General features: G+C 48.8%; 1 protein-coding gene across 2 annotated transcripts; it reads right to left on the bottom strand.

The window, feature by feature from the left end:
• Positions 1-32390: 32390 nt before the first annotated feature.
• RSPO4 (R-spondin 4) lies at positions 32391-71893 on the bottom strand (the record flags this gene model as incomplete). Of its 2 annotated transcripts, XM_082671389.1 has the most annotated exons (5): positions 32391-32538; positions 35900-36085; positions 38693-38833; positions 39535-39723; positions 71815-71893. In XM_082671389.1, 5 exons carry the CDS (start codon positions 71891-71893, stop codon positions 32435-32437), a joined length of 699 nt encoding a protein of 232 aa, XP_082527515.1. In that variant the 3' UTR covers positions 32391-32434. The 2 variants fall into 2 exon arrangements, with proteins under 2 accessions (XP_082527515.1, XP_082527516.1); XM_082671390.1 differs by lacking the exon at positions 35900-36085.
• Between the last annotated feature and the right edge of the window lie 53457 nt (positions 71894-125350).

The following is a 125350-nucleotide window of genomic DNA, read 5'->3' as shown; positions in this document are numbered from 1 at the left end:
TTGTTTACTGATTCAAATCCTGGCTCCACCACTTATCAGCTGTGTGACTTCGGGCAAGTCGCTTAACCTCTCTGTGCTTCCATTTCCTCTTGGTGAACAGAGAGAAATAATACCATGCACTTCACAGGGTGTGAAAATTGAGTTACAGCAATGCTGGCACAAGGTGAGCGCTAAATAAATGTTTTTGGTTGTTGTTGTCATCAGTGTCACAGTTCTTATGTACCTCCCCTCCCCCACCCTGCTGGAATGTAAACACCACAGGGGCAAGGATTTGTCCTTGGGGGACCTGGTTGCTGGACAGAAGGTGCCCAGGAGTTGCTTGGGCTCTTCCTGTGTGGGCTGCCTTCTGGCTTTCTCTGCTTGTTTTCCCAGAGTGGGGGCTTATCCGGCTGTTTGGTATTGTTTTTTTCCCTTTGTCTTCCCAAATCCTGATGGCGTTTTGAAGTGGGCAGGCTGCTTGGGACAGCAGCAAAGTAGGGGCTCATCCGGGGGACTGAGAACATGAAACCAGGTGTGTGAGGCTTTGGCAGGAAAAGGAAAGGCAGCTGGTCATCAGCCACCAGCATTCACGGAGCCCTGCTTGCCCACCTCTGCCTCCACTGTGTCCACTGTAAAGGGGGTCACACCACCTCTGCCCTTGCAAGAAAGAAGAATGTTAATGTAAGTCACGAGTTTATCACAGTGCTGGGCGCAGATGAGCCCAGAGTAAGGGCAGCTCTCTTTAAGATTGTGTAGGTTGAGCCTCGAGATAATCTCAGTAAGGCCAGCATTATTATCGTCCCCATTTTACAGAGGAGAAGACTGAAACCCAGAGAAGGAAAGTGAATTGTCCAAAGTCACACAGCCTGGAGGGGCTTGACCCGGAAGTGGCAAAGGTGGGCAGGCTCAACAGCCATGCTGGCCCCAGAGCCCATCCCACTTCCTCCCACGTACCTGTCAAGGCAGTGTGTGAGGACGCCTGCCCCTCGGCCTCAGCCTCTTCATCTGTGCACTGGAGGGAGCATTAACACCTCCTCGTGGGCACCAATATGACAAGGGAAGCTCCTGGCACAGGCAATGCATTTAATCCTATTGATTGAAAGAAAGAATGAATGTTAATTTCTACCACCCCCTAGGGCTTAATTAAATAGACATGGGCCCCGTAATTGCACTAACACAGAATGCCTCTCTGCACAGAAGAGCAAATAGGATTGTCTGTTCACAGGAGAGATGCAGGTAGAATCAAAAGAACAGTTCTGGAAAGCCTGGGAGATGGCCCTGCCAACCTCTGCACCTTCATTGTAGCATCTCCTTCTCACCTCAGGACTTTGCATATGCTGCTTTCTCTGTCCAGAACACTGCTGTCCACATGCCCTCACCCCCACCTTTCATCAGTGTTCCAGTTACTGTGGCTGCCAGAAAATGACCCCAACACTTAGTGGTTTAAAACAAAAATAACCATGTAGTATCTCTCAGGGTTTCTGTGGGTCAGGAATTCAGGAGCAGCTCAGCTGGACAGTCTGTTCCATTCTCTCATGAAGTTGAAATCAGATGGTGGCTACAAAGGCACATGTCCTCAGAGAGCCAGGTGGAAGTTACATCGCCTTTTATGACCTAGCCGCGCAAGGCATTCAGAGGAAGCTCTGCCTTCTGCTATTGGATGGGGTCTGCCCAGGTTCAAGGCAGGAATGTAGACACCATCCCTTGATGGAGGAGTGTCATCGTCACAAGAGGAGCTTGCAGGATGGGAAGTGCGTTAGTGTAGCCGCCTCTGGGAAATGCTACAGGCCGGAGAACTGACACATGATTACACGGCCCCCTCAGCCCTGTTCAAACCAGACCCGCCCCTCTTGGAGCCCTACCCCTTTATCTTAACCCTCCTCAAGGTGCTCAGAGGTTAATTACTTGTGTAATTAGTTATCTCCCTCTGTTCCCAGCATTTGATATACAGTATGTTCTCAGTAAATAAATATCTGTCAGATGAATGAATGAATGAGTGAGTGAATGAATGCTTGAGCCAGGCTCTCTCTGTTGGACTGATGAGGGGCAGGAGGTGGGATGCCGTGGAGCTGCCATGGGGCTGTGGCACCAGGGCAAGTCCCAGCTGGCACAACGCTGGGAGGCCTCGGGCAGATCACCATTTGGGGCCAAAGCTACCTCCTCCTCAGTCGGAGGGCGGAGGGCGTAAACAGGCTCCACCAGGTCTCCTGAGATCTCGCAGAGGAGAGCTCTAGGGAAAGTTTACAAACTGTCAGGCCGCTGAGAATCTTTGAACACAGGGCCTCAGGACCAGTGTCGGAGGTAGTCTGGGCATAGGTCTAGCCAGGAGACGGAGGTTTGACAAAGTGGCCTCTTGGCATTCTGGGAAATGGGAACCAGCCAGTCCCACGAGAAGCAGCAAGTGCCCAGGGGGCAGCAGGCAGGGGGAGCTGGTGCCTAGACCCAGAGAGGAAACTGGAAAGAGGCCATCTGGGGTCGGTTAGCGAGCTCAGGGAGCCTAGAGGCAACACTGAACTTTGGACCTGAAGGGTCTTTGGTAACCAGCGTGCTCTGTGCTGTGGACTTCTGGCCCCGAATTCCCTCCTGAGCCCCAGACCCATTCGCCTTCTGGACGTGACCTCCTAGGTCTCAAACGGAACTCCTCATTTTCTCCTCCCCTACTCCACTCCAAATGAACTTCTTCTGGATTATTCCATCCCTGGGAATTGCCCCACCTTGACCAGGCACCTGGACCAGAAACCTGGAAGCAGGGCCGGCCAGCTTCATGGGTGTGTGACCTCTGTAGTCATACAGGGCCCCACGCTTAGAAGGGTCCCACACTTGGTTTAATGCTCTGCTGTCACCATCTTTAGATTCTTAATAAGTTCTGAACAGAGGGTCCAGCCCTTTCATTCTGCACTGGGCCCCTCCCTCAAATTATGTAGCCGGTCCTGTCAGGGAGACACAAGGCCCCACCACCCCCCTAACCCCACCTGCCATCCAATCAGACCTGTTCTGCCAACATGATCCTTTAAATATTTCTCCCTTCTGCCCCTCTTCACTGTTCTGGGCATACTGGAGCCAGCCTGTCTGGGTTGGAATTCTGGCTTTCCCATCTCCCAAATGTATGGTCTAGGCCAATTTGCTTAACCTGTTTGTACCTCAGTTTTCTCTTCTGTCAAATGGGGTTGATACTGGCAATTACCTGGTAGGGCTGTTAAAAGGATTAAAAAGCTTATCCCTGTAAAGGCTTAACACAGAGTCTGGCACATACAGTCTGGCTCAATAAATGGCAGTGCGATGATGTCATCATCCCCCCACTGTCACTCTTTTAGCCCAGTGTCTTCATCCCTTGCCAAACAGCCTCAGAACTGAACTCCTGTTAATCCACCTTTGATGCTGCAGTCAGCGATTTTTCTAAGACACAAATCCAGCTCTTGACTCCTTTGCTTAAGACTCTTCAGTTTTAAGCTCCAAATTCTTTACATGGTTTATAAATCTCTGCAGGATCTGGCCTCCAGCCTCACCGCTCTTATCCTAGGACTTGCTACCTTGTGACGAAGAATTGGTTTTAATTTCCAACACTCTGTCTGCCATCTTCAGCCTCAGTTCCTTGGTTTTTGTAGTCACTCTGCTTGGACAATCCTCCTCGCATTTATTCACTGGCTTCCTTCTACCTGTCTTCTGGGTCTTATCTCAGGCACCACCTTCTCTGGGAAGCCTTCCCCGTCAGCCTCCCTCCTTTGGTGGAAATAGGCCCTCTTCCTCTGGGACCCCGGGGCCCCCTGCCTGTGCTTCCCCATCAAAGCTCTCACCCTGTATTATAAAGCCTTGTTTGTATGCCTTTATCCCCCTCTGGTTTGAAAACTCTTTCAGGGCATCAGCCACACTTTCCATTTCTCTGTCTGCTGCCTCTCCTAAGGTCAACTTCATAGTAAGTTCTCAAGAGTGTTGAATGAATAGTCTCCACTTTGGTGTGGGGACTGGAGCTGCAGCCCCAAGGTGGAGACTAAGGAAATCACCCTTTCCAGGGCAAGGGAAGCAGGAAGTTTCTGTTTGGGGTATTTCAAGTATCTTGCCTCCAAATACTTAAAACAACCCCTCTACCCCTAGTCTATTTTCCCTTTGCTGGCCTGCTGTTGCCGTGGAGCCAGAACGTGGAGAAGATATTCATATCCTTCTAGAGACTTTGGCTTTTGCTCAAATGTCTTGTGCAAAAAGAGAACTTATTGGCCGATGTAACTGAAAAGTGTAGGGGTATCTGGCGTCAGGCATAGCCTGGATCCAGGTGCTCAGTTGATATTAGGAATTCTTTTTTCCCCTTTTTCTCTAGCTCTAAGCTCTTGTTTTCCTCTGTTAGTTTATCGCCAGACAGTTCTCACCACCATCACCTCTACCATTGATGAGGGTAGCTCTAATCTATCAACTTAGACACCCCCCAAGAAATGGAGTACCCCTTTCCTGACAACTCTTGGGAAAGTTCTGGCTTGGGCCACATGGGCCTTCCTGAACCAAGTACTGTAGCCAGAGGGTTGAGGTACTCTGGTAGGTCAGGCTGGGCCATGTGTCTCATGGGTCAACCTCATGGGACCCAAAGGGATTGAGGGAAGGGTAGGGTGGCTCTCAAGGAAACCTGGGGTAGAGAGACCAGAAGGGAGATGGATGTTGATGGGCACAGACCACCTGCCCACTGCTTCCCTATCTTAGTCACTCACCACGTGAGCTGGCTTCCTGCCCCCCGCCGCCAGCCAGGGGAGCCTTGGCATAACCAGGGATACCACGGATTCTCACCTCGCATTTAGCTCATGAGGCGACTTGCCCCAAGTCACACACTGGGGTCGATTCTCCTGGAAGTATGGCTCTTTCTGCTCCGGGGAACAAAGGTGGGGAAAACAGGATCATTCTTGGAGAGTCACTTACTGATTTTGGATCCAAAGAAGAGGATTTAGTCACAAGTCTGAGTCTGCTACTCCTGGCTTCATCTCCACAATCCAGCACTTCCCCGCCCGCCTCCCTTTTCAGCTTCCTACATTTCAACACCCAGGGTGATAATTGAGGGTTGCAAGTGGGCAGCCTGACGTGACCCAAGCCTCTTGTTCTTTACTCTCCACATCCCTGAGAACATGGCCTGGCATCTGCTAGGGCTGCTGATTGCAACGGGGCGAGTCTTGGCAGGAAGCTCTGGGGTTGCTGACCACCAGGGGGATGGTCTGTCAGTGTCCCCAGGAAGCCAAGGGGGAGAGCTTTGGAGCAGGAATCATGGTGCCCCCCGTGAGACCTTCCACTCAAGACAAGTCTGTCAACTGTTCCCTGCCTCTGCTTTCCGCCACCCCAAACCTAGAGCCACAGCACAGCTGATGGATCGGGAGGGCCCAGGCTAGGTATTGAGGTCACTCCTGTGACCCACACCTATCAATTAAGAGCTCCCCACTCATGGTACTGAATCTTGATTCCATTTTAGTAGGTGAGACTTGGTTTCTTCATCTATATAATGAGCGAGCCGTCCCTCATTAGCAAGGTGATTTGGGGGGGCGTGGCTTCCGGTTCCCAGGGTTGTGTAATAAAACACCCAACACTTAGTGGTTAAAAGCAATGGCAACGCCTATTTTACTCATACACGTGCAGTTTGGGCCAGATTTAGCAGGGACAGCTTGACATGACTCCATTCGACATCAGCTGGGTCAGCTTGAAGGCTAGAGCCTGGAATCACCTGACAGCTCATCCATTCGTGTAGCTGAGACCTCAGCTGGGGCTGTCAGCCCTAAAGACTACGTACGGCCTCCGCATGTCGGGGGGCGGGGTGGTCCTCACGACGTGGTGGCTGGCTGTCCAGGGGGAGCATCTCAAGAGAATCAGGCAGAAGGCATATGACCTTTACGACCTAGCCTCATGAATCATGCAAGGCCAGCTCTCAAAGTCCCATCCAAGTTTAAGAAGCAAGGGAATAGACTACCTCTTAATGGAGAGTGGCAAAGCTTTGGAAGAGCACGTGGGGTGGGAGATGTGGCCATTTTTGGAAAATATAATCTGCCACAGAAGGGCAGGATGAGAAAACGCCATTTAAGTGTTAAGCGCAAAAGTGCTTAATAGTTGGTAGCTGTTATTATTATCCCTGCCGTTATGGGAAAGATCCAGCATCTCTTTGCGTGAAAATGTCCTTCAGCCCTTCTAATGGCTAAAGGTGCAGCAGGAAGTGGGATTATTTCCATCGGGGCCGCCAGAAAAATTGGCCCAGAAATGCTCTGGGGTTTGTCCAAAGCCACCCAGCGTACCAGCACCCAGTCCAGTCCCAGCCAGACAGGCCTTGGACAGAGCTCTCTCTGCTCTTAGCGACACTTGCCTCTCCCTGGGGTATCCCCTCTGGCCTCAGCTTCCCCTTTGAACAATGGCAGGCCTGACTCTGCTACCCCAGAGTTTGAGGGGACCAGGGTGGAGGACACGCACCTCTTAGCTGTGCCACTCAGCCTGGGCCACTATCCGTATCCATCCTTTCTCAGGCCTGGGGAGCCCCACTGCCTCTGAGCCCACGCCTGGCACTCGCTGCAGGACGTGAAGAGTGAGGCTGCCAGGTCGAAGGGCAGATCTATTTTGGAACCTGGCACCCCCCGGAGGCCCAGGGGAGCCTGTGACCCAGAGAACCAACAGGCCCCTCTGTATTTTGTTTGTTTTTATTAAACGAGCACAGTATGTCCCTCATAGAAAAGTCAGAAAATACATACTTAGCAAGAGGGAAAAAAAATACATGTTGCCTCTGCTCTCACCAGCCAAAGGCAAAACCACAGCTAACATTTTGGAGTATTTTTCCCCCAATCATTTCTCTCTACACACAGACATGTATATTTTGGGGTGGTTTTCTAGCAATCCCCCAAAACAAAATATCTTCCAGAACCTCAAAGGAACATTTCTAAGCCATTTAAAAATTTGTTTTACTTACATTGGTGTTACTTTTTGAAAAACAAAGTATAAAAAATGCACAGGGTAATATAATACAACCCCACATACCCATCACTCGTAATGGGCACCTGTCCACATTTTGCAAATTTTCCCAGATTTTTTTAAAGAAATGAAATATTGTTACAGGTTAAGTTGGCATCCCTTACAACCTCCTCCCCAGTCTCATTTTCTCTTCTCCCTGCCCACAGGTCCATATGTATGTAACCATAAATAATGATACTATTTCTGTGTTTCCAAAACTCAAACATATGCTATTAAGCTGTAAGCAAGGTCCTGCGCACACACCATGTTTTCCAGATCTCTACAAATTTCACAGATAGATCCCGTAACTGGGGTCATCTTCTTTTCACTGCTGTGCAGCATTGCATCAATAATCACACTACTCTTTATTTATTCAGCCTCTGTGGATGGACATTTGGGCTGACTCAATCCTTCTGTAGTTCCTAACGAGTTCTGTGGCTTTCTTATACACTAGCCCTGTACCATGAGTATGCGTTTCTCTAGGGTATTAATGGAGGGGTGCTCCTCCTGGGGTGTGGGGTATGTGCATTGCCAGCCTGAGTAGATTTCCAGTCTGTGCTTCCAAGAGGCTGCACTGAGGTACCACCCACCAGCAGGCAGGAGAGTCTCTGCTGCTCAGCACTCCTGCCGTCCCTTGGTATCGTCAGGCTTTACTTTTGTGGCAATCTGATGCCTGTGAAATCAACGTGAAATTATGTACACGTAATTTTATAGCCTGTGTTTCCTACTTAACACTCTATGTATTATGAAGTACTTTCTACAGCAGAAGGTTCTTCTATAAGCACACGTTTAATGGTGGCGTGAGCCTCCACTGGTGTAGCCAAGGTTTTCTTAATTCATTCTCCGTTGTTGGACACTGGGCTTTGTTTTGGGGTAGATTGCAAAACTGGCCACAGATTCCAGTCCCTGTAAGCACGCTTCTTTGCAATGTGACTTCCCAGCTCCTCCCTTTAAAAGGTGGAGTCTATGTTACCACTCCTCGAAGCTGGCTTTGGTCATGGGACTTGCTTTGGCCAATGGGACCCCTTCAAACGTGAGGCTCCAAAGCTTGAAAGAGACTATGCCCTGGGGCTTGCTCTCTCACTCACCTGGAATCCTGGGACCACAGTGTGAGTGAGCCCCAGCTAGCCTGCTGGATGATGATGGACATGTGGTCAAATCATCCTATCACCTCAGCTGACATTGAAGCAACCCCCAGATGAGTGAGGCCATCCTTGACCACCAGGCCAGCTGAAGACATCCTAGACCACACATCTCAGACCAGAAGAATTGTCCAGTTGACTCACAGAAAGGTGGGGATAGTAAATATTTGTTGTGTTAAGCCACTGAATTTGGAAATGATTTGTGAGATACTAAAAGCTGATGCAGATCCAGTCAGGTTTCCCCTTTGCTCAGCTCATTAAGGCTGTGTATGTGAGGCAGGTTGCTGAGTCTCAATCCCTCTTCAGTAAAATGGGGGTTAATATCTATCCCTCAACGTCGCTGTGAGGATTGAATGAGATGGTGCATGTCAGGATCTCCCAGTGAGGACTTGGTACCTGACAGGTCCTCTTTTGTGTCCTGGTGGTCTTAGACTTGTGACTTTTCTTAGGTCCCCTTTGTTCTCCCTGCTGCCCCTCTTTACCCAAAACTTCCTCATCCTTGCAGGTTTTCTGGAGGATATGGCTATCTAAACGTAAAGGCAAACGTGATAATTTAAGTATTTGATGATCACTTAAGTAAACATCCTTAGTGCTAGATTTCCAGGTCTCTTCTCCTTCCAGGACACTCCTTCTTGAAGTTACGCATGGCCACGTGACTTGCTTTGACCACAGAATGTGACTGGACACTTTTAGGAACCACTGTGGGATTCTCTGCTTCCTTTCCTTATTGCAGAGAAACTGAAGCCTTGTGTTAAGACAGCAGCAACATCAAATGGTCAAAATTCGTGGTCCCAGTGAGGTTTCCATGAGCTTACCTGATGATCCCCATTGGGGACAAGAAGGAGGAGAAAGACAGGAAAAACCTTTGTTGTATTGTGCTGTTTGTTATGACAGCATAACAACTATTTTAGGCTGACCTGTGTCCCTCAAAATATATGTTGAAGTCCTAACCCCAGTACCTCAAAATGTGACCTTATTTGGAAAAAGGGGCATTGCAGAGGTAATTAGTTAAGATGAGGTCATACTGGAGTAGGGTGGGCCCTTAATCCAATATGCCTGGTGTCCTCATAAGAAGATGATGTGAAGATACTGTTACCAAATGGAATTCAGGTCCGCTAGCCCCTGGGCAGCAAAGTCAATCTATTGACACTGGGTTGTGGTGAAGGAAAGTACAGTGTTTACTGCAGGGCACAAAGCAAGGAGAATGGGCAGTGCATGCTCAAAAGATCCGAACTCCCCACTGGCTTTTAGGGAAGGGTTTTTAAAGGCAACATTTGGGGTGAGGGTTGCAGGAATCTGAATCATCAACCTTCTGTTTCCAACCAGTCTGGGGTCAGCATGTAGTCACCATCTTCCACCTGGGTGGGGGTCTTCAGATTGTTATGTACATCCCTTGAGGAGGATCTAGGACTCTGTTTTATCACTGAACCATTGTTTGAGCTATCATCACTTTTCTTGCTTGCCTTGTTTGTTTCTGCACTCCCTCTCTTCCCTAATTATTAACCGAATGTGTCTGCTCTTTGGAACTCAGGGAAGGCCTAGGAGACTAAAGCCTTTTTTCCACAAATAAGAAACGGGGAACACAGAGGGGCTTTTGTACTTGCAAAGGCCCCACACAGGGTCCTTCTCAGCTTCAATACCAGGGCAGAACACCACGTGGAGGTGGAGACAGAGATTGTAGTGAGGCAGATGCCAGCCAAGGAATGCCAAGGATTGATGGCCATCACTGGAAACCAGAGGCTAGGAAGGATCTACCCAGAGTCTCTGAGGAAACATGGCCCTGCTGATACCTTGATTTCTAGCTTCCAGAGCTGTGAGAAAATCCATTTCTGTTGTTTGAAGCCACCAGGTTTGCTGTCCTTTGTTATGGCAGCCCCAGGAAATGAATTCACCAACTTACACTATCTAATACAACAGTCAATGAAGGTTCCCTCTTGCAGTCATCACAGTGTCTGTTTAGTGAGATTTTCTGTACACCAGGCACATTGCTCAGTGCTCCACATATTATTTATTTTCCTGTTTATTTTATTTACCACATGCTTACTGTATGCCCAGCACTTCTCTCTAGGCAACGAGGAAGGACTGTGAACAAAACGGCCCCTCCTCACAGAGCTGGCTGACTAGGGGGATGTGTGTGTGGCTTTTCCAAGGAGATGGCATTTGTAGAGTCGGGAAGGAGGCTCCACAGGTCCAGCTTTGGGGTTTAGAGGCCCTCTGCCTGGACTCCTCTTCCAGAAGGGGAATAAGAAACTGTAGCAAGTTCGTGGGCTGAAAAACCAAGGAGCTATTAAAAGTGAGGTTGTTGGAAAGATCCATGATATATTAAGTTACAAAAACAACTTCAGCCAAGATTTCTAAGGACGCCAAAAGCATGAATCATAAGAGAATAGATTGATAAATTGACAAAACAGTGTGGTATTGGCACAAAAACAGACATATAGATAAGAGACTGATAAACTGAACATCATTAAAGTTAATTGCTTTTATTCCTCTAAGACACGATTAACATAATGAAAAGGCAAGTCACAGATGAGGAGAAAATATTTGCAAAACAAATATCTGACAAAGGATTTATATCCAGGGTATATAAAGAAATCTCAAAACTCAAGAATAAAAAAACAAACAACGCCCCAAAAATATGGGCTAAAGTTTTGAACAAAAGCCCTCAACGAAGAAAGAGACACAAATGGCAAATAAGCACATGAAAAGTCATTAGGGAAATGCAAATTAAAGCCACAGTGAGATGCTACAATCAAAAAGACTGACAACAGATGCTGGTGAAGGTGCAGAGCAATTGGAACTCCCATTCATTGCTGGTGGGAATGCAAACTGGTACGGCCACTTTGGAAGACAAGCCGGCAGTTTCTCATAAAGTTAAACATATACTTACCATGCAACTCAGCAATTCTCTGCTTAGGTGTTTATCCAAAGGAAATGAAAACAAATGCCTACACATATGTATTCAAATATTCCTATGAATAATATTATTCGTAATTAAAAATTACCCCCAAATGAAAACAACCAAATGTCACAATTTGTGAATGGATAAACAAATTGTAGTACACGCAAACAGTGGAGTACTACTTAGCAACGAAAAGGAATGAATTATGTAGAACAACATAGATGAATCTCAGAAGCATTATTCCAAGTGAAGGAAGTCAAAACCACAAAAGAATTCATAGTGAGTCCATTCATATGGAGCTCTAGCAAAGACAAATCTAACCTATAGCTACAGAAAGCAGATGAGTGGTTGCCTGGGCTGGGGCCTGAAAGGTAGAGATTGACTGGGAAGGAACGTCACAAAGGAACATTTTAGGGTGATGGAGGTGCTCTATTCTGGATCGGAGTGGTAGCTACCCAGGTGTACAAATTTGTTAAAACACAACAAACTATAAACATAGATGCGTGAATTTTATTGTATGCAAATTATACCTTAATGAAGCTGATTAAAATGATAACAGGTCGTGTCAGTAGGAAGACGCTTGACTCTTGGTGATCACCAAGGTGCTGGAACACTGCCTGCCTCTGAAACAAAGTGCAAGGCACTGCACCTCATCAGTAAATGGGAATCACCACCTGCCTCATTGTGTGATCCCTTGTGAGGATTGGAAATGATGCAGGAAAAGAGCCCCAAAGACCATAATAAGTGATGGTGAAGATTGTTACCTCTAATAAACATAAGGATGGGTGAGTTTCCTTAAGGAGCTTAAGCATCCTCCCCCCATCTACTAAGAATTCAGCCATCCATGCCTCCACCCATGCCTCCATCTGTCCATTCATCCATCCATGCCTCCACCCATGCCCCCACCTGTCCATTCATCCATCCATCCACTCGTCCATCTAATACATATCTATTGAGCACTTGCTACTTGCCTAGAACTACGCTTGGCCCTGTGGATTCAGGAAGAAACGAGGAGAAATGCTATCGTTGTTGGTTTATATTTTAGTGCAAGAAAGTGATGCCAAGCCAAAAATAGACAGAAAATGAATCCATTTGTGACGAACGCTGGGAAGGAGGCTCCAGGGAACCCCGGGCCAGTGTAACAGGGTCTCAACCTAGTCAGGGTCGGGAAATGCAGCCTTGCAAAGGCACAGTTGAGTCGGGCTAGAGGGTGGTGAAGAGTTGCTCAGGCATGGGGTCGGGAGGCTCCTTCCGGCAGAAGGCACGGCAGGGGCAAAGGTCTGACACAGGGAAGAAGGCGTGAAGAAGGGAGACCTCCCTCGTATGTGTGTCAGGAAGATCTGGGCTCCAAATGAGAATGGAATGGCCCCTCGGTCACTTCATCCCCCTGCAGGGCTGGGATCTGGCCGGGCGGGCAGGGTGGCTACTCTCCATCTTGCTGTCCAGTAACTTCCCCACCCCACCCCCATCTACCACAGAAGCAGGGGGAGTCAGAGCCAGGAAGGTGCTGGGGACCTCAGGGAGGCCCGATAGGGCTACGGGTTGGGCTCAAATCTGGACCAGGTACATAGGCTGGCACGGGAATGGGAGAGCTGGTGGCAGGACCCCGCCAGGCCTGGGATGCCCCGGGTAGGGAGGAAGTGTGTCTCTGCAGGAGAGGAGGGAGTGTGGCACAATGCCATGGTTTTGAGCTCAGCTTTACAGACAGAGCTGGGTTCGAGTTCCATCTCTTCCACTATAATTATGAGAGAGTGCGAAAGTCATTTCATGTCTCTGAGCCTCCAATTCCTCCTCTGAAGAAGAGAATAATAGCAAAACAGAGAAGTTAGTAATACTATCTCCTTGGCCAGCACAGAGAGGCAGCAGAGCATAGGCCTGTGATCTCATCACATCTGCCCTGCTGACCAGCTGTGTGACCTTAGCCAAGATCCTTCACCTCTCTGTGCCTCTGTAAGATAAAGTTAGAGACCATGAGTTGTTCCCAACATCTATATCCCTCTTCTTCATCAATTATACAAACTGTGAATTTTAGCTGGGCTAAAGATGGAATTTCCCAGCCTCCCTGGTGATTAAATTCTGGCCAATGAGATCTAAGCCAAGGTTTGTATAACGTCTGGGGTAGGGATGGGGCTCTTTTCTTCTCCTGCCCTTTTTCTCCTTCTTGCTGTCTAGAATGCAGATGTGATGGCTGGAGCTGGAGCACCCATCCTGGACCATGAGCTGAACGTGGGAATTGAGGCCACATATCGCAGAGCAGCAGATAGAAGGAGCCTGGGTTCCAGACCTGACTGTCTTCCCCTGGCTGGTAACTGAGATAGAAACAAACTTCTCTGTTGATTAAGCCAAACCACTCCAAATGCTGTAGTTTCTACCTCATGGAGGTCTTGAGAAGACGAAATGAATGAATACACATGAAACAGTCAGGACAGAGGTTGGCACAGCATACGCTCCAGAAAGTGCTGTGTTACAGATATCACCTCTCAGCAATGCAGGGAAGAGTGAAGGAGCTAGTGAGAGCCACGTGCCTGGCACATCCCATCAGTGAGCCTCTCCATGAACGATAGCTGGCATTGTTGTTGTTGACGTTATTTCATTATCATTGCCCAAGATACAACGCTGGGGCATGCATAGCCAGCAGTGCATCAGAGAGGAGGGTGACAGCAAGGCCTGGGCCCTGACGGAGCAGACTGAGCCCCTGAGCGTGGGGGGCTGTCTCAGTCCACAGTGCTGCACACACCGGCCTCAGGAGGGCACCGGTCTCACTGGCTTCTGGCCTGGGACATTTTGGGCTCATTCCTCCCTCTCACTGAGTGATCCTGGGCGAGCCATGTGACCTTCTTGAACTGGGGGGGTGGGCGCGGGGGGGGGGGGTCTGCCTGTGGAAGGTGAGATAATTTTCCTTACATCACAGGGGTTGTGGGAGGATTACGTGAGTGAGTGGATGTGAAGGCTGAGCCCAAGACCTGGAAATCCTGGAGGACAAGCATATTCCCTCACAGATATCACCTCCTCGGCAGAAATGATTCTCTGAAAGTTGGCAGCCTAGATGAAGTTCCATCAGTGACAGACATTCTCAAACTGGCCTCTTTTCTTAAGTGGATCATTTTTCATTCCACATTGGGGTGAGAGGAGTATTTGGCCTGGGGGGGTGCTGTACGTAGGTTCATTCATTCATTTAGACATTTCCTACGTGCGGGTCACCTAGGACCAACCGGGGCATCTTTGTGTTTGCTGTTCCCTCTGCCTGGATCACTGTTCTCCCACTGGATATCTTATCATTCTAGCTAGGTTCCAGTATCTGCCCTCGAAGAGGTCGTCCCTGGGCACCCAATCAAACAAACTCTTTATCCCTTTCCCCTCTGTGGTTTCTTCATGGCGTTCTTACTATCTGACATCGGGTTTTATTTATCTATTTTCTGTCTGTCTCCTTCATTAGATTGTGAGGCCCCCAGAGCATGGACTATATCTAAGGCATTTACTTTCGTCTCCCCATTGGGTACCTGGCACACAGTAGGTGCTCAGTAAATATTTGTTAAGTGGATAAGTGAAGTGTTGTAGTCTCCAATTCAAACGTTTCCTGAGTATCATTGAAAGCCTACGGGCTGTGGATACCAAAATAAATCAGACATAGTCCTTGGCCTCAAGGAGCACTTGGTCTAAAGGAAAAAGAGGAAGTTGGACAGATGCCATAGCAAAACATAGCTAGGAAATTCATCTCCAGTTTCTGCAAACCGAATGGAAGGAGGGAGGAAGGCAGTTACTGTGTGCTGAGGCGCACCTGGGAGAGGACCTCTCACACACCACATTTGGGTCAATTCACACGATAGCCTCCTTCACAGAGTAAGCATTGGGAATTCAGAAAGGTGAAATGACTTGGTGAAAATAAGACTTAAGGCAGAGCCACAATTGGAAACTGGGTGGCCTGATTCTAAACTCTGAGTACTGTTTCTTCTACCATGAGGCCTTTCTTATGGAAGAGAAAAAAGTTAAGTCCAGCCTAAGGGGGCAGGCAAAAAACAATATATATATACTGTTTTATATAAAATAAATTATAGGGCTTCCCTGGTGGCGCAGTGGTTGAGAGTCCGCCTGTCGATGCAGGGGACACGGGTTCGCGCCCTGGTCTGGGAAGATCCCACATGCCACGGAGCGGCTGGGCCCGTGAGCCATGGCCGCTGAGCCTGCGCGTCCGGAGCCTGTGCTCCGCAACGGGAGAGGCCACAACAGTGAGAGGCCCGCATATTGCAAAAAATAAAAAATAAAATACTTTATAAAATATTTTATATGATATATTTTTATATTTTAAATTTTAGTAAAATTTAAAAAATAAATATAATATTTCATTGTTATTATTAATTTTTGCTCATGTAATAAATATATCCATGAGGGGTAGCCTTCAGGCATGGCTGGATCTAAGGTCTCAAACAACACCATCAAAATTGGCTCCATTCTCAGATGGCCTCTCATGTCATAGTAGCAAGATGGCTGCCTGCAATGCCAGCCCTCCCATTCCTTCCTCCCCTCCCCAAAGAACCAAGTGTTGAGGGAAGAAGAATGTCTAATCGCAGTCCTTGGGCTTGGCTAATCAAGTGCCCATTCCCATCGGCTTCCTTCCACTACAGAGGCTGTGTAGCCAAATATCCCCCCGTTCAGCCTCTTCTACAGCTGTGGGGACACATGACATACTGCTGGTCAATATGACATAAGCCAAAGCCAGCTGGCAGGAAGAGAGTTTTTGTTACTCTAATAACAAGGGCAGCAGTGGCTGGAGCTGCCTTTCCTCACTTTGTCTTGTGTTGTACATATAAAAAAATTAATTAACAGAAACCTCGATTAAAGGGAGTCGAGAGACCAGAACGGGGAGCCCTCACAGCCTGTGATGGTAGCAGAGCAACAGGAAGAAGAAAGACTCCTCTTCTCTCCTGGCAAGGACTCAGCCAATGAAAAACCACGGACATTTTGTTGACTACAGCCCTCCCAATTCCTTCTCCTCTCTATAAAAGTGTCTTCCTTCCCTTGCCGTGCAGGGAGCTGCACGTGGCTCACCGTGGTTGCCGACTCCAAATTGCAATTCTCTGCCGATTCTGAATAAACCCATCTTTGCGGGAGAAATATCTAGCTGTCTGTTTACTTCAGGTCGATGAAAACAAGCCTGATGCTTGGAGCCTGGACCATCTTGCAACCTCGAGGGAAAGGCCAAAAAAATTATCACGACATTACCTCTGACATTGTTGATCAGCTGAATTCCTACCTTTAGACTTCTTCCTAAAGAGAAAAAAACCCCCTCTATTGTTTAAGCCACTGCATTAAATTCCCTGTTACTTGCAGCAGAAAGCATTCCTGACTGCTGCACCTCTCTGTCAAGTCCCCATAAAATCTCTGGGAAGGCATCACATTGGCTCCAATGGGGTCCTGTTCCTACTGCTGGACCAACCGTGGTGGCCGCAGGGATGGGATACGCCAGCTAACCACCCTGGAGGCCACCTTCACCACACAGGCTGAGAGTGGGCAGCAATGGCTCCCCCGTGGGCGAGGGGGGGCGCTGTCAGCAGAGGAGGGAAATGGTGGCTGCTCTCCCTACACCCCAGGATCCAGGGAGACAACAGATTCCTTGTTCTTGGTCTGAGTTTCCGTCCATCATTTCCTGGGACAATGAGGGAGATAACAGCTCGTTTTTCCTGCAGATGTTTGATTGGGGAGGTGGAGGAAGGATAACGCAGGGGAACTGTCCAGATAGGGCATCTTCCTGGGAGTAAAGGACAAGCCATAAAGCGGGTACAGGACCAGGCTGTGACCTTCCTGAGTTCATCCTCTCACATGGCAATCCTTGCGACCCTGAAAGCAGAGGAAGACAGTCCTTTCCCTCCTCAGTCCTCTCCGCTTTCCCTGTAAGACTTCTGAGCCAGTCAGGCCCTGGGCCTCACCTCAAAGCACCTGCATCTCCAGCATGGGGGACAGAATGGCCATCCGGTGGAGGACGGCATGAGAGACAGCGGCTGGCCCCAGTGGCCCTGTGCCAGCAGCAACAGCCAGGGTGCTTTCTCTGCAAAGCCTTCCCCAACAATCCTAGAACCCCAGGCAGAAAATCTGCTCCCACCAGAGGCAGGAACCACCCGGCGGTAAGCAAACCCAGGCAGGTGGCGGGGCCATATTCCCCAGCCTCCTTTGCAGGTAGCAGTGGGCGTGTCACTGAGTTCTGCTCCACCACACGCCTTCTCCTTCCGTGGGCTTGATGCACGCAGGTCTGGAGACCTCGTGGTGGAAATGGTGGCTCACGAGATGGAAGGAGCTTGGGTCCTGGAATCATTGCTGGTGAGAGCCGCTCACTCGTTGGGAGCGCCCATGGTGGACTTTGGGTGAGTGAGAAATAAACCTCTGTGGTGTTTGGTGCATTCTGTCTCTTGGGCTTACTAGTGTTGCCCTCACTCATCCACTGCCCGGGGGTCCTGTAAAGTCTTGTGGGGTGGGAGATGGACGGCCAGCCATGGAGGGAACACCATGTGGGCACCAGCAAAGTCGGTGGGGCAGGTGAGGAGGCCCAAGGAGCCAGCGGTGACCACATGGTTTGTGCTGAGAGCAGAATCTCCTTGGGTCCTCCTCCCTTGACCGCCAGACAGCAGCCCATGACGTCAAGCCTGGAGTCGGGGTGAGAGACTAATAACCACAATAATGAGAGTTGCTGCCAGTGTTCAAGAGCGTCTGCGCTGGACTCATTGCTTCATAAGCCTGATCTCATTTCATCCTCATGATGATGGCCCAGCAAGGAAGGCACTGCCCCATTTTACAGATGAGAAAATGGAAGGCTCACTGGACATTCCAGGACACTTTGCAAAGGGCAGCATCTTTGGAGTGCAGCATCTTTCTGAGACAAGCTTCCTTCCCACAGCACGACCTTTCCTTGGAGCTTGTGCCTTCACGCATTATATGAGAGGCAATATTTATGGAGCTGAGGACACAGCAGTCAACAAAATAAGGGGAAATCCCAGACCCCATGGAGCCGGTACCCTAATGGGGAAAACAAGCAATAAACACGTAGGCAAATAGATAAACGATGAGTTCAGATAAGGATGAGTGACAGGAAGACAGTAAGTCAGGAAGATGTGGGTGGGTGAGGGGAGGAGGTAGTGCCCTGAATTTCAATGTCAGTGGAAGCCTTCCTGACGTTGAGCTGAGAGCGAAAGGAGTGAGCCCCTGAAGACCTGGGAAGGGTGTCCCGGCAGAGGGAACAGCACATGCAAAATGCAAGTGCAAAGGCCCTGAGGCTGGAATGAGCTTGTCACCTTCAGGGAACAGAAAGAAAGGCAGTGCAGCTGGAGTGGAGTCAGCAGGAGAGGGAGGGGTTGATGAGGCTGTGGAGGGGGCTGGGATGGGACAAAGGATGGGTTTGGGTGGGCAGTGGTGGGGTAGGGTAGAGGACTCCCCTGGAAGGGCTCATCTGGGTGTCAGCTCTGGGGTTGCAGGGAGGGGGTATCCAAAGGAAGAGAGAAGACAGGATCTCAGCCCAAATGTATCTCTTCTGCTCCACTTGACTTCTCTCTCTTGCTCTCTTTTTCTTGTCACATGTGGAGGCTGGATCCCTTGGGAAAACGAGGCCCGGGCTTGAATCTACAGGCCCTTGCAATGACAGGGGCTCCCTCCTGCCCTCCTGGAGATCTTGACACAGAGCGGAGGACAGGGACAGACAGCCCTGAGAGTCAAGCCCTCATAGCCTCTGCCCTGCCTCTAGCTTGCTGTGTGACCTGGGGCTTGTCTCCGCCTGTCTCTGGGCCTCCCTTTTCTCCTCTGTTTGAGGAGGGGCTGGTCTGGCTCCACACTTTTCCAGCAGTCTGTCCTTGGGCAAGCTATTTAACGCCCTGTGCCTCAGTCTCCTCATCTGTGCAATGCGGACGGCCCAGTCCCCAGGGTTATGATGAGGATTAAATGTACACGACTGGTGCTCCGTAACTGCTAGGAACAACTATTATTACTACATTTTACCATTCTATTGTTATTGCTATTGTTGCATTAATACCAATGCAGATCCTTTCTGAGGCCCCTTCCAGCTTTCAGACTGACCTGGTTGTTGCCTATACCTCCACACCTCAGTCAGTGTCAAGGGGCAGTGTTCACCTACTTCACTGATGCTCTGGGGAATGGGGCTTGACCTCCTCTCCACGAGAGGGACCCAGCCCCTCCCTTCCTTCTCCAGCCTTGCCACTCTCCTTGCCCAACTCCCTTCTGCGGGGACCCAAGATTGTTTCCACCACGAGGAGCAGTCAGGACCAAAAATCATCCCTGAGGCCTAAAGGACTATTCAGGCCAATTTCTTGAGAGCCTGGAGGGAGCAGGGGGGAGGAAGTGAAGATGAGCCCCAAGCCCAGCTTTGCCTCTGGGAGGTCTCAGTCAGGGCCCAGGGGACCAGGTTCCCCACATTCTCTGAGCTTCCCTACCCCACGCTGGCTGCAGTCCCGTCCTCCCATCCTTCCCTCCCCTTTCCTGAAGGGATGCTCCTTCTCTCCCCTGGGTCTTGCCTCAGCCCCACTGGAGAGCAGAAACTCGGGCTGGTCTCTCGATGTCCTGCTTGATTAAAATGCAGAAGGCACCTCTGTCTAAAAATGAGACTAGACCCTAATGGCTTCCAGTCTTCTTGGCCGACTGGCCACCGGCTTCTGGCTGCCCTCACCCAGCACTGGAAGGGGCTTACCGACAAGGGAGCAGAGGCCTGAGTTGATCACAAGCCAGGCTTCAGACTCCTGGCTCAGTGCTCAGGCTGGGTGGGAACGGAGGCTGTGAATGGAGGGTTGTGAGCAGAGGGTGTGAGTGGAGGGTGAGGTGGGCAGCCCATGGGTCACTCCCGGGCTTCAGTTTCTCCATCTGCAGAATGGGGATGATAATGTAAGATTTCATGCTTAGAACCTTACCTGACCCACTGCCAGCGTCGATGAATCCTCCATAAGGCTTCAGCCCTCAGACTCCTGCTGTCCCCTCATCTTGGCCATTTCGCCACCTCCATAGACCCAGCTCTCAATCAGGCACTCGGGGCCACAGCGCAGGGAGGGGCTGCCGAGGGCCGGCCCTCTTCCCAGCTCTCCCAGCTCGGCAGCCGCCAGGGGATCAGAACGCCTCCGCCCGGTTCAGTTGAGCCCCCTCTGTGTATTAGGCACAGGGCTGCCTGCTCTCTCTTTCTCTTATTCTGAGAAAACAATGACTGATTCAGTGAAGGAAGTTCTAGAAGGGTGTAAAGCAGAGTTAAAATCCTGTCAGTCGGTCCGCTCACGGCCCCCTTCCCGCCCCCACCAACTCTGTGCGCACAGACCCCACCCCTCCGCTGTTCCCGGCGCACGCTGCCCCGAAGCCCCTTTGACCAGCGCACAGCAGGGCTGGGACGGAGTCCCGGCAGCGCAGGACCCCTGTGTCAGGCTTTTCCACCACGGTGTCGTTTGCCGCAGTGTGGTTGGGCCGCGGTCAGTGGGGCCAGTGCCCCGGTGGACCTCTGGGCTGCAGCCCAGATCCTTACACTTGTGAAAGGGCTGCGGGGTCAGCCCTCATTCGTGCCTCTTTATCCACACGGCGCCGTTTCTCTAAGGCAGATCCCTGGACGCCAGGCTGACATGCTCTTAACGCGTGCGGGTACCGTCAAATCCCACCTCCCCAGCAGGCTGCTCTAGACTAGCACGCTCACTCGCCCAGCCTGTGTGTGAGGGTGACTGTCGCCCCCGCCCCTCCACCCCGGAAGGCCCCAGCCTCCCTGCCTCTCTGGCTTTCTCCTTCTCCTTCAAGGTGACTGGAGGTCCAGCAACCTCTCTCGGCTGTGCTGTCGATGCTCGTCTCTCAGTCAGCCATCATGGGCTGAGATCAGTGTTCATCTCCATCTCAGGTGACACTGTCACAGGCACCCACAGGGATCAGAGATCAGTGGAGAAGAGGTTTGGGTCCATAGAAGTGGTGCAGGGAGCGCTTTGGAGTGGGGATTCTGGAGCCCGGTGGCCTGGGGTTCAAATCCTGGCTATGCCCATCGCTGGCTGTGTGACTTTGGGCAAGTTATTCAACATCTCTGAGCTTCAGCGGGGTCATCAGAAAAGCCAAGTTAGTAGGCGCATCTAGCTCTGATGGTTGTTGTGAAGAGTTAGTACATACACGGTGCTCACAACAGTGCTGGGCACGTTAGCTGTTGATATTTGAGCACCTACAGTACAGGAATGAAACGTGGAGGGGTATCAGGAGACAAGAACAGTTACTGTTTATTGAACGCTGATGTGCCGAGTGCTCTGTATGAACTGGCTTACGGCGACAGGAACCCAAAGCTCTGAGAGGTAATGGGACATGCAGCCTGGAGCTGGAAACCCATCTCCTGCAGCTCTCAGGACCCTTGTTCAGGTCCTGGTGGGGAGGGTGGCTGGTGTGAGGGTGGCCTGGCCTGGCTGGAAAATGGGATTTCCAGGGCTGGAGCCCAGTCCAGAGCTTGAGCCTTGATGAGGAACAGATGCACACAGAGTCCGGACCCCGCCCACACTCCGCTGCAGCCCCGGGGTGGGCGGTGGTAATGGCTTCCAGATGGGCTCCGCTCCGAGCAGTACCTTAAGTGACTCGGTCTGGGTCCCTGCGGGGCAAGACTGCCATCCTCCTCCCTGGCTCTTAGCCCCTCTGGTCCTGGTAGATACCTGACAGTGTACCTTGGTTTGGACCAGGTGACCTCAGGAATGCTGGCGCTGGTCAGAGCCTCAGTTTCTCCTTCTGAGAAGCAGGCATTCTCCCTCAGCAATCATTCTCCATCACGCCCGCCTGGCAGGGATGTCCTGTGCTGGGAAACCTGAGGAGGAGTATGAGAGGGTTTCCCAAACTGTGAAGGGCTGTGCACCTGGGGCAGAATCTTCCAGACCGAGCACCCCTGGAAAAGTAAGGACTTTGAGTTTGGCTTTTATTTTCTATTCATACTTATTTTCTGAATGTATAATTCATATCCCTAGTACAAAATCTCGAAGGTACAAAAGGAAGGGGACATAGTGAAAAGTGAGTCTCTCTCCCACCCCCGTCCTCCAGACACCCAGGCTCTCCTTCCCCAAGGCAACCCTGTCACCTATTTCTTGTGAATCTGCCCAGAGATATTTTATGCATTTGTAAGGAAATACACGGGGTTCTTTTTTTTTACCCAGTGATGGCAGACTTCACACACTACTCTGCACTGTCCTTTTGTTATCTAAAACTCCCTCTACAGGTCTTTCTACACGCTCCATGAAGAGGCCCCCCTTCCTTTTGACGCCTGACCAAGGTGATAGTCAAAGTATCATACAACTATTTAGCATGGACATTGACAAATCGGAATGGAGTCCAGCAGTGCACAGCCCCTACACCTGTACGGTGTTGGTGGCTAGTGCCAGCTCTGAGTCTGCTAGTGTTTTCATTGCATGAGTGTGTCAACACGTACTCAACCAGTCTTCAAGCGATGGGCACTTAGGCTGTTTCCAATATTTTACTTTTCCAATCAAGGTTGCAATTGCATTGAATATCCATTTTATACATTTGCATTCTGCATCCATATGTAAAAAAAATTATTTTAACCTATACCTCACACCATACGCAAGAATTAACTTGAAATGGGCCATAGATCTAAATGTCAAACTTAAACCCATAAAATATCCAGACAAAAAGTAGGAGAAAATCTTTGTGAACTTGGGTTAGACAAGGATTTTTTAGACAAGACACAAAAAGCACGAATCCGGAAAAAAAAAAAAAAAGTTTGACTTAATCAAAATCAAAAACTTCTCTTCTAATGGCACTGTTAAGAAAATGAAAATACAAGCCACGGATTGGGAGAAAATATTTGCAAAAGTAATATCGGATAAAAGACTTGTATCCAGAATATATATAAAGAGCGTGCACAACTGGATAATGAGAAAACAAATAATCCAGTAAAAATGAGCAAAAGACTTAAAAAGATACTTCACCAAAATATAGATATTGATGGCAAATAAGCCCATGAAAAGACACTCAATATCATCAGTCATTGGTGAAATGCAAACGAAAGCCACAATGAGATACCACTACACACCTGTTAGCGTGGCTAAAATTAAAGATACCACCAAAGCCAAGGGCTGATGAGGGTACACAGCAACTGGAACTTGGGAAAACAATGTGGTAGTTCCTTATAAAATTAAACCTACAATTACCATAGGACCCAGCAATACTACCCAAACTTGATATCTACCCAAGAGAAATTAAAATTGTGAAAAAGTCATACACAAATAGTTATAGCAGCTTTTCTCATAATCACCCCAAACTGGAAACATTGGTCCTCCAACCGGTGAATGGATAAAAAAATGGAATACTACTCAGCAAGAAAAATGAACTGTTGATACAAGCAAAAATACAGAGGAGTCTCAAAGGCAAGATGTGGGGTGAAAGAAACCAGACTTAAAAAGCTAGGTACTGCATGATTTCACTTCCATGACCTTCTGGAAAAGGCAAACCAAATGGTCAGAGAACAATCCAATTAGTGTTTGCCCGGGGTGGGTGGGGGAGGGGGGAGGAGATCAACTGAAAAGGGGCAGGAAAGAACTTTCTGGGGTGATGAAAGAGTTCTAGATCCTGATGTGGTGGTTACATGACTATCTGCTTGTTAAAACGCAATAAACTTTACATCTCAAAGGGATGAGTTTTATTTACTGGAATAAGTTATATTCCAACAAAACAGTAATAAATTCAATATTGAATATTTTAGTATTGAAAAATATTTAAGGAGACCATACGTGTGTTTGTAAACTTAATAAATACTTCCAAATGCCCCGCAGAGATAGAGGTCGTACTGGTTTGCTTACCCTCCCAGTGTGAGTGAGGGCAGGGCTCTAAAGGGCAGTAGGGGTTGGGAAGCGGGGGTTCACTGACCGGACGAGGCTGTGTTCTGGGGCTTTAGGGCCGTGGCTGGACGCTGATCTGCTGCAACCCATGGATGGCACAGGCAGTGGCTGCTGACTCAGAGCTGAGTCAGACCCAGGCCTTACCCTCAGGGGGCTCCCAGTCTAGGGGCGAGACAGACACATAGAGCAAAGAACCTCACAGGGAAGTCGGAGCAGAGCTGATGGGAGAGGCACCTGGCCTGCCTGGGGGGCTCTCAGGAAGGCTTCCAGGAGGAGGCAGAGTCAGAGCTGAAACCTCTAGGATGATGGCTTTAGCTAGGTGAAGAGGAGGGGGAAGGGGGCTGCGGGCAGAGAGCGCAGCTGTGTGAAGGAGGTGAGGGGTAAGATCGGGGTGGGGCCTTTCAGGGCCTGGTTGGAAAGTTCTGCAGCCACCGGCTGCCTGCTCTCCCTTGCGGTCAGGTTCCTCATTTGGAGAATGGGGCCGTTACCCAACCTCCGAAAGTGGGCAAGATGATTCAAGAGAATATGTGTAAAGTGACTGATGTACACTTAGGTCTGCAACAGTGATGGGGGCCTGGAGGAAGGGGAGAAGGGGGAAGTCTGGTGGCAACCTTTTGAAACTGGGTCAGAATCCAGGTGAGGGGGAAGATGTAAAGAGGTCGAGAATTAGATAAACAAAATCCTTTAAATCACCATAAAGGCTATGAAGAAAAATTTCAAAGGTACTAAGTAGAGAATGACTTGTGGGGAGGGGCGTGGTATTTAGACAAGATTATCAGGGAAGGCCTCTTTGAAGAGGTGCCTTTTGAACTGAGAGACTTAGAGGAAGAGAAGGAGCCAGCCACGTGGAGATCTAGAGAGCATTCCAGGCAGAGAGGTTAGCAAGTGCAAAGTCCCTGAGGCCAGAATGAAATTGGTGTGTTTAAGGAACAAAGGAAGCCAGTGTGGTTTAAGTGGGCAAGCACAAGAGGGTAGGAGACAAGGTCAGAGGGGCCACGGGGGCCGATAGGTTGGGCCTTGTGGCCACCGTGAGCTTGTTTGTACCAGCCCTGACATAGCGCAAGGGGCCCTCCGGATCCTTGTTCCTGGTTGGCTCCTGGTCTCTTGCCTCCTCCTCTGTTCTTGTCAACGTCAATGGACACGCTGGCCGTCCCCAGATCCCTCCGGTGCCCCTCCACCCGCCCCGCTCATCCAGCAATGAGGCCCACCCTCCCTGAACCCCCTTTTCATAGGCTCCTCGATCCTCTTGCCTGTTGTTAACACAGCCATCACCCCTGACCACAGTACCCCAAGATCATCAAGGAACCACCAAACATTCATTGACTGAGTGGGCGATGAATGCATTGTTGCCATTGTTAGAGAGGTGGCCCAAGGGAGGGCTCCACTTTCTACTTCCTGGGCGCCTGAGCCTCAATTGTATGACCTGTAAAATGGGGGAGAATGTAGCAAACAAGTGTGTGAATAAATGCTTGTAAATCTCAGTAGTAATCACAGAAATGCAGGTTAAATGGTAAAGAGGCACATCCCCTCTGCCTGTACCTACCCGACTGGCAAAAATTAGGAAGTCAGGAACTCCCAAGTTAGCGAGGGTGTGGGAGATGGGAGTTTCATGTTCTGCTGGCATTTGGACTGGCGCAGTACCTAGGGACAGTAAGCAGGAGGCACCCAGCCACCCGTCTCCTGCGTGTAAAGCCCAGAGAGATTCTCCCGCAGGCCTAGGAGGGGACACTAAGAGGCGATGGGTCTCTCTCCTGTGCTGAGCCGTGAGGAAGGGGGCAGTCAACGATAACCTACGTCTGATGGCAGGGTAAGTGAGGTGCAGGGATGCAGCTACGAAACACCAGGGGGATGAGGGGGAGAAAAGAAGATAGAAATCTGCAGCACGAGGCCATTTCTGTAAATGAAAAACCACAAAACACCCCCATGTGGCTCACAAGGATTCGCGAGTATTCAAGGACACAGACCGGACTCATGAGAGCGGGTGCCTGTGTGGGAGGGGACGAGGAAGGGCAGGAGCGGCAAGAGGGAAATTAAAAAGAAAGAGAGGGGTTTGCAGGAATGGAGAACGATCAATGCAACTTCCTTGGCACCCACACTGTAAAAAACAATGAAAAAGAAGATAAAGTGGGCATGATGGAAGGATGGCCATAGCAACACCTTCCTGCAATGAGATAAAGCGGGCAGGGTACTCAGCGCGGTGCTGGCACACAGTCAAGCTTCATAGGTGTGAGCTTTCCAGCCACTGGCCCTAGAAGTCGGGGCCTTGCTCCTCTGTCTTCCTGGGCAGTGCTGCCCTCTCGTGGCCAAAACAGTTATAGGACTCAGGCCACTCCCAGGGTATCAGACAGACAAAGGGTGTGGAAAGAGCGAAGGAGGAGGGCGTCACAAGAGGCAGGGGACTTCCAATTGGGGAAGGATGGATCAAGTGAGGCTTCCTGGAGGAGGAGCATGTATGCTGAAGGAGAGATACTGTTTGGAGTCTGGGATATTGATGAGCAAATGAAAGATTGTATGGAGTTATATTATCAAAAGCTACCATCACTAAGCCCTTCTGTGTGTCAGGACTTTACACACCTGATATCATTTTATCCTCTACCACCCTGGCAGTGGGTGTTACTGCTTTTAGCTTCATTTGCAGCTGTGGAAAGGGAGACTCAGGGGGCAAAGTGACACGCCCAGAGTCCTGCAGGCTGCTGGGCACAGAGCTGGGATCCGCACCCAGGTCTGTGTAACTTGCTGGTATGTTCAATCATCCCCACTTTGGGGTGGATCAGAGAACTCAGTGAGCCCAGCTATAATTCACTCCTGAATCTTGGTATCTGAAAAACTCCTTAGCAGACTTTCACACCAGGTTTGCACAAGTAATGGAAATGGAACCGTCAGAGACAGGGGGAAGCTCGTTGTGGGCTGGTGTGCAGAGGTTCACCCCGGAAGCTGGCTCTCGCTCTTTGGCAGGCAGCTGGGGCGCCCACACTTGTGGGTGAAAGGTGGGGCCTCACTCTCTGAACTCAACGACGTGTCTCCAAGACACCGTCTGAAAAATGCTTCATTTCAGAATTTATGTCAAAGCCATTTGAATTTTTATTAGGAGTACTTAATGACCAGTTTGCAAAATGTCTCCAAAGTGTTTCATTTTTATTTTTTGGACTTGATAATATATTCCCATATCTTAAAAGTCAAAAGGAACAAAAGAGAAAAGCAAGTCTCCTTTCCATGCCCTTCAACCCCAGCCCTGGTGCACTCTGCACCCTGTTGTGCAACTGGCCTTTCCTGGGTGACAATGTATCTTGGGATTGCTCCAGGCCAGCACACCACCCGCTTCCTCAGGCTTCTCGGCTGCATGGCATTCCATCACAAACTCTGCGATTATATGGTAAACAGATCTCCTAGAGGTGTTCAGGATGTTTTCAGATTTTTGTGATCACACACAGGCTGCAGGGAACAGCCGTGTACCATGTACACTTGTCACTTTGCATGTGAACGAGGCTGATTAGAGGATAAATCACTAGAAGTGGATTGCTGGGTTGTAATTTTGATAGAGGTCGTCAACTCTCTTCTGCAGAGGCTGGGCCATGTCCTCCCCTAAGGAAGGTAGGAGAGATCTCCAGAGGCTTGCCCACAGCCTGGCTGAGGCCCTGTGGTTTGAAATTCTAGCTCTTGACCAATCAGATGAAAAATAGTAGCTCTGTGTAATTTTATTGTCATTTAATTTGAGTGAGGTAGACCGTCTTTTCCAGTGTGTAGGTAAGAGCCATTTGCAATTCCTATTCTGGATGAATGTTTTTGCCGTAAGGGAGCAATGATGAGTGGGACATGCCTCCGTGGGTGTCTGTGCATGAATGAAGTGGCTGCCTGGTGGAGGGCAAAAGTTTCCCATTCCACTACTTACTTTCTGAGCCTCAGGTTCCTTGTCTGTAAAGAATAGGAATAATAATAAAATCTACTTCAGAGGCTCTAGGAACCTAGGATGAATTTAGGTTTTTAATGTTAAGTGCCTGGCACAGTTCCTGGCTCAGACTTAGTGCATAAGAAATGTTAGTTGAGTGAATAAACAAAATATATGTCATAATAAAAAATTTATTGAGTACTTACTGTGTATATAAACTCTTGCTCATATATTAACTTATTTAAACCTCACAGTGACAACAGGAGGGATACTCTTATTTTCCCCTTTTACAGATGAGGAAACTGAGGCACAGAGAGTACAGGGTCTTGCCTGAAGGCTCATAACTTGCCTGAAGGTCAGAGATGGAGATGGAATTTGTGGCCTTGCCATCTGCCCCTCCACCCTAGGAGAAAGGGCCCACTGTCAACCCCTGCTCCTGTTGTCTATTGCTACAAAACCGCCCAACTTTAGAGGCGGAAAGCAACAACCATTTTATTGTGCTCATGAGTTCTGAGGATCAGAGTCCAGACAGGGCAGAGCGGGCCCGGCTTATCTCTGCTGGGGCCTTGGCTAGGAGGATTCTACAGCTGGGGCTGGAAAGGCCAGGGCTGGCAGACCCGCTCCGGAGATGGCTTCTTTACCGGCAGGTCTGGCTGGCTGATCTATTCTGCCTTGTGGGTGGCAGGTTGAGTGAAAAAGCACTTCTACAGGTGAGGCTGGGAGTCATGGACTGCAGGGTAGGGAGCCAGCAGACCCCAAGGCTGTGTCCCCGTGTTCCAGGGTCTGACAGCCTAAGAGGCTTAGAAAGTCTAGGCCCCTCTGCACTGCTGTTTCCTCAAGCTGGGACCCTCTCCACCCATCTCATTCACACTCGCTCATTCTTCAGTTCCCAGCTTGGCTCTCTGGTGCTGGGGGTGGAGCTCCCTGATCCCCATAGGCTGTAGGCAGATTTGCTGTCCCTCCTCCTAGATCCCATTCCCTGTGCGGGGCCTTATCACACCATTGTATGGACTTGTCCACAGAGTGACAGCTCCAGGGACAAGGTCTGGGTCCTTATCACCAGCACCCAGCACAGTCCCAGGCACTTTATACATATTTATTGAGTGGATGAAGAGATGAGATCAATGACTTTCGAATGACTTTAACTGGAGCCTCAATTTCCTCTTCTATAAGCTGGCTTTCAGGGATGCTGTGAGGGTGGCAGGAAATAAAGGATGTGAAAATGTATGTGCATAGGCAGCAGTCAGAAAAGTGGGAGTTAGTATACTGCGGAGAGAAAAGCGAGGAAAATGAGGTACTGTCCCTAAAGCACTTAGCAGTGTCTGGCATTATTAGTCGCCATTATCATTATTACTATTATTTTTGTTATTATAAGAATGCACATCTCCTGAGCCAGAAGGACCACATAGGATGGTTTTCATATACGTGGAAATGGAGATACATGAAGCTCCACGAGTTGGGGGCGGGGGCGCCGTGTGTCTTGGCAGGAGGCCCATAATTGCCGCCATCATGGAGACTGGCTATGGGATGCTGGGCGGGGGTTCTCCGCTGAGTCGGTTTCCCCTCTGTGCAAGAAATGGCCTGGGCCCTGGACCTCTGAGGTCTGACCCTCTCCGCGCTGCTGCGAACGCCAGTCATCCGAAGCCACCATCGCAAGCGGTGTTGCTCGGTTATGAGCCTGTTCCCGGTTGGGTGATGCCCTCTAGTGACAGAACGTGGGTAGCACGGGCACCGTGGTGCCCCGACAGGCAGGTGCGGAGTGAGCCCAGGCGGATGCAGAGCCGGGGCGAGAGGGCCGTAGCTGGCCTAGCTGGAGTGGGCCGCCGGAGCGGTCAGGCGGGAGCTCCTAAACCTGGGCTAAGCTGTTAATTCTCTGCCACTGGGGTAGCATCCGGAGGGGCCTCCCCCGTACTCTGCCTGACAGCCCTCTCTTGCTGGGTGGCCCCATCAGTTTCCGAGCTTCTCTCTGAGTTTGGCCTCTAAGAGGTGGTTACCTGGGAGGGTCTCCTTCCCAGTAGGGGGCCTAAATCCCCGGGAGAATGTGGGAGAGGCTGGGATTGGTGAGGGTTAGGAGCTGGGGGGCAGGGAAACATCTGCGATCCAAAGGTTAGAGGAGGGGCTTAGGCCCTGAAGAAACTTTATCTCCTAATTTGAAAACGTTTAGAAAAAATCTTGTCCACAGCCCCCAGTTGGGGCAGAGGACCAGGCCCCCTGAGGGAAAGCACATGGCCAGGGGATTGCAGGATTGGAACTTTCTAATCCTATCTTTGTGTCTCAGAACTGTGGAATTTAGAACATTCAGCATCCTAGAATTTGAATCTTACCAGAAAACTCCATGTAGAATATAAACTTTGTAGAATCAGATGAGTGAGCCTCGAGGTCAGAATCAAAAGTGCAGCCCCCTCAAATTTAGACCCAGTGATCTGGGACTGGAAGTCATCTGAGAGCTGCCCTCTTCCCCGATCTCGTCTTGGAATGAACGTTTGCGCTCACTGTCTGTTCCGAAATTTGTTCACAATTAGTAAGTCTGGGCGGGGCCCTGAAATCTGAATTTTTAGGAAGCACCCAGAGGATGCTGTTGGGCCACCCAGGCCAGGCAATGGATTTAATCCAGTTATGCCTTGTCTTCCTCCATCAAACGGGGGCACCGAGGCCCAGAAAGAGGAAATGATTTGGCCTTGGCCCCGCAGATGGCCAATGACAGGCTGGGACTTGGACCTGTGCCTCCCAGTGCTGAGGCCCCTCTCACCAGCAGCCCAGGAAGTTTAGACGGCTCCGTGCAACTGTCACACCTCCTAGGTGTCCCTGACCCCTCAGACATGTCATATAGCACACAGATAGGTTCCTGGGGTCTCTCCTGTAATCTTGGGGCTGAAAGGCACAGGGTTGCTCTCTTCTGCCTCCGGCCGAGCCCCCTTCTTACAGGAGGCCTGGAGGGGCTGAGGGCCCAATTCTCCTCTCCCCCCACGCCCCCCACCCAGTCCCTCGCACACCCTGGCCCTCTTGGCCCCGGGCATTCCAGAGAAAACCACCCCACATCATTTAGATTCCGCTACTCCAAACTCATCAGCGTCATGATTTCATAACACCTGCTTGATGCCCAAGAAGCATTTGCGAGTTTCTTTCTTTTCCCTTTATTAAAAAAAAAAAACAATAGTGGGGTATTGAAACAACAACAACAGAGCATTTCAGAGGCACAAACTTTTGCAGAAGAGAAGCTGGTGGCCTGGCCAGGCAAGGGGCTCTTGCTGACCTCAGGGAGGTGAGAGGGGGACTGAGGCCTGGGAAGGGGCAGGTTCCTCCGAATCTGTTGGAGGCAGTGCTAGGGGATCCCCATGCACCAGGTGGAGGGAGGCCTGGGGGTGGGCGCTGTCTCGGGTGGGGATGTGCCACTTCATCACCTGTAGCCTCTCCTCCAGACAGCTGACAGCCCCAATTCCCAGGCCACCCTGGGCCCCTGGGGTCTCACGCTCTCCCTGCTCTTGGCTGCTGGAAATGCCAATGTGAATTGGGAGCACTGCTTCCTGGGGAGTCAGGGGAGCAAAGGAAGAAGGAGGCACTTGACGGCGGGACAACAGGCAGTAAGGAGATGCCTCCTGCTCTTCCGGCTGGTGTGCGGGGGTCGCAGGCTGGGGTGTCGGGGTGCTGTGGGTGAGTGGGGGAATCTTCCCCTGCTCCGACGACTTCCTTCCTCACCTCCCCAAGGGCCCCCGAAGTTCCCTCTCAGCCATGGGTGTGCTGAGCAGGGCAACCAACAGGTGGAAGCCACAGCCCCTGGGTTCCCTGTGTGACCTTGGGCAAGTCCCTTCTTAGGCCTCAGTTTCCCCAGCGGTACAACAGGCAGGAGGACCCGGGGGGACAGAGTGGCCTGGATGATCTCAACGTTCCTTTCAGCCTCCATGGCCTCTTCTAGGATGGGCTGGTGGTTCCTCCAGGGGTGACAGCCCCACCTGATGCAGGACATGGGTGTACCGTGGGCTCAGGACGCAGGGCCCAGGGAACCGCGAGAGGGAGGGTGCTGAGGGAGCACTGATGAGTGCAGCAGGCAGCTCCCAGGAGGGTGACTGCGACACAGGAGGGCACGGGCTGGTTGACCAGCCAGAGGCCCCGTCGTGGCTCCTCTGTGGCCAGCTGGGGCAGCAGGAAGCCCTGAGACTCTTCCAGGGGGTTCCCAGGGGAGCTGGTGGCTCAGGGCTGTGGAAATGCCTCCAGGGATTAGCCAGAGCTGGAGGCACCCACAGCTCCGGGTTCTGGGGTCTCCTCTGGAGCAGAAGCGGGTCTCTCAGGACTCAGTAAGCCTGCCTGGGCTGTGGCCTGGGCCCTGCCCTTAGAAACACCTCTGCAAAGGGGTCAGGGAGGGTCCGGGAAAGGCCTAGAAAAAGATGTTTGTTTTCTTTAAGGAGGAGACAGAGAGCGAGGGGGTGAGGGATGGAGCGCACAGGAGCTGGTGTCTGTCTTAGTGTGTGTGTGTCGGGGGGCGGCCGGTGGGGGACGCAGTGAAGAACAGAAGAAAAACAGGAGGAAAGAAAAAGATAAAAGGAAAGAGAGAAAGAAGAGAAAGGAGGGGAGGGAGAAGGGGAAAACAGAAGGGTTAGAAATGCAGGAAATAAAAGAGAAAAAAGAGAGGAGAAGTGGGTGAGAAAGAGAAGAGAGAAGGAAGAGAAAGCAGCGGCAAGAAAGCGAGGAGCGCGCGAGAGAAAGCTTGGAGCTGCCGGCGGCCTGGCTGCGGGGGGCGTGCCTAGGCGGGCGCTGGGCGGGGCCTCCCTTCCCCCCTGCCGTCCAGCTTCCGGTCCTTGCGCGGGCGCCGATCTTTCCCGCTCTTCTTCTGGTTGGGGTTACTTTCTGCAACGAGAGCGCGGGGCGTTGTTGCTGAGGCCATCCTGACAGACGAGGGTGCCCCCCACTCCCCGCAGCAGGCTCGGAATGACATGGGGGTGCTGACCTGACAATCACTGCTTTTTGGAGTTGGGACGGCAGCATCACTTACCCCAAACCAGACACTCCCCTCAGTTCCTCGGCGGGGGCTGGGGAGGGCGCTGACCTGCTGAGCACCACCCATGCTGGGCATCTGCCCCGCCAGGCCTGGAGGTCCACTGTTGGGACCCCAGTTGGGACTTAGGGTGGCCTCGAGGGGGCGCCCATGACTCTCCCACGTGCACTCACTGGGAGGTTTACAGGGCTCTTCGCTGGAGACTCAACACCTTTCACGTGGGTCCCGGCACCAACCTTCCCACTCAGCTTGGGCCCAGCTCTGCCCTCAAAACGACAACAGTAACGTCAGCACTTAGCTGATGCTCGCACTGAGTATGTCACCATCACAACAGCTGGGAAGCAGGCGCAGGCCCACTGCCCCACCTGACGCCGTCACCGGAGTCTGTGCCTCACCCAGTTCCCACCGTGGGGAGTGGATGCAAACCCCAGACCTGCCTCGGGATCCTGACCCCATTGTGCCCCACTCCCCATGCCCCGTGGAGCTGGGGTGAGTTTCTAACACAAACATCTTAGCAAGTCCCATTTCTCAGGTGAGGTGACTGAGGCCCAGGTGGGGCCTCACTTAACTCAGTGGCACAGCCTGGGCTGGAGTTCTGGGCATCACTTTCAAGTGACTCCTCACTCACTTGGAGGAAAAGACCATGTTGTCTCCGTGGCCTCCCCGCACCCGCTCCAGCCCCCTTGCTCACACCGTCCTGGCCACTGGCAGGTTCATGCCACCTCCACACCTTTGCAGTGGCTTTGCCCTCCGCCTGGAATGCTCTTCCCATTGTTTTTTGTCATTTTTATTATCAACAGGTGAGAAGACTGAGGCATGGCTGGGAGCAGGGCCAGCCCTAAATTTCTGTTTTAAAAGTGTCTCCACATCCAGACCGTTTTCACCCATCGTTGGCCCCATACTCTTCTCCCACAGGAGCTGTGTGCCCCCTCGAACATGAAGGAACCGAGGCTCAGGGAACCACTTCCCAAGGTCACAGGTCAGGCACTTAGAGAGCTGGGAGTGGCAAGGGGAGGGCAATTTTATTACCTGAGTATCAGCTGTGTGCCCGCCTCCTCTGGAGTCAGGGCTCCTCCCTTCTCAGGGTCATCCCCTGAGACCTAGCTGCCCGCTTCTGGGGCCCCCTACACCCACTCCTGGGCCCTTCAGGGGCGCTGAAGCCAGGCGCCCCTCTAAGCTCCCGCTGACTGTGTCAGCCCTCAGGGGAGGACAGCATCTGGGGGATGGGGTGGGGGGCTGCCTGAGGGGCCCTTGCCAGCTGTGAAGGTGAGAAATGGGGTGAGAGGCTTTGGGTCCCCACCCCTTCCCTAGGCCTGCCTACCCACCCACACCTGCCATCCACAAGTGTTGACTGAGCACCTACTATGTGCCAGGCCCTGTTCTAGGTGCTAGAGAGGGAGCTGGAAATAAAGCAAAGAGCTTGCTTTCACTGGAGGTCCCACTCTATCGAGGAAGACAGACATTAAACAAGCAAAGAATGTGCATGATCATTTCAGGAAGATTTAAGAGCTGCGACGTGATATGATGGAAAGTGACTCTTGGTTGGGGGAAGCTCATGGAAGGCTCTCTGAGGACGGACGTTTGAGCAGATGCCGCAGGGAGCCCACAGCAGGGCTGTTGTGAGGATCAAAGGCATCGTATTTACAAAGCACTTAGCACAGTGCCCGGCATGTGGTCAGCGCTTCCTGGATGTTCGCTGCTGTTGCTATTGTTGTTATTATTCTTATTGTTATTACCTGGGGGAACAGCTTTCCTCTCTCAATCCCTCCACAGCCAATCAGCCACTAGCTCTCAGATGCCATGAGAGATGTGGCCATAGTGCTACGGACACCTGTCCATCTGTGTGGGTGCTTCCTCAGGTCTGGGGTCTCTTATTAGTTTCTCTGGTCCCATCTCAAACTCATCCTCTGTCCCCAACTGGCCCTGAGGTGCCTCCATGTCTGTTACCTGCACTCCCAACCCAGACACCACAAGCCCTTCTGAAACCAGGGGTGCCCCTGGGCTTAAGTCCTGACTCCACCCCGACCCAGTGAGCCCCAGGTCACCTAGCTCCAGGGCCCTCACCCTTACCGTGGCTGTAGATTCTTCTTTGCACACAGACCTATGTTTGAATTCCAGGTCCACCTTTCCCTAGCTGTGTGACCCTTGAGCAAGTGGCTCAACCTCTCTGGGCCTTAATCTCCTCATCGGTAAAACTAGAATAACAATACCTACCTCATAGTGTCATTGTGCAGATTAAATGACTTAATGAATGTAGAGAATTATCACAGTGCCCTGTGCATGGTAGGTGCACAGTTAACATTAGCTAATGCCACATTATTACTACTCACTGTTTACATCTTACCCACACGCTCTGCGGCCTCTCTTCTATTTAAATCAGTGGTTCTTCATAGCCAGTGGGGTATTCTGGAACTCCGTGGTGATCTCGGTTGTTACAATGAAGGGGTTCCCTGGGCCATTCAGTGGAAGGGATGGGGGGGTGCTGCGTGGGACAGTCCCCCAGGAAGGAGACCCCATCCCAGCCAGTTCTCTAACGGCTGCTCCAGCCTCACGTAGGGAGCTCAGAGTTGAACTCTGTCTCCTGTGTGAATGCCAAGTGTTTGGGAACAACTTGTCCATTACTGAATATTCTAGGGCTGCCAGCGTGGTGTCAATCGAGAAGTCAGACAGTTTTGTTGGACTTTACTAAGAGCTGGTCGCCATTTGGGAATTTGCATCTCTGATGGCAACACAGCCGTGCATGAGGCCCTGACCGCGGATGGCTACCACTTTCACTGTGATTTGACTTCGGTCAGTACTCTCTGGTGCCTGGGGCCCAAGCGCTGACATAATGAAATTTCTTTTATTTCTCTTTTATAGTTAAGCACTATACTGAATCTTTTAAAAAATGACCAGTGCCAGTGGGTCACATTATCCATGACTTTGTTTCAGAGTGTAAAGAGGGCATCCCAAGTCCTTTGACAGGAGGTGTCAGTCTGAAAGGGTCGCAAACTCCCGCTGGAAAGGGCAAGCTTGATCTTCCCAAGGGGTCTGGGACTGACCCCAGTAGGAGGACACCAGCGGGGGCAATGCTCAAGACACAGAAAGGTGTGGCTAGTGGGGGGCTTTCAGGCAGCCTTACAGGGACTCGTTGTGGGGGCTGTGTCCCAAGGCCACTCAGAGCCACCCTGGGCCCTGCCTGCTGCTGCCCCCCGTGCCCGGCCTGGTGCTCACCTCCTGGGCAGGGCCTCCGAATGGGACATTGCCTTGACTCAGATAGCACCTGGCAGGTGGCTGCCTCCTCCCGCCCGGCCCGGCCGGCCTCCCGCACGCGGGTCTCCAGGCCCCAGGCTGAGCCGCAGGTCTTCCCGTTGTGTGTGCAGGGGCTCCAGCTGCCCCAGGGGCCCAGCTCACACTCCTCTGTGAGGTGGAGAGACAGACAGACAGATGGGGTCAGCCGGCAGTGAGTGTTCCTCAGCTCAAGGGCAGGGTCTGAGCGGTTCAGTTCCCTGAAGACACCATCTCCTCATGCAAAGGGGTCACAGGCTATTACAAGCAGCAGAGGGGGACGTTTAAACAGCTATTTGTAAGAGCCTGGGATGAGAGCTGTACTAGAGCAAGCACAGGCTGTGCGGGCCAGAAGCCTGAGGGACCCGTTGTGTGGCTTTAAAGGGGAAGGCTGCCCTGAGGAGGTGACAAAGGAGCTAAAGGGAGAGAGGACTTCTTCATCAGGTGGTGATGGAAGGAAGTGCATGCGGGGCAGCTGTGTACAGCCTGGGGGACTGGCCACCCTGTGTCAGGGACAAGGAAGCTACAGTGGGGGTGGAGTGAAGGTTCAAGGTCAGCTGGGAGGCCCTCGGGGCCAGGACCTGGGTTTTGAACTTGATCGTGTGCCTTTGATCAGCTGTAGGAGGTGGGAGCTACACTGGGCTGTTGTGAGGAAAAATGAAGTCACGGACATGAAAGGTCTTAGTAGGGAGAAATTTTCAAAATATATGAACATATATAGTATTCTTTCACATTTGATTCTTTTAAGAGTCCCTGAAAGGTAGGCAGAGAATCGGGCAGCTATTAATACGCCATTTTTCAGATTAGGACACTGAGGTCTAGAGCAGGTGAGGGGCTTGCTAAGGGAACAGAGAAGGAGCTCACAAAACAGAACTGCAAGTGTTTAAGATCCAGTTGGGCCCAGAAACCAGCTCTCCAGACCTTTGAATGATGGTCCTTCACAGATGCATTCATTTGAGAAGCAAAAACTGAGCACCTACTGTGTGTCACCTGCCGTGCTGGGTGCCGAGGTGCAGCAGGAACAAGACAGACCCTGCCGGTCTGTCTGCTGGTCTTGGGTCTGCCTCCCAGAGTTCACTGTCTAGAGCGGTCAGGCTGGAAGGCAGGGTGCTCTGACAGTGATGGGGAAAAACAGGCAGCTGTGGGAGACCAGAGGGTCCCAGCCTGGGTGACCTGGAAGGCTTCCTGGAGGAGGAGACTCCTGATCTGCGTCTTGAAGTAGGGCTGGGGAGGTCAGCCAGGCTCAGGGAGGGGCAGGAAGGAGAAGTGCTCCAGGTGAAAGGAATAACCCTAGCAAAATCCCCAGGATGACTCTGCCCTCATGGGGAAGTTGGAGCACAGACTCAAATGGGGAAGGAAAAAAATGATAGGGGTGGAGAGGTGGCAGATGGGGACCAGACTGCCCATAGCCTGGGGGCTCTACCTGAGGACAGTGGGAGCCACTGAAGGGCCTTGAGCAGAAGAGAAGCCTGATCAGATTGTCATTTTGAAATAATCACTCTTGCTTCTGAAATGAGCCAGCTGGGCTAGAGGCAGTGAGACCAGAGGCAGGCAGGTAGGCAAGAGGCTGTGGCCAAGGTCCCAGCAATGGGCAGAGGGTGGGGAGAAAGGGATGTGTGGGGATGGGGTGGGGAAAAGGGGGAAGGAGGGGTGCGGCAGGTTGGGGAGCTTTATTCTGCTTCATTTCCCCCAGAGTTCTTTTTACCACCTAACATCTGTATGTATTTTTGTGTGTCTTCCGTCTCCCCACTAAAATGTCACGTCTATAAGGGCAGAAGCTTTGTCTGTTTTGTTCACTGATGTGTCCCCAGCAACTTTGAAAGTGCCTGGAGCGTAGAAGATGCTCTAGTAAATATTTCCTGAGTGAAAGAATGAGATTGGATTGGATGTAGGATGAGAGAGAAGAGCCCACAGTGATGCCCGGAGCTGGTTATTGATGGAGGAAGCCCAGAGGAAGCCCCAGGCTGGGGATGGGGAGGGAGGGAAGGAGGCATCCATAGGGCAGGTGAGGATGTGAGTCTGCTGCCCGTGGAGAAATGCAGTTGAGGACAGTGAGTTAGGAGCCATCAGCTTTTGGAATGACCGTGAACATGTGCCCAGAGAGAATGTATAGGCAGAGATATGTGATTTAGGTGAGAACACTGGAGAATACCCTTGTGTAAGGACAGATCACAGAGGAGGGGCTCACACAGGAGTCTGAAAAGGAGTGATGGGAAAACAGAACAGTAATGACAGCTAATATGATGTGTAATAATAATGACATGCATTGAGCATTTGCTGTGTTAGTTACTGTATTAAGTACTTTAAATTGTATTAATTTATCCCTTACAACAACCCCCCCCCCCATGAAGTAGGTTCTATGTTCTACTGTAATTTTTTTAACATTTGGAGAAACTGAGGGACAGAGAGCTTAACTGACTTGCTCAAGGTCACCGATGGTGAATTTTAGAGCTAGCATTTGAACCCAGGCCTTATTCCAAAATCAATGCTCTTCTTCTGTGCTCTGTGGCCTCTCTTGGCAATAATACTGATGTAGATGTTGGTAGTAATAGTAATCATAATGGTGCTTATGATGGGTCTAGTGTATTGAAGGGTTCATAGGTGTACCTGACACGGTGTTGGGCTTCCCATCACCACGTGACATTCTCCTATGATTTCTTCCAGGTCTCCTGACACCCCTCACCAGCCCCTGCTCCAGGGAGGGAGGGGACAGGGCAGGGTGGGGATGCCCCCACTCACCCTGGCACTCCCGTGTGCTCTGCTGGGCTGCGGTGCCCGGCGGGCAGGTGGGCAGACACTTTCCCTTGTACAGGTAAAACCGCCTCTTGCACTGGATGCAGAAGTCCTGGCTGAAGCAGCTCTCACATGTGGCCCCACATTCTGTAATACAGCAGGGCCACCCTTGGTGAGGGTGGCTGCCCAGGGAGGGGACCCTCTGGGACTGCCTGGGACTGGGGAGGGCCTCTGAGTAGCCCAAGCTCTGTAGCACTGGGGTCTGGATTCAGTGTGTCCTCTGAAGCCCAGACTTGTCCAGGGTCAAACTGAGCCGCATTCAAGAACTCTTGTTCTCATTTGAATTGAGGCTCAGTGGGGGCAGGTGACATGTCCAAGGTAACATGGTTATTTTGATTTCCTTTCTCATTTTAGCTGAGGCTCAGAGAGGGCAAGTAAGTTGCCTCAAGTCACACAGTAAATCTGGACTGGGTGTGAGGACTCCCTACTCCATTTCCATCAAATCTCAGAGATGGTCATGATTTGTCCAGGTCACAGTGAAAATTAGAGTTAGGAGTTAGGGCTCCTTTTCCCATTGAGCTAGGCCCAGAGAGAGTGAGTAGCCTGCCAAAGGCCACAAAGCCAAACTAGGGTAGAAGCGAAGGTCCCCTGTCCCATTAGTGTTGAGCCCAGAGAGGGCACTGACTTGCTAAGGGCTTCACAGCCAGCCTGAAAGCCAGCAAGTATCTCAGAGTCCGGGCTCAGGCGTATAGTACTTCCCCGGGGGCTGCGTTGGGCTGGAGGCAGGATGTGGGCCAGGGATGCTCAGGGGGACAGCGCTAGCACAGGACAAGGGAGGGGCCACGTACTTCTGCACCTGTTGACCTCCTGGCTGCGGACGCCGAAGTAGCCGGGGGGACAGTCATGCACACACTTGCCGTACTGGCGGATACCTTCCCGGCGGATGAACAGGAAGAGCCTCTGCTGGCAGGTGGAGCAGCCATTCTCCTCTGAGCAGATGACACAGCCTGTGCAGTTGCCCCCCAGACCAGTGCCCACTGCCAGCCAGACCAGGGTGGAGGGTGGGGAAAGGAAGAGAGAGATAGTCAAACCATATGCGTGAGCAGCTCAGACTGTCTCACTGGTATAGCAATTGAGCACGTGGCCACCCAGATGACTACGTTTCCCACGCAACTAGATGTGGTCAGCGACCAAAATCTAGTGTGTTATAAGGTAAAGCAGTGTGTGCAACTTCTAGAGAGCTTAAAGGGCAGGGGCATATCCTTTGTCATCCCCTCATCCTTCCTGGTGGGTGGAATGTGAACATGATGGCTGGAGCATGAGCATCTATTTTGGATCATGAGACAGAGACCATGTGTTAAGGATACTGGAGAAATAAGATAAAAAGATCCTGGGTCCTCGAGGAAGGTAGACATGCTGCATCAGCCCTCTTCTGCCTGTGCAGACTGTTACATGAGAGAAAAATCAGTATCTATTTTGTTCATACCACCGTTATTTGGAGTCCTCTGTCACTCACAGACAAACTTGATCTTCACTAACATAGTGTGTATGTTTGACTGGGTGTGGGGTGCACATGCCTGTGGAGGAGCCCCTCACCCTCCTGCTGCCTTTCTGAACAATACCCCATTCCTCACTGCCACCATTATCAAAGGCTCCCCAAATCATCAAGTATAGCAAGTGGAGGAAAGGAACTTTTTGTTGTTCCAGAATTGGCAACCAGGGCTCAAAACTGCGAAGAAAGAGGCGGAAAATACCCTGGAAAGAGAGCTTCTCCAAGGCTTATAGGGAGTCTCTGCTGTCTGACCACCACCTGATCAAGCTGACCCCCTAGAGAGGGGGACTCAGGGGACTTAGGAGCTGTCAGCCTGGGGAAGGGGGAACGCTGTGGCTTTCCCGCTGTTCCCAACCCCCAAACCAAGAGGGAGGAGAGGCAAGGGTACCCCTCACAGAGACGGATGCCTGCAAAAAGGGGTGACCAGCACCTCATGCCTTGGTTGGACATGAACCTGTGTGGCAGCCCTGCAGGTCTGCCCCGTCCAACATCTCTTTGAGCAGAGAAAAGAGACCAGGAGAGAGAAGGCCAAGTTGGGAGGGGGAGGCAGCAGAAGAACCTGCACATCCTTCATGGCAAGCAAGGGGGTTCTCAGCAGCGAGGGCCCCCTAGGAGTAGCCAGGCTCAAGTGCCGCTGCTGCTGCCTCCCCAAGAAGGCTGGTTGCTGGCGGGTGCCCCAGCAAGAGGCAGCAGGGCAGACCATCGGGGGAAGATGGTATTTGGGGAGAGTCAGAAAGTGACCAGGTGTCATTAAGGGACAGAAGAGGACCAGGCAGCTTCTTAGACACAGCGATTAGGGAAACATGAAGCTGTTTCATGTATGTTAATACTCCATCAAGGTCAGCCTGTTTAATAAACTACTTATACACTTTGGCCCACCCGAGCCCATGGCCACCTAGCAGGGGACATTCTTGACTCTCCAGCCTCACCCCCACCCCCTTCCTATTGGTGCCCCATCTTCCTTTCAGAGGAATTCCCTGTTGTGAGGGGCCCTGGAGAAGGGCAAATCCTGGTGCCTGCCCCCAGAAACAGAATCCATAGAGGCCTGGCCCTTCAAGTCGACAGTGAGTGGGCATTGACCAAAACCTGACCAATCAGATATGCCTGGTAGTAGGGCTGAAGCCCACAGAAGCGACTGTAATAGCAACGCAGATGGTGACAAAGCAAAACTCTTACTAACCACTGTCTCTTGGAAGAGCTTAGGGGTCACTCAGCACAACCCATGCCACATCACTGGGGACGCTGAAGCCAGAGGAGGTGCAGGCTTCCCCAAGGTCAGGTAGCCAAACAGCAAAGCAATTCCAATTAGAGCTACAGCACTATCTGTAGAGTGATATTTCAACATGCTGCAGAAAAAAGAACCCAACAAGGACCCTCCCCTGACCTCAGAGGGTGCGGGGTGTGTGTGTGTGTGCGCGCGCACGCGCACAGGTGATGAGTCTCAACTAGCATCATTCATCACCGGGGTATTGTAGAGAGTTGTCTCTGCCTCCTGCTGCATCCTTGGTCCCGGCAGTTGGTAGGGTGCCCTCTAGTGCCTCTATGTTGTAATGGCACCTCTGACTTTTTGATTCTAATGGCCTCACTCAGGCTTGTCATCATATCTCTAACTCACTAGAAAGAGCAGTACTGTTCCTCCCACTTCCCCAAGATCACGGGTATAGAGACCTGAATGCTAATTTTTATGAATAATAAGTGACGACAACTAGAGTTTGTACAATGCTGCTTTAGAAAGAGCCAAACTTGATGGTTCTTAAACTTGACTGTGCATAAGAATCCCCAGGGAGGTTGTAAAGTATATAGGCCCAGGGATGTGCATTTAAACAAGACCAAAATAGATGTAACTGGCATTGTGGAAGTGTCTTCCCTGCTCACAATCTCCTTTCCCTGAGAACGAGACGTGGCAAATATTCTTGTACTGCATGACCTTGTCCCCTGGCCAGTGGTGGACAGGCTGTACCAGGGCCCGACAGTTCATCCAGGCTGGGACAATTAGACCATCTCTCTTGAGAATTTTGACTGTGGGCCAACAGACAATGGTCTAGGATGGCCTCTTGACCTAAGGACGTTTGTAGGAGGGCAAGGTGGCCTGTGCGAGAAGCTCTGGTGAGCACTGGCATCTGTGGCACCTTTCTTTGCTAACAGAGGCCCCGTCTTTGACTTTCAGGTTCATGTGGAACCATCTCTGTCCAGATGCATTTAACCTGGGATTCGGCAACCAGAGAACCAGGTCCCCTTAACTGCAGTGATTGGTTCAGACACAGGCACATGTTTCAACTAGAGCTAGTCTTAGGATTGCGTGTGTGTGTGTGTGTGTGTGTGTGTGTGTGTGTGTGTGTGTGTGTGTGTTTGCACTCTGTTTGGATTTGAGAAGATGTAGGCCAGAGCTGGTGGGCAACGCATGAGGGGTGAGTGTCCCGAGAATGGAGGCCACACAAGAGATTGTCTGTGCACCTGGATCCACCCCTAGGAGGGTCCATAAAGTCTCTTCTTTTCTAAAGCCATTTTGAGTAGGGTTTTCTGTCACGTGCAGCCAAAGACTCCTGACCACACAGAAGCAGAGAGAGAGAGAGAGAAAATAAATCAGATGCAGGGAGAGAAAAAAAAGCAACCAGAAACTTCATGGGCCCTAGATGGTCAGACAGAGTTTCTGACCATCTTCCAAGCCCAGGTTCCAGTCCCCCAAGGCTTGGCTCACCCCATAGCTCCAAAGAAAGTCACTAGTTCACTTGAGCTAGCTCTCCTCCTGTCAAATTGCAATCAAAATGATGTATCTCGGGCTTCCCTGGTGGCGCAGTGGTTGAGAGTCCACCTGCCGATGCAGGGGACACGGGTTCGTGACCCGGTCCGGGAAGATCCCGCATGCCGCGGAGCAGCTGGGCCCGTGAGCCATGGCCCCTGAGCCTGCGCGTCCGGAGCCTGTGCTCCGCAACGGGAGAGGTCACAACAGTGAGAGGCCCGCGTACTGCAAAAAAAAAAAAAAAAAAGATGTATCTCACCAGATAGGTGGAGCCCAACAGATCATGGTGGAGCAGCTCTGCTTCAGCAAGGCCAAGGGACCTGAAGCACTGCCCGCCCAGCCTGACCATGGCACACCAAGGGACCCTGGGATTGTAGGGAGCACAGTTTGAAAACCCCTGGCTCCTTCTACACCTCAACTGCATGCTAGCCTTCTTTGCTGCCCTCTAGCAGCTCTGATACACGTTTCTAAATGAAGTATTTGAGCTCTGATTTGCAAGTTCCCCGAGCTTTCTTGGGGCATCAGAGGGGAAAGCACCCCCTGTGATTTCCCTTAATCAGTATCTCCCATAATCAAGACCATCCTCCCCTGGTCAAAGTGTCAGTTGTACCAGAAAGGATGGCCTTGTGCTGCTCCAGCAGCTGGAGGGGCTTGGAATGACATCTGAGTCCTACTGTCCTTCCCCAAGCACCCAGGGGACAAGCTGAGACTTGGATGTCCATGTTATGGAGAATGACAGTGGGGTTGGCAGTTTACAGAAGGATGCAGGCTTATAACAACTCTACGTGCATTAGCCCAAGGCTGAGTGATCCATCCATCCATTCATTCAACAGTTACTGAGCCCCTGCTTTCTGTGAGGTCCAGTGCTGGGGGCTCGATGGTTATGAAATGTGGCAGCAGCTGTGTGATCACGGGCAAAGTACTTTTAACTCTCTGGGCCTCAGTTATTCTAGCTGTAAAAGGGGGGATAATGCTTAACTTGCAGTGCTGTTGTGATGAAAGGAGATGGTACATGGAAAACTCTTAGCTTAAGGCCTGGCAGCAGACTTCTGATAGATTGGATATCTTGTTATTATATTGTTTTCTGCCCTCAAATACCTAAGGACATGTATTATGGTCCAGGTGCCCAGGTTCAAATCCTGGCTCCACCACCCACTGACTGACCTTGGATAAGTACCTTCATCAATGTGGGCCTCAGTTTCTCCACCTGGAAAACTGTGGCAACAACCCCTACTCCCACACATTTTGTTATGAGGTGTGTGCAAGCAGCAAGTACCTGGCATGTCGTAGGTCCTTCTCCATAAATATAAATTCCTTTCCTGTTCCCTCACTGACACGATACATGGTGGGATTGTCAGCCCACATTTGGACCCTCCTCCCCTTTCACTGGTGAGAAAACGGAGGCCAGAGGCATTGGTGGAGGACAGCCACCAACCACCAGCTCCAGGGAGATGGTCTTTCATCCTCAGGATAGTGAAGGGCTCAGGGAAGAGACAGAGGAGGCAGATTTGGTCTTGGGTGAAGGGCAGGTTTTTCTTTCTGTTGGGATCAGGGAATGACCTGTGCTCTTTGAAACAAGGGTTCCCAACCTCAGAGTCATCCACATCCTGAGAATGAGCCCAAGCCCCTTGTTGCTTTTGTTTGTTTTGTGGTACGCGGGCCTCTCACTGTCGTGGCCTCTCCCGTTGTGGAGCACAGGCTCCGGACGCGCAGGCTCAGCGGCCATGGCTCACGGGCCCAGCCGCTCCACGGCATGTGGGATCTTCCTGGACCGGGGCACGAACCCGTGTCCCCTGCATCGGCAGGTGGACTCTCAACCACTGCACCACCAGGGAAGCCCTCCAAGCCCTTTGTTTTGATAGGAGTCAATGGTTCAGTGTTTGCAAGTGATCTCTATATTTTTTCATTTAGGGATTTGAGTGGATTCAGGGCCATCTCTGCATTATCACGCCTCCCACCCACCTTCACTCTGCAGTGCTTTCCTTGAGGGGGTCAAAAGGCACAGGGAGACATCTTGGACCCTGAAAATTACCTGTTTTCCCCAGACAGGCTCACCTCCTCAGCAGCCCACAGTGAGTCTGTCAATGAAAAATCCTCAATACCCAAAAGCCAAGAACTCCAGCCACACACTTAAAAAAAACCAAAAAAAAAAAAAAAATTTGCCAACATTAAAAAAAATCAGATTTCACATAAGAAGCTGGAATTTGGACTTCTCTGGAAAAGGTATGAATACCTGCTAACACTGGGTCTGCATTCCTGCAGGGCAACATCTGGTTGGAGTTCCATAGTTGGGGCATGTGCTCTCCAGTTTGTCAGTCCCACCCCCCCATTGCTACTCCTGACACTGAGGGCAAAGGTCAGCTGTCATGTGTTATCCCCCTCGAGCTGCTGTTTATCTTGTACCTGCTTCATTCGTTCACATTAGAAGGCAATGTAGAGCAGGGGGTCCCAAACCTGGGCACGCATCACATTCACCTAGAGGGCTTGTTAAAAACACAGATTGCTGGGCCTTCCCCCAGAATTGCTGATCCAGTAAGTCTGGGGTTGGGCGGGGGGGAGGCTGAGAATCTGCACTGCTAACAGGTTCCCACTTTAAAGTGGAGTTGGGTTAAGAGCCAGACTGCTCGAGTTCAAATCCCAGCCCTACCCTTTATCCTTGCCCGTGTGACCCTGAACTAGTGCCTTAATCTCTCTGTGCTTCAGTTTCCCCATCTGTAAAATAGAAATCACACTGGCCAACCTTACAGAACCTTGAGGACCTGAGCAGGCTTGACACTTAATGAGGGTCTCAGTGATGTTACTGTCGCCACCTGCCACACCTCCACTGGTGTTTGTGATCTTGGACTTGCTTTGGCAATCAGTGCAGAACTTTTAATTTGATGTCAACATTTTTGGGGTAGAGTTTCTTCATAATTGGGATGTGCCCAGGGAAGTGTGTTTTGCATAAGAACATTGTGTGTCATGGTGGACTAAAGGATTTGACACAGCTGTCCCGAAGGACTCCCTGTGGGTGAGGAAGATGGGGAAGAAGAAAAAGAGACCGCTGCTCCCTGCCCCAAGGCAGTGCAACCTGAGGAGGGCCAGGCCCTGCCCTGGGCCCTGCTATGTCCTTGAGAAGGATCCAGAACCATGTAGGGGGGCCCCATGCAGAGAGTGATGGGCAGTGCCTTCTCGGATCCCTGCCTGGCAGTGTGGGATGCATGTCGCCGATAACCAGAGGAAATAAACAACATCTGGGCTCCCGTCCGCCTGCTCAGACCGCCACATATGGGAGGCAGTCACTGCCACTGGAGGCTGGCTCAGAGGGCCCCAGGCACATTCCTGCCTCGGGGGCAGATTGCACCATCCTCAGCAAGGCACGGGCCCTAGAGATGACTCCAGGTTTGGAGACTCCTGCAGGTGTGGGGACATTGAGATGATCTCAGCTTTGCAGCATGACAAAACACCATTTTCTGGCTGGGTGATCTTAGGGAAGTGGCTTCACTATTCTAAACCTCAGTCTCCTCTTCTGCAAAATGGGGACAATGGTAGTAGCAATCACCTCCCAGGCACTTGTGAGCTCATCCATGCAAAGTACTTAGCACAGCTCATGGCTGATGAATGAGCATTATTTTATTCCTTGCTTCATGGGAGATACATGAGAGGCACCCTGAGGTGCTCACTTGAGGGCTGAGGCCCAGCCTGGCTTATTCTCCTTCAAATTTCCACAGTCTTGCACATTGTAGGTGCCTACTATTTCTTAAAAGAAAGAATAATGCATGAATGAATGAATGATGGCTTAATAAAAGTTCTCAAAAGCTGTTCTCAGGGAGGCTGCAGTCTAGTTGGGAGAACTAGGCTCATACATTGCAAAGAAAGCTGATGATGTCTGCCCAGCAGAGCTCAGAGCCAGGGGCTGGGCACAGACTGCAGTCATCAGGGATGGTTTTCTGGAGAGGCAGATGTGGGGACGAGAGCAGGGCTAGTCTGTGTGGGAGAAAGAAAGGTTTTTAAGAGAGGTGAGTACATGACAGTATATAAGTTGGTGGCAGGGAGGGAGCTCGGGCAAGGAGCAGACAGTGAATCCCTGCTAAGATGTCTGTGCATGACACCAAGGGGTTAATGCGTAGGACCCTCAGCATATAGTAACAATAGGCACACATCCAAAATGGAAACTTGTAATCCTTTCCCCTCCTTCCCCGCAAACCTGCCTCTCCTGTCCATCTGGGTGAATGGCTACTCCACTCATGGTCAGAACTCTTGGAGTCCCCCTGCCTCTTTTCTTTCCTTCCTGTCCCACATGGAATCTATCAGAAATTGGTCTGCACCAACACGTTTTCCCCCCTCCCTCCCAATCATCGCTTGCCCTGCTCCAGTCATGCTGGCCTCATCCTTGCCGTTCGTTCCTCAAACATGCCAAGACCACTCCCTCCTCAGGGCCTTTGCACTTGCCCCTCCCTCTGCCTGGAATGCCCTCTCCACATACATCCTCAGGGCTTACTCCACTTCAGGTCTCTGCTGGAACGTCCCCTCCTCCGTGAGACCTCCCTGACCACCTCGCCTGAAGTAGCACCCATCCCTGCATCCTTGTCTCACCCTGCTTTGTTTTTCTTTGGCATTTATCCCCACCTGATGTGTGATGTGTTCGTTTGAATTTTTGGTGTCTCTTTCCCACCACTGAAAGGTGAGCTCCAGGAGGGCAGGGGTAAACCACAGCACACTCCACAGACTCTTTAGCACCATGCTTTGCTCACTTAAATTATCCTGGCGAATGTTGCACATCACTGACTCATGCTTTTTTATAGCTGCTTACCATTCCATACAGAGATGCTGCAAAATTAATTTAGGTATACTTATTATATCTATTTCAGAGAGGAGGAAACTGAGGCCCAGGGCAGGGCTGCTGCTTGCCTGAGGTCACTTAGTAAGAGGACCCAGGCAGTGTGGCTGCAGAACCTGAAGGCTTCATCTCGAGGCCACACGGCCTCCCAGCTGCCAGTGTATCCCAGCACCTCCTTTAATCCTCCACACAGAATAACAGGTCCCCTTGCTAAGGCCTTGCTAGGTTCCCAGTGCTGTGCTAAGGCTACTGCCTCCTTCAATGTCCATTTGACCTTGACTGAGACAGGAAATTAGCCAAACAGTGGCAGTACACGTGTTCGCAGGACAGACCCTGCCTCTTCTGCATCTCTCATTCATTTTCCCCTCATCCCGTACTCATCTCCCCTCATTTCCATGATGTGGGGCAGATCAGTACCTGCGTGTTCAATCAGGGGTGACATGCCTATTTCCCCGTCCTTCAGGTCCCCTCTAAGCTCTCTACAAGTGATTCTCTTGCCACCCACCTAGGCCTGGGGAGGTGGGGAAGTGCCCTGCCCCAGCCCCTGCTTGAGGTCCACATAGAATCACTTTCAGACATCGGCTTCCATGGGCTGGGGAGGTGGGGAGATGGAGGCTGGAAGTGGAGCCAGGGCTCATACCCACATCTGCTGTTTCCCAGCCAGTGGTGATCCTGAGATTTAAATCCACATCAGAATCACTTGGGGCTGCTTATTAAAAGCAGAGACACCTCCATCCCTCGATATATGCTGTTGGTTTAACGTGTACACTGGTGTGCCTGGGGTCATATATGTATGAACTCGCGTGATTTTCAGAAACCACTTTGTGAGGTCAGCCAGGGCGTCCCAAACTCTAAGGAGCACACAGAGTGCCCAGGGACCTTGGGTTCAAGTGTAGATTTTGATGCTAAAGGTCTGGGCTGGGGCCTGAGATTCTGCTTTTGTACGATGCTCCTGGGGGATGCTGATCGTGCTGGTCTCCAGACCTCATTTTAAGAAGCAAGACGGGGCTTCCCTGGTGGCGCAGTGGTTGAGAGTCCACCTGCGGATGCAGGGGATACGGGTTCGTGCCTCGGTCCGGGAAGATCCCACATGCCGTGAGCCATGGCCGCTGAGCCTGCGTGTCCGGAGCCTGTGCTCCGCAACAGGAGGGGCCACAGCAGTGAGAGGCCCGCGTACCGCCCCCCCCCAACAAAAAAAAGAAGCAAGACGGCAGGTGCTGTTATTACTTCTTACTTTACTGAGGAGCAAACTAAGGCTCAAAGGCCAACAACTATAAGTCACAGAGTTAGACCGAGCCCCCAGACTCTACTGTGTCACAGTGCCTGTCCCTGCTGGCGTGACGATGGATGAGAGGTTGGGCTGATATTTGGAAGGGGCAACTTGGCCCCTCTTACCACTCATAGGAGGGGCATTTTCCCAAGTGGCCCAAGTTGAGGACAGTCCCTTCCAAGCCCAGCATGTCAAGAAGAAGAGGGGCTGGGTTCGTGTGCCCTGAGCATGTGTGTGTCTCTGAGACAGTGGCAGGTGTGTGCGGACAGATGAGACCCATACCAAAAGGATTCTAGTGCCTGGAGGTTGAAGCATGGAGAAGGCCTTGGCTGCGCTACCGCTGCCCAGCCCTCCTGCTAGGTGGGGGAGGGTGGACAGTCCAGAGCGGGCTGCTTGTGCCTGGAATACCTCCCCGCATCAACCCAAATATCTGCTTCCTTAACCCTTAACGACCCACCCTGGATCCACAAGATATGGTCTGCCTTCATTAGCTATTCATTAAGGGAGGTCACGCTTGTGCTCCTGATGGGAGCACTGGGGGCCCTGAGCAGCCCAGAGCAGCTGCCAGAGACCTTCAGAAAATCACCGCTGCTTAAAAAAAAGAATTGTTGGCAGACAGCAGAAGCAAGAAGAACTACAATCCTGCAGCCTGTGGAACAAAAACCACATTCACAGAAAGACAGACAAGATGAAAAGGCAGAGGGCTATGTACCAGATGAAGGAACAAGATAAAGCCCCAGAAAAACAACTAAATGAAGTGGAAATAGGCAACCTTCCAGAAAAAGAATTCAGAATAATGATAGTGAAGATGATCCAGGACCTCGGAAAAAGAATGCAGGCAAAGATCGAGAAGATGCAAGAAATGTTTAAAAAAGACCTAGAAGAATTAAAGAACAAACAGAGATGAACAATACAATAACTGAAATGAAAACTACACTGGAAGGAATCAATAGTAGAATAACTGAGGCAGAAGAACGGATAAGTGACCTGGAAGACAGAATGGTGGAATTCACTGCTGCAGAACAAAATAAAGAAAAAGGAATGTAAAGAAATGAAGACAGCCTAAGAGACCTCTGGGAAAACATTAAATGCAACAACATTCGCATTATAGGGGTCCCAGAAGGAGAAGAGAGAGAGAAAGGACCAGAGAAAATGTTTGAAGAGATTATAGTCGAAAACTTCCCTAATATGGGAAAGGAAATAGCCATCCAAGTCCAGGAAGCGCAGCGAGTACCATACAGGATAAACCCAAGGAGAAACACACCGAGACACATAGTAATCAAATTGGCAAAAATTAAAGAAAAAGAAAAATTATTGGAAGCAGCAAGGGAAAAACAACAAATAACATACAAGGGAACTCCCATAAGGTTAACAGCTGATTTCTCAGCAGAGACTCTACAAGCCAGAAGGGAGTGGCACGATATACTTAAAGTGATGAAAGGGAAGAACCTACAACCAAGATTATTCTACCCAGCAAGGATCTCATTCAGATTTGATGGAGAAATCAAAAGCTTTACAGACAAGCAAAAGCTAAGAGAATTCAGCACCACCAAACCAGCTCTACACAAATGCTAAAGGAACTTCTCTAAGTGGGAAACTCAACAGAAGAAAAGGACCTACAAAAACAAACCCAAAACAATTAAGAAAATGGTCATAGGAACATACATATTGATAATTACCTTAAACATGAATGGAGTAAATGCTCCAACCAAAAGACACAGGCTAGCTGAATGGATGCAAAAACAAGACCCATATATATGCTGTCTACAAGAGACCCACTTCAGACCTAGGGATACATACAGACTGAAAGTGAGGGAATGGAAAAAGATATTCCATGTAAATGGAAATCAAAAGAAAGCTAGAGTAGCAATACTCATATCAGATAAAATAGACTTTAAATTAAAGAATGTTACAAGAAACAAGGAAGGACACTATATAATGATCAAAGGATCAATCCAAGAAGAAGATATAACAATTAAAATATATACGCACCCAACATAGGAGCACCTCAATACATAAGGCAACTGCTAACAGCTGTAAAAGAGGAAATCAACAGTAACACAAAAATAGTGGGGGACTTTTAACACCTCACTTACACCAATGGACATATCATCCAAAATGAAAATAAATAAGGAAACAGAGCTTTAAATGACACAATAGACCAGATAGATTTAATTGATATTTATAGGACATTCCATCCAAAAACAGCAGATTACACTTTCTTCTCAAGTGCACAGGGAACATTCTCCAGGATAGATCACATCTTGGGTCACAAATCAAGCCTCAGTAAATTTAAGAAAATTGAAATCATATCAAGCATCTTTTCTGACCACAACACTATGAGATTAGAAATGAATTACAGGGGAAAAAATGTAAAAAACAGAAACACATGGAGGCTAAACACTACGTTACTAAATAACCAAGAGATCACTGAAGAAATCAAAGAGGAAATCAAAAAATACCTAGAGAAAAATGACAATGAAAACACGACAATCCAAAACCTATGGGACGCAGCAAAAGCAGTTCTAAGAGGGAAGTTTATAGCTATACAAGCCTACATCAAGAAACAAGAAAAATCTCAAATAAACAATCTCACCTTACACCTAAAGGAACTAGAGAAAAGAAGAACAAACAAAACCTAAAGTTAGCAGAAGGAAAGAAATCATAAAGATCAGAGCAGAAATAAATGAAATAGAAACAAAGAAAACAATAGCAAAGATCAATAAAACTAAAAGCTGGTTCTTTGAGAAGATATACAAAATCGATAAACCATTAGCAAGACTCATCAAGAAAAAGAGGGAGAGGACTCAAATCAATAAAATTAGAAATGAAAAAGGAGAAGGTAAAACAGACACTGCAGAAATACAAAGCATCCTAAGAGACTACTACCAGCAACTCTATGCCAATAAAACGGACAACCTGGAAGAAATGGACAAATTCTTAGAAAGGTATAACCTTCCAAAACTGAACCAAGAAGAAATAGAAAATATGAACATACCAATCACAAGTAATGAAATTGAAACTGTGAATAAAAATCTTCCAACAAACAAAAGTCCAGGACCAGATGGCTTCACAGGTAAATTCTATCAAACATTTAGAGAAGAGCTAACACCCATCCTTCTCAAACTCTTCCAAAAAATTGTGGAGGAAGGAACACTCCCAAACTCATTCTATGAGGTCACCATCACCCTGATACCAAAACCAGACTAAGATACTACAAAAAAAGAAAATTACAGACCAATATCACTGATGAATATAGATGCAAAAATCCTCAACAAAATACTAGCACACAGAATCCAACAACACATGAAAAGGATCATACACCATGATCAAGTGGGATTTATCCCAGGGATGCAAGGATTCTTCAATGTACGCAAATCAATCAATGTGATACACTATATTAACAAATTGAAGAATAAAAACCATGTGATCATCTCAATAGATGCAGAAAAAGCTTTTGACAAAATTCAACACCCATTTATGATAAAAACTCTGCAGAAAGTGGGCACAGAGGGAACCTACCTCAACATAACAAAGGCCATATATGATAAACCCACAGAAAACATCATTCTCAATTGTGAAAAACTGAAGAAAGCATTTCCTCTAAGATCAGGAGCAAGACAAGGATATCCACTCTCACTGCTATTATTCAACATAGTTTGGAAGTCCTAGCCACAGCAATCAGAGAAGAAAAAGAAATAAAAGGAATACAAGTTGGAAAAGAACAAGTAAAACTGTCACTGTTTGCAGATTACATGATACTATACATAGAGAATCCTAAAGATGCCACCAGAAAACTACTAGAGCTAATCAATGAATTTGGTAAAGTTGCAGGATACAAAATTAATGCACAGAAATCTCTGGCATTCCTATACACTAATGATGAAAAATCTGAAAGAGAAATTAAGGAAACACTCCCATTTACCATTGCAACAAAAAGAATAAACTACCTAGGAATAAATCTACCTAGGGAGACGAAAGACCTGTATGCAGAAAACTATAAGACACTGACGAAAGAAATTAAAGATGATACCAACAGATGGAGAGATATACCATGTTCTTGGATTGGAAGAATCAATATTGTGAGAATGACTATAGTACCCAAAGCAATCTACAGATTCAATGCAACCCCTATCAAATTACCAATGGCAGTTTTTAAAGAACTAGAACAAATCATCTTAAAATTTGTATGGAGACACAAAAGATCCTGAAAAGCCAAAGCAGTCTTGAGCAAAAAAATCGGAGCTGGAGGAATCAGACTCCCTGACTTCAGACTACACTACAAAGCTACAGTAATCAAGGCAATATGGTACTAGCACAAAAACAGAAATATAGATCAATGGAACAAGATAGAAAGCCCAGAGGTAAACCCACGCACCTATGGTCAACTAATCTACGACAAAGGAGGCAAAGATATACAATGGAGAAAAGACAGTCTCTTCAACAAGTGGTGCTGGGAAAACTGGACAGCTACATGTAAAAGAATGAAATTAGAACACTCCCTAACACCATGCACAAAAATAAGCTCAAAATGGATTCGAGACCTAAATGTAAGACCGGACACTATAAAACTCTTAGAGGAAAACATAGGAAGAACACTCTTTGGCATAAATCACAGCAAGATCTTTTTTGATCCACCTCCTAGAGTAATGGAAATAAAAACAAAAATAAACAAATGGGACCTAATGAAACTTCAAAGCTTTTGCATAGCAAAGGAAACCATAAACAAGACGAAAAGACAACCCTCAGAATGGGAGAAAATATTTGCAGATGAATCAACAGACAAAGGATTAATCTCCAAAATATAAACAGCTCATGCAGCTCAATATTAAAAAAACAAACAACCCAATCCAAAAATGGGCAGAAGACCTAAATAGACATTTCTCCAAAGAAGACATACAGATGGCTAAGAAGCACATGAAAAGCTGCTCAACAACACTAATTAGTAGAAAAATGCAAATCAAAACTACAATGAGGTACCACATCACACCAGTTAGAATGGGCTTCATCAGAAAATCTACAAACAACAAACGCTGGAGAGGGTGTGGAGAAAAGGGAGCCCTCTTGCACTGTTGGTGAGAATGTAAACTGATACAGCCACTATGGAGAACAGTATGGAGGTTCCTTAAAAAACTAAAAGTAGAATTACCATATGACCTAGCAATCCCACTACTGGGCATATACCCAGAGAAAACCACAATTCAAAAAGACACATGCACCCCAATGTTCATTGCAGCACCATTTACAATAGCCACGTCATGGAAGCAACCTAAATGTCCATCAACAGACGAATGGATAAAGAAGATGTGGTACATATATAGAGTGGAATATTACTCAGCCATAAAAAGGAACGAAATTGGGTCATTTGTTAAGATGTGGATGGATCTAGAGACTGTCATACAGAGTGAAGTAAGTCAGAAAGAGAAAAACAAGTACCGTATATTAACGCATATATGTGGAACCTATAAAAATGGTACAGATGAACCGGTTTGCAGAGCAGAAATTGAGACACGGATGTAGAGAACAAACGTATGGACACCAAGGGGGGAAAGCCGCGGGGCTGGTGGTGGTGGTGGTGTGATGAACTGGGCGATTGGGAGTGACATGTATACACTGATGTGTATGAAATTGGTGACTAATAAAAACCTGCTGTATAAAAAAATAAATAAAATAAAATTCAAAAAAAAAAAAAAAGAACTGTTACTGGATTCCTCATCATTCGGCAAGCTCCATGGTGGGTGAGGGGGCGGGTAGGAGCAGCGGCTGAGACCAGGACCAGGGGAGGCAGTCACACCCCCCAGCTGGCTTCCCCGGCATCCACGCCCCCAGAGCTCGGCACGCCATTATCCATGAACAGAATTGTCACGAATCTGCCCGGAGTGCGAACCTGTCGCAAAATCCATCTGTCTGTGGAATTGTCACAAAACTCTCTTGCGTGTGAAAGTGTCAGGTATGTGAAATTGCGTAAGGAATTGTCTTGCAATTGTCCTACATGTAAAACTGTCATGAAGTGTTGGGTACGTGCAGTTGCTATTCTTCTGAAAAAATACGGAGAGGACAGTTCCTTTTCTTTTTGTGTTAGAAGAATAGGTTTGCTGTGTGCGTGACCTTGAACAAGTTGCAGAAATACTCTGTGCCTCAGTTTCTTCTTCTAGTGACTTTTACAGGGCTATTTTGGAGAAAAAATGCATTATGCTCAAAACAGTGCCTGGCACACAGTAGGTGCTCAAGAGACCCTGCTACACCACAGACACACACACACACACACACACACACACACACACACACGAAATCTCTCTGAGGCAGGTGTTTCTGACTTGTTCATGTCGGTAGCACCGGTACCTGGTACACAGTGGGTGCTCAGTGAGAACTTGTGGGCTGGGGAGTGGACTCAGACAGGTTTTGGCTTTGCCTATGGTGGGGCTGTCTGGCCGTGTGGCGTCGGACAGGTCTCTTGCTTCTCTGATTCTCTCTGAACCTGCCTTGGGTGCTATAAAGTGCCCCAAGAGCTGTGTATAAAGCACCTGGCAATACTGGGGACAGGAAACACTAGCTGCTAATTCCCTTTCCCTCTGTGGGGAGTTCACGGTTCCCGGGCGCTTTGTGGCTGTGGAGGCCTCCTGTGGCTCTTTGGGAGGCTGTGAAAGCTTCAGCTTCGGCTGCGTGGGAGGATGCTGCAGCAGTCAGGACCTGGTGGGACATGTCCAGCCAATCTGGAGACCTGATGCCACAGGCCGGGGGTAGGGGGGATGGTGCCCACTAATCCAGTCCAGGAGCCCCCCACGAGCCGTGGGGAGGATGAGTGCCAGGATTCCAGGGAAGGTGGGGGAACTTCCTAAGAGGAACTGAGAGCACATGATTCCTAACATGCACGCGACTGAGAGGTACCAGGTCTCGCAGTTTGCTCCACAAATGACCCCTTCACCCCACCATGCTGAAGACCAGCAATGAACAGAGCTCGGGGCTAGGAGCCAGGACTGTGCTTCCTGTCTCAGCTGGGACCCAGGCTCACTGTGTGACCTTGGCAGCCTCAGTTTCCCCAGCAGAAAAACAAGGGATTGGTCTTGACAGAGGACTTTCCAACTTTCTTCAGCCAAGGAAGCTTTCTTTTTCCCAAGATAGGATGTGATCTGGGAGCTCGATTAATAGGGCAGCTAAGAGTTGAGCCTCAGCTTTGGCTGAGGCTTGCATAGGGTGAGGGGGAGGATCTCAAGCCAGTCCTCTTGGTTTCGTCTGCTCACTTCAGGGGGCATCCCCTAAGGGCATGGATAATCTCTAAAGACTTTCAGACCCTGAAGTCCCTCAGCACCAATGGCAGGAGAGGCAGTACAGCATGGTGTAGCAGTTAAGTCAGCCTCTGCAAGCAGACAGCCTGGGTCTAAATCACAAAGTAAGCCTCAGTTTTCCCATCTGTAAAATGGGCATAATCATTGTCCTCATGCATTGCTGAGAAGGTTCAGTATGTTGGTGTGTCTGATATGCTCAGAACAGGGTTTGGCAGATGGTAGGTGCACGACAATGGGGTGGCTGTGAGCAGTGTGGAGCTCTTACAAGGCCAGACTCTGTTGCAACAACCCTACGAGGTATTATTATCTCCTCTTACAGACAAGGAAGTTAAGGCACAGAGAAGGTAAGTAATTTGCTAAGGATCACATAGTGGCAAGCTGGGATTTAAAGCCAGGGAGTCTTAGTAACTGGTAGATATTATTAAGTACTGCGGAGAACCTAGCCCCTAGAATATGTCCCATGAAAACACCCTCATTGCCTCTTACAATTAAGCCCTAAGGAAGCTTTGGATATACCATCAGCTCCCAGTGCAGAGAAAACCTGGGGCTCTGCCGCCAGTGAGTATCAGGGAATGGGGCTGGGCCTCAGCACTGGACCCTCTCGGTGTTCCAGGGACAGCCCCAGCCCCTGTCATCCAGCACCCGGGGTAACTGGAGGTTCCGAGCGGTGACAAAGAGTTGGGAATCCAGTTTGGACCTCCAGACATGGGGTGAACATCTTTAGGGACCCTATTCTGGGTCTGGTCTCTCCCCACAGGCTCCCTCCCCCTCTCAAAACCTTGTAGAAGGGAGAGAGCACAAGATATGGACTCTTATCCCAGTTCTGTGGGTCCTCAGCCAAGTCCCTCCCTGTCTTTGGGCCTCAGTTTCTCCATCTGTCAAATGGATGGTTAAACTCAGTGTTTCTAAGGGCCCAATAGCCATCCATCCACCCATCCATCCATCCATTCAGTAGGTGTTTCTTGAATGCCTACAATATACCAGGCCCTTGTCTAGACTCCAGTGAAAACAAGAAACAAAAACTTTTTTCTTTTATTTGATTTATTGGACAAAGTTAAAAGACAAATCACAGACCTGTGGAAACATTTTAGAAAGATGAGCAAAATGATACTAGATCAGGAAGGGAAATTTCCCAGGCACCTTGTCTTGTTCACCCACGCCTCCCAGTGCCATGCACAGTGCCGGGGTACACTGGGTGCTCTGTAAATGTCCATTGGGTGAACGAAGGAACAAGATGTATCTTGCTGCTCCAAAACCTGTGACTAAGGGTGGAAACAAAGTCTGAGTCCTCCCCTCCCCTTACCACTGTGTTCTAAAGAAAGCTGCCTCGTGAGTATGGAATTGGAGCCAGACACCCCCTTCAGAACTTAGCAAGGGGGAGGCCAGGTATATTTGCACCCTCCATCCACTGCCTACCCCCTCCACTGCCTACCAGCTGGTGTAAACCGATGTCTGAAGAGGATCCAGGAAGGACTGTCTAGCAGGGGCTGTGGCGGGGCACGGCACTTCCCCAATTCCCTAAACCCAGGTGGGGTGGCAAGAGAATCACTCACAGTTTGGAGGGAACCCAATAAGACATGGAAATGGGCATTTCATCCCCTGACTGAACACACACTTGCTGATCCTTCCCACGTCTATTGGGGGAGGGGGGAGAATGAATGAGAGATGCAGAAGGGGAGGGGTCAGTCTCTCAGAAGCCTGCGCTGCCACCATTTGGCCAATTCTCTGTCCAGATCACGTGGACACTGAAGGAGGCTGTTGAACTTGATCCAAAATTTCCAACCCAAAGGTGCTGTAGGGGTACCATGGGGTAGTGAGGGAGCTGGGTATATGCGAAGAGGTCGAGGCCATGCTCCTCCCCTAATAAGTCACAGTCGTGCCACAGGTAGGGCACCTGCCACACATGGAGGGTGTGGAGGGAGGCGGCATAGGAACGTTTAGACCCAACCGCTTCCTTGTGCTCACTGGTGATGCGGCCCTGAGTTTTCTCGCTGCTGGGACTTGTGAGGCCACAGCAGCACCAGAGAAGTAAGATGCAGCTGTCCCTGTCCCCATCCCTCTTCTGCTCCCCAGCACACAGGGGAGGAACGGAGGGAGGACGACACATCGCCCCACAGGGCAGATCAGTGGAGCCAGGAGCCAAGTCAGTGATGGGGAAGGAGACAGCGTGGAATTAGACCTGTGTTTTTAAAAATTTAGCACCAAACTGAGGTTTTTAATACCAGAAACTCTGAGATCTACCCAAAGTTATTAAGGATTGGGTTTTAGAGATATAACAGAATTAGAGAGAGAGAAAAAAAAAGCAAATGTCATGTTTGTGATCCTCTGTTACATGTCCACTCTGATCATTATGCCTCACAAAAGAAGGCCAAGGATTACCATCCTTAATATACAAAGAGCTCTTAGAAATCAAGAAGAAGAAAAACAGCAACAACCCAAGGTTGTGAAATGGGCAAAAATATTACAAGTAATTCAAAAAAGAAAGACAAATGGACCAGTAACCTCAGGAAGAGCTATTATATTGCACTAATAATTTTCAAAATGATGTTTAGAATAAGAACAAAATATTACTTGTGACCTACCAGAAAGGCAAACTAAAAGACTGACAACATCCAGTGCTCACTTTCATAAAGGATTTGGGCAGTGTCTATTAAAGTTTGAACTCTGTAGTATACGGATAGTAGTATTATTTTACAAATGGTGCCCTGAGGCTCAGAGAGGGGCAGGCACTTGTTCAGAGCCACACAGTGGGTCACTGGAAGGCAGGGCTGGAACCCCGGTCTCTGGATGGGTGCCTTTGGCTTTTTATCTCCAGCCAGCTGGCTCTCCCTGTCTGGCCTTGTGAACAGCCTGGTCCCTGGCCTCTGACTGGGGCGGCCAGGCCTGCTATACCCACTGCTGCACCTGCTTTGGGACTGAGGATGGCTGGGCTCTTGCTGTTCCAGGTGACACAACTATCGTCACCCCTTCCCCACAATAGATGAGGCTCCCAGTCAGTCTTGCTCAGCAGTGAGGCATAAAGAGTGGAGGTGGGAACCTAAGGCTTGGGATCAGACAACCCCACCTTCAAATCCCAGCTCCGCACTTCACTCCCTGGGCCCGTTATTGAACCTCAGTTTGCTCATATGTAAGATAGAGGCAATCACCCACTCACTGGAAAGCTTGTTCCTTTCACAAATGTGCTCGAGGGCCTACTATGTGCCAAGAACTGTTGTAGGCACTGGGGATACATCCGTGGACAAGACAGCCCTTCCCCTCAGGGAGTTTGCATCCTAAAGGAGAGAGAGGTCATTTGAGATAGTGACAGTGAGTGAATGACAGTAAACAGAGTGAGGAGAGGAGAGGAGGGTCCCGGCCACAAGACAGGACTCGCTGAGACATATAAGGAAAGCGTTCTCGGCAGAGGGACCAGCAGGTACAAAGGTCCAGGGGTTTAGCATGCAAGAGAGCAGTGAGGCCAGAGCACAGGGACTGGTCGGAAAGGCAGATCAGCCCAGACCTGGGTGGTAGGCTCAGAAGGAGTGTGGACGGCGCTGGGTTCTCCTGGAAGCAAGATGGGAAGGCCCTGCGTGGTGCAGGCCAAGGAGTGTCTGCCATCTTGAAAGCTCCCTCTGGGGCTGAGCACAATGAACAGTAGGGGGCAGGAGCTGGGAGCCCAGGGCGGAGGCCTGTGACCACCTAGGGGGTCTGGACCAGGCTGCTGGCTGTGAGCAGCAGATGGACAAGTCTTGCTTGTGGGATATTATGAGAATTAAAAGGTAAGTGGCCTAGCCCATGGTGCAGCAGGTAGCTGGTGTGAGCAGACCTCAGCTACCCGTCCTCAGCAATCAGGGGACCTAACCCAAGAATCCCATGACTGTGTCTGCCCCGCAGCCTCCTCCAGAGATGCCTGAATCACTTCTGCTCCTCCCTGCCACTGGCTCGGGTTGTGCCTCTTTGACCTGCTGTGGCCTCTCGACTTTCGCAGGCCACCAGGACAAGGTCTCATTCAAGGTTCCCTCTGGTTGCTTTAAGCCGCCTTGCTGTTCAGTGGCTCCCTAAACCAGCAGTATACTGCCGCCCCCAAGCTGGACTGAAACCCGAGGCCCTGTCTGGATGGTTCCCTAAGTCATTCTCGAAGGTGAGAATAAGTGGTGAGTCACAGTGGCATCTGCCCGGGCCAGGTCCCCAGACCAACTGCCCAGGAAATGGGAGATGGGAGGGAGGCAGTGCTGGGCAGGCGGGAGTCCAGGTCACACACATTTGGGTATGAATCCCAGCTCTGCCACCTTGACTCTGGGAAGTCCCTTTCACCTCTCTGAGCCTCACACTTCAGCTGCAAAATGAGAGTGATGCTATCGAAGGGGTGCCCGGAGGATAAAGGGAGGTAATAACCTGCAGAGCCCCTGGCTCTGTGCCCAGCTCATATGCCAAGGACATCAAATGGGAGCCAACTTTGTCCTTATGCTCTGCCCTGGGTTCTGCTCACCAATTCCCGGCACAGTGAAAAACAGCTCTGGTTTCGGAGCCCCAGCTTGGCTTCCAACCCAGACTGTATGGGGGCTGTGGAAACCTGGGCAAGTGGCTTCACCTACCTGGATTCTACTTTCCTCTTCTGTAAAACGGGTCCTATCTTCGAAGGTTGTGGGTAACTAATGCACACAAAAATCACCCGGCACATAGTAGGTGCTCAAGAAATGGTGTGATGCCAGTAGGGAGGAGCTGAATGGATGAAGGGGACACAGGCACAGTATGTGGTGGGGCTCTACCTTGGAAACCTCTCATGGTCCTGGGGCACTGTCTCCACCACACCGAAACCCAGCCAGCTGGAGGGACCTAGGCTTGCAGGGCCTGGAAATTCTACAACCACTGTCAGTGGATCCCAGTTTCCTCATGTGCAAAATGGGAACCATAATCCTTCTTGCCAGTTAAAACCAGGATTAAGGGCTGGAACCAAGGTGAGCAGCCACAGCCAGAGGTGCTGGTCTCTGTGAGCTCCTGTAGATCCTCTGAGGGACCAGGTCTGCAGATGGGCAGAGCCAGGCTGATGCCGTCTGCAGCATGCAGGATCCTGAGCTACCAGGTCCTGTGTTAAATCACTGCAAACCCATCGCAGCCCTGAAAAGCTGGGCTACATTTACACATTTTCATGCATGAGAAAACGAAGGCTCAGAGATGTTAGGGTTAGGGTTAGGGTTAGTGGTTGACCCAAGAACCCACAGTGAAGAGTCAGGTGGGATGCAAACCAGAGTCCTAGCTCCTAACTGCTGGGAGCCATGCCTCCCTGATGGCCTCTCAGCCCCTCCCTGCTGCCTAATGCCCAGTGGCTCTCCAAAGGCAGAGAAGTGCCACTGAAAGTCATACGTCTCTCAGGGCCAAAGAGGGGCCCCGAGCTGTGCGCAGGATCAGACAGAAGAGGGGAGGCTGCAGGAACAACCCAGTGGTCTTAAGTCTGAAACCATGGAGCCCTTAGCAGCATCCCCAGACCTTTAATAAAGTCTGTTACCCAGAAATGTCCTGAGTGCTCTGTTTTTTTCTTTTTCTTTTAATGGGGAAGGTGATTGGAGGGAGGGTTATTGATGCAGGGGAATAAGATGGTCTACAAACTGAAGCTATTCAGCCAAAGCAGCCCTGGGAGAACGGCAGCCACTGCGAGGATGCTCTGCTCTCAGGGAGGACGTCAAGCCAACGTCCCCTGTCCCAGGGGCAGGGGTCTCCAGCTGACACCTCTGCTATTCACTCTATTGGGACTGCCACCTTCATCAGTCTGGGGCCCCCAAGGACAGGGGCCAGCTGACAGCAAGTGTTCAGCAGACATGTGCTGGCTGAAATGCGATGACTCAGAGGACATCCAGGAATGAGGGTGGACAGAGAAGCGTCACCTGAATTTGAGTTCCAGGAATGTACTCAGGAAGGGCTGAGGGCTGCTGCATCAGGACTGTCAACACTTGTCAGGGAAGAATCACTTGTGGGAAGGGTGATCCGCTCAAGGGATACAGAATCGGGGGCTCACACCCTTCTCATGAGACCATCTTATGAGGACTTTCTGTAAAATCAAAAAGCTCAGAACATACGGCAGAAACAACGCCCTCCTACCTAAAAAACCTTCAAGGGATTGATCACATGAACAGTATTATAAGTAACAATTTCTGTTCTCCAAAGGACATACAAAGTTAGCAGCTGGGTATCAGATTGAAGAAACATATCTTCCATGTCAAAACCAACAGCAGATTAATATGTAGGTAATACAAAGAAGTCCTATAAACTGACAAGAAAAATCCAGGAAACCCAATTAAAAAAGTGGGCACATAAAAATACAATAAAAATTTTAAAATAAAAAAACCCAAAAAAGTAAAATTAAAAGATTTAAAATAAAAAATAACTAAAATTGGGCTTCCCTGGTGGCGCAGTGGTTGAGAGTCCGCCTGCCGATGCAGGGGACACGGGTTCGTGCCCCGGTCCGGGAAGATTCCACATGCCGCGGAGCGGCTGGGCCCGTGAGCCATGGCCGCTGAGCCTGCGCGTCCGGAGCCTGTGCTCCGCAACGGGAGAGGCCACAGCAGTGAGAGGCCCGCGTACCGCAAACAAACAAACAAAAAAAGCAAAACTAAAATTAATAAAAAATTTAAAATAAAATGGCGTATTAAAACTAAATGATAAAATAAAAAACTTAGAAAAATAAAATGTAAGAATAAAATAAAAATACATTTTAAAGTAAATTTAAATAAACTACATTAAAATTAATAAAAATTAAAACTTTAAAAATAAAATTAAAATGTTTAAATAAAAAATGAAAAAATTTTAAATAAGTGAAATAAATTTTGAGTAAAATTAAAAATTGTCAATGTGTAACCATTTAAAAAATAAGGAAAGAGAAATAAAATAATACAAGAGTACTATCAGCTCGGCTGATACTGATAATGTGCTATGAATTAAGTCTGATCGACTCAGATGCCTGTCAGAAGCGGGGCAAGAGGGGAGGAGGAAGGAAAATCGGGTCTGAAAGACAGCATTTGACTGGGTTTTTCCAGCCTGCCATATGGGCAGAGGGCAGGATGTCAGGCCCCATCATGGCCTCATTCGCAAACAGCCATCACATCATTTATACATTTATAATGTGCCAGCAACACACACACACACACACATCCTTCCATCCTCACTGCTGTTCTCTGAGGTTCCCTTTCACAGAGGAGTGAACAGAGGCTCAGAGAGGGTGAGTCACTGTGCCATAGACACAAAGCACCTAGGACCTCCCTATCCTCTGAATCCGGGCTCTCCAAAATAACCTTCTTTTGGAAAGTTAGGTCTACAGAGGACTTTCAGACACAGGCGGGGGCATGTCTGACATCAGGCTGGAATGTCCTGGATGCTAGAAGGAGCCAACCTTCCCATGACGCATTACTGTGATCACCATTCATTAGCATCTACTGTCTCCCAGGTGGGTTATATGCACAATTTTGACCTTCAAGGCAATCCTATGATGTAGATGCTATTATCGTCCCCATTGTATTGATAGACAACAATGAGATTCAGGAGTGAAATATTTTCACCCAATCACGGCAGTAGCAGAGCTGGGAGCTGAGCCCAGGCCTGTCACAGCCCAAATCCCACACCCACTGCCTGGCACTGGACACTCTTCATAGTCACTAACTGAGCACTCACTATGTGCTAGGGATGCGTTTCATGCCCCATTTTGCAAATTAGCCAACTGAGGCCCAGAGGGGAGAGGTGACCTGCTCAAGGTCACTCAGCTGGTGAGCAGTAGAGGCCGTGGCCTTCGTGACAGCCAGCCAGCCTCCCACTGCTCATCTGGCACTTGCTAGAGACAGCTGTGCCTGCCTGCCAACACCAGAGCAGGCTGCAGAAGGGCAGTTGTGACATTCCTTTCTGGGTGTCTCCACCCCTGTGGATGTGGGTACTGCAGTCAGGCTGCAGGGAAAGGGAGTGGTTTCCCTATGTAGTCTGGGTCCCCCGGGCTTGAGAATGCCTTTCTTCTGAGCTGCTGAAACAGAACCCCCCACCCACAGCAGCACAGAGGAGTCCCCACCACGGGCCACAGAGCAGGGGCCCTATGAGTCACGCGGCATTACAAGAAACCATCCCAGGGGCAGGCAGTAGTGGCCTAGCCTGAGGCAGCAGTGCTCAAGATGAGTGAGCTTCACCCAGGCAATAGAAACAAACCATTCCCTTCGGGACCCTGGAGGGATCCCCAGGGGTGGGGCTGAGGGCTCATGTGTCCCGAGTGGCGCTGACTGCTGCACAGGGTTGAGAAAAGGAGGTTCTGGCTATGGCGACCTGGGGGGCACATTCCAACCTCTCCCCATCCTGGCTGTGTGACCCTGGCAAGTCGATTGCCCTCTCTATGCTTGGAGGGCCTCTGGAGAATAAAAGGATCAAATCACCTCGTGGGCTATCACCTGGATGAATTGGGAGGAGGCCAGGCAGGACGGCTATGCACCCAACCTTTGGAATCAATTGTCTGGGTTTAAATCCTGGCTTTGCCAAACTTACTTGCCAAGCTATTGGGAACCTATGAAATCGCTAATATTTGGCTGTTTTCAACCTACAGAAATGGCAGTTTCACATACTTCAACTAATGCTCCTCTCTTCTTAATTCAGTTTCCTCTTCTGTAAAATGTGGATAATAACAGTCCCTTCGCAAGTTGATGTGAGGACTAAATAAGGGTGGGAGGCAACTGAACTCAGTAGTTGGAGCTTGGCTCTGGGACTAGGAAGGATTTGAACTTGGCTGTGTGTCCTGGGGAAAGTCACTTAACCCCTCTGTGCCTCGGTTTTCTCATATGTAAAACAGGGGTAATAATAGTACCCACATCACAGGTTTATTAGGAGAATTTAGTCAGTTTATATGCATAGTACCTGACATTGACAAATAAAATAAAACAACACAGGTAACATCTGGCATAGAGTAAATGCTCAACCATAAAACCAAATCAGAAAGAGACTTTTCTAAACCTTTGGTGCCAGTGAAAATTAAGTACTTTAAAAAAAATAAATAAATGTTTTTAGGAACATATATGCATGTGGATATATACGTGAGGCGTGTGCTCCTGGGTGTCCACAGGGGCTGATCTACGTCCTGACAGTGTCCACAGCCTGGGGCTCTGATGGAAGGACTGCCCTCCAGGCCATGGTGATTCTGTGTGGGGCCCAGGCCTCCACCAGGTCCCTCTTATGGAACCACACAGCCAGGCCACAGACCCCATGTGGCACTCAGGTAACTCTGGAGGCCCTTACGAGGCTCCTGGACCACAGGCTGGCCTCTGGTTATTAAGAGACCTCTGCAGACAGCCTTCAAGCTGTGAAAGCCCTCTTGGTTCCATCCTCTCATCTAGCATTTCTTCTAGGCCTGGGAGAAAAGCAAAGCAGACTGAGTATGGCCAAGTCACACAGGGGAAACCGAGGCTCTGAGAAGCTCTAAACCAGATTCCAGGCCCTGGAGTAAGCTGCCTTCCTCTGCCTATCCAAGGCCACCCTCACCTCCCCCGTTCGCTTTCCTGCATCCTCACCTCCACTCCTGGCTGGGTGATGCTGGGTGAGGTACCTCCTCACTTGCGGCTCCATTTTTACAAGCGTGGGTCTCAAAGGTCTCAACTGGCCTTTTCAGTCCTAACATTCCATTATTCTACCTTCTCCAGAACTCCAGAGAGAAAATGAAAGTTGAACTGCTCTGCAAACAATAAAGTGCTATATAAATGACAGGGTGGTGAATGGCAGCATTAGGTGGACTTTCTGGAGTAGTCTATAGTAGGCGGGATTTGCTCCTGTGGTTCTGGAATCAGGAACACTGGCTATGTGACCTTGGACAAGCCTGCTTCTTCTGTAAAGGAAGAGGGGCAACCACATCCACCTGGCAGGATTGGGGAGGGCCGATGCGAAAGGAACATGCAATGTCCGGCCCTCACTGGCTGCTTGAGGGTGTCTAATGCAGGAGGGATATTTAGGCCCCCAATGGGTCCTAGGGCTAAAATCTACCTTGGGAAAAGAAAACACCTTGGGAAGGACGTGGCTGCCAGGTCCTGGGCCGTTAGAAACAAGCATAAGAAACAGAGGTTTGCAAAATGTGTCGAGGGCAGTTGCCACTTATAAAGGCAATTCGGTGTCCTGTTTGGGGCTCCAGAGCCAGACTCTCTGGGTTCACACGCCTATGGCTGTGTGACCCATGGGGCCTTCGTCTCCCCATCTGCAATACTGGGATCCCCTAGAACCCGCCTCTTGGAGCTGTCAGGAGCACTGCATTGGGCTCGGCCAAAAGTTCCGCACTTTTGGGGGAACGGTAAAAATTACATTTTTACATCAGTTCACACAGAGTACACACACACTCATTCACACACTCACACACACCCACATCCATATGCACACACATGCATCCACTCATACATTCACATACATATGTAAGCCGAAACCCATTTCTCAAAATGATAATTAATCTTAACACTTGCAATGCACTCTGATATCTTCTAAAAAGGGGGCTGGCAAACCATGGTCCATGGGCTAACTTTGGACTATGGCCTCTTTTTGTATGGCCTGTAGGTTAAGAATGGTTTAATATTTTTAAAGGCTTGTGAAAAAACAAAACAAAACAGGAAGAATATGTCCCATGAAGTCTAGAAGAGTAACTATCTGGCCTCTTGCAAAAACAGTTTGCCGACCCCACTCTATACCATTCTGTTCTGTTTTATCCATTCTACTCCATTTCGGCATTCTAAACGCTAGCTGCACTTACTAAATTCATCTCCCTCATCTGCTGATGGAAACACTCTGCATCGACGTGAGCTTCAGTTTTTTCACTAGATGAAAGGATGGAAAGATGGATGAAGAGACAGTGGACTGACAGATGGACTAGAGGAGGCAGGGGAACAAAGGGAAGAAGGTCCCCTTATCCTGTGACACCTCAGCCAAGTAACGTCCCACCTCTGAGTCTCAGATTCCTCAGCTGAGCCCAGGACTGCCGCCGACCAGCCTCTCTGGGCTGCACTGAGGGATCCTGTCCATGTCAGTTTTTCTGATGGATCCATTCCCGACATCCCTAGGAGATGCTGGGCTCTGGCCTGTCTGCCATCGGACCTCCACCCCCTCTGCCACACAGCCCCTTCGGCCCTTCCCATCCGGCCAGACCCTCCCCTCCTCCTGCCAGAGTCCCCAGCTCCTATGCTGCTGCCACCTCTGCAGCCCTCTGATAGGCTCTTCTCAGATGCCTCCTCCTTGCAGCCGCTGGCAAGTCTCTAGCAGAATTCATTTATTTTTCTATGCACAGGCTTTGGAGCCTCCAAAACTCTGGGTCCACGTACCAGCTCGGCTTCTGGGAGTTCCTGGGCAGGTCCCTGCCCCTTTTGGGGCCTCAGACCCCTTGTCTAGGAAACAGGTGTAACACAGGTAGCGCCATAGTCAGTCAGATGTCGAAACCCACATGCAGAGCTCCCGGCACGTGGCTGGCCCCAAGTGGCCTCAAGGGTCTCCTCTGGTGGCTGGGCAGGGGTGGGGTGGTCTGTGGGATACACCTTGTTCTGGGCCCAGCCATGGCCCTGACCTGGAGACTAGAAACCTGGGTCGTCCCCGATCGCCACCCCTGCCTCAGGTACTTGCTTGCTGTGTCTCAGCTTCTCTGTCTGTGTACAGGGGACGGTGCTGCTGGCCTGGCCATCCGCATAGGGCTTTTCAGTTTACAGAGAATTATTATATTCAGTCCCCCTAACAGGACTCTGGAGTGGGCGCTGCCACAGTCCTTTTACAGATAAAGAAAAAGAGGCTCAGAGAGGGGAGAAGGGCAGAGGTGAGATTCAACCTGCATGAAACTCCCCTCCCCCAGCCCAGGGAGCATCCGGCTCTGCTGTAAAATGGGAGGGGGAAGTGGCTGAGTCCTCACGAAGCACCTCCTCTATGCCTTTGGACACCTTCCCTCCGGGACTGTGGTGAATCGTCCCAAACACCAAAGAGGTAGGTACAACTGTTCCCATTTCACAGACGTGGAACCAATGCAGAAGGTACGTGGACTGCCCCAAATCACACATCCGGGGAAGGAGAGGGCCCTGAATTTCAGAGCTCCTCCCTCTGCCCTTTGCTGCCTCAGGTCTAGAAGGATCTAAAGGCACCATGTGAATGTGGGTGACAGTTGCTTCCACCAAGCCCCCTCCCCAGAAGGCCTTGGACGCTGGGAAAGTCAGTCACGGCCTGTCCTCTCGTCATTGCCTAAATGAAGCTCCGTATTGAGGTAGGAGTACAGACCAGGGCCCCCTCACCCTGCCCGACTGTCCTATTGCGGGGACACCCCAGCATGTTTCAAGAGAAACGTCCTCATCTGGTTCTGATTCATTTATACTTAATTAATCAACATGTTGTTTTGTAAGAGTCACTTGAGATCCAAGAACCGTTCTCAAGCCTTTTCTTTTAGTCTTTCTTGTCTTGGAAACAGAAAAATTAGGTTTCATCAAAAAACAGTGATGCTGGAGCTTGAGGAAGCATGGGTCTGTGGGAACCAGGCCCTGAGGGTGACAGCTCAGCCTGGGTGGCTGCTGGGCCCAGCGAGTGTTCCTCTCGACCTTGCAGAGTAGGCCAAAGGCTGGGCCAAGAACTCGGGCACTCAGGGGAGGTAGGAGAGGGCCAAGGAAGGGCATCCCTCCACATTGGCAGCTCCTCAAGGACAGGCCCCAGGTCTGTTCACCTTGGCACTCCCAAAGTTCCCAGCACAGAGCCTGGTGCACGGTCTGCCCTGTAATGCTTGTTGAATGAACAAGGGGAAGAGAGGGAGAGAAAGGAAGGGAGGAAGGAAGGAAGGAAGGAAGGAAGGAAGGAAGGGGGAAGGGAGGGAGAAAAAAGAAAAGAAAAGGAAAGGAAAGGAAAGAAAAGACACTGCCAATATCTAGGTGCCTTCAGAACACATTCTCCTGCCAAAGTTAGACCAGAATGTCAAATCTGGTAAGACCCTCAGGGATCTCATGTGCAATTTTCCAAGCAGCTGTCTTACGAAAAATGGTCTCTAGTCTGTAACTGGCTTGGGAAAGGTCCCACCCTCTATCCTCAGCCTCTTCACTATGCATCCTCTGATAAGTCCCACAGTTAAGAAACCTGCTAGAGCCAGCACCTCTCATGCCTATTTGGCCAGGACTCCTATGACCACCTTGCAGAAGATGCCACAGGACGCCTTCTGCTACCCCTCCACCTCCACCCCAGTGCCAATGGGAAACCAAGGCTGTGGGCAGCGGGCAGGGGGTGGTGCGGAATCCACTTACCCAAAGGGGCTGGCGGTTGGACTGAAATCCAAGGCTATCTCCATTGCACCTGACTGGTAAATGGAGCCACAAGCCTCTTTCTGAAGACGCTGCGCTGGACATGCATGTGTCCCAGATGCAAGAGATCACCTACCGTGGGGAGGGGTGCCAATAGCCCCCTCACCAAATGGTGGCTATGTAAGGCGCAGCCATGCCCGACCTCACTGAGCAACTGGGGATGGGGGGAGGGACTGAAAGTTTTCTTTTTCTTTATTCTTTGTGTGTGTGTGTCTTTCAGAACTGACTGAGAAGCATCTTAAAGATCTTCTAAACCGGCTCCTCTTCAGATGGGGAAAGTGAGGCTCTGAGAAGAGAAGACCAACACAGCTCAGGAGATATCTTCTCAGCGTCATGTCAGACGGATTGAGATTCAAGCCTGCTTTGCTACTAACCCTCTGTGCAACGCTGGACAAATCAATTTTCCTCTCTGAATCTCAGTTTCCTTGTCTAGGAAATAAGCATCCCCCCAGCCCCACTAGGCTGTTATGAGAGGCAAAGGACGCAATGGACAGGAAAGAATGACTTGTACTTGGCTACTCGTGTAACATACACACTAACTCATTCAGTCTTACCCACATCTGCCCTGTGAGTTGGATACTGAAGATTATTATTCCTATTTTAAAGAGGAGTTGCTGAGGAGACAGTTTTTATTTAATCTATTTTTTTGGTCTTTTTAAGAACTGAGAAAGATCATAGAGAGCTTCTAAAAGACCGTCAGATGGGTAAACTGAGGCTCAGAGAGGCAAAGTGACTTCCCCAATGTCACTCAGCTGGTAACTGGGGAAGCAGGGATTTGAACAAGGCAGGCTGACTCCAGAGCCCATGACTGGAACTACTATACAAGGGCCATTCACAGAGCAGTGTCCCCATGAGGTCCCAGAAGGCCCCCAGCTCATGTGAAGCCCACCCACCTCTCCTCTCCCTGGATCCCTCCATCCAGTCACACCTGGAGCTGAAGTCCTTCAGGCCACAGTCTCTCTGTCCCACCCGATCCCACCCCCAATTCTCCCACAGCCTCTCTCTGCCTCCTGTTTCACTCCAGGAGTAACTGTGTCTATTTAGGGCTTTTTCACTCAGGTGGACTAGAATCCCCCAGAGGGAAGACTCTCGTTCTCTTTCCCACGTAGCCAAGCTCAGACTTCACACCAGAGCTGCAAGGAAAGAAGACACAGGGTCTTCATTCACCTGCTGGTCAACTTGGCAAAGTTACTTAGCCTGTCTGAGACTTGGCACCTGGATTTTAGAATGGGGTAAGCCCTATGTCATGAGGATGTAGTGGGGATTCCCTCCGTGAGTAGAAGACCCTGGGCACAGTGGCTGGCTGTTGATTCTCAGACTGCCATCCGGAGGCCAAAGGGCGGCCGGCTCAGGTATGGGACTTGATCACCTTCCTCGGTCCCCCAGGCTCTGCCAACGCTGGCTCTGCAGGGACAGCCTCAAACCCACCTCCTGAGGATGTTTTGACTCCTTCAGGGAGGGGCTGTGGCACAGGACCCCCGAGGTGAGAGTGCAAGGGGCCCCTGGCTTTGTGCCCCAGGTGCATTTATGGTCTGAACCTTGGTACATCCTCCTAGTGGCCCTAGGAGGTCAAGATGGAAAAACTGAGGCTCTTAGAGGGGCTGGACGTCTTCCAGGTCATCCCAGAATAAATGTCTTCAAACTCAGGTCTCTCTGAGCTCATGCAGCTCATGCCCTCACCAGAGGGGAACCCACCAAAGATTACTGGCTTCTTGAAAGTGATGTGGGGGATCAGGGTCTGTAATGGGGCTGAGACCGGGGCATCTGGACTCCCAGCTCAGGGCTCTTTATGTCACTCCTGGCTCAGTATGCATGCTTGGGATGATTTCTGAGCCACTAACTCTGTCCCCTAGGCCCTGCGACCTCTAGCCTGCCACCTGAGGCTTCCTGTCTCTGCAAAAGTCACTCCCCCGCTCCTCGCCCAGCAATGCTGTGATTATAGGGAGCAGGGGCAATGAGAGAGCCCTGGCAGCTCCTTCCCTCCCTGGAGAGCCTCTGGGTCCAGCTTGCCCCACGGGTGCCCTGGGGCCTCAGTTTCCCCATCTGTAAAGTGAGATTGACAGCAGTCTGGAAGAGTTAACAGCCCCGGGCGTCGGGCAGCAGGAAGATGCCCCAAGGGCGACCCCCCTGACTATCCCGCGGCGTCTTCCCGGCCACCCTGCCGGCTGCCCCTCGTACCTTGCTTCTTCCTTCGGTTCAGGGGGAGCATGTCCACGGCGTGGGCGACGAGCAGCAACAGGCAGAGTGGCGCCCGCATCTGGGCAGCCTGGTCTGGGCGGGGGCGCGGGGCTCCCTGGGAGGCCCGACGGCCCAGCGGCTACCGGCGGCGGCGGCACAGAGGGCGCGGGGGCTGCTCGGGGCGCGCCGGGAGCATCCGCGAGTGCGGGGTCGGTCCCGCCGCCAGGGACCTGCAGTCAGCCCAGGGGCCGACCTCCAGGTCTAGAGAGGGCGTCGGCGGGGCTGGGAGGGGCGGGCGGGGAGGAGCCAGCGAGGCGGGGGCGGTGCATTAACCCGCTTGGGGAAGGCGCGCGGTGGGGTTGGAGGGGGTCGCCCGGCCAGGTCGGTCTGTCACGCCGTGCGCGCTCTGGCGTCGTTCCCGCGCCCGGCACTGTCCCGTGGCATACACAGGTACGGCCCTCCACGCCACACACAGAGGTACAGACGCGCGGACGCCAGGTGACCCCCTCCTCTCAGCATCTCCCTCCACCCCACTCTCCGCCTCGGATTTTCTTTTTCCGCTTTCTCTGTTTCCTCTTTCTCCTAAGCCCCGAAGTGACCAGCACCTGATAAATTAGCCAGTGAAGGGGCCCAGGACCTGAACTGTGTTTCCTCCAGCCTTGTCTACAGGATGGGAGCAGCTGGTACAATTTTAACGCTTTCAGAGCCAAATCCCTCCTTCTCCCCAACAAACGGTGCACTCCTGCCTCCGGCCACCTTGCCCACTAAAAACAGTAAGAGTAAGAATAATACTGCCTATCACTTTGAGGCCTACGTGCTTGGTGGTGTTCTAAGCACTTTACACATGATATAATCTTCAAAACAACCCAGCGAGGTTCTATTCTGATTAGCTCTACTTTACAGAGGAGGAAAGGGAAGCTCAGAGAGGCCAAGTGACTTGCCTAAGGCCACACAGCAGATCAGTGGTTTGTCTGGGTCCAGTGTCCACCCTTTTAGCCACTGCTTGGGGCACAGAGGAACTTACTCTTGACAGTCTCTTGCTGACCAATTATCCTTCCTTTATCCTGTGTGTGTAGTTTGATAAAAAAAAAAAAAAAAAAGGAAGGTAAATGCCGGCATCTCCTTCTCCAGCCCCTTGTCCTCATCCTTAGTAAGGCCCCCAGTATAATGAAGACATTTGAGGGCATGTCGGGGGAGGGAAACACAGAGAGTGAGGCAACTCTGCCCTGGCTGTTCTTCTTCTGTAGGGCTCCACGAATACTGACAAACAACATCCTAGGGGTCTTGGTGGAATGTCAGAGCCACCCCCCCAAAATGGCTCTATTCCACAGATGGGGCTACTGAGACCTCGGGATTGGAGGTGCCTAGCTCAGGCAGCCCAGCAAGTCTAAGGCAGAGGTGGGATGGGCACCCAGGTGTCCCAGCATGGTCCCCATCCACCAGACCCTACAAAGCCCTCTTGTTCTGACTTCTTTGATCTCCGTCTTCCCCTCTACTCCACCTTTCACCCCTTTAATCCCAGATCTCAACTCCTTGCAGTATTTCACAGACACCTCCAAGCCTCTTACACCTCTGAGCCTTTCATGAGTGGCCTCTCCATGGGATGTTGGTCTACATGCCATCCCCATCCCCACTGACTCATTCAGGACCCAGTCCTGAATAGCCCCTCATCCAGAAAGCCTTCCCTGATTCTCAGGCCAGGTCCAGTGTCTCCTCTGGGCTCCCACAATCTCTTTATTACAGCTTGTATCACAGCAGGTGGTAACTATGGATTTGTCTGTCCCTTCCTCTGAACTGTCAACTCTTTAAGACCAGAGATGAGGTCATATTGGGATGCCTGGAGCCTAGCTCATGCTGGACACAGAGCAGGTATGCAACATGTTTCTAGAATGAATGAATGAATGAGTTCTCCAGTTGCAGGAGTCTCCCAGCTTATACATGGAATTTGGGTACTTGGAGAAATGAGATGACCCTAGAAGTTCAAACTTTAAGAAGTTTGAAAGTCAGTCCCTACCCAGCCACCACCGGTCCTGAAGTCTCCAGAGTCCAGAGCAGGCCATCCCCCAGGTGAGCAGGGCTGGGGCAGGGCAGGGTGCATGGGAGTCAGGCAGAGGCTGGGGCCACTTAGTAGCCACAGAGCTCTGCAGCCTGTAGCCTCTTGCCTCTTCTCCCCCTGACTCCCTCTGCTCCACCTACACCGCCCCCCCCCCCCGCCCCCGCCCCCGGCCTTCTGCTTCTCAAACTCTGCCATGTGTCCCCAGCAGGGCTTTTTGCTGTTACCTCTGCTTGGAAAATCCTTCCTCACATATCCTCAGGGCCTGTCTCCACTCAAGGTTACCTCCTCTGAGGGGCCCTCTCTGATCACTCCAGACAAAATAGATGCCTGGGCCCTTTATCCCCTGGTCCTGCTTTATTGTCCATAGTACCGAGCACCACCAGGCCTGTTCCTGTTTGTAATTTGCCTGTTTGTGAATTCCATGAGGGCAGGAATCTTCTGTTTTATCCTTGTGCCTGACACATAAAGTGCTAAATAAATATCTGTGGAATGAATAAAAGAATGAATGAATGTTCACTCATCCCTTCATTCATTGTGGGACGTCAACTACCTCCTATTCTCTCTCAGGGCCTCAGTTTCCCCATTCATTCAGTGGTACGGATGGGATTTTGTGTTCTCCAAGGGCCCTTCCGATCCTTTCAGAATTTGGTATTTCCAGGGTTCTAAGAGCCAGAACTCAGGCCCCCAGCAAACCTTGAGCTGCTCAGAGGGTCTTGGGTTCTCTGTAGCTGTAGAGGGCTGTCTGGGAATCCCAGCCTGCCATTCAGTCGCCTTCCCCCAACATAGGTACACAGGGAGGACATCAAGACCAGTGGTGCTGATGGCAGAATAGGAGGTGTACACGCCAGGGGCCATCAGTTAAGGAACTACTGGACACCGTCACAAATAAATGAAGATGGGTCTAATGGCTGCAATGCGTTATGTTCACAGTGCGTGTTCCTGACCAGCAAATCCTTCTCTGTGGGATAGCCAGGACCGAGGTTCCTTCCAGCTTGTGCTCTGCTGTCTGGTACATGGCTTAAAGCTCCCTGAGGAAGGGGCAGGGCATGGAGGACCACATATTGGAGGCGAAGATCATGTCCCCCCACATCTCACTGGCCAGAACTCAGTCACGTGCCACATCTGTCTGCAAAGGTGGCTGGGAAATATAGTCTAGCCATGTGCTCGGGGGAAAACAAACATTTGGTGAACATCTGGCCAGTCTGCCACTCTGGCCCCATTGATGTAGTAGCTCCTGGCTGTGGCAGTTCTGGCCCCTACAAGCTCTTCTTCTTAAGCAGCCAGAGGACCTGGCTTTTCTTCCAGGTGAAGCCCAAACTCCTCCTCGGAGCTACAGGGGCTGCTGGATGGCCTCTGCTAGAGTGACCAACTCTCCTGGTTTGCCAGGGATTGAAGAGTTTCCTGGGATGCAATTTTATCTCGTGTATAGTTTCATGTAGCCACTACCACATCAAGATGCCTAACTGGACCATGACAAGACTCGCGCTCTTGTGCTTTCCTTTAGGACCCCACCCACTCCCTCCCCTCCACCCTAACCCCTAACAACCACTAATCTGTTCTCCATTTCTATAATTATGTTGTTACACTTATGTTATATAATAGAATCATGCAGTATGTGTCCTTTTGAGACTGTCTTTCTTCACTTAGCATAATTTCCTTGAGATGTGTCCAAGTTATTGCATGTATTAATAGTTGCTTTTTATTGCGGAGTAGTATTCCATGATATGGATGTATTATAGTTTGTTTAACCATTCATCCACCAAAAGGCATTTGAATAATTTCAAGTTTTTGGTTATTAAATCTAAAGCAACTGTGGACGTTTGTACACAAGTTTCTGTGTATCCTCTTCGGCAAAAACGTCTGTGCATGTCTTTCTGCACATTTTTAATTAGATTTTTTTATTGTTGCATTTTAAGACTTCTTTATTCTATATGTTATTTGCTAATATTTTCTCCTAGTCCATAATTTGTCCTTTCATTCTCTAACCAGTGTCTTTCATAGAGCAGAGGTTTTACTTTTGATGAGGTCCACTTTATCAATTTTTCCTTTTATGGATCATGATTTTGGTGTTAAATCTAAGAACATTTGCCTGGTCCCAAGTCTCAACTATTTTCTCCTATTTTTTTCTAGAAGTTATATTGTTTTACATTTAAGTCGATGCTCTATTTCAAATTAATTTTTGTATACAGGGTGAGGTGTAAGTCAGGTTCTTTTTTTGCCTGTGGATGTCCAGTTACTCCAGTATTATTTGTTGAAAAGGCTGTATTACCTCCATTGAATTGCTTTTGCTCTTCTGTCAAAAATTAACTGGGTATATTTGTATGGATCTATTTCTAGGTTATCCATTTTATTCCATGAACTATGCGTTGTTCTGGCTGCCAGTACCACATTGTCTTGATTATGGTAGTTTCATAAGAAATCTTGAAATTGGGTAGACTGATCCTACCCATTTTGTTCTTTTTCAAAACTGTTTTAGCTATTCTAGTTCCTTTGCCTTTCAATATAAATTCTATAGTAATTTTGTCTATGTCTTCAAAAAATCTTGTTGGGAATTTGATCAGAATTGCATTAAGTACGTATATCTATTTGGGGAGAATTGACATCTTGACTATGTTGCATCTTCCAATCCATGAACATGATATGTCTCTCCGTTTATTAAGATCTTCTTTGATTTTTAAAAAAATCAATGTTTGGTCATTTTCAGCATATGCATATGTTTTATTAGATTTACACCTAAGTATTTCTTTTCCTTTTTTAAAAAGCAATTGTGAATGGTACTGTATTTTTAGTTTTGCTGCCTCACGTGTTCATTCCTAGTATATAGAAATGCAACTGATTTTTAAAAAACTGAAGTATAGTTGACTTACAATGTTGTGTTAATTTCTGATGTACAGCAAAGTGATTCAGTTATATATATGTATTCTTTTTCATATTCTTTTTTATTATAGGTTATTACAAGATATTGAATTTAGTTCCCTGTGCTATACAGTAGGACCTTGTTGTTTATCTGTTTTATATATAGTAGTTTGTATGTGCTAATCCCAAACTCCTAATTTATCCCTCCCACCCCCATTTCCCCTTTGGTAACCATAAGTTTTGTTTTCTATGTCTGTGAGTCTGTTTCTGTTTTGTAAATAAGTTCATTTGTATCATATTTTAGATTTCACATGTAAGTGATATCATATGATGTTTCTCTTTCTCTGTCTGACTTACTTCACTTAGTATGATAAAATCTAGGTCCATCCATGTTGCTGCAAATGGCATTATTTCATTCTTTTTTATGGCAAATTCAGATATATATATATCACATTTTCTTTATCCATTCATCTGTTGATGGACATTTAGGTTGTTTCCATGTCTTGGATATTGTAAATAGTGCTGCTATGAACATTGGGGTGCATGTATCTTTTCGAATTAGAGTTTTCTCTGGACATATGCCCAGGAGTGGAACTGCTGGGTCTTATGGTAACTCTATTTTCAGTTTTTAAAGGAACCTCCATACTGTTTTCCATAGTGGCTGCACCAACTTACATTCCCACTAACAGTGTAGGAGGGTTCTCTTTTCTCCACACTCTCTCCAGCATTTATTGTTTGTAGACTTTTTAATGATGGCCATTCTGACTGGTGTGAGGTGATACCTCATTGTAGTTTTGATTTGCATGTCTCTGATAATTAGGGATGTTGAGCATCTTTTCATGTGCCTATTGGCCATCTGTATGTCTTCTTTGGAGAAATGTCTGTTTAGGTCTTCTGCCCATTTTTGATTGGGTTAATACAACTGATTTTTATGTGTTGCTCTTTTATCCTGCCACATTGCTGAACTCACTTATTAATTCTAGGAGTACTTTTAAAAAGATGTTTAGGGCTTTTCAAAATAGACAATCATGTCACTTGCAAATAAAATAAAAGTTATTATTTCTTTCTTTCTGATTTATGTTCCTTTTATTTCCTTTTCCTGCCTTATTGCATTGGCTAGAACTTCCAGCACTGGCTGAACAAGAGTGATCCTTGCTTTGTTCCCAATCTTAGTGGGAAAGCATTCAGTCTTTCACCATTAAGTATGATGTTAGCTGTAGATTTTCTGTAGATGCTTTTTATCAAGTTGAGGAAGTTCCTCTCTATTACTGCTATTGCTATTGCTATTTTTTTCTGAGAGTTTTTATCATGAATTGGTGTTGGATTTTGTCAAATGCTTTCTTTGCATCTATTGATATAATCATGTGATTTTTCTTTAGCCTGTTGATATGGTACATTCATTGATTTTTGAATGTTGAATCAGCCTTTCCACCCTGGAATAAACCCCACTTGGCCATGGTTTATGATTCTTTTTATATATTACTGAATTCTACTGGACAATATTTTATTAAGGATTATTGCAGCTATATTCATGAAGGATATCGATCTCTATATATTTTTGTGTACTGTCTTTGTCTGGTTTCGGTATTAGGATAATACTACCCCAGTAACACCAGAAGAACAAAGCAGGTCAGAAGAGAATTGCAAGGGCTCTGGAAACCAAATGGTCATTGCAACTACAGCCCCCAAAGTAGGTGAGAAATTATATGCTATACCTAAACCGTGAGACTGCATGCTAAAATGAAAGATTTAAATAGGACCTGGAGTTTTCCAACATAATAGCCCAAATGTCCAGGATATACAGAAAATTACCTGTCATACCAAGAACCAGAAAACCATAGTTTGAATGAGAAAAGACAATCAGCCAACGCTAAACCATGATGATTCCAATGTTGGAATTATCTGACAAGGATTTTAAAGCAGCCATCAAAAAAAAAATCCTTTGAGAAGAAATTATACAGTCTTTTGAAAAAAATGGAAGAAGAAAATCTCAACAAAGAAATAGAAGTTACAAAAAAGAACCCAAAAGAAATTATAAAACTGAAAAATACAATAATTGAAACAAAAACTTTGCTAATAGACTCACTAGCAGAGTGGAGATACCCAGTGATGGACAAATACCCCCACTCCCTGCTTCAGTAAGTGAGAGAGCCTGAGGCACGTTCTATGCTGTCTCCCAGAACTCTCCAGCACGGTTGAGCTCAAATTGTGCCCAGTGGTAACTGTCTTGATGAGCCATCCTTCATGGGCTGCCTTTCGATCCTGTTTCACTCCTTATTCCCATTCTTGTGTTTCTCAAGATCAATTCCCAGATAAACTTCCTGAACTCCAATCTGTGTCTCAGGGTCTGCTTCTCAGCAACCCCAAACCAAGACAGTATTTTACTAATTCTGTCCTGACTGCTTCTGAGGTACTGCAGGTAAAAGCAATGCCTAATCCAGAGTAAATCTTAACTAATAATTTCCATTGTCTATACCTCAGTTTCATCATCTGTAAAAGAGAGGCATTGAACCCCCCACCTTCCTCCACCGGACTTCGTCTTGTTCTCCTCTTAAATCACAACCTCTGCAACCCCTGTCTTCATTCTTCACTTTGGTTTTTCCCAAGGGAAGGCAAGCAGCCTTGGCCCTGGGATGCTCAGGCAAACAAAGGAGCTACTTCAAGTCATCCACCCCTCCCTCACCCACCCCAGTGGAATCACAGCCTCCGTGGTAGGTTGGGTTGTTGTTTTTAATACCAGTGTGAAATAAATTGAAAAATTACCCATAAAATACAGGTTTTCAGCAGCTGGCCCGAAATTTCTTTCCATAAACAAACAAGTTTAAAGAGATGCCTTAATGCCACCCACCAACTCCTCCCCCCAGCCTTTTAGGTCCCTGTGTAGGAGTGGGGTCTGCTGAGAGACTCGGCCTCCTGGGCACAGGCATGCTGCTGGGGGCCATGGGTCATCCTTAGGCCTTTTGCTGACCTGCATCTCTTACCCCTGTCTGTCTGTTCCATGAAGAATCCCCCAGACTCACCCCCCACCCTAGTTCCTATACACAGCATAGACTTGGGAGCCAAACTGCCTGCGTTTGAACCAGAGATTTCCTGTGTATTAAGTGTGACTTTAAGCAAATTACTTATTTCTGCCTCAGTTTCCTCCTCTGAAAATAGGGATGATATTAATACCTACTTCTTAGGGTTGTTTGAGGATTAGATTAAATATACATGAAGCTCTTAAAACAGTGCCTGGCACAAGGCCATGCTGTGTAACTGTTAGCTATTATTAGTGTTACAGACAGAAGAGAAAGTGGGATAGAAGATGGAGTAGGAGGCTTAGTGACATTTAGATTTTTCCACAATAAGCCTTGTTTGGGATTTCCTCTGGGGTGTTTATATAAACATCTGCCCAGTGCCCTACAGTTTGCAAAGCTTGCTGACATCTACTATTTCATCTGGCCTGACATTTAACTATGGAAGGATTCAGAACACAGGTTATGGTTAGCCCAGGTTACAGAAGAGGAAAGTGAGGCCTCGTAGGTGGACTGACTCACCCAAGGTCTCAGGAAGTGATAGACTCCTATTTGGTCGTTCAGGGACCCAAGATGAATCCTGATCCTGGTCGTAACATTGAACCCTGATTCTCTCATCATAGACTGAGCCTTGGTCCTTCATCACACACCGATACTTGACCCTGATCTTAGACTGAATCATAATCCTCGTCCCAGGTGGGGCTTTGACCCCATTCTTTATTATTTTTTTTATAAATTTATTTATTTTATTTGTTTATTTTTGGCTGCATTGGGTCTTCGATGCTGTGCACGCGCTTTTCTCTAGTTGTGGCGAGCGGGGGCTACTCCTCGTTGCGGTGCACGGGCTTCTCATTGCAGTGGTTTCTCTTGTTGAGGAGCACGGGCTCTAGGCACACGGGCTTCAGTAGTTGTGGCTCGTGGGCTCTAGAGCGCAGGCTCAGTAGCTGTGGCGCATGGGCTTAGTTGCTCCGTGGCATGTGAGATCTTCCCGGATCAGGGCTTGAACCCGTGTCCCCTGCATTGACAGGTGGATTCTTAACCAGTGTGCCACCAGGGAAGCCCTGACCCCATTCTTGATTATGGACTGAGTCCCAGACTAAGCTACCATCTTGGATTTGGTCAGAACCTTGAATGTTGTTTCACAGTAGACCCTGACTCCAGCCTCCGATTGAGCCTGACCCTGTGACACGCTGAGCCCTGATCCTTCTTATAGACTGAGTCATACCCCGGGCCCCATACTGACTTATGATCTTGGTTTCACACTGACCCCCTGCTTTGGCCCCAGACGGAGCCCCCAGTGGGGTCTCTAACCTGGGACTCCAGATCTAGCCTCATCCTGGATCTGCTGTATGAATCCAATTTCCCATCTTCCCCAGGCTTCAGTCCATCTCCCAGAAAAGGGTGGAAAAGAAAACTGCTCTCAGCACCCTTTGGAGAAGGTGCAGGCCTCAGAGCAGGATTTACAACCTATTACTGGAGGCAAGATCCCCATATCCTCTCCTGTGTTTGCAAACCCTGTAAACCCCACCTGGGGGCAGCCTCAAAGACCCAAGTCCTCCTGATGCCAGAACTCTGAGGAGTTCTATTGTTTGGGTAGTTTTCAGTTCTGATTATTTAATACAGTCGTTCCTGGTTTTACACTCACAGCCATTGTCCGCTAGGATAGGGTTTTTCTTTTCCTGCGGTTGAAGTTGTAACACGTTTTCAAACAAAGGGAAAATGTTTCAAACAATAGTGAAAATATTTCTAAACCATGTTCACAATCAAGTTGACCTCTCAGTAATTGGCTGGGGGAGAGAAGGGAAGGACAAAGAGAAGTTTTGCATAGTTGGGGGCAGCAGGTCTCTGGTGGGCTGGGGGCAGCGGTGCTGGGACCAGCCTTGGCTCTGGGAAGATGAGGGAGAACTGAGTGCAGAAAGATGGAGGAAAAAGCCAAGGTTCAGGCCTCTGAACTTTCCCACTCTGGGAGGAGCTGAGAGCCAGAGCCTCTTACTTTCTGTGCACCCTTAAATCTGAGCGTCACTTTTCTCGTCTATGAAATGGAGATAATACATGCCCAAGGAGGACTCTGGAGATCAACAGATAACTGCAGAGCACGCAGACAAGTGCTGACCCTGGGAAGGTGCAAATTATAGCAGGTGATGCCACCATTATTATTTATATCCATTGTTTGTCAGCTGAGAGGCGGTAGAGCTTGGTGACACATGGAGGCTGGCATTCAACTGCCTGGGTTCAAGTCCTGATTCTATTACTTACTACTTATGTAACCTTGGGCAAGTTGCTGAACTCCTCTGTGCCTCAGTTTCCTTATCTGTAAAGTGGGGATGGTAATCAAGTTATTGTGAGGATTAAATGAGTTAATACCTGCAAAGCACTTAGAACTGTGCCTGGCACATCGTAAGTGCCTAATAAGTGTTAGCTATTACTATTTGTTCAAAAAATATTTCATGCAGCCCTATTATGTGCCGCTTTTAGGGATAGAAAAATTACTTCACATGAAGTGCAGTGAGGGACACTGGGCCCCCAAGTTTTCTTGACCCATATCCCCTGTCTCGATTCCAACCTTTAGTAGTTGGATAATTGATTGATTGATTCATTCATTCATTACCTAACACCAACTGTGTGCCAGGGAGCGGTGAGAGTTAAAGACACAAGGTCCTCATGGCCTGGTGGGGAGCAGAGAGGGAAAGCAGGCAATTACAACAAAATTGGATAAATTCTAAAGTGCAGGCATGTTGCAGGGGTGGTGGAGACCCCGGGAAGGTGCTGGAAGGAGGCCTGCAAGAGCTGATATCTGAACTGAGTCTTAAACGGTTCCCAGAAGTTAAACATTCATTTATTCAACAAATATTTACTGAGCACTGGTCCACACGCTGAGGACTCAACCAACAACACGACAGGTCCAGATCCCGCCCTCCTGGGGCTTACAGTCCAGCAGGGGTGAGGGCGAGTGCTATGAAGGAAACGAGTGGCGTGAGGAGGCAGAGAGTGACAAGGGGTAGTCAGGGAGAGCTTCTCTGAGAGGTGACACTGGCCAGAGACCTGAATGAAGTGAGGGAGCGAGTTGTGTGGAGATCTGGGGAGAGCATTCCAGGCAGAGGGAACAGCAGATGCAAAGGGTCGGAGGTGGGAATGAACTTGGGGTCAAGGCAGTGAAGGGAGGTAGAGTGGCTAGGATGGAGGGAGCGAGGGGGTGTGCAGGAAGGGGAGTGGAGCAGTGGCAAGGGTGGTGGGATTGGGGCAGGCGTGGCCTTGTCTGAGTGTATTCCCAAGGAGATGGGGAGGGGGCGGGTGGCTGGGGGTGGGTGGGAAGAGAGGAAGTAGGAGCTGCCGCCCTTGAGGAGGACTGGGGAGGGACAAGTCAGACACCGACCTTAGAAAGGCTGGAGTTCTGGGTCCTTCCACACTCTGTCCTTAGTTCTCATAACGACCCATTTCACAGGTGGGGAAATGGAGGCCCCAGAGAGTCACACGGAGAGAACACAGATCTGGCTGCCTCTAGCTTCCGAGCCCTGGTTCCCAGAGCTCCCCACTGTCTTCTCTGGTGTCTGACTCCCAGCCCTAAGGACCCTCAGGACCCCCAGCCTCCCCCAGCCTACAGAGTCCTCAGCCACCTCCTTCTCAGCCACCTCCGCCAAAATTGGGCTGAGGAGGAAACGATAGGCACCAGCCTTCTGATCTTCCTCAGCCCCTTAATCCCAGTCCCTACCTGGGCCTCAATGGTCCCCCACCAATCCCTCGTGACTTCTGACCAGTTCAGCTCCTGAGAATTCTTGGCAAAGGCATCCAGTCCCAAGTCTCTCCGTCCTGCCATTTCTCCGGCTATGTCAGTGAGTGCCCTGCCCATACCATTTGGTGTTCATCATTCAGGTACTTGCTGTCCAGAACCCAGGGCTCCAGCCACCCACCGGGCAGGCTGGGAGTGCTGGTAAGTTAACACACCTCCTCCTCGCCCCGCCCCAGGATGATACTGGGAGTTGTGGATAAGCCCGCAGCTTCCTCGCCCCTTGGGTGGGATGACTCTGTCTCCAGACTTCCCAGTGGGATTGAAGCCGGGTTGCCCGACTTGATCTTCACGCCTTCCATTCACTTCCTTTCCTTCCCTGTCTTCCTTCACTTCCTTGCTTTCTGGGGTCCACTCCCAAGTAACCAATGTGCACTTGAATTCTTATTTCCAGGTCTGCTAAGACAATGACCGTGACTCGTCAGTTTTGCCTGTGAAATGGCTCTCAAACCAGCCCCTTCTGTCCATCACCTCTGTGACTGCTTAGTCCAGGCATCCGGCACCCCGACTGCACACACGTAAAGGCCTCCCAGGTGGTCTTCTGCTTTTACCCCTGCCCTCTACCCCCGCCCCCAGTCCCACCCGGCCCCAGGAAGCCAAAGGGATCTGATATAAAGAGAACCAGGTCATCCTCTCCTGCTTAACACCTGCCATGGCTGCCCCTGGTTCTCCCCTCATCACGGCCCACAAGGCCCACAGGATCCAGCCCCGCTGGCCGCTTCTCTGTCTCTCTGCCCCAGGCCACACTGGTTGCCTTCCTGCTCTTTAAACACATCTGTTCATTCCCATCTCAGGGCCTTTGCTCTTGCTGTCCCCTCTGCCTGGAACACTCCCCAGATCTCCAATGGTGAGCTCGTTCTGGTCCTCCTGGGCTCATCTTGAATGCCACCTCGCCAGGGAGGCCTTCCCTGACCACGCAGTCAAATACACCCGGTCCCTCGTCACCACGCTCCATCCCTTAGGCTGCTTCGTTCCCTTTATGCCTTTCCCGCCATCTGAACCGATCTTGTTGATTTGTTGTCTTGCTGACTGTGCCCCCAAAGCAGGGACCTTGTCTGCACACATTGGGCTTCTTGCCCCAGGCCCTTGGCCAGCTTCCTTGTTTAGCTGTGGGTTTGGTGATGTCCCTGCCCTCCTGGAGTTGATAATCTGGTTGGACAGGGGCTGGGGGGAGGAAGGCAGATGATGCACCTGTTGTGGAAAATGCCACAGAGGAAGAGAACTTGGAGAGAGAAAGTAGACAGCTGGAGGAGCAGTGGGTGCCTAGATCCTGTGTAAGAACAGAGAGCTGGGATAAGAATGATTTAAATAAGGTGCAAGTGTAACTCCTCCCACAGCAGCCTGGATGTGAGCAGCGCAGCCTGGTGTCCCTGGTGCGCGGCTCCCCGCGCGGCTGCATGGTGCGCGGCTCCCCGGGGGCTGTCCGAGATAGCCCCCAACACATCTATCCTCCAGCGGGTGGGACAGGTCAGCCCACGACCACATGGCTATGTCCAGCCACAAGGGAGGCTGGCAAATGTGGTATCACGCAGGGCAGCCATGCGCTCAGCTAAAAATCAGGGGAAATATTATTCTCCAAGACAAAGGGAGATTGGGTATGGGGGCTGCCTGGCGGTCCTTGCCTCAGGCACCAGCAGGAAGCCACCAGCCCCGGCTTGCCTGTTTTCTGCGTGTCTGTCTCTTGGTCCTTCTTTGTGTGAGGAGGAGGGAAAGGTGGCTGCTCGTGGTCCTGAACGAGCCTGAATCCCACCTCTGGGATCCCACCCCCTCTGCTAGCTCCCTCCTTCCCTTGATCCTTTCTCAGCGTTTCCAGCTGGGCCCTGCCCCTCCCCCCCCATCTGCCTGTCTCTGGTCTCTGTCCTCTCTGTCCCCTTTGCTCTGATCTTCACTTCACTTCTCCCTCTTGTCATGAAACATCTTAGAAGTTCTGCCCACCTGTGTGTGGGCTGCTTTCTCATCCTCTTCTCTCTCCACCCTCTCTGGAGGTCTGGCCTCTCCACTCCCTGTTTACTCAGGGACCAAGCTCTTCCCACGCATCAGCTCAGACACGCTGCCCTTCCCATGGCCCTTCTGTGCTCTTTTCTCCTTCTTTTCTAACTCCTCTTGCTCTTCCCTCACCTAGCTACATTCCTGAGTCAGTTTTCAGCTCCGTTCTCCTATCTCCGCCTCCGGGGGGCTCCCCAACCCCGTCCCCAGCTGTGACATGAGGCTCCATCTGCCTGACTGGTCCTCTCCACTTGAAGCCCTGTGGGCATGTCAAACCTGGGGTGTCTGGAACCTGACTCAGCCTCCTGCCCTCCTGGCTTCCGACCCTGGGAAGGGCCGATCCACCTCTTCACTGGGTCTGTGGGGCCAGGCCTGGTCCTTGGTAGCCCCTCCTCCAACTCCAGCCCCAGCAGGGCTGGGCTGCAGTGTCTGCTGCAACCACTTCCCCGGGCCTCAGCCTCTGACTTCCTCCCATCAGTGCCCGCCTGCCTTCCACAGCTGCTCAGTTACTCTTTCTAACACACTACTGTGCGTGTGTCACCCCACCTATATCACAAGCTGTCGTTGTCCCTTTGGTGTCAGTGTGCCCTTGGTGCTCGCCTTTCCATGCCCAAGGAGCCTTCCCAAAACATCTGCAACTCTCTGCCCGAGGCCAGAGGTGCTGGGGAATCAAGGGTCCCCCAGCACCTTTGGCCAATGACTAATAGGATTTGATGGGTGGATACGCAGCTCCCAGCCCTCAGTTGGGATGCCTCTTTGCTGTGTCTCTCACTGTCTCCCAGAGGTCCCCGGCTGAGGTCCTGTTGGGGTTGAGCTCTCATAGCCCACATCAGCAACCTGCTGGATTATTTTGGTTGTCTTTCCTTCCAGGCCTCACTTCCCTCTCTTCACAGTGCTTCCTGGAGTCACCTCCCACATTAACCATTTGCTTCGTTCCTCATCTCTGTGTCTGCTTCATGGGGAACCCCAAACAACTCCCTCTTCTGTTTAAAAATAAAACACAAATCTTCAGTGGCTTCAGTGGCTTACCCCAGTGGACCCATTGTCTCTGGGTCACAGAATTTTATGAAAGTGACAGCATCTCTCCCCAGAGCCCATCTGTGGAGCCCCTATTTGAGAAGCCCTGGTCTCCAGGATGACATCCAAGCCTGGCCTTTAAGGCCCTCAATGCACTGACCCCACCACACGTGTCTGCCCTTCCACACTGGGCTCACGCTGTTCCCTCTGGTCTGAAATGATTGTCCTTTGCTTAATGAGTTGAACCTACCCTCAAGATTCAGCTCAAATCACCTCCTCCAGGAAGCCTTGCAGACTACATTAATCCTTGGAGAGTTCCCACAGCCCTAAGTGTCTGCTTCCTACTTGTGACACAAATAGTGTCTTGAGTTTTACGTGGTTTGTTTCTCCAGAAAATAGTTAGGTTAACACTTTCTCTGAGAGCTGGGAGAGCCAAGACATGGAAGTGAATCAGCACAGACCCTCCCTTGAGGTCTGAGCAATCCAGTGGAGAGGATGTACGGGAGATGGCATTCCAGGTAAGACCATCAACTCTAAGAAGAAAGGGACCATTTTTATACACCGTGAGAAATGCATGAATCATTTATTTTAGTGGCTTAAAGCAGGGGTTGGCAAACTATGGATCAGAGACGGAAACCGACCCACTACTTTTTATTATAAATAAAGTTTTATTGGAAAACAACCACATTTATCTACGGCTGATTTTGCTCTCGAATGACAGAGTAGTTATGACAGTGACCACGTGGCCCACAAAGACTAAAATATTTACTATCTGGACTTTTACGGAAAAAGTTCACTGAGCCCTGGCTTAAAACACCAATCATTATTTATTATTTCACACAGTTCCTAAGGGCCAGGAACTTGCAAATGGCTTGGCTGGGTGGTTCTGGCTCAGGGTCTCTCAGGAGGTTGTTGTCCAGATGTCAGCTGGGACAGCACTCACCTGAAGATTTGGCTGGGACCAGAGGGTCTGCCTCCAAGGTGGCTCACTCGCATGGCCAGCAAGCTGGTGCTGGCTGTCGGCTGGGCGTCTCGGTTCCTCTCCACGGGGGCGCCTCTGCAGGGCTGCTTGAGTCTCCTCACTACATGGTGGCTGATTTCCCCAGTGAAGGGTTCCATGCTAAGCACTTTACACACAGTCTCATTTAATCCCCACAACATCCTTAAGGGCCAGAAATAATTATTATCTACATTTTTCAGATGAGGAAACCAGAGTTCAGAGAGAGGAAGCAACTTGCTCAAGTCAGGGACAGAGCTAGGACTCAGCTTCAGGTCCCTCTGGCTCCAAAGTGCTACTCCTAACTACTGGGCTGCCTCTCTGAATCATCACAAAGTTCCAACAAAGAATCCGTGGCTGGGGATCCAGGAGCATTTTGGTTTGGTTTAGATCTCCCCTTGCTGGGAGCATGGTCCCACTCTCCCTCCAGTTTCCAGCTCCGCTGTGGGCTCCACCCTTTATCAGACCCTCTGTTAAGTGAATCGCTGGTCCTACCCATCCTTCCTTCCCAATATTTTTGCCATATACTTCTCCTCTTTTCCAGCCCCACAACTTCATTTTTATCGTGGGTCATCTGGTCTCCCACATGGAGACAAAGTCAGAAGAGGCAATACTTGCTGCCGATGTTCCTTGCTTTTACCCACCCGATCCACCCTCAGCTCTGCCTCTGCCCATTCTCTTAGAAGATAGAGGTCCAAAGGATGACCCCATAAGGCAGGATTCATTCTGCGTATTTTGCAGATACGGAAATAGAGGGTCAGCGAGCATGAGTAACTCAGCTAAGGTAACATAAGGAGTGGGCAGAGGATTGGAACAAAAACCCAGGTCTGTCTTATTCCAAACCCAGTGCTCTTTCCAATATACTTATTGACCCATCAGCTCATCAACCCACCCTCCCATCCTCTCATCCATCCATTTCCCCATCCACCTATCAATCAAACAATCAACCCATCCTCCCATCCACCAAACTATAATCACCCATCTTCCTACACTACCATTCTCTCATCCATCCATCCTCCCATCCACCAATCCACCCGATAATCCCTATTTATTCGATAGTTACTGAGAGCCTACCATCCCGCAATCACTGTTGTAGGGTCTGAGGTTGACTTGGAGCTAGACACAGTCCTGCCCCCTTGGAGCTCATACTCTGGTTGTGGGAGGCAGACAACAAACAAATCAATACACACTGTACATGAGGCATAAGTGCTGCAAAGAAACGTAAAGCCGGGGAGCAATGTTGGGAGTAACTAAGGCAAGATGGAGGTCAGGGAAGTCCTCTCTGAGACCTTGTGACAACTTTGGAGAAGAGCATTCCAGGCGGAGGGAACAATGGGGCAAAGCCCCTGAGGTGGGAACAAGTTTGATGGGCCTGAAGATCAGTGAGGCTGGTGTGGATGAAGCAGAACAAGGGACGGAGAGAGAGAAGGTGAAGAGGCAGGTTGGGCTAGATGACATCAGCCCTTGTTGGTCACTGTGAACACAGGTTTCCTCTGCTATCTGAAAGTAGAGGGTTCCTATGAAAACTTTTGTAAGCCAAAATGGTGTAGGGTGAAAAAACGATTGCTTTAGGACACATCTTGCTAATGGATATGCATGAAATAAATTGAGATGAAGCACAGATGCCCACAGCCACAGTTCAAAGCTAGGGCAGCTTGATGCTGAGATGCTGAGTGTAGTTCTGGGCGGCGGTGGGGGGGGGACGAGCTGGATGGGGCCATTCTCACTGCTCAGGGGGTGCGCTGCCTCTCTAAGGGCTCGCTGCAAAGCAAACGCTGAATGCTATTTTCTGTCTTTGCTTTTCACCTTTTTTTTTTTTTTTATAAAAGTGTAAATCCTCTTCAAATTTCTTTTGGTTAGTGATAACAGGTACTAATATAGATGTTTCATAAAAGCAGAGTAGCGTAAAGCAAACTTTCGAAAAGAGGGGGATGCTGGTGAATACATTTTATTTGAGGTGAGTTAGCCAACAGAGTCTCCCCAATAGCAGAGTGATTCCTCATCTGCCAGGGAAGGGGCCACAGAGCTGTGGGCATCATTACTTCCTGATCTCTCCCTCAAGCAACCAGCCAGTGCTTTTCACAGCTGCCACTGGAGCTGGTGCCAGAGATGGGGGCCTACGAGGCTGAGACCTGTGCATCAGCTTCCACAGGAGACGAGTCTGTCCTTCACTGGGTAATGAAGGGGAGGGGCCAACCATTCCTAAGCACTGTTCACATCCCTTAACCTGTTCCATCTTCACCACTTTCCGAAGCTGGCATCATCGAATCCATTTTACAGAAGAGCAAGTCGAGGCTCAGAGAGGTCATGAGCTTGCATGAGGTCACATGGCCAGGAGGTGGCACCAAACTCGCCCATATTCTACCTTTTCAACTCTACTCAGTTAAATCTTTCAAAAAATTAGTTTGAGTTCTTACTGGTTGCTGGACTTAGCGTGAGAGACACTTGTAGGCTTATGGCCAATTCTGGAGGCGAACTCCACAACCACCCAGCAAAATCCACTATTCCCTTGATGGGGAAACAAGAGGCTCTGTGAAGGTACATCCTGCAGGTCACACAGCATACAGAGGAGGGAGCTGGGCTAGTAACATTCAGCTTATTTTACTACATCTCTGCATGGTAGGAAAGGGAAAGAGCCCATATTTTCCTCCACAATTTTAGTAACTTGACTTGGAGCTTGACAACAGATGTGTTCTCAGACTGTTGGCTGTAAAACGAACCAGCTTTCCCCCCTGATTGTCATTGTGTTTTGGGGAATAGAGCCTAGGACTTTGCTGTGTCCATACTGGGTCAATAACTCTCCCAAATAAGCACATCTGGTAAACATGGGAATTAATTCATCAATAGGTTTCTTAATTGATTGATCAATTGATTTCTACGTCCTTATTGTACAAAGGGTTCGAGGCAGCTTAGGAAGAAAGCCAAGAGTGGAAACTGGTCATCTTCTGTGCTTCTTACATTCCACTCATCAAGGAATAAAAAAAAAAATCCAGCTGCTACATAGCGGGGGAACAAATTCTTGGTATGGAAGTAATTCTGCTAAGGCTAGCCTCCTCAGAGTACATTCCAAATGCTTTTCCTATTTTCAAATTTAATTAGAGGACGTTTCTGTAATGTGAGTCATCACTTAATAATGGGGGTGTATTTATTAGGGAATGGGTGGGAAGGGGACAGGACCGTTGGACAAGCCAGATTCGAGCTCTGTGAGTCGCTCACTGGCTGTGTGATCTTGGGTGAGCCACTTCACCTCTCTGAGCACCAGTTCCTTTTGTCTGTAAATTAAGATTTAAGTGGCAACTGTTTTCAGCTTCTTTCTTGTGTTTCCACTCAGAAGTGGTTTATGCACTTGTGAGCATATGCACATACATTCCCTCCTCCCCTTTTTTCTTTACCAAATGGTACCTTACTTTTCAGTGTTTTGCACTTCATTTGCTGCGACACTCCCTGGCCAGCGGTACTTAGAGATCCGCCTTTTTTCTTTTTCACAGCTGCATGAATTCCATGGTTTAGATGTGCCATCACTTATTTAATTGGATGAATGTTTAAGTTGTTTCTTGTCTTTTGTTATTGCAAAGGCTGCAACGCCTGTCCTTACGCAGACATCATTTTGCAAATATGAGTACGTGCAGAATAAACTCCTAGAACTGGAATCAGTGCGGAGATGTGTTTGTAACCTGCTAAATGTTGCCAAATGGCCTGACACTCCAACCAGTGTAGCAGAATTCTGTTCCCCACTGGCCAGTCTGTCACCCAGTACTTTTCATCTAATCTGCAGTCTGTATTCCAACTTTGTCAACTGTTCCGATTATGTCCCTTATACATTTTTTTTTTTCCGGTGCAAGGTGCAGTCGTTACCCATTGTATTAGTTGTTGTGCCTCTTTAGTCTTCTTTAATCTGGAACAGTTTCTGACCTTTCTTTGTGTTTTATGACTTTGACATTTTTGAAGAATATAAATATGTTGTTTTATAGAATGTCACATCCCTCACTTTGGGTTTGTGCACTGTTCCTCATGATCAGACTCAGGTTATGCCTTTTTCACAGAAAGCCTTAGAAGTGGTGGTGCATCCTTTCCCGTGTATTACATCAGCAAACACATGGTGTCAATTTGTCCCCTTATTAGTGTTAACTTTGATCACTGGGTGAAGGTGGTGTCCTTTCTCCACCATAAAGGTATTACTTTTCCTTTTGTAATTAACGTTTAGGGATGTACTTTAATATCTTTATTAAATAGCTGTCCTTGTCAAACCCATTGTACATTTTAAATGTAAATTTCTTCATTGGGAGTGATGGGGAGCATTTGCTCCTGTATTTAGGAAACACTGGGTTTCCTTTTTATTAAATTTTGATAATGATTTTCTTTTCTTAAATTTAGATTTTATTTAATTTAAATTTTACTTTATTTATTCTATTTATTTTTAAAAACCTGCATGGTTTGAGCTTAGCCCTATAGCTCTTGATCCACGATGATACTAATAATTTTTTAAAAATCCTTATTTCTCTAGCACATGCAAGTAGGATTGCTTTCCAAAAGTCATCTGGGTCTCAGGCCGAGGGATGGGCCTGGCATGCCTCGCCCTTCCTGATGACAGCCAGAGGCAATCTTTGCTGCAGGAAGGGGCAGAGAAATGCCTCCTGCTGTTCCCAGGGACTGCAGCTGTCATAGGCTGTAGGTCAGAGGTGGCCCCGGCCAAGATTACAGCCTGCCCTGAGAGCCAGCCCTAGCCCTACAGTTATCACCCCCTAACCATGCCCTGGGGAAATGGTTATCACCCCAGTCCAGGGAAAGTCCCTCTACCCATTGCATCCTCTGGATGCTGAACTTTGCTCCAGAATGGTGCCCCCCCACCACCACCACCAATGTTGTGCTGGCCTCAGGCTCCCAGTACTGCCCCTACTACTCCAGACTGTCCCATAACACCTTTCCCACCCGGGAGAAAGCCCAGGAGTGGCCCCAGGAGAGGAATGTTTCCAAGGCATTTTAGCCACAGATCTCTGCTCACATAAAATCCTACTCAAAACTCCAGCTCATTCAACATCTCAAGTTGGAGTTGAAAATCCTTTGTAGGTTCTAATTTTTTTCACTTTGCAAGCATTCCCAGGGGTGCATGCCAACTGCCATAGAGTTTAGACAACTGCTAATGAAATAAATTATTCATAGCCAGTAAAAGGTAAAAGATTTAAACTCTTTCAAGTTATGTATGGCTAAAAATATATTTAGTGTAGGTACATTTTAGAATATTTGATTCAATTTGATTTAAAGAAAAAGGATGCCAGGGGCCCATAGTGAGCCATCCTCTCACACCTCCCCCCTGCCAAATAAATCTGGTTTTGTCGGTCTCTACACTGTTCCCTTTAGTGTTATCCTCACTTCGCATGTTATTGATGGGACTAAGTTCTCTCCCCTTCGACTGTTAGCTCTGTGAGGCAGCCTGCCACCATCGTCTCCCCAGCTCCAAGAATAGGGCCCTATCATAAAAGAAAAGATTGATACATTGGGCTACATTAAATTAAGAAGCTCCTTGAGGTAAGGTGCTCAAAAAATAGGTGTTGGGTAGATGAGGGAATGAATGAATGAGTAAATGAATGAGTGAGTGAATCCGTGCTAGTTCCTTGTGAGGTCTGAGGGGTGTGACGCCTCATTTGCGCGGTGATTACAGAGTGTTTTCAGTGATTGGATCTGGAGGGAGAGGGGCTGCCCTTTGTCCCCACTTCTCATACCCCACTGATGTGGGGAGCCACTCCCACGAGACTGTGGACACCCTGAAGCCACCTCATCCTTCCCTGGGGGGTGTTTATTTCGATGCTGTCTGGCAAAGTGACCAATCACATCAGTGACTCTGCCAGACCCCATGGGACTGCAGTGCCCTCTCTCCACCATATCTCTGAGAGGGAGAGGAGGACGCCCTGTTTTTTTTTGTTGTTTTTTTTGTGGTACGCGGGCCTCTCACTGTTGTGGTCTCTCCCGCTGCGGAGCACAGGCTCCGGACGCGCAGGCTCAGCGGCCATGGCTCACGGGCCCAGCCGCTCCGCGGCATGTGGGATCTTCCCGGACCGGGGCACGAACCCGTGTCCCCTGCATCGGCAGGCGGACTCTCAACCACTGCGCCACCAGGGAAGCCCAGACACCCTGTTTTTAAGGGGGCTAACCTGGACTCCAGGGTTGAGGATGGGGGAGGCCTTCCTTGTGTCCGGCTGCTGTTTAATGGGAAGGTCCTGGGACCACGTCTGGACATCGACTCCCATCACCTGTAGGGGTGCTCCTGCCGGGAACACTACACAGCTCTGGGAGGGACCTGCCACGAGGAGATCTGACCTCTTCTCCCAAGCACTAGGGCAACCTCGGCCCTGGCTGCAGGTGGGCAGCTGGAGGGCAACCTCGGCCCTGGCTGCAGGCGGGCAGCTGGAGGGAATGGAACTGAGTTGACATGCCCACTCTGGCACTTTGTAGCCCTGTGACCTTGGGCAGGTGACTCCTCCTCTCTGGGTCATCCTGAGTTTCCTCCTCAATAAAATGAGGATAATCATCCTTGCAGCTCTGCACCCACATAATGCCAACATGAAGTTCAGACAAGGGTGGATGTGAAAGAGCTTCGCAGGGAGCTCTGCATACACAGGGTAAACATTCTTATTAAGAGGGAAATATACTTTTATTCAAGGAAAAATAAAATTCTGAAGAATGAGCTGCCCAGCATCTTTAAAAGAAGTGGCAAACAGGACAGTGCTTATTCCTGGCTCACTCCTGACCGCTGCACTCCTCCTCCACCTGGCAGGCTCCTGCACCTCTCTGAGGGGCAGTGTCTCCCCGAGAAAGCCCTGCCGGACTGCACTGTCCTCCCATCATGCCTCCTCCATCACCGCCCTAACTTATGACTGTTTACCTGACAGTCTCCCCTACTGGCCTGGGAGTTTCTCTGGGTAAGATCTGCATCTGATTCATTTCAGAATTTCCAGCACTTAGCACAGAGCCTGGTGCATAGTAGGTACTCATAAATGTTTTTAGTCAGAGTGACTGGCTAGAGTACAGTTAATGGTGGAATATCGGGGGCTGGAGTCTAAGGTTGGTGGAAATTTAAAGCAGGCAAGTTGACACTTCCTTCCTAGCAACTTATCTGGATGACTTTCTGCATCCAGGTTAGAGACAACGTCTAGTCTACCCCTGACTTCAGGCCAAGTGAAAGCTCCTTGGCATAGGGTGACTGACATGTCCTGGTTTGCCCAGGACTTTCTCAGTTTTAGTTCTAAAAGTCTCATTTCTCAGGCAAACCAGGGCCTTTGGTCACCCTACTTTGAGTTAAGGATCTGGGCCCCGTTTGCCACTGAATCTCTGTGGCAGATATTGTATTTGCTCACTGATTAGATATTAGAGAGCGATCAGAGAGATCAGAATCAGAAGTTCTCTTCTTCTCCCATGCTGGCAGAGCCCACCTCTCATGGTAGAGGCCAAAAATGCCAGATACTTTCCTAGCCTCCCTTGTAGTGAGGGTTGGTCATGTGACCCAGTGGCCAATAAGGCAAAAGAAAGAGTCAGCTGAGAGCTTCTGGGAAAGGGTTTCTTCCCTCTATCTATACTTATCTCCCCCACTCCCCTTCTTCCTGCTTTTGGTTATTGTCATGTAAGAATGTGTTGCCTAGAGCTGTGGCAGCCATCTTGTGGCCATGAGGGAACATCCACACAATATACAGAAGGATCAAAGGAGCCCAAGACTTTGATGATGAATCAACCCTGGGATCAGAGATTTCTTACCATGTGTGATAATAATAAATCTCTTTTGGTCTAATGAACGTTTTTTAGAAGAAAACATATTATAAAAATACTTTAATAATCTTGGCAATTGTCATATACCTTACACAGAACACAAAAAGCATGATCACAAGAAAATTGACAAATTGGACTACACTAAAATTAAGAATTTTGTTTATCAGAATAATCATTAAGAGAACAAAAAGACAACCCATGTGCTTGGAGAAGATATTTGAAATATCTTTCCAACAAAGAACTCATCTGTATAATATATCAATGATAGATGAACAACCCAATTTTTAAAAAGTGGGGCAAAACGTGAATAAGAACCCCACAAAAGAAGAGATCCAAATATCCAATAAGCACATAAAAATGTGCTTAACTTCATTATTCATCAGGGAAATGCAAATTAAAACTACAACGTGATATAACCTCATACCCACCAGAATGGCTAAAATTGAAAAGACTGACAATACAAAGTGTTGGTGAGGACGTGGAATAACTGGAACTCTCATATTCTGGTGGTAGGAGTGTAAATTTGTACGATCACTTTGAAAAGTGTTGACCAGTAGTTACTAAAACTGAACACAAACTTACCCAGTGACCAGGTAACTTCATTTCTTGGTATTTACCCAAGAGAAATGAACACATGTCCACCAAATGATTGTGTCCATGTAGCTTTATTCATAATAGCAGAACACAAGAAACACCACCAATGTCCATCAACAAGAGACTAGACAAATAAGTTGTGATATATCCACACTATTCCATACATAATGGAATATTACATAGCAGTAAAAAAGAATAAACTACTGATATATGCAGTAACAGGGATGAAGCTTAAAATCATTACGTTGAGCAAAAGAAACTAGACATTAAAAAGTACATACTGTATGATTCCATTTCTATGAAGTTCAAGAACTGGCAAAACTAATCTATGCTGTTAGAAGTCAGGTTAGTGGCTACCCTTTGCAGTGGTGGCAGATGGAGGGAGAATTAGCTGTGAAAGGGAAATGAGGTTGGCTTCCTCATTATGGGGTTCCAATAATGTTCTATATCTTGATCTGGGTGGTGGATACATCTGCAAAAATCACTGAACTGTATGGCTCAAGATTTAGGCACTTTATTTATGCAATACACCAATCTAAAAAGTTAAAAATAATAACATTTATGGTTTAAGTCACTTTAAATCAGGTATTCTGTTACTTGCAGCCAAAAGCACTCCAAGTAACACATTTCTTTAACACACCCTGGAGGCTCAGAAGATGTTTGTTGGGTGAGTGATGATAATGGCCATGCAGAGCTTTCTTACGGGGAATAGAGCACAGAGCACATTCACATCCAATGCCCATCATCCTCACCTCAATCCTACCAGGGAGAGTTTATTAATCCCATTTTACATATGTGGAAACTGAGGTCCAGAAAACTGAGGTCCAGAAAATGGACCTGCCCAAAGTCATACAGTGAGCTGGTCAGTCTAAAATTTGGGCCCAAGATTGTTTCATTCCAAACCCACTGTTCTTTCTTCTACTTTTCTCTCACCCCTGGGCACATCCATCAACAAGCATTTATTAAGCACCTATTGTGTACACTTCAGGGAAGCCTTCTCTGGTCTCTACTTCCACTGAGCTTATAGTCTAGTGTAAGATTTTCTCTTAGAGCAAGGATTTTCTCTAACAATAATAATTATGTATTTTTAAAGTAATAGCATTAAAACTACTTCCATTAATAAGCACCTGCTGTGTCCAAGTTCAGCGGTTTCCAAAGTGGAGGTCAACCACTGCAGGATACATCCTAGTGGGTTACAGGAAAATGATTAGTAATTCTATCTGCATATTTTTATGTCATTAAAATTTTTTTTCATTATTGTGTATATCGTATAATAAAGTAATGATATATTGGGACAGTGATACATGTTTTCACTTTATAAATAAATAAAATATACTAGGGTGGATGAGAAACCAAGACCTTCGAAGACCCATTGGGTCACCTGATGACATTTAAACCTCACAATACCCACAAGGACCACCTGTATTACCCCATGTTACAGATGAAGAAACTGAGCCTCAAAGAGATCAGGGGATCAAGGCCACACAGCCATGTAAGCAACAAAGCAGGGACTGGAATCAAGCTTGGTGGGCCCAGTACTCCTCTCTGTCAACTGTCCTGACACTAAGACCTCACTGTCCCCTTGATCAAATCCCTTCTCAGAGTTCCAGTCCCTTTGTGTAAAATTGAGGGGCAGACTAGATTCAATTTAGATGGACCCCAAAATATAGTGATGAGGTTGTGACTGTCCTCCAGAAAACCCATGTGGGGGGCCATTGGGAGCACAGGGGTTCCCCCTAACTCCACTGGCCGGGGTGTCAGTGACACTCTAGCACATGCCCTTCGGGTAGCTTGAAAAGTATGAGTGCTACACACAGTGGCACAACCAGGAGCCTAGCGTCTTTATTGCCCTTGTGTGATGTGGTGAAATTCTAAATTTACCTCCCCACTTTGCAGGGATGTAACCATTACCTCACCTGATCCAAAATGCATCTCAGTATCTTTAGTTGTGTCTTCTGGTATTGACTTCCGCATTTCTGAATCTCACAAATGTATAGCTATTGCTTGATGCAGCAGTCTGCAACATGTTTGGCACCAGGGATTGGTTTCGTGGAAGACAGTTTTTCCACGGAAGAAGTGGGGATGGGTCAGGCAGTAACGCGAGCTATGGGGAGCGATGGGGAGCATCAGATGAAGCTTTGCTCGCTTGCCCGCCACTCACTTCCTGCTGTGCGGCCTGACTCCTAACAGCCGGTAGCAGTCCACAGAAGCCTTGGCAAAAGCCCAGAGGTAGAAAAGAGGGGTCGAGGTACGAGGCCAGTCTGTCCCTGCTATGGCAGAAGTGCCACTGTTCCCACAGCCCACCCCTTCCTCCCTGCAGGTCTCTGCTTAGACATCCCCTCAAAGAGAACTTCTGCCCACCACCATTTTTACCTACTACCTCTGCTTTATTTGTCCTCACTTGACTGCCTGGCAATGGATTAAATATTGACTTATTCATCTTTACTGTCTCTCTAACCCACTAGAATGTGAGCTCCATGATGGCAGGAGTTGTCTGCACTTCTGTAGGCCCAGTGCTTAGCACAGGGCCTGGTATATTAGTAGATGCTCAATAAAGAGCTGTTGAATGAACCAATGAATGAGTGGCTGCATGAGTTCCAGGTTTCTATGAGAAGGCTGAAGCTCCGAGGACACAGACAGAGGCCAAGGGGCAATGAGAGGCTTGTGGCCCAAGCAGTGAGGCTTGAGCTGCCTACCATGGTGGCCCCTGCTCTTGGGAAGCCACAGCTGCTTCCTCTCTAGTATCTCCCTCCTTGGAAGCCAGGGGGCTATGAGAAAGAACACAAAGTCCCTTTATTCAAGGGAGTGGATTCCATCTCGAGACAAATTGTTACCTCCGAGGCCACCAGCCGCCCAGCCAGCCCATCACCGTGGCCTCCCTCTCAAGGATGTGGGCACAGGCTGAGCCAGAGCTGAAATTGCCCTGGAAAATAGTTCTCTCTTTAATTAAAAGGGAGAGAGACCAAGCCTGCTAATGGGGTGGGGTATGGAGTGGGGGTAAGGGCAGGTTCAAAAACTCCCCAAAGGATCAAGGCGTCCTTGTTTATTTTCCTGAAAATGTTCCCCTTTACCCAGAACAGGGTGGGGGCCCGGCGGGCTGCAGGCAGGGAAAATGCTTTAACCTCCTGCCTGCTCAGCTCAGCACATCACAATTTGACTTGCATTTTTGTAATAACTGCAAACTTAATGAAAAAATAACCTAACCCCCAAACAGAGCAGGGACTCATGGCAGTTGGCGGGAGCCCCTGGCAGCTGTGAGGACAAGACGCAAAGGGTACAGAGGAGCCACTGGAAGATAGGGGACACCCTTCATCTGGAGACTCCCTCTTTCCATAGCCAGCCTTGGCTCCCTATTGCCTTTTGTATCATGTCCAAATGTCTCAGCCTATTCTTAGAGCTGATTTTCCTTAGGCCCTACGTGGAGGACATGGAACCCAGAAGGGAAAGTTGTCATGTGTGTGCATGTGAGAGCTGCAGCAGGTAGTGAAGTTGGTTGGGATGACTTCTCAGAGAGAGCTGGAGGGAAGTGAGAATACATCCCTGTTACAATCTGTGCCCCGGCTGGCTATGCCCAACATACCAGGCAGCTAGTCCTGGGAAGCAGGCAGTATGATTACCTGTTTTTACATCCCAGGACTTGAGCCCAGGCCTGCCTGGTTTTACCCACAAATTAAGCGCTCTGAAGGGAGCAGGGGGTAGAAATCAAACAACAACAACAGCAGCAGCTTCAATGGATTTTGGACTTGCTCAGTGCCAGACACCGAGCTGAGTTTCCACCATCACTATCTTTGTTTAATCTTTACAGCAATCTTACATGGTAGGTGGTGTTATTGGCCCATTTTACAAATGTGGCACAGACTGTTGCTCCACAGTTCTGCAGTCAGGAAGTGGCCTATGCTCTCACCCCCTGAGCATAATGCTCTACAACGAGTGGGGCCAGAAGTGAGTTTCATGATCTCCGAAGAGCAGAGACCTTATCTGTTTTATTCACTTTGTGTCCCCAGAGCCTAGAACAGAGTTTAGCATATGGTAAATGCTTAATAAATATTTGTGGAGTGAACAAATGAATGCATGTGGACCTAGAAGTAACTTCCAAAAGAACCGTCTCAAATCTCCTGTCCCCATTGCAGATGACCTCAACTTACCTTGAACTGGACAAGGTAAAGTGGGGCTCCAAAAGCCAGGCTGAGTTACAGAACTTGGTCTGAAAGACACTGGGGAGCTATAGTAGGTTTTTGAGAGAAGAAGTTCCAAGTTATGGAGAGGAGGTGGGTAACTGTCTTCCTGTGTCCCATGGATTTCAGGAAATAGTCAAGGTCAGTGAACCTTTGGCCAGAAGGTCAAGTTATCTCCAGGGCCATGTGTGTGTTGAGGGCAGAAGAGGACACTCCTCAGAGTTTGCAGATCCCAAGCTTGTCATTCTCTTTGGGTTGGTGGCTGGGAGTGCCAGGATCAAGCCAATCAGCCAGGCTCCTCAGCTTGCCCTGGTAGATCCTGACCCTGGGGCAGAGACATCAAAACACATGTGCCCACAGCCAGCCTCCAGAATCAGTGCATCACTGAATTTTTTTTTTTTTTTTTTGCAGTACGCGGGCCTCTCACTGTTGTGGTCTCTCCCGTTGTGGAGCACAGGCTCCGGACGCGCAGGCTCAGCGGCCATGGCTCACGGGTCCAGCCGCTCCGCGGCATGTGAGATCTTCCCGGACCGGGACATGAACCCGTGTCCCCTGCATCGGCAGGCGGACTCTCAACCACTGCGCCACCAGGGAAGCCCCATCACTGAATTTTTGAACAATGAATTCTTTAAAACTTTCAAACTTGGAAGCTTGGAGACAGAAACACCCATCTCAGACTCTGAGGCTGTAGAAACTTTCCAGTCTAGAATCATGGCAGGAGCAAAACACCGAGTTCTTACTGTGCTCCAGGCACTGTTTACAAAGATTAACTCATTTAGTCCTCACAACCCCTCCATGAGGTCATAACTACTGTGCTCCTTACTTTACAGATATGGAAACTAAAGCACCAGAAGGTCAAGAATTTTGCCCAAAGTCACCCAGTTAGTGGGAGTGCGGCTGGCCATAGATGAACCCAGACCATCTGGCTGTAGAGTCCACGGCACTGCCTCAGGTACTTAAAATCATTGAGACTCAGAATCTCAGGTTTGTAGAATCATAGAAATTTTCATGGCAGGGACTTAGAGCCACCGAAATTTAAAATCGTAGCGTTTTAGAACTACCATCGTTGACTTGTCAAATTCTGCAGTCAGAAAATCTGGGCATTTTATAATCCTGGAATTCTAGGCTCTTGGGGACTTTGAGTTAGCGAGGTTTGGATTCTGGTGTATTAGATCGACAGAAAGGAACTTGGGTTACAGGCCCTCTCCCATGGCAGACAGGGATACTGAGGACCACAGAGGGGAAGAGAGGTGTCCAAGAGAGGCAGAGTCTGGCGGACTGGGTGTTGCTGTTTAGAGAGAGAAATCTGAGTGAACAAAGCAAGGCCCTGGGTGGGCAGGGATCTGCCTGTGATTAGCTGTGGGTTTTAATGCTGCGGAGGAATGTGCCCACGGTACCACTACCCTGCAGGTTGCTGCCTCCTTTCTTCCCCGTCAGATGTTTTCCTCGGAGGCTGCCTTCACCAGCCTCAATATCCTGTTTATACTGCTGACAAATTGAATTTTCAGAAGTTGGCCTCCTAGAAGCGTTGGAGGTTTTCTTTGCCTGTATGCTGTTTCTTGGTGAGATGCCTGCTCTCCAGAAGCCCAGAGGGAGCCCATAGAGATTTTGAACACTCAAATCAGCAGCCCAGGATAGAGGAGGGGCAGGAACCATGGGACAGGTGATAGGGGACATGGAAAGACCCCAGGGCAGGAAGAGAGAGGGAGTGTCCCAAGGCAGGGGGTGATAGGCCTTCACAGGCTCCATGCTGCTCAGACCACACCTGGGAAAGCAGCTCCTAACTAGAGGCCCTTGATCTTTCAGTGACATCAACCAAATGGGGCTCGTCCAGTGGAGGGATGGGGAGAGGTGAATGGGAAGCCCATGCACTGGGAGGTCTTTAGCCTGGAGCCATGTCCTGAATTCTAAAGCTTAGCCTCCCAGGTGCTGCCTCCTTGAAGGCAGAGGAGAGACAGGTGGAGTTCTCCGGGGCAGACCTAACACCAAAGGGTAGAAACCATCCGGATATTTTGGTTCCATCAAAAGCAATGGTTCCCAAAGTACAGTCTGCAATCTCTGGGGTCCTGAGACCATTCCAGGGGGTCCATAATGTCAAAATTATTTTTACAACACTGAGACATCATTTGCCCTTATCACTCTTAGTGGAATTTTCCAAAGTTGATGTGACACATGATAGCACTATTGCTTCAAAAACAATGAAAAAAATTAATGCAAAAAAAATTTCATGAACAAAATATCATTTTCAATAAAGATCAGTATTACTGATTTTTTCTTTTCCTTTCACCTCAGGCTCCAATATGGATTTTTCAAAATATTGCATTAAAATATTTATCATGTGGGCTTCCCTGGTGGCGCAGTGGTTGAGAGTCCGCCTGCCGATGCAGGGAACGTGGGTTCGTGCCCCAGTCCGGGAAGATCCCACATGCTGCGGAGCACCTGGGCCTGTGAGCTATGGCCACTGAGCCTGCGCGTCCGGAGCCTGTGCTCCACAACGGGAGAGGCCACAACAGTGAGAGGCCCGCGTACCGCAAAAAAAAAAAAAAAATTATCGTGATTATTGAGATTTTTGGCACCCTTTAAATTTTATGCTTATTTAACTCCCCATGGTCCTGGCTCTAGATATAATCCACATGAACAGAAGCTCTTTAGGGTCTTCAACTTTTAAGGGTATAAAGGGAGCTCAAGACAAAAACGTTTGAGAATCACTGATCAAAGGGACCATGTTCCTTCAGCTCAAACTACCCGACAATGAAAGGGATTATGTTCCAAGGTACTGAGTTTCCAGTACAAGGTGTGTGCAAACAAAGTGATTAAAGCATCAGGTGTGGGGAAAGGAGACAAATGTCCAGCATCTCTTGTCCAGATGCCTAGGGCAGCTGCCCCTCTGGCTACCCCATGGCCCCTGGCAGGCAAAGGATCTTCTCATTTTCCCACTTGACACTTCCCAATAGTTTCCCATCAAGCTCAAAGCGAAAACCAAACTCTTGACTATGGCCTGCAAGGCCCTGTGTGCCCTGACCTCATCTCCCACTCTTAACCCATAGCTGGCTCCACTGTCACCACACTGGCCTCTTTCCAGTTCCAGACATGTCAAATCCTTTCCCACCTCAAGGCTTTGCACATAATGTTCCCTCTGCCTGGAACACCCTTCTCTTCACTCTTCCTCACAGCCATTCCTTCTTCTTCTTCAGCTTGATGGTCACTTCCTCCAGGGAGCCTTCCCTGACTACCCCAAAGAAATCAGGATTCCTCTAACATCATCTCTCACCCTCTTGTTTGCTCTCTTCACAGATGTCACACCATCTATTTTATTGTCAGCATGGATTGTTCTCATCTGTTCTTCCCATGAGACCATGAGCTCCTCCAGTGCAGGAAGCGTGTCCTGATGTTGGGTACCAGCATCTGACCTGGCATGGAGGAGGCCCTTGAGAAATATTTGTTGAGCAAATAAACAAATTCATTATGAAACAACAAATGAACAAATTAAATAAGTAAGTGGTGAAAACAGTTGCCTGCTGATGCCCTGACACTCACCAGGAAGCCCAAGTCAACACAGATTGCTGGAAACGTCAGTAACCAATGCTGAATTGTGTGTGTTAAAGTGTTTGCCCCTCAGCATTAAACAAGTGGGAGGAGAGAGAGATCAGCCTGCCTGGAGAAATAAGCTAGAACTTGGATGAGTTGGGGCCTGAATACTAACCTCTAGGCCTTTGCTAAGGCAGTTGCCCCTGTCTGGAATGCCTTCCTATCTTTCTCTGATGATTCATATTCTATTCACTGTCAGGGCTCAGCTCAAACAGCCCTGCCTCCTAAATCCCTCCTCTGACTCTCCTTGGGTCAGAACGAATCACTCCTTGCTCTGAGTATTCTTTTATTAGGACAACAAACCTTGTCTATTGCACTGATTTGAAAACATTAGCTAATAGAAATGTCCAGACAGCCTAGATGTCATTGTCCCATTTTAGAGACAAGTAAAGGCCCAAGAAGCATTTACATTCCATGGAAGAGACTCATCCGAGGCAAAATAAACAGATCCCTGTTATATGGGGAGTGATAAGAGCTATGGTGAAAATATTGCAGGGCAAGGGGATGAGGGAGGCCTCTCTGAGGGCTAAATAGAGGTGGGTTCAAATTCTAGCTAAGAATATCCGCTAAAATTCAGTTAGCTGTTATTCTAGTTAGCCTTTCCTTCCAGGACGTCTGTCCCATGGGGGCAGGAACTGTGTCTGTTTATTCACTGCTCTGCCCCCAGCACCTAGAACAGTACCTAGCCCGTGGTAGGTACTCAGAGTATGGTGTAGGGTAAATACAAGTATGCACCAGGCATTATACATGTATTATCTTATTTAATCTCAATGGTCAGTGAAATAGGGGTTATTATTATCCCCATTTTATAAATAAAGAAACTGGGGCACAGCAAAGTTAAAGCTAATTTACCCAAGAACACACCACTAATAAAGGTGGAGCCAGAGACCACGGATTCTACTCCAGTGCGGCCTGCCTTGCATCTTAGCCATTACCCAACATGGCCTTACTCCACTTGCTTGTTGTGTGATCATATTGCCTAACCTCTCTGAGCCTCAGTTTCTTTATCTTTTAATATAATACCCATATCACAAGGTTACTGTGAAAGTTCAATTCCTGCAGAGCTCTTAGACCCCTGCCTGGCACACAGTAACACCCCAGTTCCAGCGAGCCATTCTCATTTGATATTCTATCAGCTATTATGGAACAAAAGGGCATGGAATGAAACTTTCCAAATGGACAAACCTTCTGTGATTTCTGGAAAGGCTTAGGAAACTTGGTCAGTTATGGAGCCTTCAGAGAAGAAAGGCTTAGGGGGGAAATGGGAAAATGGTGACCCTGCCCAGGCAGGTTGGTTTGTAAGCTACCTTCAGAGGGATTGCATAGGAGGTAGCACTTATGCTCGCTGCCCCCCAGGCACTGTGCTAAGAGCTCTGTGTGCCCCTTGTTGATTCTCCCCAGACCCATTATACACTTGGCACCACTGAGGCCTGAAGAAGTGAAAGGACTTGCCCAAAGTTCCACAGAGGGTCAGAAACAGAATTGGGACTCAAACTCAAACTCAAGAGAGGGTCCCAAAGCCAGTACCCCCAACCACTGTGATCAGTCAGCAAGGAACAAGGCGGGCTGTGAAGACAAGAGCAGGAGGAAGGTTGGAATGTTCCAGAGACCCAGAACGGGGCCACCTGGCTTTTCTGGGCCAGGGCCCCACCCTCTTCTTCTGGCCTTCCTTTCCATCTCCACCCTCCCGGGTTCCTGCCCTGGAACTCCTGCCACACCACCTCTTCCACTGGTTCCCGAGATGGAGGTCAGTGTTCGGGGGTTTATCCACGAGAGCTCTCAGGACTACCTGTGAGACGGTGGGGAAGACAGGACTGCGGGGACAGAAGAGCTGACACATGGTGGAGCTGTGACAGAAATCTCAACTGATCCCACAAGGAGTTCTGGAGTTGAGATGGCCCTTCAGGGTTGCCCCCAGCTGAGGGGTGTAGTCGAATATTTATAATACAAATCACCAAACACAAATTTGGTGATTTGTATTACATGTCACCAGGGGTTGCCCCCCGGAAAGGATGTGTCCTTGGGCAGGGCAGTTACCAGCTGGGAGCCATCAGTAGCCGATATTCCCATCAGCCAGAATGGGTGGTTGAGGGGATACGGGCAGAGACCCCAGTGACCACTCCACCTGCCCGTTGTTATGTAACCATGATTGTGATACAGAGGCTCCCGCTGACCAGGCACTGTCTACCTCTCAGGAGCCTCCCTACATGTGTCACGTGGATTCCCTCATTTCATCCTTGAAGCGGACGCTATTATCTCCCACTTTACAGATGTGTTAACTGAAGCTCAATGAGATGAAGAGCTTGCTCAGAGTTATATGACTGCAGAATGCTGCAGCTGGGGTTCTACCGCAAGCTGTGGGACCTCAGGGTCCTACTTTTGTCCCTTATAAGAACTCCTTCCTTTAATCCAACTCAGCACTGGGTCTCTGGAATCAAAGTTTCTGCCTTCAAGGAGCTTATAGTCCAGACAACTGATGTCTTGTAATAAACATTGTGATGAGATGCAATCTGAGGGTGGGGGATGGGGGCATCCTGCCCAGGAAGCCAGGGGAGAGAAGCAAGGTCAGCCAGGTGGAGAGGCTCCAGCCACAGGGCGCTACATGACATAGTCTCTGCCCCTCGGGAATATTTGCTGAGTGAACAAATGCATGAATGGTCAGATGGATGAATGGATGGCTGCTGGTAGAGCGTGAACTGGAAGATCAGACAGGAGGCAGGGAGACCAGTGAGGCATCTAGAGCAACTGTCCAAGTGCGAGAGAGTGGGACCTAACCCTGCAAGGAATATGGGGATGGGCAATAAGAGAGATAGGAGGTGGACCCTACAGGATTCTGTGCCCTAGAGCCTCTATCTGCACCATCACTCAAAACCCCACCCCGTGTTCCCATCTCCATGCCCTGCACTGTGCCGGATCCCTTTCCTTTTCTCTCTGCATCGCCAAGTGTTGCCCATTTTCCCCAGCTGTCCCAGCTCTGCTTCCTCTGGGAAGGCTTCCCGACACTGCAGCTCTCCCTCGCTCACCCTGTGGCGACACTTCCCATTCCCTTCACAGTTTAACCTTCCATTTGTAGAGGCCTGTGTTCAAATCCCAACCCTGCATCACTTGAATGCCAGGCCAGTAAGGAACTTCTGAGTGCCCCTGGGCAGGGGTGGAATGGGAGGAGCGTGGAGCCACATACCCAGCACAGTGGGATCTCTCTGCCCCCGTATCACCTGCTCATTAGCCCTCTAGAGGCAGCATCTGAAGGCAGAAGTCAGAGCTTGGAATTTGGATCATTGAAAAGAGGACCATCTCTGGGGACGGTCCCTAAATTCTCATGGAGCAAAAAGCACAACTCTTCGCAGCGGGGCTTTGCAAGAGCCCTTAATTAAAAGGTGCCACGAGAGCAAAAACTCTCCAAAGTAAAAGAATTTGGATCCAATCAGAGCCCTTAGTCCAGGGAACCAGGCCTGTCCGAGTGTGCAGCACAAAACCAAATGAAGCCTGAGGAAGAAGAGGCATGTTGCCCATGTGAGGGACCCTCATGCCTATGTCTGTTTTAGTTGACTCCTTTGGTTGCCGGCAAACTGGCTCACTCAAAAGGGGATCTACTGGACTGGAAAGCCCAGGCATGAGCTCCAGGTGGGAAGGGTCTAACAGTTCCAATGATGTCATCAGGGTGAGTTTCCATTTTTTTGCTCAGCATCCTTTAGAGTTGACTTCATGCCCAGGTCCCTGTGGAGGCATAATGGCATTAGGAGTGTCTGCTTGGACTGGTTTGGTCATACACCCTGAACCAATAGCTGTGGCCAAAGAGTGCAACACTCTGATTGGCCAAGGTTTGGGGGATGCCCCACATTACACTGACCAAAGAGCAGGAAGGGGTTCCCTAAACAGAAATCAGAAGAAGAGGGAATGGACTCTGGGGAGGTAAGTAACCAACGTTTACCATAAGGACCTATACTATACACTAGGTAGCTGTCGTTTGCTTTGCTACCTATAGATGAGGAAACAGCCTCAGAGAGACGAAGCCACGTTCACAGTTCAGAAGGGCCAATGGCAGGCTTCCATCTGGCACCAGAGCCTGAACTCTTAAGGACTCCAGCATCCTGTTGCTAGGCGACATCTGCCAGAACTCGGGCTTGGTGCAGGGTGATGGGGAGGAGAATGACACTCCCAGGAGGCCTTCCTGGACCCTCTCTCAGACAGCCTGACACCTGACAGTATGGGCTTTCGTTAAAACCACACTCAGAGCAAACCCGTCTGGGACTATCTGGGGGGATAGGAGAGCTGGGAGGCAGCAGCCACGGCCTGTGTATATGACCTTGGCCTCACCAGGCTTAGAGGAAGAGAAGGCTCCATCCTCACAGGGTTCTGTGGGGTTATTCTGAATAATGGTAAGTAACATTTTTTGAGCACTTTTTTTTCGTGGCAGGCACAATTCTAGATCCTTTACGTGTCTTAACTTCTATAATCTTTTCAGCAGCTCTGTGAAGTTGGTGCTGTTATTAATTCCCATTGGTGAATTATGGAAACTGAGTCACCATGTGGCCTCAGCTTGGAGGAAGTGCTCAGTAGGTGCCACTGTTTATCGTTATATCAGAGGATCTTTAAATCTTGGATCCTGTGGGTTTCTCTAGGACTCAGTTTCCCCATCTGCAGCTCTCGCCACCTCTCAAGGACTGAGTTTCTACCACATCATGAAACCAGTATGTCTATTCCCTTTCTCTCCTGCTCTCTCTCCACTCAAAGGGCAGAGTTTGGACGAGGGTCATTCTGCACTTAGACTTGTGAGAATGCACCCCAGTCACCAGGGGGAGAGTCCAGTTAGGTGCCAAAGAACAGAATTATTCTAGAAAGATTGCTGACTTTGGAGCCAGCCAGATCTGAATCCAATTCTGATACTGTTTCCATAGACTGTGGTGTAAAAGATGCCTCCAAGAGCTGTGCAGTGTGCGACCTTCACAGCCTTATGTGGCAGCCCAGCAAGATGTCTGTGTCTATAAAGTAAGTAGGGGGCTGCCTCAAAGAGCTGCTGAAAGAATTGAATGGGCCAACGTTTGTAAAGTGTTGAGCATGAGGCCTACATGTAGCAGCTGCTCAAAAATAATGTTGGCATGAAATTGTCTAAAGTCACTAAGTCTGTAAAAGCAGAGCTCAGATCCAATCCCAAGTCTGATAGCCAACAAAGTAAGACTTTTCACTATGTACTTTTCATCATGTGACATAAAGGCTGGAGGGAATGGAATGAATGATTTACTCATCTCTATTTTAGTCGAAGGCACAAAATTAATGCCAGTTAGATCTTGGATCACCCTGCCTTGGAAGGACAGATAGATGGGTGTGTGTATAGATGGATAAAGGGATAGACAGAGGATTGAACGGATGGGGAGTAGATGAGTGGGTAGGTAGAAGGATGGATAGAAAAGGTGGAAGGTTGCATGCATGCTGGATTATTGGCTGGGTGGAAGAGTAACTTGGTAGGTGGTTAGGTGGAAGGATGGACATGTGAATAGGTGGGCAGATACTTGAATTCCTGGGTGGGTAAATGAATGGGTAAGTGGAAGGAAAGGTGGAAGGCCAAGTAGGTAGCTAGATGGGAAGACAAATAGAATAATCCTGACAAAAGCACAGGTGAGTGTCTCTGGCCTCCTGGTTACCTCTTCCTGGCTGCCTTTTCCAGTGGAAAATTGAAAATCATGGGCCCTGAGAAGACATTTCCCTGTGTGGTCTGTTAATAGAGGCCCAGAAAGGCCAGCTGAGGCTGAAAGCTCACCGCCTACCAGGACCCTGTCATTAGCCACGCTCCCCTACCCTGCCCTTGGGTGAAAGCATGAGCTGGTGGTCACTGAGTGTCTGGGCCCAGCCAGGCCCCTCATTAAGCCTTATTAAGCCTGTAGACGGGGAGGAAGAAGGGGAGGAGACCTTCCTCCCAAAGGTCAGCTGTTGGAAAAAGAAGGTACAGATGGACTCTGGGGGTGGTCGTCTACTCTCAAGCCCTGAGGAATGTGGAAGTTTGCCTGACCCAACTTGCTCCACCCCAATCTTGCAGGCTGGGAAACCAAGGCCCAGACAGGAGAGAAGAAGGACACACACAGAAGTCAGCACAGACTCAGACTCAAACCCAAGCCTCTTGACTCACAGACCGCAGCCTAGCATTTCCTTGAAATCTACAGCCTCAAGATCGACATTGGAGAAAGAAAAGAATTAACATGAACGGGGCCCCTACATGGGCCGAGCCCTGGGGACAAGTATTTTCTGTCCTTGAAGTCACTGGTTTCCTCGTGTCCCTACTGGTAAAATGGAAATTATTTGTCCTTTCGTTGATTCAACACCTATTTACTAAATATCTACTATGGACAAAGCACTGATTGAGGTGCTAGGAATATGGCATTAACTAGCTAAACAAGATTTTCACCCTAGAGCTTACCCTCTAGAAGGGGATAGAAATAATAAACTAGCAGGTAAATAAAATGTACTATGAAGAAAATCAAATAGGGATATGATTTGTATGGTAATGGGACATTACCATACATATCATGTATGGTAAAGGGACATTCTTTGGGTGGGATGATTGGGGCGGGAGTGCCTCTTTGAGAAGGTGACCGTGGCCAAGGTAGTCAATTGTCCATCAGATCCATGCTCCCCTTTGTGGGTATATGGCTGGAGCTGACAAGTGCTTCCCAAGCAGGGGCAATGTTTCCCAGCCCTCTCTGAGCATCCAGGTGTGGCCATGGGACCAGCTCTTGCCAATGGGATGGGAGTGCCACTTCTTAAGCTAGGCTTTCAGAAGTGGGTGAGCTTCCTTCATGCCCTTTCTTTTCCCCTGGTGGAGTGCAAGTGACAGCAAGGATGGAAGATCCTGGATCCCTGCATCACCACGTGGAGGAGAGCCACCTACTGCATCGGCACATCCATTACATGAGTGAGAGACACACTTCTGCTGTGTTTGAGCCATTGTACATTCCAGGGCCTTTTTGTTTCAGCGCTTTAGCAGAGTTGAGGCATACCATGATGTTTGAACTGAGACCTGAAAGACATGTGATGAGCTGGGTTAGGGCATCGCAGACAGAGGAAATGGAAAGTGAAAAGGCCTCAAGGCAGGACTGAGGAACAGTGGCATATCAGAGGAACAGAAAGGATACCAGTGTGGCCAGAATGAATGGCACAAAAGGTGAGACACACAGACAGAGCCTCAATCTGGGGTACAGACTTGAGGGGAGGCCACTGTGGGTTGGACCACAAGCAGGGGAAAAAATATAGACTGATTCACATTTTGTAAAGGTCCCTCCAGCTGCTGTGCAGAGATGAGCTGGAGGAGGTGGGAGTGGATGTGGGACCACGAAGAGCTGGTGCAGTCATCCTGGCAGGAGGTGATGGTGGCCTGGGTGAGGCTAGAGGGTAATAGGGAGTAAAGTGAATCGATTCAGGGTATATTTTGGAGGACTTGCTGACGGGTTGTTTGTGGAGGGCAGGAGAAACTAAATGAGTCAAACAAAGTCTAATGCAGGAGCCAATACATATTAATAGACAGTTTGGGGGTATCTTTCCAGCTCATAACTGCTTCCCCTGAGAACCTCCCACCAATGGAAACTGCTTAGCTCACAACCTGGGCCGTCCCCTGTTGCTGAATGGACCAGGAATGGGCTCCTGATTGGGGCTCAGCCAATCAGATCATCCTGGCTGTCAGAAGTGAAGCTGAAGTGGGAATGGGACCAGGTCCAGGGCTCTCTCCTTGATAGAGACCCCAAGGAGATGGGCCTAGAAGCAGAGGAAGAATGAATCCTCCCAGGGTCATTCACCCACCCCTTAGGAGAGGAAGCTTGTAGCTGCAAACGGAGTCAATCCCGCTCAACCACAGCTGGAATCGCCACCAGCCAAGCAAGGAGAGGCTCACCTTTGCAGAGCCCTGGATGGCAGGGCAGGAGTGGGTCTCCCAGGGCAGAGGACAGATGAGGCGGGCTAGACCCTGTGCCCCAGGCTGGGAGGCCTGACCACTGGGGTCTGTCCATGTGTGACCTCCCCATCTGTCAGGTGGCTGAGTGGGGTAGATTGTGCTTTCCAAAAATGGCCACATTTTCATTCCCATGCTCTTCAAGAACCTTGGCACTCTCTTTCATCAAGAGGGGAGTCTATTTCATCTACCCTGGTCCTGGGCAGAACTTGGGACTGACATTGAACACAATGCAGCAGAGGTGACACTGTGGAGCTTTCAAGGCTGGGATAGCAAAGATGATAGAGCTTCACTCTGGCTCTGTCTTGGGACACACCCTTGGAACCCAGTTTCCACGTTGTAAGGAAGCCCAGGCCCCAAGGAGAAGTCAGATATAGATGATCAGGCTGACAGCCCAGCAAGGTTAAGTGTGCAGGTCCTGGAGTCTAACTGGGTTCAAATCCATGACCCTCAAGCAGTTCTTTCACCTCATTTCTTCATCCGTAAAATGAGGATGACTGTAATAGTACCTCCCTCTAATTGTTTTGTCAGGATCACATAAATTAATCCATTTAAGCACTTAGAACAATGCCAGGTAAGGTGAGCTAGTTATAAAGTGGTATCAACAGCTGCAGAGTCCTCCACCAGTGCATGGGCTTGGCACATGGTAGGTACTCAGTAAACGGAAGGGACCTTTCTTCGATTTCTCTTACTCTGTATCATGGATCACTACCCAGCATGGTATTTATCTGCTTACTGGATTGTTGTCCCTGTCCTCCACCAGCATGTGAGCACCATGAGGGCAGGGATTCTCTTTTATTCTCTGCTTCATCCCCAGAGGCCAGAACAATGGCTAGTACATAGTAGGTACTCAATAAATATTTGTTAAATGAATGCATTTCTATTCTGGTTTTTAGTTCCATGCTTAGCAAGTACTCAATAAATGCTGATCCTCCTCACCCCTACCACCTTCTCCATCCTGCCAGCCCCATTTCAACCTGCTCCAGGAAACCCTCCTGGGCTTTGCAGCACCCACCGATCACCCTGTGGCCCTAGGGTCTTAGCCGCCCCAGGCCAAGTTCCCCACTGACCACCTGAGCCCACCTCGCATATGCTTCATCTTCCTGTTGAGCAAACACTCATCTTGTTTCCCCAGGCCTCCTGCCTGGCATGTGTGTCATGCCAGGACTTGGGGACAAGAACCAGCCCAGAGAGAAACCCCTACTTCCCTGTCCACCTCTAATCCCAGCCCAGACACACTCCTGTCCCCGGACAGACCACAGAGATTTTCCACATTGCTGAGGGCCCCATGGTCAGATGCCACCAGGCCCTCCCCTCTGCCACCCCTCCTGGCTGCAGGAACTGCAGTCCCAGGCGGGCCATAGCCATCCCCCATGCATGACTCCAACATCTGTAATACGTTCCCTTCTCCTCGTAGACCTCCTCCTCCAAATTCCTCCCACTTCATTACTAGTATATATAAAAAATTTTAAAAATTAAGCTGTCTTATCATTTTCCATAGTAGCTGACAGCCGGCTCCCATATGCCTGGGAGTGAGACCATTCCTCCTGTGCTCCCGTCTGCTTTTCCAAAATAACTAACACCAAAAAAAAACCCCAGTTGTCAAAAACCCTCAGTCTTGGAGGCTCCACAGCCCTGTCTCCTCGGGGTTCCGTCTGGCTGGTGTGGCCTGAGTCAGAAGTAAAGGGTGGAGGTTCTCTTACGTCCCCAGCAAGCACAGAGCTCAGACCTGGGCTGATAATGGTTCAAATCCCATCATCATCACTCACATTTTTCCTTTGTCTAGCCCAGACCCAGAAAAGGAAAAGGTACGAATTCTAGAGCAAACAAATCTGAATTCAAACTCCAGTTCTGTCATTTACCAGCTGTGCAATCTTGGGCCAGTCACTTAACCTCTCTGAGCCTCAGTTTCCTCAACTGTAAAATGGCAGAAACAATAGCACCAACTTCTCAGTGCTGTGATGAGGTGTCAGGAGCACCATGAACGACATCCAGTGAGCCCTGCTGCATGCCAGGCACTGAGCCAGGCCCCTACCTTCATCCTCATTTAATCTACACTACAACCAGCTTTACAGAGAACAGAGGGCCTAAGAGGTTGCGAATGTCCCCTGAGGACAAGCAGCAGGGAGGTAGAGGAGTTGGATTCTAACCCAGGTTTCCTGACCCCAGCCTCCACATCTTCAGGACCCATCCTGGTGCTGGCCTCCCTCCCACTCAGGCTTCACCTTGGTCTTTCCTTCTCTCTTGGCCTTGAACCTGGGCACCAGGAATTGGCAGCTCTTCTGTGTCTGCCCCCACTACCCCCCACCCCCTCATTGCTAGGCTGTGGGCATGAGGAGGTAGGAAGGGGCCTGTGGCCCATGCATGGCTGACTCAGGCGGTCCCAGCTCCACTCTGGTTGCTCATCAGAGTCACCTGGGGCACCTGTGTTCCATCCCTGGGGTTGAAGAAACAGAGGTTCTGGACTGAATTTGAACGGAATGTGAAGTCCCAAGCCAGAAGGAGATACGTTATTTTTCTAGACCTCAAACTTGACGACTATTTTTGTTTTTGCTTAATTGACTTTTTTTGCAAATGAATTTTTTTCTTTACCAGAAAAGTGAGCCAGTTCATAATAGAAGCCGCCAGTATATCTCCTAGAATTTCCCGAGTAGAGCTTGGCTAAAATAGCCACCCCTTCTTAGAATGTTGATATTGATATTGCTATGTCACAGCGACTTCTAATACTTCCTCTACACCCTTGATCCAAACCCCAGTGGTTTTAGTTCTCTATGTTAAGCATTCTTTGTGAGCCACGCACTTTCCTTATACAATAATTTCTCATCCTTCCTACAGCCCTTTGAGGGTGGTATCATTTATCTCCACTTTAAAGATGAGGAAATTGAGGCTCAAAGTGGTTAAATGATCTGTAAGAACCGTGAGCTGGATTTGAACCCAAGTTCCTGCTGCAGAGCCACGTTTGTGTTAACAGGGCCTCCACATGATTCTCCAGGAAGCCGCTGGCCCCACCAAGAAACAACCTCTTCCCACAGCCCTGACCCATAGTCCACGAACCTCCCTCCTTAGACCAGACTGGCCTCTGCCCTGAGAGGCAGCATCAAGTCCAGCTGCCTGGGCTCGAATCCCAGCTCAGCCTCTTACTAACCGTGACCAAGGGGACAAGTCCTTTACCTCCTCAGCTTCTATATTCCTCCTGTGTTCAGTAGAAATACTATCCCTCACCTGTTAGGGCTATTGTATGGAATGAGCGATCACGTACCTAAAGAGCTAGCCCAGAGTAGCTAGAATTCTTACTTTACTTCTAAGTCCGTAAGTGGGGTGTGTAGCATAGGTGCTTGAGAATTACTCATTGATAGTGAAAGGAAGACTTAGAACAACAAAAACAAGGGACTAGAAATATTACAAGATGCTGGCAATAGATCCCTCTGGGAATGAGATTATGGGTGATTTTGTTGTCATCTTTGTGATTTTTCCCCCCAAACTCTCAGCTTGAAGACTATTACACCATGTTTCCCTAATTCTATGACATTGTAAACTGTGAGATGTACCACCAACTTGACAGCATTTTTTCAGAGGAAAAAAGGAAATCTGACCATATGTTATTGTAAGACTTCTCCCAATTTTAGAAAAGTTAAAATCTATGGGGGAAGGTGTCTTAGAGTCAAGGAAATATGTTTGTAATCAAGCAATCAAGGTGGTGGTCTGCAGGGGAGAATGAGATTTATTTATTTATTCATTTTTGATTTTGCATTTTTACTTTATTTATTATTGAGGCATAGTTGATTTACAATATTGTGTTAGTTTCAGGTGTGCAGCAAAGTGATTCAGAATAAATAAATAAGTATATATATACACACATATATATTCTTTTTCAGATTCTTTTCCATTATAGGTTATTACAAGATAAGGAATAAAGTTCCCTGTGCTGTACAGTAAATCCTTGTTGTTTATTTTATATACAGTACCATGTAACTGTTAATCCCATACTCCTAATTTATCCCACCCCCCACCTTTTCCTTTGGTAACCATAGGTTTGTTTTCTATGTCTGTGAGCCTGTTTCTGCTTTGCAAATAAGTTCATTTGTATTAGATAAAATTTATTTTTTTAAAAAAGAAGAGCATACAATGAAAGTTTCATCGCTTTCTAGAACCCTGGAATATCAGTTTAACCCTGCTGCACACACCTGAATGACATGGGGCACTTGAAAGTAAATACGGTACCCAGGGTGGCCCAGGTCCTAATAACCCAGCATCTCTGGGCTGGGCCCTGGGGGTCTGGGTTTTAAGCTGACCGGGAAGATGCTGGGAACTGTGTTGGAAACAAACCTCCTCCTCCACTTTGTCTCCGTCTTACAGATGAGAAGTCTGAGGTCCCCGAGGCGGGTCACTAGGACCGTCCTGCTTAAGTGGTATAAGAAGCAATCTCCTCCTTCAGCCCAAGGGTCTTTCTCACCCTCAGCCCCAGCCCTTCTCCTCCTCCCTGCTCTGTCCGCCTGGAGCTGTTTCTTCCCTTTCTCCCTAAGGGAGTGTCCCCTGTTCTTTATTAAGGAGTCTCTGGGTACTTCCACTTCCTTTCCCTCCTAATTGGAAGTCAGGTGCAGAGAGTTAAGTTAATCACGTGCCGTGGCTCCAGCCACACTTTGTTACTAGTCGAAGGAAACCCTTCCTTGTTTTATTATTTGTCCCTTTCACCCACCCGCCCGGCTCCCATCCTTCCTCCACTTCATCATCCCCTCAAACACATCTGGTGTATGTCTTTAAACATGAACATGCCCTTGGAAAATGTACAATGTTGTTTTCTGTGTGCATGCTTTTAATTTACGTAAATGTTATTAATATCGTTTCTTACCTTTTCACTCAACACTGTTTTAAGATCTAGGCTCTGTGTGAATGCGCAACCACCATTTCTAACTCCTGAGTAGTCTATCACAATGGGCATCCTCCATGCTTTACCTGCCTATTCCCTGGTGTTGGAGGCCTAGGTTGCCTCTAACTCCCCACAAGAAACCTCCAGACCACTTGTCACGCAAGAGGACTTAACAGCTTCTGATTATTGCATAAGCCCTTCATTGTTTAATGATAAGTGGCACGTGCCTAACTCAAGCTGGTTTAAACAAAGGATAGAGTGTAGATTTGGATGTTCATTAGCGGCCGCTGCTAATTAAATGCCACTCTCTCCATCTTCGCAATTCCTCACTCGCAGCCTCCCACCTCTAGCAACTGCAGGGTAAGGAGAGCTCCTGCAGAGTGGCAGCAGGTGACTGCCAGGACCACAGTCTTTGCCCACCTCCTTGATGATAGGGCCTGGTTTTGTCCTGTCTTCAGCTCCCTCCCCAGATGCATATGTTTCAGAGGATGCAGTCTCCAGGCTCAGGAGGTGAACCTTGGTCTAAGGCAGTGTTTCTCAACCTTTTTTTCCCATTATCATCTTCCTAAGGAGGCTTTTAAGACATTCTTTCTCCTAATTGTGCCCCCATGAAATTTTAATGCAACAGATATATACCTGTTTATATGCTATGGCCCTTTGGAGAGCCGCAGATCGTTGTAATATCTAAGATTTTTTCCCATCACCCTCCACTAAACAAATTTTTATCTCCTCGGGGGAGATATTGCTCCCATTGAGAATGCATCAACAGAGGCAATTTCTCTGGCCTGTGATTCATTAGAACATGGGCTGGTGAGACCAACGTAAATGATGGATGTGAGAACCACAAAGGAGGAAACAGTCCCTTTTCCACCTTTGGTCTTTATCATGGCTGGATGTGATACCTGGATCTGCAGCAGCCATTCTGTGACTATAAGGACAAGGTTGATGGCCAAATGGGAGATAGAACCTAAGCCACTGATCATATTGTTGAATAGCTTAAAGTAACCATTCTTGAAGGTGCGCTGACCATAAACTTCTCATTATGTGAAATAATGCATTTTCTCTTTTTAAGCCTGTTCAGCTGTTTTATTGGTATTTGTAATTGCAGCTGAAGGCATCCTAACAGATTTTGTTCTTTTTCCTAAACGTTCTAGCAATGGTACCAATGTACCGTTCTAGCAATGTGCCCAGGAAGTATATATAGTCTACCCGCGCTCTTGAGTGGCCAGTCTTCATGGCGTGAAGCACCTACCCACCCAACATTAACTAGCACCACGCTCTCGAGTGGCCAGTCTTCATGGCGTGAAGCACCTATCCACCCAACATTAACTAGCACCACGCTCTCGAGTGGCCAGTCTTCATGGCGTGAAGCACCTATCCACCCAACATTAACCAGCACTTTTCTGTGGCCATCCCCAGGCCTTGGGGTACCAAGAAAGAATAAGACATGATTCCATCCTCAAGGATTTCACAGTCCAGGGGAAGAAGCAAGACTCACGGGCATTGATGGGCCTGTAGGCCAAGAGCCCATCCCCAAACCAATCATGTGGGAGGCTTGTGGCTTAGGGGTACAAAGGGGCCAACTCCACCTGGACTGAGAGTGGGGGCCTCTCCTCAGAAGAGGACCAGGAAAGTATTTCCCAGAGGGATCCTGAATGCTGGGAAGGTAGAAATTACAGCTGGACTCCACACTCACATTGTCTCTTCTGCATGAATCATCTCGGCCCGCATCCCCAGCCCTACATACTCATCCTAGTGCAGCTCACATCTTCCTCCACTGGAAGCTCTCCCCAGAGACCAGCTGAAGTTTATCCTTCTCCTTTGGTGGTGCCCAGGAAGTATATATAGTCTACCCGCGCTCTTGAGTAGCCAGTCTTCATGGCATGAACCACCTACCCACCCATCATTAACTAGCACTTTTCTGTGGCCATCCCCAGGCCTTGGGGTACCAAGAAAGAATAAGACATGATTCCCATCCTCAAGGATTTCATAGACCAGGGGAAGAAACAAGACTCATAGGCATTCATTCAATACACATTTTTTTAGAGCCTTCTCCAAGCCAGTTCCCAGCTTACAGAGGTAAGATATCCTTATCCTCAGAGAAAGCAGGAACTCCTTAGCTAGTGGGACAAGCAGACTCAGAACAAATAAGTAAAATGTATAATGAGGTCACAGAAGCCACTCTCCGTCACTCTGACTAGGAAGAAACAATGAGATGCCTTAGACAGCACTGGCTGTGAAGATGCCAGGCAAGTTGGCACCATTTCCAGGGGTTGGTGCAGTGGATGCCTTTGTGGCCTGACCGAGGGGACCCTTCACCTCAATCCCAGGTTTGCCAAGCTCATGCCTGGGGGACCTGCTTGTGTAAAGAGACCTGGCTCTTATGCGAAGAAGAGGTGGAGGAGACAACGCCTGAACTCTGGGAATCAGAACTAGGGCTGCAGGAGATGAGGTCTGTGCAGGCAGAGGCTAAGAGTTTGGAATGGAAAGTGATTTTTTAAGGAATCAACATCTATGGAAGGAAAGGGGAGGAAGCAGGGCTGAGCAGCAGGTCTAGTAGAGCTTTGGGCAACCTGGAGAGGAAGCTGGGAGAAAGAATAGCTCTTCAAACTGTCTCAGACGAGGATTAGGTTTCTGGACCTTTACCCCTGTCGCTCTCATTCATCAGATGCAGGCTGCCCCAGGAAGGCACGACCTCCATCCAAGCAGACACCCTGATGGGGCTGACACTGAGGCACTCTGCCTTCAGTAGTCCTTCAGGATTAGCCTCAGTGACTACCATTAACGGGGGCGAGTCGGGGTGGCCCAAATTAAGGTCTAAAAGGAAGGACCCCCTGAAAAAAAACAAGTTGTTTTGCACAGTTAGCTTTTTGAAGCATGAAGTTAAATCTTTAAGTTTGAAGCTGCCCGAGAGATCTTTGATAGAAAACTTCATAGACAAGGAAAGCAGAGGGGGGTGCACGTAATGACTGCTGATGCCTCACCGCAGTCAAAAAGAATGAGGAGGAACTACGTGTGCTGATGTGAAAGGTTCCGACATGTTTTGGTCTCATGGCAAAGGGCATGAATACTGGAAAAGGTGAGAAATTTGGAAGAATAATATAATCTACCATGGCATTTCTGGTGAATGACAACCCCTCCAACTTCATCCCTTCATGACCCTTACTAACCTCACTGGCCCACCATGCTCAAGGTCAATTCCTCTAACCTTCTGTCCTTTGCAGCTTTTCTGTCATTTTTTTGTGTGTGTGTGGTACGCGGGCCTCTCACTGTTGTGACCTCTCCCGTTGCGGAGCACAGGCTCCGGACGCGCAGGCTCAGTGGCCATGGCTCACGGGCCTAGCCGCTCCGCGGCATGTGGGATCTTCCCGGACCGGGGCACGAACCCGTGTCCCCTGCATCGGCAGGCGGACTCTCAACCACTGCACCACCAGGGAAGACCCTTTCTGTCTTTTGAACACACTGTACCTTTTGCCTAAAATACTCCTTCCTCCCCGCCTCCCCATCCAGATCTCAGCTGAAATGTCGCTTCCTTAAAGCGTCCTGGGGTCTGTGCCAAGAGATTTGCATGGACACCGGCTTTGCCTCGGGGAGGTGGTAATCCCAGGAACAGGCATGAATGGGTGAGCCCAGAAGTCCAAATCTAACCCGAGCCCCACCTCTCATGGCCGTGAAACCCTGGGAAAGCCTCGTCTCCTTTCTGTACCTCCATTTTCCCTTCTGCTGAATGTAGACAAGAATACATTCCTGTATCAGGTAAGAAGGCTCTCAGTTGCAAATAGCGGAAACCCCAAGTAATAGTTGCTTAAACAACATCTGACAAACAAGAAGCCCAGTAGGGCTTCCCTGGTGGCGCAGTGGTTGAGAGTCTGCCTGCCAATGCAGGGGACACGGGTTCGTGCCCCGGTCCGGGAAGATCCCACATGCCGCGGAGCGGCTGGGCCCGTGAGCCATGGCCACTGAGCCTGCGCGTCCGGAGTCTGTGCTCCACAACGGGAGAGGCCACAACAGTGAGAGGCCCGCGTACCGCAAAAAACAAAAACAAAAACAAACAAACAAAAAAAGAAGCCCAGCAGCAGGAAGCTCCAGGGCTGGTTTACCCGCACAAAGATGTGATTAAGGACCCAAGTGCTCACTCATACTCTCTCCCCTCTTCCCTCCCCTTCTCACTCTTTCCATTCTATTTGCACTCTGCCATCTATCATCTGCAAGCTGTTGCCTCATGGTTACAAGATGTCTGCCACAGCGCCAAGCATCTAGAAGAAAGTTTGGAAAGGAGGGGTGGCGTCTATGAATTCTGCTCACATGCCTGTCTCTTTTATCAGGAAAGAAAATATCTTTCCCAGAACCCACCCAGCAGCTTACCCTAACAACCCACTGGGCAGACATGGGCCACATGGCCACTCTAGTAGGTAAGGAAAGTGGGAATGCCAGGATTAGGCTTTTATCTTCAGCCTCCCGAGTGGGAGGCAGCAAAGGAAGAAAAGGTAAGAACTGGCTCCTGCAGTCTATCCACAGAGTCTATCTTTCTACCTCAGAGTTTTTGTGAAAACTTGGATTTGCTGGTAGCACTCTGAAGGGCACAGTCTACTTTTATTGTTATTCACGACCTATTAAGAGAAATCAATATTGGAAGAGAAACATAATACTTTGCATTTGTTCAACAACAGACTTTTCAAAGGTGGAGAGAAAAGCTATTACTGATTAGGCACAGCCCAGGTCCCCAAGACCAGGCTGAGTGCCTGACCTGCAAACCCATTTCCTCCCCCGGTGACCTCTTCAATCGGGCTGAAACAGCCTCTGCTGAACCACCCAGGGTCTCCATGCTGCCAAATCCTGTGCTCATCTTCCTGCTGTTACATTATTTGAATCCCCCTAAGCATTCATGTTATTTTATCGACCAGTTAATTGCTCTCTCCTTGATACATGATCTTATTTGGGCTTCTGTAGTCTCATAGGCCTGGCTGCTCTTCCTTCACCAGGTTTCTCAATTCAGACTGACTCAGGACTCACCTGTGCGCTCTTCTCCTCTTACCCCCCCACCTCCACTCCATCTATCCCAGGGCTTCTCAGATCCTAGCTTGGATCAGCCTCACCTGGAGGGCTTGTTAACACACAGGGCACTGGGTGTCACCCCCGCAGTGTCTGATTCCATAGGCCTGCGGTGAAACCCGAACATTTGTATTTCTAACCAGTTCCAGGTGATGGTGATGATGCTGGTCCTGGGACTCCACCTGGAGAACCACTCACCATCTCAGCCAGGATTCAGAGCCATGGTTCTCAGCCTTGGCTACATATTGGAATCACCTGGGGAGCCTGAAAATACTGGTGCCTGGGTCCCAACCCCACAGAGATTCTGATTTTAATAGACTGTTGTATCTTGAGCACCTGGAGTTTATAAACCTCCTTTGGTGATCCCACTGTGCACCCCCTGTGCAGCCAAAGTTGAGAACCACTGGTCTGGATACTACGTAAATGCTGATGACTCCCAGCTTTATTTCTGCTTCCCAGACTTGTCCTTGAGTTTCAGCCCAGCATACCCAATTACTCACGCAAAATATCCACTGGGATGACTCACAAATGTCTCAGCATTAACACATCCAAAGTGGAAGTCTGAATCTTTACTTCCAAACATGCTACTTCTCTATCTTCTCCATCTCTGCAGACAGCAATTACATCCCTCTTATTGCTCAGGCTAAAAATCTTGGAGTTATCCTTGATATATCTCACCCCTTTAGGTCCCAAAGTGCAATCTTTCAGCATTCCCTGCTGGTTTCACCTCCGCAGCATATCCTCCAGTTCTCCTCTTCCTTCACCTGCACTGCGAACTCCTGGGTCAGGATACTATCAGCTCTTCCTTGGGTTGTCTTTGCAGCATCCTGACCATACCCCTACTTCCTCTCTTCACTCCCTCGCCAATGCATCCTCCACATAGCAATCAGAATGATCTCTGAAAATCATAAAACAGACCATGACATACCCTCTATTTAAAGTCCTACAAAACTTCTTCCCCTTGACATAAAATATAAGCTCTTGTCCCCCTCTCAAACTGATCTATTCCACTCTTTCCCTGGCTTACAGGCTCCAACCGTACTGGCCTCCCTTCTGTTCCTTAAACACATGCAGTCATTTCTTGCATTTGCTGTTCCATTTGTATTTGCTGTTCCATTCACCTGGACTTCTATTTCCCTGGGTCTCTGCTTGGCCAGCTTCTTCTCATCATTCAGGTCTAAGCATCACATCTGTGGAAAGAATAACCCTGATCCATCTGTTATTCTTTTTCTTTTTAAAGTCTTTTTTTAGCTTTATTGAGGTATAAATGACAAAAATTGTATATATTTAAGGTGCACAATGTGATGATTTCATATAAATATATACTGTGACATGATCACTGCAATCAAGCTAATTGGCATTCATTACCTCATGTAATTACCTTTTTCCGCCTTTTAATCCTCCCTCCCTACTCCCCTCTGGCAACCCCACTTGTCCTCTATGAGTCTATTTCTGTTTTTTTGTGTTTGTTCATTTGTTCTGTTTTTTAGATTCCACATATAAGTGAAATCACACAGTATTTGTCTTTCTCCGTCTGACTTATTTCAGTTAGCATGATGCCCTCAAGGTCCATCTATTTTGTTGCATATGGCAAGATTTCATTATTTTTTATGGCTGAGCAGTATTGCATTGTGTATATATAGCACATCTTTATCCATTCATTTGTTGATGGACACTTATGTTGCTTCCATATTTTGGCTATTGTAAATAATGCTGCAATGAACATAGGGGTGCATATATCTTTTTGAATTAGTGTTTTGGTTTTCTTTCATCAATGTCTTACAGTTTTCCAAGTACAGGTCTTTTACCTCCTTAGTTATATTTATTCCTAGGTATTTTATTCTTTTTGATGCAATCATAAATGAAATTGGTTTCTCAATTTCTCTTTCTGGTAGTATGTTGTTAGTGTATAGAAACAAAACAGGTTTCTGTATATTAACTTTGTATCCTGCAACTTTACTGAATTCATTTATTAATTCTAATAGGTTTTTGGTGGTGTCTTTAGGATTTTCTATATATAGTATTATGTCATCTGCAGACAGTGACAGTTTTACTTCTTCCTTTGCAATTTGGATTCCTTTTATTTCTTTTTCTTGTCTAATTGCTGTGGCTGGGACTTCCAATACTATGTTGAATAAAATTGGCAACAGTGGATATCCTTGTCTTGTTCCTGATCTTAGACGAAATGCTTTCAGTTTTTCACTGTTGAGTATGTATGGGCTTGCCATACATGGCCTTTATTACATCGAGGCATGTTCCCTCTATAACCACTTTATTGAGAGTTTTTTTTAAGCATAAATCGATGTTGAATATTGTCAAAAGCTTTTTCTGCATCTATCGAGGTGATCATATAATTTTTATTCTTCAGTTTGTTAATGTGGTGTATCACATTGATTGATTTGTGGATATTGAAACTTCCTTACATCCCTGAGATAAATCCCACTTGGTCATGGTGTATGATCCTTTTATTGTATTCTTGAATTTGGTTTGCTAATATTTTGTTGAGGATTTTTGCATCTATGCTCATCCCTGATGTTGATATTTTTTGTTGTTCATTTTCTTTTTTGTGGTATCCTTGTCAGGTTTTGGTATCAGAGTAATGCTGGCCTCATAGAATGAGTTTGGAAACATTCCTCATTTTGCAGTTTTTTGGAATAGTTTGAGAAGGATAGGTATTAACTCTTCTTTAAAGGTTTGGTGGTATTCACCTGTGAAGCCATCTAGTCCTGGACTTTTGTTTGTTGGGAGTTTTTTTTTAAATTACTGATTCAATTTCATTACTGTTAATTGGTCTATTCATATTTTCTCTTTCTTTCTGATTCAATCTTGTGAGATTATACATTTCTAGAAATTTGTCCATTTCTTCTAGGCTATCCATTTTATTAGCATTTAAATGTTCATAGTAATCTCTTATGATTCTTCTATGATATTTCTATGGTGTCAGTTGTAACTTCTCCTCCTTCATTTCTGATTTTATTAATTTGGGTCCTCTCTCTTTTTTTCATGATGAGCCTGGCTCAAGATTTATCAATTTTTTTAATCTTTTCAAAGAATCAGCTCTTAGTTTCGAGTTTTCTTTTTTCTTGAGGCAGGCTTGTATTGCTATAAACTTTCCTCTTACAACTGCTTTTGCTGCATCCTATAGGTTTTGGATTGTTGTGTTTTAATTTTCATCTGTCTCCAGGTATTTTTTAATTTCCTCTTTGATTTATTCAGTGACTCACTGGTTGTTTAGTAGCATATTGTTTAGCCATCACATGTTTGTGTGTTCTGCAATTTTTTTCTCACAGTTGATTTATAGTCTCATACCACTCTGGTCAGAAAAGATCTTGATATGATTTCAATCTTCTTAAATTCGTTGAGACTTGTTTTTCGGTCTAACATGTGATCTGCCCTGGAGAATGTTCCATGTGCACTTGAAAAGAATGTGTATTCTGCTGGCTTTGGATGGAATGTTCTATAGATATCTATTAAGTCCATTTGACCTAATATGTCATTTAAGGCCAGTGTTTCCTTATTGATTTTCTGTCTGTATGATCTGTCCATTGATGTCAGTGAAGTGTTAAAGTTTCCTACTTTTATTGTGTTACTGTCAATTTCTCCCTTCATGTTTGATAGTATTTACTTTATGTATTTAGGTGCTCCTGTGTTGGGTGCATATATATTTACAATTGTTATATCTTCTTGTTGGATCAATCCCTTTATCATTATGTAATGTCTTTCTTTGTCTCTTGTTACAGTCTTTGTTTGAAAGTCTATTTTGTCTTGTGTAAGTATGCTACCCTAGCTTTCTTTTCACTTCCATTTGCGTAGAATATCTTTTTCCATTCCCCACTTTCAGTTTGTGTATGTCTTT

The sequence above is a fragment of the Grampus griseus genome (assembly GCF_964374135.1).
Source record: "Grampus griseus genome assembly, chromosome: 14".
NCBI classification, from domain to species: domain Eukaryota; kingdom Metazoa; phylum Chordata; class Mammalia; order Artiodactyla; family Delphinidae; genus Grampus; species Grampus griseus.
Note: the sequence above shows the minus strand (reverse complement) of the source record. Positions and strands in the feature narration are given on the sequence as shown.